At 40.0% G+C, this 115,186-nt stretch overlaps 3 protein-coding genes and 1 long non-coding RNA gene across 5 annotated transcripts; all 4 read left to right on the forward strand.

The window, feature by feature from the left end:
* The first annotated feature begins 21,579 nt into the window (after positions 1–21,579).
* LOC125254272 (H-2 class II histocompatibility antigen, A-Q alpha chain-like) lies at positions 21,580–69,595 on the forward strand. The gene is made up of 4 exons (XM_048168824.1): positions 21,580–21,714; positions 53,225–53,470; positions 64,551–64,835; positions 69,189–69,595. Exons 1-4 carry the CDS (start codon positions 21,657–21,659, stop codon positions 69,308–69,310), a joined length of 711 nt encoding a protein of 236 aa, XP_048024781.1. The 5' UTR covers positions 21,580–21,656; the 3' UTR covers positions 69,311–69,595.
* Positions 27,167–28,504, forward strand: LOC125254279. The gene is made up of 3 exons (XR_007181626.1): positions 27,167–27,390; positions 27,566–27,618; positions 28,290–28,504. It is a non-coding gene; the product is annotated as an uncharacterized LOC125254279 (long non-coding RNA).
* A 2,643-nt stretch (positions 69,596–72,238) lies between the features above and the next one.
* LOC125254274 (G2/M phase-specific E3 ubiquitin-protein ligase-like) lies at positions 72,239–75,447 on the forward strand. Of its 2 annotated transcripts, none has more exons than XR_007181622.1 (5): positions 72,239–72,529; positions 72,680–72,996; positions 73,874–74,046; positions 74,515–74,730; positions 74,834–75,447. XR_007181622.1 is itself a non-coding variant. In XM_048168827.1 (5 exons), the coding sequence occupies exons 2-5, from the start codon at positions 72,840–72,842 to the stop codon at positions 74,606–74,608; spliced, it is 537 nt and encodes a 178-aa protein (XP_048024784.1). In that variant the 5' UTR covers positions 72,239–72,529; positions 72,680–72,839; the 3' UTR covers positions 74,609–74,730. The 2 variants fall into 2 exon arrangements, 1 of the variants encoding a protein (XP_048024784.1); XM_048168827.1 differs by lacking the exon at positions 74,834–75,447 and adding an exon at positions 73,113–73,225.
* Positions 75,448–79,892: 4,445 nt separating this feature from the next.
* Positions 79,893–83,773, forward strand: LOC125254268 (DLA class II histocompatibility antigen, DR-1 beta chain-like). Its single transcript, XM_048168821.1, has 5 exons — positions 79,893–80,533; positions 80,727–80,996; positions 81,536–81,817; positions 81,906–82,019; positions 82,128–83,773. Exons 1-5 carry the CDS (start codon positions 80,464–80,466, stop codon positions 82,148–82,150), a joined length of 759 nt encoding a protein of 252 aa, XP_048024778.1. The 5' UTR covers positions 79,893–80,463; the 3' UTR covers positions 82,151–83,773.
* The last annotated feature ends 31,413 nt before the right edge of the window (positions 83,774–115,186 follow it).

Raw genomic sequence — 115,186 nt, forward strand, 5'->3', positions numbered from 1 at the left:
GGCAGGCCAATTGAGCACAGTAATACCATGGTCAGTAAACCATTTACCAGTGGTTTTGGCACTGTGAGCAGGTGCCAGGTCGTGCTGAAAAACGAAATCTTCATCTCCATAAAGCTTTTCAGCAGATGGAAGCATGAAGTGCTCCAAAATCTCCTGATAGCTAGCTGCATTGACCCTGCCCTTGATAAAACACAGTGGACCAACACCAGCAGCTGACATGGCACCCCAGACCATCACTGACTGTGGGTACTTGACACTGGACTTCAGGCATTTTGGCATTTCCTTCTCCCCAGTCTTCCTCCAGACTCTGGCACCTTGATTTCCGAATGACATGCAAAATTTGCTTTCATCTGAAAAAAGTACTTTGGACCACTTCTCTGTAGCCCAGGTCAGGCGCTTCTGCCGCTGTTTCTGGTTCAAAAGTGGCTTGACCTGGGGAATGCGGCACCTGTAGCCCATTTCCTGCACACGCCTGTGCACGGTGGCTCTGGATGTTTGTACTCCAGACTCAGTCCACTGCTTCCGCAGGTCCCCCAAGGTCTGGAATCGGTCCTTCTCCACAATCTTCCTCAGGGTCCGGTCACCTCTTCTCGTTGTGCAGCGTTTTTTGCCACACTTTTTCCTTCCCACAGACTTCCCACTGAGGTGCCTTGATACAGCACTCTGGGAACAGCCTATTCGTTCAGAAATTTCTTTCTGTGTCTTACCCTCTCGCTTGAGGGTGTCAATGATGGCCTTCTGGACAACAGTCAGGTCGGCAGTCTTACCCATGATTGCGGTTTTGAGTAATGAACCAGGCTGGGAGTTTTTAAAAGCCTCAGGAATCTTTTGCAGGTGTTTAGAGTTAATTAGTTGATTCAGATGATTAGGTTAATAGCTCGTTTAGAGAACCTTTCCTTGATATGCTAATTTTTTGAGATAGGAATTTTGGGTTTTCATGAGCTGTATGCCAAAATCATCAGTATTAAAACAATAAAAGACCTGAAATATTTCAGTTGGTGTGCAATGAATCTAAAATATATGAAAGTTTAATTTTTATCATTACATTATGGAAAATAATGAACTTTTATCACAATATGCTAATTTTTTGAGAAGGACCACTATGTGTGTGTGTGTGTGTGTGTGTGTGTGTGTGTGTGTGTGTGTGTGTGTGTGTGTACAGGTGATAGCAGCATGCACTGTGCTGCATAACATCTGCCTTGGTGTTGGTGACATTATACCACCAGAAGACAGCAAAGAGGAAGAGGAGGATGATGTGGAAGCGTACAATCCAGGGGAGGCAGTATCTGGTGCAGCATGGCGTTTGAGACTGTGCAACCAAGTGTCTGCCTTACAGGATGTCAACCAGGACCATGACTACATAATTCATCCCAATTAAAAATGTAAAGTTGAACACTTTTTAATAACAGGCTAAAAATACAATTTTTCTATGAAATAGTCTTTACTTTTGTGTATGTCACTCAGAAAAAAAACAACAACTCTAAAAATACCTTCAGTGCTTAAAGGGCTAAACTTAACTTATTATATTAAACTTTATACAGCATTGCAATTGATTAACTTTTATTGGGTTATTTTATTTTAAGGTCGTGTATAACCCATACTGTTCTTTTTCTTCTTAGGTTTTCTAGGAACTCAGCATGATAATTCACACAACACAAGGCATCTTTTTCACTTTTTTTTTTTTTTTTACATTTTATTTAGGTTAATGAGTAACAAAATTAATCTTTTCATTAATGAATGCATTTAGCCATTTAGAATTTATTCATTTAAACATTTAGTTAACAATATAATTTTTTTTTACCTTTTTAATTTTTTTTTTACATTGTAAATAGCAAATATAGTAAATATAAATTAACTATTAATTCTGTAATAGTAGTAAATATTGTGAATATTTTTCATTGTTACATTTTATCGATTAGTTTTTCAAGCAAATTAAAGAGCCTGTCACTCCTTGCCCTGTCTTCTATGTCTCTTCTCTCTTCCCACTCCTTCTGGCGTGCCATGTCTTCCTTCAGTAGCTCAAGAAGTGGGTCTGATTTGGATTTTCTCTTTCTTGAGCGAACTGCCTCTTCTATCTCTGCCTCCTCATCCTGTTCTGCTCTGGGTAAGGTCAGAACTACAACCTGGCTGAGGCTCATCATCAGGAAGTGAAGCAATGAGAACAGCAGGGGAAATGGAGGGCCTCTGGCCCAGCATCTCATCCATCAGAACAAACCAGGGCCAGATTTCGGCTGTTGGCTTTCCACTGCTAAGGCCCTCACCTGACCCTGGATGTTTGCATTCCCAAGCCAAAAAAAGGTAAATGGTGGCATAAATGGCATTAAATATTCTGATCTTAAGTTTGTAAAGGCGTCAATACAATTTAAGGCTAAAATGTTGAGCTAATTATCAACATGAGGTATTCTAGGAGAAAAGAAATTTAAAATGTCAATTTTATAGAGTTGAGACACCTTTGACATGGACTGTACAAGGGTACTTACATCTTAGCTTAACTTGTATCTTGTTTTTAAATTGTCCCACTTTTTCTTTGCTTGTGCTGGTGTCACTTTACTGACCAGGGGCCCGTTCTTTGTACGTCGCTAACTCAGTTAGCTGGATTTGATTGTTGACGATTTGGCATGATCTTGGATCGTTTGGTTCTTCGAAGCTCATCCTAGACTTGCTGTCATAGCAACAGGTCCGTAAGCTCAAACCTGCTCGGGAGCAGGCTTATTTCATGTAAACAGGATTAGATTGAGGCTTTATAGGCGGAGGAGATAGGGAAGTCTGTCGCAGCCATGTCTTGTCCGTTTTTACGCGAGCAACCTGTTGCGGAAGGTGCGAGAATAATTCGCAGAGCTTTTCAAATTAATCGGGTATTGCGGGATAGACAGGATCCTTTAGCCCAGCGCGAAAGTGTAATTGTTGAGAGATACCTTTTTTCTCGTGAGGGTGTCATTTACATCATTAATTTGTTGGAACCACACATTAAGTGTTCAACACGGAGGAGTCGGGCTTTGACAACTGCACAGACTGTGTGCATTGCCCTGAGATTCTTTGCGAGTGGCACTTTCCTTTATACTATTGGAGACGCAGAGAACTTAGTGAAAAGTGCTGTCTGTCGTGCCATTCGCAAAGTTTACCTGGCACTCAAGCAGTTTTTAGGGGTTTTTGTGGTATTGTGGCAATCATGACCATGCCAAAAAGTATGACTAACAGTATGTGTCATTCAGGCTTCCCTAACGTGATTGGTGCCATAGACTGCACACACATCCCCATCAAGGCCCCACCTGGCCCAAATGAAGGAGATTTTGTGAACCGAAAGGGGGTTCACAGTGTAAATGTGCAGGTAAGTTACTATTACAATTTTTAATATTCCAGATTAGTAATTTATTACATTTAAAAAAAGGAATGAAATCAAAAAGTATGCAGATGACTGACTAAAATCTCACAGATGGTGTGTGACTCTATGTTCCATATTACAAATGTGGAAGCAAAATGGCCAGGATCAGTGCATGACTCAAGAATTTTCAGAGAGTCACATTTATGCACATTATTTGAATGTGGTAAGGGAACATAAATGTCAAGCTCACAGTATTACACACACACTTATGCTGAGCCTAACAAAACTGCATTTTTCCATTATACAAGGGATTTTGATGGGATCCTGCTTGGAGACAGGGGCTATGCCTGCAGGCAGTATTTTATGACGCCCTTCCCTGACCCAAACCCTGGACCACAAACCCGTTACAATGCAGCTCTAGCCAGGACAAGGGCACGCATTGAAATGACCTTTGGGCAACTAAAGGAAAGATTTCAGTGTCTGAAAAGTCTGAGGGTTGCACCTGACAGGGCCTGTGACATAATTGTTGCATGTGCCATATTGCATAACATCGCCACTATCAGAAAGGAGAGGATCCCTGTGGTGGGGGTGCAGCCTGATGATGACCTCCAGCCAGTGCACTTGGACCAACCTAGTGGCAGAGCTGCACGGGACAGAATTGTGGAACACCATTTTTGAATGTGTAATAAAAGACAAATATGCTTAGTTCCCTGAGTTTTATTTAAACAATTCTTTATAAAGAAAAGCCAGCAAGTCATCTTTTGCCTGCAATTAGAGATAGTAGTATTGGTGACTTTACATAACTATGTGTCAAATGGTGTATTAGCACTTACTCTGAAGGTCCTTTTGAAGCAACTCTATCTTTAGAGCAATTTTTCTCTTTTTCAAGTTGTCAAGTTCAATTTCTCCTCTTAACTTGCGTTTTTTCAGCTCAAAATACTCAATTTTTTGTTGAAGATGCCGTTTATAGAGGGAACGGATGTCACCCTGTCATTTTGTAAAATAAAAAAAATAAATAAAAAAAAATAAAAGGTCAAAACATGCCTCATGCAACAAAAGTAAAAAGTAAAAGTACAACACTGTCCACCTCTGTATTAGTTCTTTGTGCAGACTCTTCTGCAAGCCTTTCTGTAGGCCTTTCTCTAGGTGTGGACTCCTGCAACTCAAATTGCAGACAGAAAGAATAGGTACACAAGTAGGCTATATACAAATTAGTGTAAAGGTATTTATGCACTTACAGGTTCTTCCTCCAAAGGACAGTCTTCTGAGAGGGTTTCTTCACTGTCCTGTGCAATGGAAATAAATGGGTATTACAGAGTGTTGCACTTTCTTCCCTTTATGCAAGTTAGAAAAAGTACACAACTTACTGCATATGCTTCAGCCACCACTTGCATGGGAACAGGTAAAATTGTTGGTGTATTATGTAAAACTGCAAAAAAGAGGGGATTAACTAAAAGTTGTAAAACTAAAAGTTGTATTAACTAAAAGTTTAGAAGTTTTCACTTTCACAAAGAGTTGAAATGACTGTACCAGCCATTTGGATTATACTTCATTTAATGCAGCAACAAATAATTTTACAGTGTACTAAGAGAATTGAAAGCTCATTTAGCCTACCAGTAATGAAGGTGTTGCTGCTACTGGTCCCTGTCTTTGGGTCTGAGGAAGAGCTGCCCCCAGGGATGCCCTCCACAATGGTTCGGTTTTCATTCAATCCAAGGGCCAGCTCCTCTGCTGGGGTATATTGTGGTGGTGCAGGACCACCACCTGTTTTTTTTTTTTTTTCAGCCTTTTTCTTGGTGGCTGTTATAAACATCAAACACATCATTTAACAGTGGCTTTTAAAAAGAAGGGGAAAAAAAGTGGCTTTTTAAAATAAAGACAGTATGAATTAAAGGCTACCATTTTGTAGAATATTCTTGTATTTCACTTTTACTTGTTCCCATGTTCTAGTGGGTCCAGTGGTGGCTCTGACATTAAAGAAAGTAAATATTAAATTATTAAAATGCAAAAACACATACTGTAGAAAATGATAGAAACATCTACTATGGACAGCACTTACGCATTTAATTTGTCTGCTACTTTTTGCCAGCCCACTCTCCTGGCTTTTGCAGACTTTGAGGTGTTCCCTGTCGTTGTAATTAACGACTCAAATTCGGCATAACCTTCCATTAAAAGCTCTTGTTCTGCTTGGGAGAAAAATTGGGCACGTTCTTTGGCCATGCTGAACAGCCAATAGCAGCGTTGCTGATCAATGTTTCTACTATTGATACATATCCCCTTTTAAGCCAACACATGAACGCGCAATTATCTCAGATAACTCAATCCAGCGATACTAATCATACACAACAGGTGTGTTCGAAGAACCCAATTAGCGGGATCATGATTAGCACGATGATATCATCTTGGATGTGTCATTTGATCTCGGATGTAATAAGCGACATACGAAGAACGGGCCCCAGGTCCATTTTCTCCAGAATAAATCTACAATCATAAAAAAAAAAAAAAAAAACTTAGATCCACTAAAATAACATAAGCATAACATGACAATTTAAAGAGAGAGAGTGAAAAAAAATCAAAATGCTGTGTGTTTAGTAAAGACAAGGAAAGAGTTCAAGAAATCTGCTTGAAGATACTCTTTCTGTCTAACAGAATGACTTCCCACTCTTTAAACCTCCCATCTTACCTCCAGCCATACAAGGCTGTATTTTTAGCCCAAGTGAAGAGATCAGAATGTTCCTGTCTCAGTCTGATGTCTCTGTATTTTTCTTGCTCCCTATTCAAAACAAACTTTAACATGACACATTTATACATGTAGTTATCACCTTCCATGTACCCTCTGGTAGTGTTTGGTCATTTTAGGTAGTTTGTTTTAAATTCAAATTTGAAACAGATTTGCAAACACCAATACTTCATTTTGAAAAAAAAAAAAAGTTGATAGTCCATCTTGATCTAGTAGTGCTACACCATGGTATGATATTCTTTATTTTTTTCCACCAGATGGCACCAATTCCTCCCTCCATTCATTTGTATTTTAAACGTTTTAGCCTTTTCCTCTTAAATAAATAATGTATTAATTATATAATAGTATACACAGTTTTTAAATAGTTTTATTTTATTAATACTATATTTAATTTCTATACTTGATTTAGTTAAAAGGTGCATAATATGTGAATATTGCCAGTCATAAAGAATAAATGTCATTGAACAAGATACAATTAACATTCATTTCATAAAACTAAAAGTAGAAATCAATTTATTATCAAATTATTGTGAGATTATTGTCTTGGGTACATTTCTACAGTGAATATGAAAGTGACCCCGATATGAACAATACCAGAGGATTAAACAAATGAACTATTTCTTGCCATGTGGCAAAGTACTGTTGTAGACGTTTACAAATCACTAAACACTTGTAAGCATGTGTACCATATAACTACCAACTGAGATAATACAACTTTAAAAAAAAAAACAAAAGACAAGCTTGAAACTACTTACATTTAAACACCACATCTTCGCTTGCCGCCACCTCCGCCATTTTTTTCAAATAAATAACGGTTGTTAACAGCAACGCAAAGAATTGTGGGCTATCTGCAGCAGCAAAGGATACACCTTGTGCATCCTCCGAATGGACTACTTGCACAGCTACTTCCGCTTTCTACTTATTACGGCTCGAGCGTTTCCGGTCAGCGTTCATTGCACTTATATACAGAGAGCTTCTTGTGAAAACGCAGATTATTACTGCATTTTAGGGCAGCGAAATGTTTTTTAAACAATTAATCATATTCTCTGCATTAACATTAATTATCTTCAACCTGCTGAAATGTTTATTAATATATTTCCCTTCCAAATGCGCATTCAGAATAATAAATAAATATATTTCCCCACTAACCTTCCGCCGTCAAGTGCTCGTCTTCTCATTAGCAGTGTTTTTCTCTTAGTCATCATATTTCATACCTGTTAAATTTACATTTAAATGAATTTGACTGATAAACACAGGAAGTGTTTTACTATGGTAAGTGTAGTAACGATGGGTGACAACGCATTATCACGATGGCAAGACAAAAAAAAAGTTAAAACTGCTCTTTTATTCCAGTGTTTGAAATAGTTGAATGAGTGTGATAACTGCTTTAACGGTGTTATTAATTAATCTTAAAGAATAACGCAATGACAGCGCAACTACCTTGAATATTAGGATTTTTGGCATAAATGTGTGAATTACATAAATAGTTGTCAGAAAAAAATGGCACAGAATAGAGACTAAAATATTCTGTTCATTCTGATCTTATTTATCACGTCTCACACTGCAGCTTCGCAATCACTAGTAGAGCACTGACACCCTGTGGTGAAAGAATCACAGCTTATGTTGGATTAAAACTTAAAGTTCCGTTGAGTTTGGAAAGGTCTGTACACGGTAATCATCAGAATCTCTTCTCTTGTCTCTGAATATGTCTGGAATTTAAAATCATCCCGAGGACTTTCGTTTTAAGAGGGGTTTAGTTATCTATGTGATAACGGCGCATTAAAAATATATATAACCGGAAACAACTGAGCCGTAATATTTCAAACCGGATGTGCGTCACGAGGCTCAGTGCAAGTAGTCCATTCCTGTGAAAAAAGGACGCATTCCAAGGTCGCGTTCAGAGAGTCCTACTTACTTTTGTGAAATGATACAGCCTCGATGACGTGTGCAACCTCCGAATGCGACCTCTAGAGGACGCAACCTTCGAAATGAGACACAGCTAATGTTTACATGTACTTTACTCACATAATTCGAAGCATGCATACAGCATGCATGACGAACATCTTGTAAAGATCCATTTGAGCGTTATATTAGCTGTGTGAACTTTGTTTATGCACTGTATTGTCAGGGTTGGTGGTGGTGAAAGGAGCGAGTACCCAATAATGCAGGAATGCAGGCTTTATTCAACAATAAAAATAAAACAAAAACTACCCCATGGGGGAAAACAGACTTGACAATCACAATAAAGACAGGACTGGGAGCGCGAGTGTCCGAATCCCGACACTAAAACGAAACCAAACTAGACATGGGTGCCGGGATCCGAACGCCACGCTCCCAACATGAAACTACACGCAGACAAGAGAGCGCACGGCCCGAGAACACTCGAGACCGTACGCTCACACAAAAACAGGACAAGAACGGGAGTGTCAGAGCTCTGTCACAAAACCAAGAAATAAACTAGACCGAAGTGACAGAACCCTGACATGTATAGTCAAGAGCTGGTGGGGCAGGAGGGAGCGTGCCATTTAAAGGGGCGGCGCACTGCAAAAATCAGTGTGTAGTTAATGATGCCCCAAAATAGGCAGTTAAAAAAATGAATAAAAAAAAATCTATGGGGTATTTTGAGCTGAAACTTCACAGACACATTCAGGAGACACCTTAGACTTATATTACATCTTGTGAAAAAGCAATCTAGGGCACCTTTAAGTACACATAACAAAGGTTTTCTTGTTCATTTTAAATAAAAATGATCCAAGTTGGGTTTACCTAAAAAGTATGATGCAAAAATGGTGCATGCATCATTTAAGTAAATTCAACACTTTTAGATTCAATTTTTTTTCCAGTGTGCAACAGGATTTTATCACTACCTGCCCAACCCTAGGTTTTATCACTCAGTAATTTGCTGAGTGGTAAAGTATACATTTCTCCACAATTTCAATGGATTTTCCTCACTATCCAGAACAGGGGACAACAGGTAGCTGCTCAGCTCTGCTTCTACTGTTTGATGAAATGACAAAGTAGGTATAGTTGAAGATGTCACCTCACCTACTTTGAAAAAACTTTCTAATGACCTCTTTGGCATCTTTGCTTCTGCTGAAGTTGTAGAGCGCTCTGTACTCTCTGTGGGACTTTCCCTGCAGACTGCAGCTGCTGACTCCATCTCCTTTTTTTTAATGTTTGATTTTAGTGTCCACATTTGTTGTTCAGGTAAACCTATGGTCACTGCGTTATGTTTTGGATTACTTTAGTTTCAAAAATATTTCAGAAAGTTGTTCCCTTTCAGTCGGTCACGTTCGACGTACGTCAGTAGTGACCGACGAATTGGGATATCGCTAGAGAGCCCTATCAGCTTCGAGTGAACTAAAACAAGCCAATGGAATTGCCGTGCGATATTTGCATAATGCGCACCGCCTCCGACAGGTGTATATAAATAGGAAGCAGATGCAATCGCACTCTGTCTTTCGCTTCGGAGCCAACAGTTGGTGTCCAGCTTCAGACTTCACAAGAGTGAAACTAAACAGCCTTGGAGATTCAGCGTCTGTTTGTGTTGGCGTTAAGGCACAACAGCGAGGTCGCGAGCTTCCCGGGGAGCCTGAGCTTAAGCTCTCAACTGCTGTTTTAACAGCAACTGAATTCCCATATAAAACGCAGTTGTCTGTTGCGATTTGGGCTGGTTCCTCCCGGTGTGTTCGGGGAGTGGTGTACCTGAACACATTGCGTCACTCCCTGTGTGCTTCAGCACGAGAGAGCTGACTCTTCCCCTTCTAAAAGAGCTTCACAGACAGACACTGCGTCTTTTTCAAGACGTCATTCTGTCTGTGCGTTTCTGGAGGCGGTCGTTTCCTATCCTCACTGACGGCCACAATCACTTTCTCTCATGTCTGCTTAGCGTGCTGAGACTGCGTTTGTGGGTGGTTCATATTCTCTTATGAGAATATGCCCACGTCGGCGCGTTGTTTGTCTCGCCTTTCTCGTAAGGGCTTGAGCGTTCAGCGCGCCGTGTGCCGTCGAGCTGCCGGCTGACAGCGCGCGTTGCCATGGAAACCCTGCGCGTCGTCTGGCGCTCTAGATGCACAGTCGAGACTTGAGCGCCTTTAATGAGGTGGAGTCCCCTCACTTATTCCCCGATCTAGTTTATTTTTCTGAATAAGAAAAATACTACTTTGGTTAATAAGCCTGGGTGACCAGAGGATCACAGTGGGGCTATACCCGCCGAGCCATTCTCCGTGGGCCCCCCACTCCTCTAGTGCATCGCAAACATGTTGTGACTATGTCCGTGGGTGGTTCATGTTTAATAAAACATGGCCACGTCGGCGCCCAGTGCGCCGTGTGTCGTCCAGTTGGACGGCCACGTTCACTGTCCAACATGGCTGGTAGCTTCTGCATGGATTGCTGGTCCTTCTCATGAGGGACCTAGCGTCTTAGTCGGAGCTCCAGCAGAGGATCAGATGTCGACTGCTACATTGGAGAGAGTATTGTTGGGCTCTGAAAATGAAGATGATGCTGAGCGTCCCACAGTCGTGATGTGCTCATGCTGAATCAGATTCAGACTTGACAACCATGCTTTCCCGGGCCCCTGGGGGCGTTGTGTGACGCGCACTCGCCTTGCCCCGCCCCCTGTGCCCGGATGTGCATGGAAAAACTTGGCAGTTTTGTAGCCTCTTTGGTGTTAAATATGGAACGCCAAGGGGGCCATAATCTGCATTACAAGTTTTTTCTCTCTCACTACCCTTTAGGGTGGGGTCGCAGTGCTACGGGCACACCACCTCTGCCCTGCATGGGTCTTGGCCCCCGGCAGTCCGTGGTAGGCCAAAGCACTCATTGCATGTGGGTAGTTCTGAGTCAGGGTTGAGCTACGCATGATACAGGTCATAGCGCAGGCCTCTGGCCAGACAATGTCCACCATGGTGGTCCGGAAACACCCCTGGCTGGTCTTGCTGGGATGTGTCATCGTCAAGTACACTTTCTCGATGTGCTTATCTCACAAGCTGGCCTAAAACCCAGCCCGCTCTCCCCGCAGCCAACCCAGTTGGTTAGCAGGAGGCGGTCCTGGGGATATGGTGACCTGCAGCTGAAGTAAACAGTTCTTTCCCCGGAGGAGGGTCGGGTGGAGATTTCTGGTCTGTTCCGCCGCTGGCTCTCCGGAGTCCAGCGGTACCCACGAATAGAACTGTTATCTGATCCTCCAGGTCCCAAGAGGGTGTGGCTGGTAGTGTGCAAGGCCCCCCCTTGCCACTCTCAGCCCTCTCTCACTTCACCAGCAGGTTCCAGTGTGGTGGTTCAGGCCGCACCCCATGTGTCGTCTCCCATTCACACTGCTACCTCGCAGAGTCTGACCACACTCCGGGCCGCTCCCATGCCGTCCGAGTCAGGTCCCCGTACTCTGCTTGCGGCTGTCAGCGTGCGAGGCCCTGCCTTGTCACGCGCAGCCCCCCCCTCACATCGCCAGCAGGTGGCAGTGTGATGGTGCAGGCCGCGCCCCGTGCGCCGTCTCCCATACGCACTGCTGCCTCGCAGAGTCTGACCACACTCCGGGCCGCTCCCATGCCGTCCGAGTCGGGTCCCCGTACTCTGCCTCGCTGCCCCACCCCCGGTGCGTCTGTGGTGCCTTTGGTCCCGCTGGCTCGGTGTCTGGAAGCGTGGATAGCGCTCCCCAGCCTGTCCAGCTGGCTCATTCGTACCATCAGACTCGGCTATGCGATTCAGTTCGCCCGGCGTCCCCCGGTTTTCAGGGGTGTCCACTACACTCAGGTGTCACTGGACAACGCACTTGTTCTCCGGGCGGAGATTGCTGTCCTCCTGGCGAAGGATGCAATCGAGCCGGTCCCTCCAGCCGATATGAAGTCGGGGTTTTACAGCCCCCTACTTCATTGTACCAAAAAGGGCGGTGGGCTATGGCCAATCCTGGATCTGTGCGTCTTGAACCGGTACCTTTACAAGTTGCCGTTCAAGATGCGCAGAAGCGCGTTTTCGAATGCATCCGTCCCCGGGATTGGTTTGCAGCGATCGACCTGAAGGACGCGTACTTTCATGTCTCGATTCTGCCTCGCCACAGACCCTTTCTAAGGATGCGGAGGTGGCCATTGTTCCCCTCAAGGAACAAGGCGTTCGTATTCTCAACTACCTCGACGACTGGTTGATCCTGGCCAGCTCGCGAGCGCAGTTGTGCGAACACAGGGATATGGTTTTAGCTCACCTCAGCCGGTTGGGGCTTCGGGTCAACTGGGACAAGAGGATCTCTTGTCTCGGTCTCGAGCTAGACTCGGTCGCCCGGACTGCGCGCCTCACCGAGGAACGCATCCAGTCGGTGTTGACCTGCCTGAGCACGCTCAAGCGCAGGACAGCGGCCCCACTGAAAGTATTTCAGAGGCTCCTGGGGCATATGGCATCTGCAGCCGCGCTAACGCCGCTCGGATTGCTCCATATGAGGCCGCTTCAACACTGGCTCCGCGGCCGGGTCCCGAGATGGGCGTGGCAGCGCGGCACGCTCCGTGTCCCCGTGACACCGAGCTGCCGTCGCACCCTCATCCGGTGGTCGGATCCTTCGTTCCTGCGGGCCGGAGTACCCCTCGAACAAGTGTCCAGGCATGCTGTGGTCTCCACAGACGCCTCTGCCATGGGATGGGGGGCCACGTACAACGGGCATGCAGTGTCGGGTCTTTGGACGGGGCCTCAGCTGCATTGGCATATCAATTGCCTGGAGTTGCTAGCAGTACGTCTTGCACTGGGCCGCTTCAAGGAGCTGCTGTCAGACAAGCACGTACTGGTCCGCTCGGACAGCACTGCGGCCGTTGCGTACATCAACCATCAAGGTGGTCTACGCTCCCGTCGCATGTCGCAACTCGCCCGCCATCTCTTGTTGTGGAGTCAGAAGCATCTGAGGTCCCTTCGGGCCACTCATGTCCCAGGTGTGCTCAACCGTGCAGCCGACGAGCTGTCACGGCAGCCTCCACTTGCGGGCGAGTGGCGGCTCCACCCCCGGCGGTTCAGCTGATTTGGCAGCATTTCGGCGAGGCCCAGGTAGACCTGTTTGCCTCCCCAGAAACTGCCCACTGCCAGTGGTTCTATTCCCTGACCGGCGGCACGCTCGGCACGGATGCCCTGGCACACCGCTGGCCCCAGGGTCTACGCAAATATGCGTTTCCCCCAGTGAGCCTTCTCGCACAACTCCTGTGCAAGGTCAGGGAGGACGGGGAGCAGGTCTTGTTAGTGGCTCCGTACTGGCCCACTCGGACCTGGTTCTCGGACCTCATCCTCCTCGCGACAGCCCCTCCCTGGCCGATTCCTCTGAGGAAGGACCTCCTGATTCAGAGACGGGGCACCCTGTGGCACCCGCGTCCCGATCTGTGGAACCTCCACGTGTGGTCCCTGGACGGGATGCGGAGGTTCTGAGTGATCTCCCGCAAGCGGTCGTAGACACCATCACTTCCGCTAGAGCTCCTTCCACTAGGAGCCTCTACGCGCTGAAGTGGAACCTTCGTAATGTCTCTGAAAACTGTCCTTCTGGTCGCATTGGCTTCCCTTAAGAGGGTAGGGGACCTGCATGCGTTTTCGGTCGACGAAGCGTGCCTAGAGTTCGGGCCCGGTGATTCTCACGTCATCCTGAGACCCCGGCCTGGATACGTGCCCAAGGTTCCTACCACTCCCTTCAGAGATCAGGTAGTGAACCTGCAAGCGCTGCCCTCGGAGGAGGCAGACCCAGCCCTAGCTTTGCTCTGTCCCGTCCGCGCTCTGCGTGTGTACGTGGACAGAACGCGAAGCTTCAGGACCTCAGATCAGCTCTTTGTCTGTTACGGAGGCCAGCAGAAGGGAAAGGCTGTCTCCAAGCAGAGGATGGCTTACTGGATAGTGGATGCCATCGCCTTGGCGTATGAATCCCAGGGCGTGCCTTGCCCGCTCGGGTTGAGAGCCCACTCCACCAGAGGGGTGGCCTCTTCCTGGGCGCTGGCTCATGGCGCCTCGCTGACAGATATCTGTAGAGCTGCGGGCTGGGCGACACCTAACACGTTCGCCAGGTTTTATAGCCTACGTGTAGAGCCGGTATCTTCACGTGTACTCACATCCACTAGTCGGTAGACGTGTTGTACCCGCTCTAAGTGTCGGCTTGCAATGCCATTCCCGCCCCTTGGCCGGATACGTGCATACTTTTTACTCCAGTCGTGTTCCCCGCTTGGCGAACCCTGTCGAGTTCCTCCGCCTCCCCCTTCGGCTCGGACATTGCGGAGTGTCTGATGCCAGGCCTACATCCGTCGCTGACGCTGTCTGTTGGCTGGGGCCCATATGTCGTGACTCCTCTATGTGAGCGGTCCCATATGTGTATTCATCCACGGTTTAAAACTCCCTACGGGCCGAGTCCGTGTCTTTCCCTTAGCAGAGCCAGCTCTGCTGTCACCTGTCAGATGAGTCTCCCCCTACCCAGGTGGAGCCATCCCAGGGACTCCATATGCATACTGCCCCCCGGGCCAGTCCATATGTGTATTCTCCACGTAAACTCCTCCCCCATTGGGTAGGTAGTGGCCTCCGCAGCGTCCCCTACGGGTTAGCTTCTCCAGTGTAGTCTAGTTTACTTAGTGGGTATGTCGGAACAGCAGTAGACTCTCTTGGCGTAAGCTCGCCCCCTTCATCTTCCCAATTGGTGCGACGGGTGGCTAGAGCTTGCACTGGGCACTGGAAGGGGTTTCGTAACTGTGGCGCTTTATTTGGGATCCCAATTCGTCGGTCACTACTGACGTACGTCGAACGTGACCGACTGAAAGGGAACGTCTCGGTTACGTACGTAACCCTCGTTCCCTGAAGGAGGGAACGGAGACGTACGTCCCGTCGCCACAGTTTCTGTACCCTCGCTGTTGTGCGGACACCAGTTGTCTCCTCAGCGAAAAACAGAGTGCGATTGCATCTGCTTCCTATTTATATACACCTGTCGGAGGCGGTGCGCATTATGCAAATATCGCACGCCAATTCCATTGGCTTGTTTTAGTTCACTCGAAGCTGATAGGGCTCTCTAGCGATATCCCAATTCGTCGGTCACTACTGACGTACGTCTCCGTTCCCTCCTTCAGGGAACGAGGGTTACATACGTAACCGAGACGTTCTCTATCATATCGAAACATATGTATGGGATTATAACATCCCTCATGGCATGAGACGTGGATTCTCTGTAAGACACCATGTGCTGATCATACACATCTTTTGATTCCACATGTTACAGTGCATGTGGCTAGTAATTGCTGGTATATCTTGATTTTATTTTCTTCATTTCACTATTTATTCAATTGTGGCTTACCTGACTGATATTTGTTCTTGCACCTCTCCTGGAGAACTTTCACTTGCATAGAGGTCTTCATATTTTATATATCTCCATTAACAATGTTTCATTGATCATTTAAATTTCATTTTTTTAAAGAAATGTTTAATTGTTCAACTCGGCCCCTATTTTTTGCCAAAGAAGAATTGTTTACTTTTTTAAAATGTGGATATGCATCATAAAAGGCAGGAGAAATGGTCTGTGCTACCTTTATAGTCTTTATTTTAAAAGATTAAAACCACTTTACAGTCTAAAAACATTAAATTATAAGATTAAATGGCTCTGAAGGTAAGAAATTTCAGATACATTTTGAAGTAACACCACAGACTTCATATTGCATAAAAGGTTTAACAATTAAAAACTATTTAAAAAATATATAATTAAAACAACCATCATTGTTTCTCACTCCATAACAAAAAAATTGTCTGCACAATGGATTGTGATAGAGAATAAAACAATTCAGAAAAACTTCAGTGAATAAAACATGTATCCATAAACTTATTTAACACAAAACATTCAAAACGACTCAAGGGCTGGGCCTATTTATTGCAGTGTGCCTATAGATGTTGTTCTCAGTATCACCATTTTTTTTGTTTTAGATTTCAAAGTGTTCTTGAAGGTATTCCCAAATGTCATGGTTGATCTGAACAGAGTAGTGTTATACAAGGTGTGTTTGAAATAATAATTACACTGCTAGCAAGCGTTAGATTTGGTGAAAATAACATTAACAACTTTAAATAATAAAAAGTCAGCCATGTCAGGCTAATTAACAGTTCCAAGCTTGACATATTATTGAAATATTGAAAGGTTACCATAACATTTAATAATGCCATAGAAATTTCATAATTCTGGTCACCAATGTCAATATCACAAAAAACTACTAGCCTAAATCTTTAAAACTCAAACTCACTGAAGACAAATAAACAGTTAGTGATGAAATAAGAATAAGAAGCTAATTACAAGCAATAGGACAAAAAAACGACAGAACAAATAAATAATATAAATGCTTTATAAATTCAAATGTATAAAAAAAACACGGCATAATCGTAATTGTGTAAATTTAACATATATTTATATCACAATTACCAAAGTGTAATTGTCAGGAGCGGTGAGAGACTTTTCCCTTTTGTTGTTTGATTAATATGATTGACAAACAGCAGGAAAATTAGACAGCTGACACTTTAAGAGCTGCCTGGGTCCATTATACAGTAACGTGCATTTAAATGACTGTTTACGAGGATACTCACAAACAGGGTATGATACATGTATTTATGATACATGTATTTTAAATACGTATTTGAAATACAAAATAGTATTTTGTAATTTGTATTTGATAGGGTTGATGAAAATAGCTTTATATTTTGTATCAAAATACTTTAGTGTTTTGTATTTTTAAAATACAGTAAAATACTTTGTAAGAAGTCTACATGATGACATCATAAAATTGCTTTTGTTTTGGGAACCTAGGCTAAAAAACGAAACTGGCGCCGCATTCGTTCCGTAAGTAGAATAGGGAAGGCATAGAACATTCAGCCTAAGCGTTATGAAGAATGCGGAAATGGAAAGTATGTTCAAGGCGATATTTTGTTTATAAAGCATAAACGGTTGTATTTTTTCCATAAATGACCGATCATTTCTTGAGATAAGACCCTTATTCCTCGTCTGGTATCGTTTAAAGCCCTTTGAAGCTGCACTGAAACTGATATTTTGGACCTTCAACCTTTTGGTAGCCATTGAAATCCACTGCATTGAGAAAAATCCTGGAATGTTTTCCTCAAAAACCTTCATTTCTTTTCGACTGACGAAAGAAAGACATGAACATCTTGGATGACATGGGGGTGAGTAAATTATCAGGAAAAGTGTATTTAAAAGTGGACTAATCCTTTAATTTGTTAAAAACTAGTTGCTATTAATACAGGAGCCATCAGTTGTCTTCTTATGAATGACTTGTTTATCATTGAGTCAGTGTTGCTGATGGAAAGTACCAAACACCAAGTAATTAAATTAGAATACAATTATGAGTCATTCGCAAACATTGAACTGTTGGTTACTTTAAAACTAAATTTTCATCTAGGAGATCACAGGGATATGTGAATATTTGATCTGTTAAACCCACAATATGTAAATTTTCGCCACTAGAGGTCACTCATTCAAAACTATGGCTTGGCATGGGAGGTGTCGTCTTCCGCTTCTTCCGGTCATGTGCACATGGAGTAAAGCAGCGCTGTTATCATATTAGACACATCTGTGTGTTGAAAGTTGTTATAATGCTACGCATTCCCTGCATCCCAATGTCCATACTATCCATCCTAAATAGTATGTGAGATAAGTGTGATAAGTGTGTCCCAAAGAATAGTATGTTGACAGAGTATGCCAAAAGTCCCCGGATGGTCTACTATTTCCGGTAGATTTTCGAAGTGTGGATCCGTGCACACTATAAAGGCTAATATTGCCCACAACCCATTGCGCGTTGGACGAGGATTCAATTCAGAACTACAAACACGATTGAAAAGTGTTAAAAAACTACAAAACATGGCGGATGCGCGCGACCGACGCTGAGAGGTTTGAGTGACTAATAATCAGATCAACCTGATAGAAAATATTTATTTAATGTTATCCGTGTTATATTTCATCGGCAAATACCAATGTGGACTTTTATAAATATCTGAATTGCCATTAACTTTTAAATGCATCATTATGCATTACTATGAGGAGAGTTCTCCACATGAAAGTGCGAAGAGTGCGAGGCGACCGGCGGGCTTGAGTGCAAGGCGACCGGCGGGCTTGAGTGCGAAGCGGCCAGCGAGGGTTTCGGGATGCCAGCTGCCTGTACTGGCGTTAATGGTGGATCATCCACACTGGACAGCAACCCTCTCCGCTCTCGGACAGATCCATAGACGTGACGTGACTCTAGAAGATCAGCGGAGACTTAACGTTGCTCTGGAAGATCAGCTGAGACGTGATTTGGCTCATGGAGATCAACTGTGACTTGACTTGGTTCCGGTTAATCAGTGCTGACTTGACTTGGTGTTGTTATTATGGTGGCCGCCATTTTGTGAGTGTCATCTGGCGCGGCAGCCATTACACGGCCAGATGAGGTGTCGCATTCCTCCGCGACACCCACAGTAAACAGAGAGCCAACAGTCAATAAATCATAATCCAGAAAGCTACTAAGTGATGAACGTGGTCCCTCCTGTCTAAGTTTGTTCCGAAGAGGTTGGTTAACGCCATCACAAAAACAGTCAATCAGTGCACAGTCCAGCAGGTCTGAACAATATGCAATGTCCAAATACTCTTCAACATAATCCTCCAGCGATCGTGAGCCCTGCTTGAGCCCTTATAAAGCAATGTTCCTACCAGACCAGTGTTCACCAGAAAAGCTGCTGGATCATTGTTTTGGCGAAGTCTTCTGTAACAAAGCTGGACTCAGGCAGGGATCCATATGCAAAGCTTTTATTAAAACAGAGTGGTCATACAGGCAGGGTCAAACGGGGACAAACAGGAACAGCAAGGGACAGGCAGAGTCGTGGTCAGGATACAGGCAGTAGATCAGGGCGGGCAGATATCATTCACAGACCAGATAACAATAAACAGTCCAAAGGCAGGCAGCAGGGAATCGTAAATGTAAACAGACAGGATCGATAACGGACAGGCAGAAGAGGTATAAACGCTCAGAAATGTTCACAATGTGAAACAAGACTTCGCCATGAGGTGGAGTCTTTTATAGTTCAGATAACAAGCTACAGGTGTATGTGGCAAATGATGATTGGTGTGGAGTGTGCATGTAAATGGCAGGGAGGATTATGGGAATTGGAGTCCAGGAACTGACAGTGATCGACACACTTGTAGGGGGAGCTTCGCAAGTTTTGCTTTAAATCGCTAATTTAAAAGTGAAAGTAAAATGCTCACTGCCTCATGGGCATTTATAACAGCTCTGCGCCACGCACGTTTATGAACGTCCTTTAACGCGTTTTAATGATGGGTTCATTATTCTTCTTAATGAAAAAACACAACAAAACATATGACAAACTCGCTTAAGGTGCTTTTTTGAAACCAAATCTTCCTCCATCATCTTATCAGTCAAAGGTGAGGTGAAATGGGCGAAACAAGGTGAAATCTGACTCCTGCTGCTGATCTGTGCTGTGACTCTTGTTCAGCCCACACTTGTCACGGGTGCACAAGAACAAGATGGTAAGATCCAATCGCAGCCTTTATTGGGCAATCCACAGTCATACATCCAAGAAACAGGCAGGGGTCAAAATCCAGATAAACAGTCCACAAAAATGAAAAAACCAGCGATACAAAATGTGCAAGACAATACAACAAACCACAACCAAGGACAGAAACAACTGAGTATAAATAGACAGACACTAATGATGAAACGCAAAACAGCTGGGTGCAATGACAATGAGATAATGAGTCCAGGGAAGTGTCTTATGGGTAATGTAGTAGACAGGTGACAAAAGTCCTTGTTGGAGTGCCCTCTGGTGGCTAAACTTGGCACTCCAACTCATGATCATGACAACACTGAATTGAGCAGACAGGTTCAGTTCTGTAACTGAATGGTCACATGAAATGCAGATTAAAGAAATAAAATTATATTTTTTGGTAGCATGTTTTTTTTTTTTTTTTTTTTTTTTGAAAATTATATTTGTTTAATTTTTAATGATTTCATTATAATTTAATTAATTGCTTGTCATAAACTTACAAACCCCTTGCAATTCCAGTTTGGGAAACCCAGATGTAAACCAATAGGTAAAATCACACATTTTAATGTGGTGGTTCAGTGTTTTTTTTCTAGGCTTGATTGTGTTTTTGGTGCACAGTTTAACATGTCTTAATGCTTCGTTTAAAAAAAAAAAAAGTATTTTGTAATATAATTTACCTTTATTCTACACCTCTGTTTCCACTGTCATATGCACTGTCATCTTTTTCATTTTGTATTTGTGTCAAAGTGTTTAGATGTTGTCACTGCTGTTTGTTAGCTTTCAATATACAGTTTTATCCTGATTAAAGCTTTACTGTAGCCGAATACATGACTGAGTACATACATGACTTTGCATTGAACTTTCAGCGCTGTAACTTTGCAGATACTGTTTATGCTCAAGCAGCAACATTACACACTAACTAAAGTTAAAAAAGTGAAATCACAATGAACCACCCCTTTAATGAATATATGACATTATATGAAACAGATGATGTCCATCTACTTTACTTGTGAAAAATCTCTTCACTCGAGATGTTTAACTTAAAATAGTTTTTTTTTATTATTATATTTGTGATTTTAATAGTCATTTGTTAACCATTTTTAATCTTTTTTGTTTGTTTGATTTAAATTTCATTTTTCTCATGATGCAATGTTTTATCTCTGTCCACTAGATGCCATCCGAGATCCATGTGTGTTTCAAAGAGAACCACATCTGTTTAGCTCTTCACTGTGAGAGCACCTGTATGTAAACATACACACTTGACCAAAACCATTGATCATTTGTGAGATTTATTTGTGTAATATATATATTATATGTGTTTTTTTTTCTACTGAAAACAGTATATTGACTAATCACCTGGTTTCTTTGGGGTTTTTATAATAATTTTTTTAAGATAAAATGTTTTAAACGATTTTAAATGGCTGCCGAACTCTGTACTTATGAAGATGCTTATTCTTTGCCATATTATGCTCTAACTGATTATAAATTATCAATTTTTTCTCACACGTATTCAACAGATAAGTCGGGTTATAGACCGTTTAAATAACAACTATTTGATATTGAACTGTCATGTTGTATTTAATCATTCTGCAAATCCAACCCCATGTAAGGTCAAGAGGTCATCATCAATCATTTTGACATTGTAGCCCTCCTATTTCTCTCTCATGCGTTTGATTAATGCCTCTGTTACACATCTGAGTGATAACACCAACTTCTGAGCATGCTTTCCATCAAGGTTCTTTACTATGTCTTGCACTGAAATTACAAAACATGAACAGCACACAGGCATATGGTAAACATACAACAAATGACTTTTTTTTTTTTTTTTCAGTTAAAAAACAGTTTGTTACTGCTGTTTTGTATTGGCACTCACAGATTCAAGGAATCATATTATTGGGTAAGTTTGCCAGCTGCCTGTCAGGTTAAAGAGGAAAACATGTTATTCTTCCTAGATACAGCAATGTCACCGTGTGTGTCAAACTCTGAGTGGATGATGCAAAAGCTCTAACAGAGAGGAATTGCCTGCTTTTTTCTCCTCTGTTAAATATTTCTCTGATGTTTGTTTGAGTCTCATTTATCAAGATGGAGCTGTTCATAACCATTCTCACCCTTACTGTTGTTCTCTCAACTGATGCTGAATGTAAGTTAAAGACTTTTTTTAATCACTTGGGTACTTTCATAAGTGATAAAATGACAAAACTTAAAACTGATCATGCGTGTCACCATTAGTCATTCATTGTTTGAAAACAAGATGATTATGTCAATCGGTCAAATGCATTTTTAATCATTTTGATACTATTTTTCACAAGTAAGTAACAGGTAATTTTCAAATCTCTTGGTATAAAAAACAAGAGAACATTAGATTAATGTTTTAAATCACATTTGGAGGTTCTAGATAATAAATGTTACTCTACTACAACGTATAGTGTCATCATTTAACACAGGTAATGAGAAGCTGTAGTTAGTGAAGTCAATGCCACAATGTTTTGTCAGTTTTGAGAGTAGAATAAACTACACTGTGGTAGTCTGTGCTCTTTAAACAATTAATACAGTCATCTGAACACATCATAATTATTGTACAATTTTCTTGGTTGCACTTTATTTTACAGTATGTCCACTTACATGTATTTATAGTGTACTTATCTAAGAGAGCACTGGGTATTATAAGGTAACTACATGGGTTAAGGTTAGGTTTAGGGGTAGCACCTAGTTATTACCCAGTAATTGTAATTACTATAATAAGTACATACACATGAGGAACAGGACTGTAAAATAAAGTGCTACAATTTTCTTGATTTCATACAAAAAACAAAAAAAATGACACATTAATGACACATTATATTTTCCTCACGATTTATTTCTGATCCAAGGCATTTAAAATACTGTTAACACTTTACAATAAGGTTCATTAGTTAACAAAGATTAGTAAATACAGTAACAATTATATTGCTCATGATTAGTTCATGTTAGTTAATACATTAACTAATGTTTAACTAATGAATCTTATTGTAAAGTGTTACCCTGAGGATGTTTTTATTTATTTATTTATTTATTTTAATTTTTTTTTTATATCCATGTAGTAGTCCACTCACATGGAAATTTAATTGTACTTTAAAGATCATTTTGCTGACGATGTAACATTTGTACAAGTAGACGGGTCACTGTTATGATCAGCAAAAAGGCAGATATGACCCTCATGTGTCACATTTTGGCTGAAGTATATTTCTATTACAGTGTTGTTTGGTCAGTCTTACACATTTGTCCAAAGTAAGGTCAATGATTTATGTGCTGTCACACATTCAACATACATTATTCATCAAGCCTCTCATTCCATCGTCCAGAGTACAGTCTGGACGATGGAGCAGGGCAACACATTTGAGTAGACATATGTAATAATATACTATATATAATATATATAATAATATACTAACTCTAGCATATTACTTTTTAGTCAGGATTTAGGTTCACCATTTTTTTCTGATCCAAAGTTCTTGTTTTTAAAATATTAACACAGACAACTATTGTAAAGCCATATTCTGAAATGTACATGTTCATATGTGTACATGATTCCAGTCAAGATCGACTAATGATTTATAGACAGAACAGATGAAGTTACTGTTTACAAACAAACACTACACCTGTGTATGTTTTACTACCGACGCGTTGAAATCACGACCCAGTCAGTTTTGAAAAGTGGATGGATAGATCTTATAACTAAGAAAATAGACCTTATAACTTATAGAGCATATACTTTTAGGCCACTCTCCATAAAAACACAAGCTGTTGATTTTAAATTTAAAGCAAACCACAGAAAAAATATCATGTATAATAGCCTATGAAATTCAAGCCGATGTCCATTATGTAACAGTAAAAGCCTGCATCATACAGCATGTACTGGGTTTGTAATACTGAAAAAATAAATGTCTTCTATATATTCTTTCTTCTATTGTGGTGGGGTGGAAGGATCATGGGACAAGGAGAGCTCAGTTTAAGGCCCCGGATGGTGTATTTTATTGAACGACGTGTATACATGAATGGTAGTGGTGCTCTTGCTTGCAGGAGTGCCCTCAGTCGTGTCCAGGTGCGGGTGAATCCGTGTGGTGCTTGTGGCGGTGCTAGAATGGGATAGAGAGAGACCGTTAATCTGCTGTCTCATGGAGAGTCTTCTCTGTCTTAGTCTTTCAGCACGCTGGTTACACTCAGGCAGGTTGATCAGCTGCAGGTGTGGCTGATCAGCCTGTGACAACTCCTCGTGAGTTTCCAGGACAACACTGATGTGGATTCAGGGTGCTTGTCACAATATATATATATATATATATATATATATATATATATATATATACAGTACAGTTCAAAAGTTTGGAACCACTAAGATTTTTAATGTTTTTAAAAGAAGTTTCGTCTGCTCACCAAGGCTACATTTATTTAATTAAAAATACAGTAAAAACAGTAATATTGTGAAATATTATTACAATTTAAAATAACTGTTTTCTATTTGAATATATTTCACAGTAATTTATTCCTGTGATGGCAAAGCTGAATTTTCAGCATCATTACTCCAGTCTTCAGTGTCACATGATCCTTCAGAAATCATTCTAATATGATGATCTGCTGCTCAAGAAACATTTAATGTGTACAATTGTACAAAATATTTGTGTACAATATTTTTTTTCAGGATTATTTGATGAATAGAAAGTTCAAAAGAACAGTGTTTATCTGAAATCTAATCTTTTGTAACATTATAAATGTCTTTACTGCCACTTTTAATCCTTGCATCCTTGCTGAATAACAGTATTCATTTCTTTAATTTCTTTTCAAAAAAATAAAAATTCTTACTGACCCCAAACTTTTGAACGGTAGTGTATAATGCTACAGAAGCTTTGTATTTCAGATAAATGCTGTTCTTTTGAACTTTCTATTCATCAAGGAATCCTGAAAAAAAAAGTACACAACTGTTTTCAACATTGCAAATAATCATAAATGTTTCTTGAGCAGCAAATCAGCATATTAGAATGATTTCTGAAGGATCATGTGACACTGAAGACTGGAGTAACGATGCTGAAAATTCAGCTTTGCATCACAGGAATAAATTACTTTGTCAAATATATTTAAATAGTACACAGTTATTTTAAATTGTAATAATATTTCACAATATTACTGTTTTTTACTGTATTTTTAATTAAATAAATGTAGCCTTGGTGAGCAGACGAAACTTCTTTTAAAAACATTAAAAATCTTAGTGGTTCCAAACTTTTGAACTGTACTGTATATATATATATATATATATATATATATATCACAAAGACTTTTTTATTTTGTGTACTGGCAAATCAAATGAGTTATTTATTTCAATGTAAATCCAAAGATAAAACCCACCAGTCTGCATCCAGAGATTTATGATAACCATTCTAATAAGCTTGTTACTGACCCTCAAAAAAATTAACTCCTTCTGATGCTTCCTTAATGGAGTCTTTCCTACATAATTTAAATATACCTACTATTAATACATTAACACAGGAGACATTAGATGAAGCTCTCAGATTAGATGAAATCACCACCTGCATTGGTCTCATGCAGTGTAACAAGGCTCCAGGGCCTGAAGGCTTCCCCTTAGATTTTTATAAGAAATTCTCAGTGCAGTTAGCCCCCTTATTGTTTGGTATGTACAAGCAGTCGTTTGAGCACGGTTTTCTCACAGCCTCATTGAATCAAGCATCTACTGAATGCTGACGTAGCAAAGGTGCTGGCAAAGTGCATAGATGTGTGTCTTCCCAATATTATATCTGAGGATCAGACTCGGTTTATTAGGGGACGTCAGATGTCATCTAATATCCGGCGTTTGCTAAACATTCTTTTTACTCAGTCTCTTTCTACTAAGTCTGAAATGATAATTTCCCTTGATGCTGAAAAAGTATTTAGACCGTGTTGAATGGAATTATTTATTCACTGCATTAAAAATATGTGGCGTTGGGAACAATATTATTTCATGGATTTGCCTCTTATAGCCTACTCTGCTCCCTCTGCATCTGCAAGTGTTAAAGGGGTCATATAATGGTACATGCACTTTTACAAGTTGATTGTACTGAAATGTGTGTTGGCACTGCAGTGCCTGTACACAACCATCCTATAATGATAAAAATCCATCCAGTCTTTTTTTTAAATCTCCTTACATGCTTATATGTTTTCCCGTCTCAAATCGAGCCGTCTGACCGTGTGACTTCACACGGTCGGATGCCCCTCCCACGATTGTTAATTGACAGCAGCATTTCAACACAGACCCGCCCTGAGCGAGCTGTCATCATAGTCCGCCATTGTTGATACGCTGGAGCAGAATGGCGTCTAAGCGATTGTGGTGTTCTGTTCTTGGGTGTAATAACGAACAGAGCAGTCATTTTGATGTTCCTAAATCCAAGGGAATCGAAGGGAATATTCCCCCCGATCAACGTCAATGCTTTCATGTTTGCGCGAATCATTTCTCACCAGACTGCTTTATAAACGAGGGTCAGTATGAAGCAGGTTTTGCTAATAAGCTTCACGATGAATGCGGCTAAAGTTTACACTCAGTGTACATTACAGAATGCTTTCTATGTACGACGTTCTCAATATAGTTCATAATCCCACGTTTATAATGAAACGCGTAATGGTTATTGTGTTATTACAAACTGTGTACGCAGGTGGTAAAGTTAACATGGTAACTACACTAAGCTTACTTTTGTAGATGGTTTATAACGGTGTCTATTACTGATTAAGAAATAATGTAAAAAAAATCGTGTTGTAACAGTTATTACTGCATGAATCACACATCACTGACAAGCCGAAAAAAAGTTTTTCATGACCATTAGCTGTAAAATCAATCTGTCAATGAACTAACGTATACATCAGTAAACACATAGCATTCGTATATCTCTATACGCTACCCTGCCAGTACATACAAAGACAGATCAAAGTGACATTACGTTAACCAACCATTTAGAAACGTCCAAATTGATATGGTTGCACAGATGTGTCCTCAGAGACTCCCGCTGCCATTCTTTCTCCAAAATATACCCTCAGCTGTTGTCAAGGCAACACTCCATGTGTGTTGTGTCAAAACACCCCACAGAACAGAGGGGCGGGGTGAGCAAAGCTCATTATCATTTAAAGACACATGCATTGAAATGGCTTGCTGCAAACAGAGCTGTTTTTGACCAGGTAAAATGAGTGTTTCTTAGAATACTAAAGAGAATTTTTGGTAACACTTTAGAATACTGTATCGTACTTACTGCATAACTAATAAGGAATTACTGCAGAATTAATCGGTAGTTCTTCATTAACACTCAAGTAACTACTATTAACTACTAAGGAATATGTGTTAACTAATCAGTATGTCATAGCGTTTTTTAATTGTGTTAAGTAACTATTAGTTAATCAGTAACTAATCAATTCAGTCATGCCTCCTGAAGAACTACGATTAAGTAACTACTAATTCAGCTTCAGGAGGAATAACTATTAAGTAACTATTAATGAACTGTGAAACACAGTATCAGGTTATGGCCCTTTCTTCTTTACTACTAATGTTAGTTGATTTACTTAGATTTATGCCTACTGTACTGATATATATATATATATATATATATATATATATGCTCTGCAAATATTGTTAAACATTCGTTCATTTGCGCCACTGTATGTTTCTGTCGGTGGGTGCTATAATGTTGCACGTCTTGCATCACATGCAGGTCAAAGTTTGAGCGCACACATGTAATATCTGTGAGTTTTGTAATATCTCCCGTTTTGCAAGAGAAAAGGGACTGGGATTCCAACTGTCAGCGGAGAGGTACATCGCTCTCTTAAACTAAACACTGTAGATACCACATTAATGAACTGTAGCATTAGAAGAAAGTTGTTTATTCATTTATGTTTTTTAAACGAATAGTGAATTCTTCGTGTTTTTCCTCGTGCTCGACCATTTCCGTGGATGGCGCTTGAGAGTGTTCATTTTTTTATTCAAGTGTTGTCTGCAACCAGAAAATCAGGATGGATCCGTGACCTGCCAATACCTCAGGTATGTTTATGGCCTTATATATATATTGTGTCTGTTTTTACTCAAGATATTTCACATTACTATTATAAAGTGATGCCAAATGAGTTCTGTATTTAAGGCAATGATCATTACCACATCATGCTCAAAGAATTACTTCAAACCCACTGATAATTAATAAAGAATTACCTCAACTTTCTCAAGGAATTACTAAGAAACTGGAACAGTATTCTAAAGTGAAAACAATGGGAACCCATTGATAATTAATGAAGAATTACCACATCATTCTCAAGGAATTACTAAGAACCTGGAACAGTATTCTAAAGTGAAAACAATGGGAACCCATTGATAATTAATAAATAATTACCACATCATTCTCAAGGAACTACTAAGAACCTGGAACAGTATTCTAAAGTGAAAATATCCTTGTGCATAAGTAATAAAGCCTAAAGTAGTACTAACATAAAAAATGTAATTTTACTTTAAAAGATAAGGTCAGATCACATTCTGATGACGGAAGTGATCTCTAGCACACGTTGAAGTCAACGCGCGCGACATCACTTCCATCATCAGAATGCAATTTGACCTTATTAACATGGAGGATGAAGGCAGTTGGACATAGTGGTGTATTAGAGTTAAAAAATGATATAAATACCGTTCGGTTTCTCACAAAAACCGATCGTTTCGTGTCTTAGGACATCAATGTGTCGTACCACAAGTGTGGGGTGGATCGAAAAACGGTTGTGGATACGGCAGCGATAGCAGAGCTGGAGTATTGTGATGCTGAAGCCTACAAGACATTGCGTGAAAAGTTCCACAGAGGCCAGAAACTGTCAGAGTTTGCCAAACAGTGCAAAGAAATGTGCACAAGGGAGCCACTTCGAAGCATCATCGAGGAAAAAAAGAAGAATGGCATGCTTATTGACCTTTGCCAGAAAAAAATAACATGAATTAGATGTATTAGAGAACCATTGGCTGAAAGTTGAAGTTTAGGCATACACATATTTGCTGTCTTCTGTTGTTATATTTGGTAAGTTCCTAGTAATCTGATGTAAAATTTTGGTATTGTTTTCTTGTTTTAGTGTTCACTTTTTTCATTGTTTTGTTGTATGGAAATATAATTTTATTTTTGAAAATGTTATTAACACTGCAATAAATGTAAATGTTCTTAAAATGTGTCATCTTTTAAAGTAAAATTACATTTTTTATGTTTAGGCTTTATTACTTATGCACAAGGATATTTTCACTTTAGAATACTGTTCCAGGTTCTTAGTAATTCCTTGAGAATGATGTGGTAATTATTTATTAATTATCAATGGGTTCCCATTGTTTTCACTTTAGAATACTGTTCCAGGTTCTTAGTAATTCCTTGAGAATGATGTGGTAATTATTTATTAATTATCAATGGGTTCCCATTGTTTTCACTTTAGAATACTGTTCCAGGTTCTTAGTAATTCCTTGAGAATGATGTGGTAATTATTTATTAATTATCAATGGGTTCCCATTGTTTTCACTTTAGAATACTGTTCCAGTTTCTTAGTAATTCCTTAAGAATGTTGAGGTAATTCTTTATTAATTATCAGTGGGTTCCCATTGTTTTCACTTTAGAATACTGTTCCAGGTTCTTAGTAATTCCTTGAGAATGATGTGGTAATTATTTATTAATTATCAATGGGTTCCCATTGTTTTCACTTTAGAATACTGTTCCAGGTTCTTAGTAATTCCTTGAGAATGATGTGGTAATTATTTATTAATTATCAATGGGTTCCCATTGTTTTCACTTTAGAATACTGTTCCAGTTTCTTAGTAATTCCTTAAGAAAGTTGAGGTAATTCTTTATTAATTATCAGTGGGTTTGAAGTAATTCTTTGAGCATGATGTGGTAATGATCATTGCCTTAAATACAGAACTCATTTGGCATCACTTTATAATAGTAATGTGAAATATCTTGAGTAAAAACAGATACAATATATATATAAGGCCATAAACATACCTGAGGTATTGGCAGGTCACGGATCCATCCTGATTTTCTGGTTGCAGACAACACTTGAATAAAAAAATGAACACTCTCAAGCGCCATCCACGGAAATGGTCGAGCACGAGGAAAAACACGAAGAATTCACCATTCGTTTAAAAAACATAAATGAGTAAACAACTTTCTTCTAATTCTACAGTTCATTAATGTGGTATCTACAGTGTTTAGTTTAAGTGTTGCCAGCGCATTGTTATAATGCGAGAGCGATGTACCTCTCCGCTGACAGTTGGAATCCCAGTCCCTTTTCTCTTGCAAAACGGGAGATATTACAAAACTCACAGATATTACATGTGTGCGCTCAAACTTTGACCTGCATGTGATGCAAGACATGCAACATTATAGCACCCACCGACAGAAACATACAGTGGCGCAAATGAACGAATGTTTAACAATATTTGCAGAGCATATATATATATATATATATATATATATATATATATATATATATATATATATATATATATCAGTACAGTAGGCATAAATCTAAGTAAATCAACTAACATTAGTAGTAAAGAAGAAAGGGCCATAACCTGATACTGTGTTTCACAGTTCATTAATAGTTACTTAATAGTTATTCCTCCTGAAGCTGAATTAGTAGTTACTTAATCGTAGTTCTTCAGGAGGCATGACTGAATTGATTAGTTACTGATTAACTAATAGTTACTTAACACAATTAAAAAACGCTATGACATACTGATTAGTTAACACATATTCCTTAGTAGTTAATAGTAGTTACTTGAGTGTTAATGAAGAACTACCGATTAATTCTGCAGTAATTCCTTATTAGTTATGCAGTAAGTACGATACAGTATTCTAAAGTGTTACCGAATTTTTAATTAAAGTATATTAAAATACTTTTCATTTAGACCCTAAAGAATCATACAGGGTTTCTGCAGGGTTTAATCAGTCAAATTTAAGACTTTTTAAAGGTGCCCTAGAATCAGAATTTGAATTTACCTCGGCATAGTTGAATAACAAGAGTTCAGTACATGGAAAAGACATACATTGAGTTTCAAACTCCATTGTTTCCTCCTTCTTATGTAAATCTCATTTGTTTAAAAGACTTCCGGAAAACACTTGGATCTCAACATAACACTGACTGTTACGTAACAGTCGGGATCATTAATATGTATGACCCCAATATTTGCATAATGCCAGCCCATGTTCGACGCAGTAGACAAGGAAAGGCAGAATTAACGTCTGGATCTGTGCACAGACTAGGTAAGCAAGCAAGAACAACAGCGAAAAATGGCAGATGGAGCAATAATAACTGACATGATCCATGATATCATGATATTTTTAATGATATTTGTAAATTGTCTTTCTAAATGTTTCATTAGCATGTTGCTAATATACTGTTAAATGTGGTTAAAGTTATCATCGTTTCTTACTGTATTCACGGAGACAAGAGCCGTCGCTATTTTCATTTTTAAACACTTGCAGTCTGTATAATGCATAAACACAACTTCATTCTTTATAAATCTCTCCAACAATGTGTAATGTTAGCTTTAGCCACAGAGCATAGCCTCAAACTCACACAGAATCAAACGTAAACATCTAAATAAATACTTTACTCACATAATTCGAAGCATGCATACAGCATGCATGACGAACATCTTGTAAAGATCCATTTGAGGGTTATATTAGCTGTGTGAACTTTGTTTATGCAATGTATATAGAGTCGAGAGCTTGTGTGGCAGAGGGAGTGCATCTCTTAAAGGGGCCACGCTGAAAAAATCCGTGCATAGTTAATGATGCCCCAAAATAGGCAGTTAAAAAAATTAATTTAAAAAAATCTATGGGGTATTTTGAGCTGAAACTTCACAGACACATTCAGGGGACACCTAGGACTTATATTACATCTTGTAAAAAAACAATCTAGGGCACCTTTAAGACCTATTTATGACCATTATGATTTGAATTTATCACCTACACGAATTACGATAACTTCAGTCATTAAAATTCCTTTCAAAAGTCTTTATTATTGACTTTCATTGAAAGTAACAAGTTTTATTATTTAAAGAGTAATACTATTATTTCTTACTTAAGATTAAAGGGATAGTTCACCCAAAAATGAAAATTTTATGTTTATCTGCTTACCCACAGCGCATCCAAGATGTAGGTGACATTTTTTCTTCAGTCGATCACAAATGATGATTTTTAACTGCAACCGTTGCTGTCTGTCAGTCAAATAATGGCGGTGATGGGAACATCTTCTATAAGAGTAAATAAAGCTTGCTTAGACAAATCCAAATTAAACCCTGCGGCTCGTGACAACACATTAATGTCCTAAGGCACGAAACGATCGGTTTGTGTGAGAAACCGAACAGTATTTATATCATTTTTTACCTCTAATACACGACTATGTCCAACTGCATTCAGCACTCCTTTAGTGATGTCTGATCGCGCTCTGACAGCGGCAGTGATGTCTCGTGCATATACTTCAATGAGTGCCAGACATCACTTCCGTTGTCAGAGCGTGATCAGACATCACTAACCGATGCTGAACGGAGTTGGACATAGTGGTGTTTTAGAGGTAAAAAATGATATAAATACTGTTCGGTTTCTTGCACAAACCGATCGTTTCGTGTCTTAGGACATCAATGTGTCGTCACGAGCCGCAGGGTTTAATTTGGATTTGTCTAAGCAAGCTTTATTTACTCTTATAGAAGATGTTCCCATCACCGCCATTATTTGCCTGACAGACGGCAGCGGTTGCAGTTAAAAATCATCATTTGTGATCGACTGAAGAAAAAATGTCACCTACATCTTGGATGCCCTGGGGGTAAGCAGATAAACATCAAATTTTCATTTTTGGGTGAACTATCCCTTTAAGAAACTGAAGCCTTCGCCTTCTTTTTCTTGAGTATCAAGAACACAGGAACACTTAACAATTGTAACATTGTAAAGTAACATTGTAAAATAACAATTGATGTATGAGGTCTTATCTTTCCTGCACGTAAATGTTTTGGCTATGTCAGAGTCTGGGAACATTGTTCGGAAAAGTTCGGCAATATCCTCGTTCCCGTTGTACGACTGGTGTTTGGTCACAGTATTCAACACCCACAGGACCTCCGCTTTCAGTGTGGAGGTTGATCTGAAACCACTGTGTGTGGCACTGGATGCGACAGAAACGGAATACCGCGCTGTACTTGGACCGGGTAACGTTAGTGACGGAGCCAAACAAAACTGACGGATCGCCTGCACCCGCTGCAGGCCTTTTACAGCAACGATATGCTTTTCCGACTTTGCATGCGACTTCAAGGCTTTTATGCCTAAACTAGACAGCTCCAACGTCTTCTTACACAGAGTGCAATAGCGACGGGCTTGAGCCAGCTACTAAACGCACCGTCTTCGAGCCATAGATCGTTAAAGGTACATTTTCCCATTGTGATAGCCAGGATGATTTCAATTAAACTAAGCAGTGACTCAGTACGATACAGTATGTTCGGAGTTCGCGCGGGTTTCTGTGAAAGTCCTTCCGACAAGTCTGTATGCTGCCGCATGGACCTTGTAGTTCTGGAACGCTGTGATACCAGTGTGATACCACCCAGATTCCTCATACAGAACTACAACAGGCGAAACAAATGAATGCCATTGCCGCCGCGAGCGCATTTTGATGGAAGAACAAATTAATGGACGAGCATATCAATTTAAGATGTGACTAAATGTTTTTTATGACCTTGTATGGAAAATCTGGACGTTTTTAATGACTTTTTATGGCCTTAAATTCTTATTGTTAAATTTATGACTTTTTATGACCCCGCGGAAACCCTGATCATATTAACTTGTACAAAAATGGCATTATATGACCCCTTTAAAACTAATGCTGATAGTTCATCATTCTTTCCACTCTCCCGTGGGACACGGCAGGGTTGCCCTCTGTCTCCCCTGCTCTTTGCTTTAGCCATCGAGCCTCTTTCTATCGCCTTAAAAACATCTTTGTCTATATGTGGGATTCACAGGGGGGGCATGGAACATCAGGTTTCTCTATATGCTGATCAAGGGTGGATCTAGAAAATTATTTATAGGGTGGCAAAGGGGTGGCATGAGGTCTATGACGGGTGGCAACACCAAAGCAAGCGCTCATGCATAGTTTTTGGAGATTTATGGCCTGACATACACAATTGTGTTCAAAAACATTGCATTACCACAAAGTAGTCATCTATATACTGTTTAAAATTAAAAATAAATAACAAGATTTCAATATCCATCATGGCACCAAGTAAAGACATTATATGTAAAACATCAACAGATTCTAAATGAGTCTGAGCTTGTATCAGTAAAGGAGATAAGCAGTTTTATTCATTTTATTACACAGGCAACTTCGATGGTTTAAATCACATGTTTTAGTGCAAGTTAAAGAGCAACAAAACAATTTTTGAGCTTCTGTTTGTCATGATCACAGAAGAGAGTGCCCGTCACAGTCACCAGAGGGCACTCCAATCCGGACTATTCATTCACACCAGAACTCCATTTCCCATACACCTTGCACCTGCCACTCAGCATATAGTCAGTCACTCACACTAGAGGTCTTCACGGGTCCAAAAATTCATACCCAAACCCGAACAGACCCGTAAATGTGCTACACGGAACCGACCCGGCCCGACTATTATTTTGAAAGTTGGACCCGAACCCGTGCAGAACCGAGAAATGTCATAAATGTACTACCCGGACCCGTCTAAGCTGGACCCGAACCCGACCGGACCCATCTGGACCCGATCGGCACATAGCCTAGGTCTATTCCACAGCAAATTGCTATTAATAAGTCAATAAACAAGTTGCGAAAATAAAACGTGTTGTCTTACCTAATATTAGTAGGCTATAGCTTTCTTCCTTGTACCTGACTGTGATGCACTTGCCAAGAAAGTTCATCCGTTATTCCTCTCTTGCCGATTGAAATGCTTAATCCACTCATTATTCCAGCTTTAAAAGTTCACTTGCTGTCACGATGACAAATGTAACTTTGACTGTTTGCCCTTTTGAACTATAATAATGATTGTTTGTTCAGTGACATGGCCGCTGACGTTAGCATTAGGCCTACTTATTTTGCGGTCATTTCTGTTCTTTCTGAGCCGAGTCTGACCAAAACTTTAGATATAACAAGACGGCATAATGTTATTATAAAAACAGGAGAAAGAAAGTGCGCTCGCATGAGACATGCACGTTAGCTGGAGCAACCTGAAACAAGCTTTAAGCGTCACAGAAAACATTCGTGTGGTAGTTCATATTTTGTTAATGATTTGAAATAGGCTATGTTATTTAAATGCGAATGTGCAAGGCTACAAGCAGTTCTTGAGATTTGAAGTTTGTTTGCATTACTGTTGCACATGATAGGAATAGTAAAACTCGATGATCACCGTTCGCTTGCATTAACTCCGCCCGCTCTGCTTCTGATGGCTGGGGTCGCTCGTGTTTTTTCACCTTATTTCCCGGCTCATACTTTGCAAGTTACAAAACACGCACAGCGCTGACTGACTCCCAACACGGCCGGGTGATCTCCGAATAAAATCGGCTCGGGTATACACACAATGTTAATCAGACCCGGGAACCGAAGTAATAGATTAGGACCCGACCCGGACCCGGCTGACCATTTAAAATATAGTCCCGAACCCGTATGGGTCCCGGGTCGGGTCCCGGGTCCTTGGGTCTCGGGTCTTCTTTGTAGACCTCTAACTCACACACACACACACACGGACTGCTTCACTACATTTCCCACAATCCCTGTCTCTGGACTCTGTTTGTACACTCACAGACCAGCTGGTCCTGATCATTCAATCACTGACACACGGGCAGATGACAAATAAGGTTGAAACAGCATTTTTTAAAACAAAGTTCTAAATTGCTTGAGAATTGTATGAATTTGTAAAGTTCAAATACTGTTGTTTTTAAAACTGTTAGAGGTTAGCAGATTTTTTTCTCATTATGTAATTTATTAAGCTTTTCTCACAGCTCCAGGCAAAATATGTCCTGCGGTGTGACATGACATTACTATAAAATTCAAATATTGAAATATTATTCATTTCAAATACAAATCAGGTATGTCTTAAGTTTAACAAGTATTCTTAAAGAATGATAATTAAAATTGTGCATATATTTTTTTTCACAGCTGTTTTTCGATTATATTCTTTGCTTGTGCCATCTTTTACCACTCACTCCAGTGGAAATATTGTGTAAAATGAGAAAAAATATTTGAAAATGTTTATTATTTTTTAATATAGTTATATTATGCAATGTTTTCAAATTCATATAATTATTTAAGCTAGTTAACATAGTAAAAGTCGTTTAATTGTGTTTGAAGTGATGTCACACCACAGGATATCCCGTCACACCACAGCACGAAATGAGACACTGTATGAACATTTACGGTGAAATTTATTGAATACTTTTGTAACAAACAAATTCATTTGCATCTCTATTTGAACATTAATGAAAATGCAACATCAGTACAATCTTAATACTTAGTGTATGAATTTGAACTAAAAACAGAGTGAACAAGACATACTGAATAATTAACATTTTGGAGGCGTCAAATTAGACCCAGTCATAAAGACCATTCATTTCTATTTTTAACTTAAAAGACTAAAGAAATATCTTGTTTCTAAGGAGAAAGTCATTAAAATCATGCTAAAATAATTAAAAGCATGTTAAAATCATCAATTCAGCTCTTTGAACAAAGATTCCAGTGAACAAGAGAAATTTGACATTTTGGAGTCGTCACTAACAAAAGAGTGTTAAACAGTCCATAAACATGACAAGCTGTTAGAGCTAATATTAAAAAAAAAAAAAACAATTATTTCATAGGAGAAATGGTAAACTTATGTGTTGAACATGAGCCAGTCCATGTTCGTTAACTTCGCAACTCGACCATGGGGCTCAGGCTCTGAAATCTTACCAATTATGTCACTCCGCGAGTAGCAAATGGCATCTTCTTTGTCAGGCCACTGGAAGGCATTCTTGTTTCCATGTTGAACCATACAGTTTGCCTGTATTTCCTCTCCCTGAATATTCAACACTTGGCCCACATATCGCTTCTCATCATATTTTACTATGATGAACTTTCCCACTTCAAACACTTGGTCTTGGTCACTTTCAACATCTTCATCCAAGAAGGACGGGGTAGGGATAGGGATAATCTCTTAAGCTGGACTGTCACCAGCCATTGTGACTTTTGTAACCTTGAAGCAGCCACACACTTTTGGGTAGCTGCAGAAGCAACTTACTGCCCTATGAAACACCTCCCCTGGTGTTGTAGAGAAAATCTGGTGTGTACCTAGTATGCCTTTCACAGCAGGGAGCACAGGAGGGAGCAGTTTGTCAAATTCTTCTATGTCCTTTTCCTCTATCCATTTCATTTGGATTTTCATCTCCTCTTTGCTGGACAAGAAGTCAAAGAGGGCCTCTGCAGTTTGCAGATCAGCTCCCCTTTGGACAGCCTGATCTGCCATCTGCTTCACACAAGCTCCAACCCCATCAGGAGCTCCTTTTCCGTGGCCCCGTTCACTGTAATTCCATGTGAGACACTGGAACCCCCAGGTAAATGGCAGCATACTCATTAGGAAACAATTTGCCTTGTTGCGATACTGTGTCACAGGACCATCACTGATGAGGTGGAGTGACTCAAACTGTGTGTCATGCTGCATTTGGAGGTCTTCAATGACTGGCTGTAAGTGAGCCCATACAGCATGCTCATCATGCCTCAGAGATTTTGAGATGGTTGCAAAGCTCTGAATGGCCGTTTTGGTGTAGGCAACTACTGTATGTATGGTTACTTGGTTTCTATTTCCACCAAAGTGGAAAGATTGAATTTCTGTGTTCAGTTTGCATCCATAATTTTCAGAGAAATCAATGTGCAACACCAAATCATTTTCTTGCAATTTCTCCTTTAACTCCCTCATTTTGGCTGATTGGTGCATCCAATTGAATTGATGGGATGCAATTGACTCCAGGTCATGCTGGAAGGTCTCTGCCAGCTTTCCCAGTGTTCCCTCAACCCCTTTTTTCAACCCAGTTTGTGAACACCTTTTCCCCTACAGTCACCTTCACCCGCTCCCACTGCTCCCACCGCTCCCACCTAGCGAATTCATCAGGATTGTGTGAGTTGAGACGCACCTCATCAAAACAGCAGTTGGTGCACTGCCTGTACATACATTTTTGTTCCTCTGTGTTACAAGTAATGGAGGAAAGAAGATTAGACAGGCTTTTGGTTGAAATCATGCCTTTAAAAACCAAAGAGTCAATCAGTAGGCGCATGTTTTCATGCTGGTAGCATGCACAGGTATTTCTATCTGTTGGCCTGGTCTCTGTTATGTGCTTGGGCCTGTAGCGAGCAAACTGCCAGTACGACATTTGCATTGTGAAGCTAGATTCTTGGTTGTATTCAGAGTGTAGCTCACTCGTGGTTTTGGTCAAAACCCGCCTCTGAATTTTGTTGTTTTTCCAGCCCACAGTATCCCTTTTCCCTGCCAAGAGCCTGCTGTTTTCATCCCTGGAAAGAAAGTTGGTGACTTGCTGTTTTTTTTGTGTCGCAGCTCTTTTCGTTGAAGATCTGAGGGTAGGTTGACATGCTTTCTTAGCTTTATTCCAGCGATGCTTTTGAACCCTCATTTTACTAATGGCTTTTTTCATGCCATCGAGCATTGCTTTTAGCTCCTTGTTTTCTCTTTCCAGCCTCTTAATTTTTGCTGTCAACTTGGGTGGACAAACCCTTTCGGGGGGACTTGGAATTGGGAAATAGAACCATGAGCAGGAGAAAGATTAACTGGACTAAAGGACACATCAAGTGCTTCGGGTGATGGGGGAGTAATATCCAAAATGGCTGCCAGATCCTTCTTCTTCTTCCTGTTCCTTGCCTTTGTCTTCTTCCATTCCTCACGAAGCTTTGCTCGCTTATGTTTTGGGAGGCTGGTTATATTTTGTGGTTGAATTTCTCCTTTAGCTTTCTTTTCTTGATATCTGTTGATGGAACAGAGACAGTTGTTTCATGTTTTCTATACAAGTGTACGTCTTAGAGAATGTTTCACCAACTCAATTTCCCTATTATATTCCCTATATATATCCCTATTATTTACTTTCTCCTTCTCTCCCTAAGGATCTCCTCATGCCTGGCTTCATCCTGCGCTAACCTTTCCCGGTACCTCCTTGTCCTTTCTTTGCTCATGCCTAAAAACTGACAAAAATCACTTTAAAAACAATGATCAGTGACTGTTAACATACACATACAACAAACAAATGAAGACAGATATATATTTATGTTTAATATTTGTATAATATAGGTATATTATGTATAATGAAGACAGATATATATTTATGTTTAATATATGTATAATATAGGTATATTATAATATTTACAATATTTGTTTAATATATATATAGAGACAGATATATTTATATTTATGTTTAATATTGCAAACATAACAGACGAGAATCTAGCTAGACATCTGACTTAATTATGTCACACTACAGGACTCTTTCACCTTTGCAGCCATTTTGAGTCAACAAGACTGACCTTGGGCCTTACAGTAACTGAATAAGTTCATTGTTTTAAACCTGAATATGATTCTTTTTTAAAAATATTTTTATTTTTTCTCGAACTAGATCAGTCACACCACAGGACTATCAAAAATGGACACGTTCATGGTCTGACAGAAATTATGAAATTTATCAAATTAATAAGAGATTAACACTCACCTTTTAACCTCCTTAGCACATCCAAACATCTGGGGGATTTTCTGGTAGGGGCCTTGACTAACGGACCCCTATGGCTGTCCATGTAACTGCCAGTACAAAAATCTAATACCATATATCACACTGCAGGACAGCATTTGTGTTTCAAAACTAAATGTACTGTAAATATTATTTTAGTACTTTTTAGCATTTTGAAAACTTAAGTTAATTAAGTAAATACATACAAAATAATGCCAAGACATTTATTAGCCGCTCCAAACATATCTGCTTTATTTTACTAATATTTACATTTGATGAGTCATCAATGTTACAGTCACACCGCAGGACATTTTGCTATTCACCTTGAAATATGAACAACACCAAATACATTTTACGTCCCAAAATCATGATATTGAAATAAAATGATGTTCTATGCCCCACTGGCATGTGTTGTTTTAGTTGAGAAATGCAGTTCATTAAACATTTACACTTAATTACAGAAAAAACATGCGTCACGTCATCTGCCCACACACCCACGCACTTTTGCACTACACTTCCCACAAGCCCCGTGATTGGACTCTGATTACCTCACAGGTGTAGCTCATCTGATTTGTGTATTTAAGCTGTCTGTTCCCTCATGTCAAGCGCAAAGTCTTGCCTTACCCTGTGTTTGCATTTCTGAGCATTTATCCCTGTCTGTCTGCCGGTTATCGTCTTGGTCTGTTTATCGTGGTTGAACCTTTGCCTGTTACCTGTTGGATTACTGCTTTGTTTATGGACTGTGATACCCTGCCTGTTGCCCTGACATCTTACTGCCTGCTTCACGACAACAATTCTGCCTGCTCTCCGACACTGTGTTTGTTCCTATTGACCACTGCCTGTATGACTACTCTACTTCTATTAAAGCCTGCGCTTGGATCCCTGCCTAAGTCCGTCTTTGTTACAGAAGACTTTGCCACACCCAGATCCAGCGGCTTGAGTGAGTACCCATGGTTATAATGAATTCAGCAGCAGTTATTGTGTCTCCGGCAGGAGGATCGATCTATTGAGGATTATGTGACAGACTTTATTGAACTGGCATATCTATCTCAGATGGACAATTTATGTCTGATGATATTTTTTCGTGGAGGATTGTCTGAACCACTGAACTCTATTATGCCGCTGCATAACCCTAGCTGGACCCTTGAATATTACATTGACTTGACATTACGGCTGAGTGGTTCAGCGTTTACTGTCGGGGTCGTGGAGGAGGAGGTCTCCACTGATCTACCAGAGATTTGTCACGTCTCCAATGATCGTCCAGAACCCACAAAGGCCACCATGCCAGAGCCACGTCCCAAGATGGCCGCCGCCGCACCTGTGCCTATGGACAAGATGTTTGCATCAACAACCACGTTTGCATCAACCACGTTTGCATCATTGTTTGCAACCACGTTTGCATCAACAGACAAGATGGCCACCGCTACGCCTGTGTCTCCGGACAAGATGGCCGCCTGTGTCTCCGGACAAGATGGCCGCCTGTGTCTCCGGACAAGATGGCCGCCTCGCCGCTTGTGTCTCCGGACAAGATGGCCGCCATCGCACCTGTGTCTAAGGACAAGATGGCCGCCGCCGCGCCTGTGTCTACAAACAAGATGGCCGCCGCCGCGCCTGTGTCTACAAACAAGATGGGCGCCGCCACGCCTGTGTCTCCGGACAAAATGGCCGTCTCATCGCCTGTGTCTCCGGACAAGATGGCCACCTCGCCGCCTGTGTCTCCGGACAAGATGACCGCCTCACCGTCTGTGCCTTCGGACAAGATGGCCGCCTCGCCGCCTGTGTCTCCAGACAGGATGGTGGTTCCGCCAGTATCTGCAGTCAAGATGGCTCTTCCTCCCGTGTTCCTGAACATATTGGCTTCTCTCTCTCTGTCTCCACGTCAGATGGCTGCCTTGCCTGAATGCGTGGAGCCAGCCACAAGTCAAGTCTCACGTCAAGGTCCAGGCTCAAGTCAAAATCAAGCCTCAAGGTCAAGCCACAAGTCAAAGTCAAGCCACAAGTCAAAGTCAAGCCACGAGTCAAGCTTTGAGTCAAGCCTCAAGTCAAGCTTTGAGTCAAGCCTCAAGTCAAAGTAAGAGTCATGCCTCAAGCCAAGTCCCAAGTCAAGTCTCAAGTCAAAGTAAGAGTCATGCCTCAAGCCAAGTCCCGTGTCAAGTCTCATCGCCAGTCCAAGTTCAACTCAAGTCACAGGTCAGGTCCAAGAGGCCGTCTCTGATCTCCAAGGGTCGTCTCCAGACCTCCACGGGTCGTCTCCAGACCTCCAAGGGTCAGCCCTGCCTGACTGCACGCCAGTCCTGTCTGTCTGCAGCCCCACACCCGATCCTGTCTGCAAGCCAGCACCCGATCCTGTCTGCAAGCCAGCACCCGATCCTGTCTGCAAGCCAGCACCCGAACCTGTCTGCAAGCCAGCACCCGAACCTGTCTGCAAGCCAGCACCCGACCCTGTCTGCAAGCCAGCACCCGACCCTGTCTGCAAGCCAGCACCCGACCCTGTCTGCAAGCCAGCACCCGACCCTGTCTGCAAGCCAGCACCCGACCCTGTCTGCAAGCCAGCACCCGACCCGGTCTGCAAACCAGCACCCGACCCGGTCTGCAAACCAGCACTCGAACCGGTCTGTAAACCAGCACCAGCACCCGAGCCCGCTCTAGCCCCAGAAGCCACTCCAGAATTTCCTCTGGTCCCTGTACCTGCCCACGAGTCTGCTCTGCCCTGGCCGTCTGCTCTGCCCTGGCCGTCTGCTCCGCCCTGGCCGTCTGCTCTGCCCTGGGTATGTTACTTGAGAAATCTGCTCCCCCTCTGGTTCACTACCGGTCTTCACTCCCCTGTCTCCCGGAATTTTCTGTTGTGTCTTGTGAAAGCATCTGGAAGCCGCTCCTTGGGGGAGGGCTATGTCATGATCACAGAAGAGAGTGCCCGTCACAGTCACCAGAGGGCACTCCAATCCGGACTATTCATTCACACCAGAACTCCATTTCCCATACACCTTGCACCTGCCACTCAGCATACAGTCACTCACACACACACACACACGGACTGCTTCACTACATTTCCCACAATCCCTGTCTCTGGACTCTGTTTGTACACTCCCAGACCAGCTGGTCCTGATCATTCAATCACTGACACACACCCACGCACTTTCGCACTACATTTCCCACAAGCCCCGTGATTGGACTCTGATTACCTCACAGGTGTAGCTCATCTGATTTGTGTATTTAAGCTGTCTGTTCCCTCATGTCAAGCGCAAAGTCTTGCCTTACCCTGTGTTTGCATTTCTGAGCATTTATCCCTGTCTGTCTGCCTGTCATCGTGTTGGTCTGTTTATCGTGGTTGAACCTTTGCCTGTTACCTGTTGGATTACTGCTTTGTTTATGGACTGTGATACCCTGCCTGTTGCCCTGACATCTTACAGCCTGCTTCACGACAACAATTCTGCCTGCTCTCCGACACTGTGTTTGTTCCTATTGACCACTGCCTGTATGACTACTCTACTTCTAATAAAGCCTGCGCTTGGATCCCTGCCTAAGTCCGCCTTTGTTACATTGTTATTAACAGAGGTGGGAATGTCCGTGTGTGTTCACCCAGAACACCCTATCAACTACATACTCTAGCGACACCCCAGCAACTGCATAGCAAGAGCCTAGCAACCACCCAGAATCTCCTAGCAACCACCTAGCAACACTTTAGCAATCACCCAGAACATCTATATTCTGGCCTAACTGACCAAAGGTTTTACGTTTTTTTAAACAAGACTTTAAGTTGGCTTTATGACAAGCTAACATAAATTTGTCTTTCAAACTTTTCAGCCTAGTTATTGTTTTTCTTGATTGCTAACACACAATTCATGAAACAATGCAACATTTTCTCACAACTATAAACACAATCTCAAAACTATACACCAACTTGTACAAACCTCAGACTTACAGGTCAAAATAAAATGTTTTAGTCAAAAACTTATTCTTGTGACAAAATCAAACTTTGGCCTCAGATGACACACAAAATGTAACAAATACACAGACTACTGCACTGCCCAGTGAACACTAGTGAGATCATATAACACTAACAACAATACCTCTTACTGGGATTCAGGAACTATTTTGCAGCTCAATGTCTACTACACTATACAAAAATACATTTACAGATGCAGATACAGTAAAATACAGCAATGAAATTTTGGAGGGAACTTTTTTTTTCATTTACGAATTTTTAACGATATTACAAGTATTTAATCAATTAATGGGTGAAATATATGAATACAATAAATCATAAAGCCTTATGATTAATTATGATACATATATCGACCCAAGAGGGAATTATGCACATATACTGTGAATTGACCCTTCGCAAAGACCCGCCCCCCTTAGTTACTGTTGCTTTGTCCAACAAGCCGTTGTCACGCCACACGCAGTGAAAAATACATCGCGGAGCAAAGAGGATACTGACAACACGTCGACAGACAAGACAAAGCAGGTTACTTATGATATTAAACAAAGTCCCAGCTTTCAAACTGTGTAGTTTTTTAAGAAATTAAAACAATAAAACCGTTTTGTGTGTCGTGACCATGGTTGTGACAGATTGCTGTAGTGCCTCAGCTCAAGAGGCTCGTAAACCAATCATCTCTTCCTACTAGTCCATTTATAGCATCAAATAAACATGAATGAACATGAGAATGAATGTTGTTTCAAACGCGGAAAGACGTCAATATACACAATTTTTCAAGTTTAACTCCACCGATGTTAATCTTCTAACTCCTGACTGCTTTGTCGGACAAAATGGCGGATTCTGCGTTCTAATTGGTTAGATCGCTTGTCAATCAAACTTCCGGCGAAGGGTCAATTAATTACAACGAATTATAATCAATTACATATATGATTAGTTGTAGTTTAACAGTTGGGTAGAGAAACTATCCAAGTTCGTCCAGCAAACCGTTGGGTTTCTCACAGACTATTATAAAAAGAATGTTATTCTCTGGCCACAAGAATAACTTTCTATTACAGCATCAAAGCGTAAAGCAGTGTTGCCGGATCGAAAACGTAGAAATGACTTGGTTTTCCTGAATGAGCAGCAGAACAATTGAGCATGAATATAATGTATTTAATATATGAAATTGAGGTAACACTTTACATTAAAGGATTAGTTCACGTTTAAATAAACTTTTGCTGATAATTTACTCACGCCCATGTCATCCAAGATGTCCATGTCTTTCTTTCTTCAGTCGAAAAGAAATTAAGGTTTTTGATGTAAACATTCCAGGATTATTCTTCTTATCATTCATTTCAATGGGCACCAGACGGTTGAAGGTCCAAATGGCAGCTTCAGTGCAGCTTCAAAGGGCTTTAAACGATACCAGACGATGAATAAGTGTCTTATTAAGTTTTATAAGCACAAATGCTGGCCTTGCTCTTTTCTGTGATGCGCGTTCGTGACGTCACGTAATACGCAATTACGTTGAAAAGGTCACGGTTGACGTAGGCGTAGCAACCACAGTTTCATTCGCTCAGGATTGTGTATAGGAAATCTATGAAAAGTCACAAATTTCTGTCCTGACAAAAATTTTCTTTTAGGCTTTCTAATATTAAAACACCCAGGATACGCACACCTTTCAAGCGTGAGTTTAAAATATTCTAACTGACCGCCAGAGTGAGTTTTTTTAAGGCGACCCTTATTTTAGAATGTTTGCCCTTATTGTTTCCATGGCGACGCGTGCGTGTCACGAGTGCTAAACGTAGCCACAATGACACTGTATGAGAGATGGATCACTATTATTTTGTTTTTCCTTTTTTATTTAAAATATTCGCAAACTTGCTTACATGTCTTCAACTATATGATATTCCGATTCTCAAATATGTGTAAGTGCGTGTGTTTTGTCGTTTAAAAACCTTTATAAATGATCTTTATCTTGATCTATAATGCGAGATGGGCGCCGCCATCTTAGTTTGCGCTGCAGTTCACAGAGTCCTGTCAGTCGGATTTACAGCAGGTGAATACATCAGTTTCTCCTGAAATATATGCAAGTAAGTGGCTGGTGAACTGGAAGAATAATAGAGTAAACTTTATAGTTACTTAGACCCATTATGTGTGTCTGATATGAATAAATGTCGGCAAATTATATTTGAATTCACTGTTTATTGATGCTTCCACTGACGTTTGACATCAGTGTGTATTTTATAAACTCCAAATGTATTGTTTAATGGTGCTTATGCGTATTTAAATGTCTGAAACCTTAAAAAAAACATTATGTGGCTGAAAACACTGCATAGCTGTGATGACAAGAGAGCGCGCGTCCATCTCGCAGCCACAGCGCGAAAGCACAGTTTGAATCTGGCAGTTATGTGACGTCACTGAACGTTCGTACGCCCAGGGGCACAGAAATAAACATCCCATATGTGGGAACGTACCGCTCAAAGGGTTAAACAATAAACTGACACAAAGACATTTGAATATGTGTATACGATCCTCCTTCCGCACATTTGTAATGTAAACACTCGATACTTCCGCCTACGTCAACCGTGACCTTTTCAGCGTAATTGCGTATTACGTGACGTCACGAACGCGCATCGGAGAAAAGAGCAAAGCCAGCATTTGTGCTTATAAAACTTAAACTTTTTTATTTTTTTTAAAATGACCCATCGTTTCGCTAGATAAGACCCTTATTCATTGTCTGGTGTCATTTAAAGCCCTTTGAAGCTGCCATTTGGACCTTCAACCGTCTGGTGCCCATTGAAATGAATGATATGGAGAACAATCCTAGAATGTTTACATCAAAAACCTTAATTTCTTTTCGACTGAAGAAAGAAAGACATGGACATCTTGGATGACATGGGGGTGAGTAAATTATCAGCAAAAAGTTTATTTAAAAGTGAACTAATCCTTTAAGGTTCCCTTTGTAAAGGGTTTATAAAGGTGTTTGTTAATGAGTAATAAGTCATTTACAAATGCATTATAAATCATTAATAATGCAGTTATAACTGCATGAATAAAAAGGCGACTTTAATGCAATACCTGCCAAATAGTGAGCCGTTTTTAACTCACATGTTATAAATGCTTAATAAATGTATTTATTAACATATATTTAACTCAAAACCAGATTCCTGGTTCATTTCATGATGCAGCAAAAATTGACTATCATAATTAGACTGAAGGTTGTTGTATTTGTGCTTTTCTTATTAATATCTCATGACTGCCACTTGTCTTACTATGTTGCTTACCAGAAGTTTTTGTCTTACCCATGATACTCTCCAAAAAGGTCATGATGCCTCTCCACAGCAGTGTATAAAAACAAAATTATTGTTTTTTAAAGACAAAATTCCAACTTTATTTTGAAAATAAAACAAAAGATAATAACCATAACTTGATTAGATATTAAAGTCTGCGTGAAACGGAAGTTGCAAACGACTCTTCTCCAGTGTTGTGACGTATTTCCAAGTGAAACAGAATATTGAATAGAGGGCAGAGTTTTACTTTAGTGCTCCTCCTTTCCATCTCTTGCACTCCTCCTCTCCATATCTCACTCATAGCAGATGAACGGTTGCGGAAGAGTGGTTTACATGTTTTCAACCCAAGCCGTTAAACTGACGTTATCAAAGAAGGAACGCCATTCCAGACCAGAAGTAACTTATCAAATTTTGATTAAAGATTACTGCGACAAACAAGTTTTTTCTGTGTTTTAACTTCACCACAAGACCAGTAATATGACCAGTAATAATATTAATGTAAAGTGGAAACCTGTGAACCATTTATTAATGAGTTATAAACATTAACAACCTATGAAAAGGAACATTAATGTAAAGTGGAAACCTGTTAACCATTTATTAATGAGTTATAAACATTAACAACCTATGAAAGTGAACCTCAATGTAAAGTGAAAACTTGTTAACCATTTATTGAATTATGAACATTAATAACCTATGAAAGTGAACCTTAATGTAAAGTGAAAACCTGTTAACCATTTATTAATGAGTTATAAACATTAATAACCTATGAAAGTGAACCTTAATGTAAAGTGGAAACCTGTGAACCATTTATTAATGAGTTATGAATATTAATAACCTGTGAAAGTGAACCTTAATGTAGTGTACATTGTGTATTTATTAAAGCAGACACAGATCTTTTTTTTTTTTCTGGCGACATATTTCATTGTTGAAATATTAATAAGCAATTCATAATTATTCTTGATATCATGATAAAGGATACTGTAACTTTATGGGAGTGCCAGAGCAGTTATTTATTTAATATAACTAAGCTAACACCGCGAATAAACATATAATATACAAACTAACACAGCGATTATAATATAAACACTTGAAAAACATAGTCTGCAATGTCACTTCAGTTAGCTTACCCATCAAATCAGTAACTTTAAACACAAATTTTACTTTAGAGCATGTCGGAACAGTGCTGGTAACTGCATGACTTCTTCTTATGATAGTGGCAAGTCTTTATTGGATGCTCACTAGCGCCAACTCCTGTCACACGCCAGAACACGCATGCTTAGTGATGTAACCCTGAAAGAGTATAGTATATATAGAGTATGTAGAGTATATAAGTATATAAAGAGTATATATAAAGAGTATATTAGTATAGCCTAATATATTATTGTCATGTCTAGTTTTCTATAACTTTCTTCATAATAAAAAAAAAAGCTTCATCTGAATCCTGCTCCCCGACTGCTCTTTACACCAAATGTGACAATGATATATAATGAGCAATGCATTCTTCTTCTATTTATAATTATTATTATTATTACCATTACTATTATTATTATTATTATTATTATTATACGCAGTAGTAGTAGTAGTAGTAGGCTTAGGCTATATACTTTATTATTCTCTTTCAGGTTGTCATCACTATGCGTGTTGATTCTGGCGTGTGACAGGAGTTGGCGCTAGTGAGCATTCAATAAAGCCTTGCCACTTTTCACGAGAAGAAGTAACACAGTACTGTTCCAACATGCGTTGAAGTGAAAATTTGTGTTTACTGATTTGATGGGTAAGCTAACTGAGGTGAAATCGCAGACTATGTTTTTGTAGTGTTTATATTATATGAGTAATCGCTGTGTTAGTTTGTAGTTATCTTAAACAAATAACCGCTCCGGCGCTCCCGCGCAGGTACTATAAGTGCGGATGACCAAAGCCAAATACTCAAGTTATGGTGGCCTTTATCATATCAAAAATATCTATTAAATGCATATTAATATGCTGCTAATGTTCTGTAACGGTGCATTAGGTCATTGATTTAATGATTTACACAACTGTTAATTAAAAAAATACATATTTAGGTGCCTTTATTCAGCTTGTATCAAATATGTTTGGCTTATAGGTGTGATGTTTATTATCTTTTCTGAATACTTGATTGTTTCTCTGAATGTTTTAATTTAAGTTTACTTGCATAAGCCTCTTTTGATGAGAAGTCATGCTCTGTAACTTTCTGCTGTAAAAGAACTTTTTGTTTTTGTTTTGTTTTTTTTTTGTTTCAAGTTTAAAGTTGTGTTTACTGAGACATTCATCAAAAATAAAATATTTAATCTGAAAAAGATACCATCTTCTGTGTACATTAATAATTAATAAATACATGATTCACGTGTGTTCACACTACATTAAGGGTCACTTTAATAGGTAATTAATGTTTATAACTCATTAAATGAGTTCCACCTTACATTAATGTTCCCTTTCATAGGTTGTTAATGTTTATAACTCATTAATAAAAGGTTATTAATATTCATAACTCATTAATAAATAGTTAACAGGTTTCCACTTTACATTAATGTTCATTTTCATAGGTTGTTAATGTTCATAACTCATTAATAAATGGTCCACAGGTTTCCACTTTACATTAATATTATTACTGGTCACATTACTGGTCTTGTGGTGAACAATGAATCCATGCAAGTTAAAAACAGAAAAAACTTGTTTGTCGCAGTAATCTTTAATCAAAATTTGATAAGTTACTTCTGGTCTGGAATGGCGTTCCTTCTTTGATAACGTCAGTTTAACGGCTTGGGTTGAAAACGTGTAAACCACTCTTCTGCAACCGTTCGTCTGCTATGAGTGAGATATGGAGAGGAGGAGTGCAAGAGATGGAAAGGAGGAGCGCTAAAGTAAAACTCTGCCCTCTATTCAATATTCTGTTTCACTTGGAAATACGTCACAACACTGGAGAAGAGTCGTTTGCAACTTCCGTTTCACGCAGACTTTAATATCTAATCAAGTTATGGTTATTATCATTTGTTTTATTTTCAAAATAAAGTTGGAATTTTGTCTTTAAAAAACAATAATTTTGTTTTTATACACTGCTGTGGAGAGGCATCATGACCTTTTTGGAGAGTATCATGGGTAAGACAAAAACTTCTGGTAAGCAACATAGTAAGACAAGTGGCAGTCATGAGATATTAATAAGAAAAGCACAAATACAACAACCTTCAGTCTAATTATGATAGTCAATTTTTGCTGCATCATGAAATGAACCAGGAATCTGGTTTTGAGTTAAATATATGTTAATAAATACATTTATTAAGCATTTATAACATGTGAGTTAAAAACGGCTCACTATTTGGCAGGTATTGCATTAAAGTCGCCTTTTTATTCATGCAGTTATAACTGCATTATTAATGATTTATAATGCATTTGTAAATGACTTATTACTCATTAACAAACACCTTTATAAACCCTTTACAAAGGGAACCTTAATGTAAAGTGTTACCGAAATTGATAATACAAAGGTTATACAGCTAAATATACAGAGGATATACATATATACATATATATATATATATATATATATAAGCGAAAGTAAAGGCAGGAAAAGAGAGGTGATCAAAGATTGCCAAATTACAAACAGTTAAACCTTTGAGAGCCAGCAAGGAAACTCAGTACACAAATCTTAAAGAAGTTAATACTTGCATATAAGTTCGGGTGCTGTAGTTTGAGAGTTTCAGAGCACTCGGTTTGGTAATTGGTCCTTCTTCAGGAGGGTGTCCTCTGGCGGGTTTTTCAAACGAGGTTTAAACTGAAGAGTAAAATAACCGGAAAAGAAAGAAGAGAGAGTCTGTCTCCTAGGTGATGGCGGATGACGAAGGCTTGACAAAAGCAAAGCTTGTGCCAAGGAGATGGTCGTCCCAAGGAAGAATAGCACGTGATGGAAGCGCGGTCGCCTGAGACGTCCGGGAGAGATGTGCACGAGAGGGCGATGGACAATTCAGAGACAATCGAGAGACAAAGCAAAAATGTTTGTGCTTGTCTTTTGTGGATAAACAAGCCAACACGCCTCCTTGGTTGACAGCCAATGGTAAGAAGTGCAATCTTGGCGAGCAAACTTTTCCTTTGTCTTGTCTTGCGGCTCGATTTGCATCATTTATGAAGTGTTCGATCAGAGTACATTTTTCTTCGAATTACCATTAAAAATAGAACAGTGCATTTTACAGTAATGTGACATACATTGTCAAATAAGGCATAAAGAGAGCTTTACAAAGAAACCAAACTTGGCCAAAACATTTGAAGGGAGATACAGTTTATACTCTGATTTTATCGTTTAGAATGACACTAACGCAACTACAGTCATAACTAAGTTTAAACACTAGGAATACATACATGCACTTGACATATGCGACGGGTACACATTGGCGCAGTCATATTTTGAGAATAACTGTACATACAATCTCTAAGCATGTTTGTGTGTGTGTGTGTGTGTGTGTGTGTGTGTGTGTGGTGTGTGTATTGGATTTTGGCTGTTCTGGAATGTAGCCACATGAGGGACTCTTACGTTATTTGCAGGTAACACTTTATAATAATGTTCAGTTATAAGTCATTTATTAATTATTTGTTAATGATGAACAAATCATTTACAAAACATTACAATATAGGTTCATAAATGATTAATACATGTTATGCTAACAATTTACAAATTTGATGTTAAATCTTTTCACTCATCAGCACAGACTTGTGTTCTGTGTGGAGTGTGTGGGGTCTAGTGATGAAGTGAACCTCTGAACCGGTTTTATCTTGCACTGACGCTCACATCAGGTGCACAGAGTTAAACACTCCATGTGTGTCAGAGAAGACAGCTGTCTATACACTCACCAGTCAGCACTTACACTGCAGTACTCACTACAAAGTGTTCAACACCTGTTATAGATGTGTAAACGCATGAATAAATCATTTACAAAGCTTTCTGCATCCCCTATTCTAGTGTAAACTATTCATCACTTGTAAATGTGTTATATATCATTTGTAGACCTTTCTTACCTGTTACAAATTATTTGTATATGTATACAGGTCATTTATAACACTTTCTGCATCCCCTATTCTAAAGTGTAAACTATTCATCACTTATAAATGTGTTACATAACATTTGCAGATCTTCCTGTTACATGATCCATCTCATTCCATCACTTTACCCAAGCCTAAACTTTACATTATTTAAAAAAAAAAAAAAAAAATCGTCACGCTGCCACCGTTTAACCAACACTTAATCATTTAATTTTTCTTTTGTTTTTCATGGAACAGCTCCTCACCATAACATGAAAACGCACCATAAACTGATAATAAACGTAGTCCATTATTTCGTGCATTTTTTTCAAGTTTTCAGAAGTCGGACGATGCAATTGTGTAAGGAAAAGATTCTTATAAAGTAATATAACCATTATACATTAATCTTATCAATCCGCCATAACTTTCAAAATTGGCGCTTCTCACAATACGACACAGTTTGCGGCAGTGACGTCAAACCTCGCTCCTTATTGGCTGTCACCGGCTGTCACATGTGATTTGCGACTACCATAGAGTGTTTGCGACATGCCGAATTTCAGTTGCTGTGTTAGATTCAGCGCGGCGCTTAAAAGGAAGGAAATACAGATCAGAGGAATGTTTGCAGCGATTAAACACTTCAATTTCATTCTGTAACTCACACAAATTTATGATTTGCTGTCATTTCGCTGGTAATGTAGCACATACGTCGTTTTGTCTGTTCTGTATAATGTTACTGCTTTTTGTAATGTTTTAAATAAATGATTGTGACTAACGTACATTTATCTGCCTGTTACACTACGTATATTGTCAAAATGGTTATGGTTAAGGTTATAGGGTAGAGTAGGGAGCTTAAAATTATTCTTTTTATACAACAGTATATCAACTAAGATAACAGGAAATATATTTATATTGCATTTTTATTTTTGTGAAGAGGCTAAATGTGGTCATGTTTAGATATAAGAGGTGAGTTAGGGGCTCAAAGATATCTATATAATAGTAAAATATATTTGCATAAAAATATTATAATTTTTTATAAAAATATATAATTTAAATATTGGGGTTCGTATAGATTTTTAGAAAATACATTTGACATTTGAAAAACGTTTATTTGTTGTCTATAACATGTGAACGTGAATAAAAATCAGCAAGGAACATACTTTACAATGTTCAAAAAATATACATTATTACAATATATTCAAAAAACTATAACTTTTTTTCTTTCAAGAAGTCTCAGTTTCCCCAGTTCAAATCCTCAAAGCCTCTTTGGACACATTTGGAAATCTCTTCTTGACTGCGAGAAAAAAATTAGTTATTTTGCTAAAATCTATATTCCTGTCTATTTCTCCTGCATTTAACACATTGTGACAGTGAGAAACAGTTGTTTGCTTACTATCTAATCTACCCAGACCTTAAAATGTGGCCTTGTTAGGAAATGATCAACCATATCTGCTTCACCTGTGAATGTTCATATTTTGATTATAATAATCTGTGTGTAAATATATATTAATTTATTTATTCATTTCATATATATATATATATATATATATATATATATATATATATATATATATATATATATATATATATATATATATATATATATAATTTTATTATAATGTTTATGTTTAATGCTCCTATTTCCTATTTCAGTTGAACATGAAGGTTACGAGTTTTACGTATGCTCTGATACATTAGAAGAAGATATAATCGGATATGATGGAGATGAGGCGTGGCATGCCGACTTCACACTGAAGAGAGGAGTATACACAATCCCTGATTTTACAGGACCTGTAACGTTTCCTGGACTTTATGCATTGGCTGCTGATAATATGATCGGATGCAAAGTGGACTTACCAGGTTTCAGTGCAGATGCCAAGAGCATACCACTAGTGATGGGTAAGACATAAAAATGTTCTATGAACATCTACATTTTTACAGTTTTAATGGCACTTTTATGTTCCCGTTGTTAAGGGTTTATAAAGGGTTTCCTTAAATAATCAATATATCATATAAGCAACTGTGTGCTATGGTAATATATTATAAATGTCCAAAAAAACTTCTTTAGTTTATGAAATGTCTAGGTTACAAACGGAGATGTTACGTTGGACTGAAATGATGTATTGTCTGAGAGCCCAATTGCCAATGGGTATAGCCGGGTATATTGGACAGCATGCAGACTCACACATTAAGTTTTCCACTGAGGAGCTGAGACGGTGTCCCAGCCGTTCCAGTGGCGGTACAGGAGTTGTGGCATTGTTACATTAGTCAAGTCACCTTTATTTATATAGCGCTTTTTACATTGCAGATTGTGTCAAAGCAGCTTTACATTGATAATTGGTATATAATTTTTCCTCTTAAAGAATAGTGTCAATACAGGCAGATCAAAAGCACTGTTGAATAAATGTCAAGAATACTGTTGAATATCAAATGTCAAAATGTCAAATATCAAGGGCTGCGCGATTAATCGTATTTTAATCACGATAACGATATCTGCTTCTCTCGATTGATTTTTAAATAATCGCCACGATATTGGCCCACTCTATGAAAATGAACATAATTTGGAAATATTGGAAGTAATATTAGGAGTTTCGCTGTTTTATTTTTTGAAGTTCCTAAAGGTTTTACCAGTTTTCATAATGTTGATCAGCTAGAAATGATTGTTCTTTGCTTTGCAAATTTGCCGGGCAATTTGAATCTGGTTTGTCTTATTTGCAAACAAATTTTGTTGCTTTAAAATCTAATGTGAATACATATTACAAAGCACTCACCAAAACCATGTTTTGTATTGATTTACCATCTAACGAAGTTATCATAGTTGGTTAAATTAAGTCTTTGTGCCACCTACAGGCCTTTTGGGTGAAGTGTAGGTTGGTAAAGAACTTGCAAAATAGCCATAATTACATTACTCTTTTGATAGAATAATCGTGATTATAATTTTTAGCAAAAATAATCGTGATTATCAGTTTGACCATTTTTCGTGCAGCCCTAAATCAAATGTCAAGTGTCCCCAACTAAGCAAGCCAAAGGCGACAGCGGCAAGGAACCCAAACTCCAACAGGTGACATCAGGTGGCAAACCTAGACGATTAGTAACCTAGACATTCCCTATCAGTCAGTCACATTCTAGGTTACATCGCACTGATCTGATGTATTGGGATCCCTATGGAAAGTGCCACAACTGCTGCCCTTTCCAGCACCCCGAGTAAGCCACCTAGTCCCCTCGGCACCTGTTGTGGTGGAAGAAAGGACAGGGCTTTACACTGAGAACTGGTGTTCCTGTACAGTGAGACTAAAGGCTGATTTATACTTCAGCGTTGAACCTACGCCGGATCCTCTGCAAAGTAGGCTATGCGTCTGTTTTCATTTATACTTCTGCATCGTTGTCCGCGTTGACGTGCATACAGACCACTAGAAGGCGGTGTCCGAGGTCATGTTGAGTATCAAAACAAAAGCCGAAGAAGAAGCAGCTTGTCATGTACGTTGTCAGAGAAGCTAAACAGAAATGGCAGAGAAGCGGCAAATAGGTAATGACTTTTGTTGCAGTATGGTTGTATGTTTCCTCTGAAACAGAGTGTTTTTTCATTCATAGTAAAGTTGAAAGTGCTCGCTCTTCTCCGAGTGCTCCACGCCAGTTTTTTGACCCGAGGGAGGGGTTCTAGCAGACCAATCAGAGCGCTTGTGGTCCGTGTAGAATTGACGCGTTGTTACATTTTTGAAGAGGTGCACGTCAGGCTACGTCGTAGGCTATGAGTGGTAAGCACAGCCTACGCCGTTGCTACGGCGTACACTCGACGCAGAAGTATAAATCAGCCTTAATGGATAACACTGGGTAAGCTTGCCTTTTCCAACTGGAAAGGAATGCTATGGAGACCACATCCTGGCCATAAGGAGGTAACACATGGAGTACACATATGGACTGACCAATAGGCAGTGCAACGTATGGAAGATCTTTGTGGTAGATCCTGCCTTGTCAAGGGTGGAGTCAATACTGTTACAGAGATAACAGAGTGGAGTCTGCCAAGGGAAAGACACGGGCTTGCCAACAGAGAAGCTGTACCATAGAAAAAAACACATTTGGTATCACCTAGGGGGAATCATAACATATGGTTATCTAGTAGGGGTGGGACGGTTCAGATTTTTCACGGTTCGGTTTGTATCACGGTTTTAGTGTCATGGTTTCGGTACAGATCGTATGTGCTATATTCAGTAAAAAAAAATAGGACAATTGTCAAATAAAGATAAAGAAAATAAAAACAAATAATCTAACCACAAGAAACAGCAAAAATAAATACAGGAGACCTAAGATACAAATAAAACAATGCTTTACAGGTTGCTTTACGTCCTTTGTCGTTTGATTAACATTAAAACACAGAGAGCAGGAATATTAGACTGCTGTCCCCAAGACTTAATTCAAAGATCCAGTACACTGATACTGATACACATGCGTTTTCTGTCTCGTTTATCTCCAAGGTCATAAGCTACTATGTTTGTTAGGATACTCGCTAAGACAGGCATGTTGACATAATTTTTGTGTGTGTGAATTTGTCCATTTAGGTGCAAGCAGGGTTCTAATTTAACTTTTTTGATCACTTTCTAAAGTTACCAGCCAATCAGAATTTCCACTAGCCAAATTTTTTTCTGGTGAAAATAAGAGAAATTATGAGTGCCACTGAATGCATTTGATCATTTTATTAACATTGTTGGCATGAAAAACACATATAAAGTACAATGCATGCAACAAAATATGCACAGAAAGTGCAAACATTTCATCTATCTATCATTTGAATCACATCATGGTCCTTTACTGCCTCAACTTTAAAATTATTAGTTCCCACCACGAAATTTCCCCTTTTTTTTTTTCTTTCGCGTACATGCTAAGGTGACCAGATTTCTGAAATGGAAACCGGGGACATTTCCTATTTGAGTGGTCAAAATATCACCGAAATCTCATTTGTTATTAACTATTAATAAAAAACAGGGCACAATACATTTTTGAATGTTTTTGTTTTTTTAATTGTTCACTGTAAACCCTAATAAGTTGAGACTACTCAAATGATTTGAGGAAAGTGATTCCCTCAGTTCAATTGTGTAATGGGGTAATTAAATTGAGTTGACCTAATGTGGTCTTTTCATTGAATTAACTTAAATGTTTAAGTACAGATAACCTAAAAGGTAAATATGGGCTCCCTATATCATTACATTAATAATTATTATTATTTAATTTTATTATTAGGATTTTTGGTCTGGTTTTAATACAATTCTCCAAAAAAAAGTATTACACTATTTTGAAAAATTACATTACAAAATTAAAACAACATAAATATGATATAAGATAAATAAAATGGCATTTAACAAATATTTTTAACATTTATTATTGAATTTAATATTTTCATTTTCATGAACTGTTCATAGGCTACTGTACAGAAATTACAACTTTTTAAACGTTTAACTATTTTTTTTAACTATTATTTTGCATTTTAGACTCATTTTAAGCACTAAGTTGCAAGTGTATTATTATTTTATTATAATTGTTTCATTCATTCTTATCTGAGTGTACCTTCACCTCGCGATACAGTTAAGATGTGTGTGGAAATTGCTGCTTTGTGACTGAGGACGTTAAATTGTCCAAAACAATCCCGCACCCTGTTGAAGCCCTGTTATAAAACACATAACCGTATTACTTTAATTTAACATGAATAGTTAGTATGTTACTACCTTAAAAGTTGAAACCAATAACGATGTTTCTTTTGATAATTGATGATAATGGCGCTCTGCTCTGGTCCAGGTTACGTTCTTCATGAAGTAGCGGCGCGCGCGCGACCAAGTGTAGCAGTGACAGTGTAGCTGCACAGTCCCCTCTGTTGGTGAACATGATCACTACATGATTGCTCAGATAACCAACAGGCTGCTGTGTGTTGGTCGGCTTTTTTGTAATGTATTTGCGGGTTATTTTGAACGAACTATATAACGGGGACATTTCAAAAACCGAGACTGTCCCCGGAAAACAAAACATGACGACATTTTCGTGGTCAAACATAAGCCATTCACGACCCGTCAGCCATTCGGCAATAAATTTTCTTTTCTTCTTTTCTCTGTCGATATCCTCATCCCCTGCCTCGTTCCTCTTCTCGCCCCCAGAAATCTGTCCCAAACACCGCCGCATTTAGTTTAATCTTAACTTTTTCCCTTACTAGCTAACTCCCTCCTCTTTCAGTCTATGCTCCCTGCTCTGGCTCCGTTCATTCTTTTTCTTCCTTGTGTTTTCTGATGGACGCTCCGTTCGTTTCCATGGTTTCTCGCGCTGGTTTCACTGCGAACTGCTCGCAGCCAATGGGCGTATGAAACGTCATCGCGTAGCATTACGGCACAGTGTTCATGGGAAATGTAGGAAGTGCTACCAGGGGGATAAATGACCGAGAACAGAGAGCCTCAGGCATCACCGGCCAAACTGGCTAGTAAGTTTTTATTAACACCCGCCAAAATGAATTTAGAACCCTGGGTGCAAGACTTAAAGAGAACTTGCATGAGAGTATTTGTGCACTGTGATGCGGCTCTCCTTGTACACACTTCAGATGAGTACACACAAATCTCCTCACAGCATGCGCGAGTTCTCTTTCGCGTGTTACGGATGAATGTATGAATGTTTAAATTGGCAAGGTTTAAATGAGTTTAGTTTAAATACAGATAGCAACGTGAGATGTTAATGTCTGACCTGGGCTTTCGCGCTATCAACACCCGGGAGACGACGGCATAAATGACTGGTCTTAGAGGTTTTGGCATGTCATTGAACATGAGTGACTGTTTTGTCCATGTTCTTTTGATCATCGCTGTTGTAACGTATTGTGAAACTAGAATGCATATTAATCGACTGAAACGTACATTAGCCGAATCCGTCTGTCTGTTTTGCACATTGTTTTCAACAAACTATATTATAGATGCGTCGTCAGATTTGGGATGAACCACGGTGCAACTGAGTGCTGTACCGTGGGTGAAGAACCAAATGGTTCGATTTTTTTTTTTTTTTTTACAGCAAACCGTCCCACCCCTTGTATCTAGTCTAGACCAGATAAACTAGATTGAGCCTAGTTTCATTTCTCCCAAGGTTTTTTTTTCTCCATTTTTGTCACCTGATGGAGTTTGGCTTTCTTGCCATTGTCACCTCTAGCTTGCTGTTGATATTCAACAAAGTTTTTGATATGCCTGCGTAGACTCCATTGTATGCGAACTGAACTGAGCTGGACAACGACATCCCTGTTTTCTCCAGAGCCGCTGTATAGATAAATTAATTAAATTAATAACTAATGATTTTTACAATGGAATGAATCAATACTGAACTTACTTAAGCTGGATAATGACACTATTTTCTTCAAGAGCTGCTGTACAGCCAAAATTATGTTCCCTCTATAACTGTAAAGCTGCTTTGACACAATATGCATTGTAAAAATTGCTATATGAACAAAAGTAACTTGACCTGACCGTGCTGTTCTGAGGTTCTGAAGCTCTGTGTGCGGTCCACGTACAAGCACTTGGGACACAGCAGTGCAACCAGGACCGTAAGAGCCAGGTAGCCAAAATTCCTGGCAAGCTTTGTTGACTGCAGGTCCCACACCCTTTCAATGGATGTTAGTGCAGTCAAGATCACTGTCTTCGGAGACAGGACCTTAATCTCTACTGACTGCAAGGCCTCAAAGGATGCTCTCTGTAGGGCTGTGAAGACCAGATTTAGGTCCCAAGTGGGGATGAGGCATGGCCGTGGAGGATTTAGTCTCCTGGCACCTCTCAGGAACCTGAAGACCAAGTTGTGTTTTCCCAGAGACTTACTGCATTCATTAGCCGCGATCATTCAGAATGAGTAAGAGTATGCAGTGGCCCAGGCAAGCATGGCTATCAGCTCTGAATGCCTATGCCCAGGCATGTGAGACAGATCGTGGCCATCAGATGAGGACATGAAATGACGGAAAGGAGTCTTTAAAAAGATGCTCGCTGTTTGCTTGCTCTTTAAGTGAAAATTGCCCTTTCATTGTCAAAGTGCCCAGGGGTCGCTCTTTCAGATGCAACCTACACTGGAATGCTTCGTCAAACCAACACTAGATCAGCTTCCCTCTTGTTCTGCAGATACTCGAACAAATGATTGTAGAGCATAGTTAAACACGTCCACTCTGCTCCAAATTGAAAGCTTAATGTGTGAGTTTGCAGGATTTTTATATTTCACATACTTTTATATCTAATTTATAGATTTCAGAATCACAAATAATTATACACTAGGCTTACAATACTTAAAGTTCCCCAAATTCATCAGGGACAATGGACTTTATTAATTAGAAGAGCATAGTCAAACAGGCAGTAGGTCGATCACCAGCAAACAGTAACAGGAAGGCAAGGCAAAAGAGTAATCCAAAAACACAGGCAATGGTCAAGGCAGGTAGCAAATGATCAAACAAGGAAATAGTCCAGGGTCAAAACACAGGCAAGGCTAGGCAAAGACAAGGAAAAACTAAGGCTAAACAATAATCAGCAATGAGTGTGTGTGAGTGCAGCTTATAAAGGGAACCTGATGGGAAACAGGTGTAAGTGTGATCTGTGCCTGGCTGAGGGATTGTGGGAAATGTAGTCCAGAGTGAAGTGACTGCATGTGTGCAATGTAAAAGTCTTAATGGTAAAATGGATACCTCTGGTGGGGAGTGAGAGGAAGCAGCAGGAGACGGAAACGTGATAGACCAAAGGAGTGGCTTCCAGACACTACTAAATCTTGGAGGGAGGTGGAGCGGAGGTGGAACAGGGGGCGGGTTGGAGGGCCAGGTCCATGGAAAGGAAGAGACGACCAGGGCAACAGACTTGAAGACCCCCATGGCGGAGGAGAAGACCACCACTGCAGCTCAGACAGGCTGGACACCCACGGTGGAGCAGATGACCACCATTGCAGCTCAGATGGGCTTGAAGACCCCAACGACAGAGCAGACCACCACCACTGCAGTTCAGATGGGCTTGCAGACTCCCACAGTGAAGTAGATGACCACCACAGCAGGGTAGACAGGCTTGAAGATCCCCATGGTGGAGCAGATGACCACCATTGCAGCTCAGATGGGCTTGAAGACCCTCATTACGGAGCAGACAACCACCACTGCAGCTCAGATGGGCTTGCAGACGCCCACAGTGAAGTAGATGACCACCACAGCCGGGTAGACAGGCTTGAAGACCCCCACGGTGGAGCAGATGACCACCATGGCAGTGTAGAAGGGCTTGAAGACCACCATGGCGAAGCAGATGAACACCACAGCAGTTCAGATGGGCTTGAAGACCCCCTTGGCGGAGCAGAAGACCACCAGGGCAGATCTGGCAACACCGGGAACTACCAAGGCTGATCAGGTGAAACTGCAACATGAAGTACAGAGAGGTTAGTTTGGGACACCAGGGCCGTAACAGGATGGGCAGGGAGCTCAGAAAAGCCCTCCAGGGCTCTGACTGGAACATCCTCTCTGGTCATGTAGCAGGGAGCAGACAGTTCTGGTACTACCTCTGAGGTCATGTTGAGGCAGGCAGGAAATTCAGAGACGACCTCCGTAGTTGTGTCAATGCTGACATGAAGTCCATAGCCCACGAGGCTGGGTTCTGGAACCGCGGCAAACTCTGGAGTGGACTGGATTCGATGTGTGTGGAGCCCACACACACCAAATGACTGTGGCCTTAATGGCCAATGCTGCAATCTCTGAGGGTTCGGGCATGGAAGCCATCTTGGCTGAGGGATCACAGACAGCCACCTTAGCCATAACAGGACAGGGCAAATGTTCAAAGCCAAGTACCACTGATACCTCTAGAGGGTCTGCAGCAGATGCTGCCACCTCTGGAGGTTCTACGGTGGTACCTTTGGAAAACAAGGAGGAATCATAAATGGCCTCTGTGGCTAGTTCTGGGCAAGACAAAAGTTCCAATACAGCCTCTGTGGCTGGATCGAGACAGGACGAGTGTTCATCAACTGGGAGTGTATCACTGGAAGCTACCACCGCGCAAGGAGCTGAAGCGAGTGCTACTGCTTTGTGAGGTTCTGCAGTATAAGCCACCACCTCTAGGAAAATTACAGTAGCTGCTGTAACCTCCAAAGGTTCTGCAGCATCAGCCGCCACCTTTGGAGATTCTGTTGTGTATACGCAGTCCAGATACACCGTAAAGTGACCCCCATTGTAGGGGCTGTAGAGGACAGAGGAATTATCTCAGGAGCAGAAGGGTTAAAATGAGTGGGTCTAGGGATACTAGCTGTGCTTACAGGCACCAGCGGTGGATCCTCCATGCTGGCTCCATGATGGCGGGCTCCCCTGACAGAACAAAGGAGGGTTGCGGTACGCCAACTGCCCTAGGACGTGAGGCAGGGATGGGAGACAAGACGTGGAGAGGTTCTAGAAGGTCTAATGAGACGAGACGAGACTCTAGAAGATCTGATGAGACGAGATGAGTTGAGGCTCTGGAAGATCTGATGAGACGAGATGAGACTCTAGAAGATCTGATGAGACGATGTTCTGGAAGATCTGATGAGACGAGACTCTAGAAGATCTGATGAGATGATGCTCTGGAAGATCTGATGAGACAAGATGAGGCAAGGCTCTGGAAGATCTAATGAGACAAGATGAAGCGAGGCTCTGGAAGATCTGATAACGAGATGAGGTGAGGCTCTGGAAGATCTGATGAGATGAGACAAGACTCTAGGAGATCTGATGAGACGAGACGAAGCTCTGGAAGATCTGATGAGACAAGACAAACCTCTGGAAGATCTGATGAGACTAGACGAGACTCTGGAAGATCTGATGAGGCAAGGCTCTGGAAGATCTAGTGAGATGAGGCTCTGGAAGATCTGCTGAGACAGGAGCTCAGAATAGCCCTCCAGGGCGCTGACTGGAACGTCCTTTTTGGTCATGTTAAGGCTGACAGGAAACTCTGGGATGACCTTCGTGGTCATGTTAAGATGGACAGGAAACTCAGGGACAACCTCTGTGGTCGTGTCAAGACAGGCAGGAAACTCGGGGACGACCACAAGGCTGGATTCTAGGACTGGACCGAACTCTGGATTGGATTTCTAGATTAAAGCAAGCTCAGGAGCAGATTTAAGGACTGGAGCAGGCTTTGGAGTGGACTCATGGGCTGGAGCTGATGTGTGCGCAGCCCACACACACCAAATGACTGTGGCCATAATGGTCAGTGCTGCAGGCTCTGGAAGATCAGCGGAGATGTGACAGGGCTCTGGAAGATCAGCGGAGATGTGACAGGGCTCTGGAAGATCAGCGGAAACGTGACAGGGCTCTGGAAGGTCAGCGGAGACGTGACAGGGCTCTGAACGATCAGCGAAGATGTGACGTGACTCTGGACGATCAGCGGAGATGTGACAGGGCTCTGGAAGATCAGCGGAGACGTGACAGGGCTCTGGAAGATCAGCGGAGACGTGACAGGGCTCTGGACGATCCGCGGAGATGTGACGTGACTCTGGATGACCAGCGGAGATGTGACATGACTCTGGGAGGTCTGCTGAGACGTGGCGAGGTTCTGGAAGGTCTGCTGAGACATGGCGAAAAGTCTTAATGGTGAAATGGAGATCTCTGGTGGGGAGTGAGAGGAAGCAGCAGGCAACGGAAACATGACACCTTGACTTAAGCACTGACTGCATTTCTTTATATTTAGGTCTAACAAGTTCAAACTCTATGAGCCGCGCATTATTTGTGTGCATTATTAATGTACGGAGCTGACTGAAACACTATTGCCAGCCAGCGGGACATTAAAGAGGAAGTGTTTGTCCAAGCTCACAGCAAGTGAACGATAATATCTTTGCGTGGGAATGCAAATATCTTTGTGAAGGAATAGGGGCTCCGTACTCCTGTAATCCAGTGTTGGCACTGGTACATTTTTATTCAGCAATGTTTACACTTTACAAAAAATTATTTTTATATCAGCTTGCAAAGGCTTACTTTAATTTTACTAGACAGTTATGTTTTCTGGGGGTGTACAGGGATTTTTGTTTTGTTTTCTGTTTTACCCATCATAAAGGTTGTTTTTGCTTGAAATAAATATTTCTATGTTCTGTATCCTAATTCTTCTTTATAAAAGCTTTACGAGGTATGAATAGTTCTCACTTTATGAGCTCACAAAAATAGTTAAAGGATTAGTTCACTTTCAAATTAAAATTCTGATAATTTACTCACCCCCATGTCATCCAAGATGTTCATGTCTTTCTTTCCTCAGTCAAAAAGAAATTAAGGTTTTTGATTAAAATATTCCAGGATTTTTTTCCAAATACTGGACTTCAATGACCTCCAAATGGTTGAAGGTCAAAATTACAGTTTGATTGCAGCTTCAAAGGGCTTTAAACAATACCAGATGAGAAATAAGGGTCTTATCTAGAGAAACCATCGCTCATTTTCTAAAAAAAAAATTATGGTTTTGTTATGGTGTGGTTGCAGTAGAGATGAGGTGTATACAGAAAACCACAAAACAAGGGTATTTATTACACGAAGGAGAGAAACACAACCAAACACACATAGATTAACATTAGTTTAACATTAAGAACAGACAAAGAGTGCAGGAAGTGAGTCCATTATAAAGGGTGTGCAGATGATGAAGTCTGAAAATCTATCACGCTTTTAACATCAATGTTTTCAACATCATATTCAACATTTATAATAAGAAATGTTTCTGGATCATCAAATCAGAATATTATGTGACATTGAATATTGAAGTAATGGCTGCTGAACGTTCAGCTTTGTCATCACAGGAATAAATTTAATTTCACAATATTGCTGTTTCCACTGTATTTTTGATCAAATAAACAGCCTCGGTGAGCATAAGAAACAAAAACATTTAAAACACATAGATTTAAAACTTAATGGTAATGTATATAACATGGACCAAAGTGTCATGACGGTAAATGTATGCAATGCCTATAAATGTATCTTTTTTTATTTAAATGAACTAAAGAATGAAGTTATCTGTGTTTCTAGAAACACCCCAGACTTCCATCTATCCAAAGGATATTGTAAAGCTGGGTGTTCAAAACACCCTCATCTGTCATATGACCGGCTTCTATCCTCCGTCTGTCAGCATCTCATGGACTAAAAATAATGTGAATGTGACTGAGGGCATGAGTTTAAGCCGATACCGTCCAAGGACAGATGGTACCTTCAACATCTTTTCCACTCTTAAGTTTACACCTACTGAAGGAGACATTTACAGCTGCACGGTGAGCCACATGGCCCTCCAGGGTCAACCTCAGACCAAAATATGGGGTGAGTGTGATTTTCAAATAGAATCAATGGACATTAGATTTCAGGACAATTTTTAGTCCAAATCTTTTTTTCTCTTACAATAAAATCCTAATTTATCTTATGTAAGGCCCGCCCAATCGGCCCAATGGCGGTTTCCCACAGGAAGGGGAAGGTTTCTTGCGCGTTCAGTCTTTTCAGTGTGGCAAAGTAGTTTAATTCCAATTAATTAATTATTATCTGACTCCATTTTATTATGACCTCGAATTTAGTTTAGAATGTCAACTGATAATTGGTCATTTGTATAATAATTTAGCTCTACATTTGATTATTCTATTTAACTCTTTACTCTTATTGTACTTGTTCATTCGGATTCCTATAACGCTTTGAGTCTCGCACCGGCCAGGTTTACAATCTCATATACACAAATTCGTCAGTCTTGGTCATTAGACAGAGGCGATTACTAATACTTTTAGACGCCGCACCATGCTTGCTTATTTCTAAAAGTATGTTATTTAGTCCTCATAGATCTGAACACACTGAATTAAAGCAAGACTATATCTAACCAGAAGTCATGACCATTACCATAGAACCAAGCTGACCAATCTAACCTTTCTAATGGTAACTTTATATAATCATGCCGTGGTTTCCCCCGTACACTTAGTTAGAATAATAATACAGTAATCAGAGGTTGAGGCTCACCCTATTCAGATTGGTCTGACAACCCTATGTTGTTCTGAACAGAAATGGTTCTGAACCATTATTAGCCTACACAGTCTAAGTATACATAACTAATGCCAATGTTAGTCGGAGCTCTAAAACATCAGTTGGTGTGCCCCACTGCTTCACCTAAACTGTGCTTTAGTCCGTTACTAACCTGAGCGATTTGTGGGGTTATGGACTTTACGTAATCTACTAGAGTCAATAATTTCAGAGTAAGTCAGAATAAAATCAAACATAATTTATTAGTCAGGTAAATGTATCATGCCAATCACAGATCAATCAATTCAAAGATGATCAATACAAAACATCAGATGCTCAGAAACGGGGGAGTAAAAGATGAATACCTGACATTAGAAAAATACACATTGCTGAGTGTCTGAAGGTCAGCATTGTGGGCTGATATGATTACATGATCGTGCCCTGACCCTGCAGGGGTAAATACTCAGACCAAAACAGAAACTTCTTTCAAATGGAAACATGACTTCACAATGGGAATTTGCATTAATCAGGGTCCTAGACTGTTTACACCTTTTGGGGACAGGAGGCCATTTGCATGAAAGACCCGGTGAAGGTGGACACACCCATTACAGAGAGCAAAATCTCTCTAAAATCTTTAAACCTTTATTACCTTCTGGTAGGGTTGCCACCTATGTCTGATAAAAAACCTGGACATATCAATGACCTGACCGACCACTTTGCTCACAAGTGAAAATGTCCATTAGACATTAGACCCATAAGACAAAATTGGCCTTTGTGCAGTAAGATTGTGCATGGTCGTGATTTGTGAATATTTTAAACATCTCAAGTATTCTCACTTATCTTACTTAACTTATAGCTTACCTGATTGCTTAGATACTGGTGCTTGTGCTTGCTTTTGCTTCCTTTTTGCTAAAGAAATAAGTAGAGGGATGACCTGATTAGATTTGCATTTACCATACCTTAGCCACATCTATAGCCAGTTTTATTTAGTATGTCTCAATCAGACATTGAAATAACAAAATCATACATAAATAGGCCTTAGCTTACCTAGTCTTCCATCTATACTTGGTGTTTCCCTTTGCTGCAGCTATCAGTGGTTTCTGTTCTTCAATGAATGTCTTGAATTCAGTGCATGACAATTTGAAATTCAATCTGACCTGAAGCTCAGACTTCACAATTGCAACTGACAGTCTGTTTCTTTTATCGGACCAATCATCCTCCATATGACTGAACACTCTTTCTGCATAGGCATTACTGACTGGTATGGAAAAAACAAAAGCAACTACTTTCAACAGCTCGGTGGATTCAGTTGCCTTGCTAAAAAAATAGGCCCACTTTCTGTCTGGGGTAAGGTCTGTTGGAATGGTGTGTAAGACCTCATTCAGAATGACTACATCACCATACAGCTTGTCTTCTTCAACATCCAGGGCCAGTTTTTCCACTAAAACTTACAGCTCTGACCACTGGAGTGATTGTCCTTCATTAAGGCTGAGACAGCCAATGTGTGCAAGAACCTGGTCATTGAAGTCAAATTTATCCTCAAGATACAGCACTGCCTTCTCAAAAAATCTGTCCACCAGGCTCCTGAACTGTTCCTGTTGCTGGGGTAAAAGGCTCCTCAGTATTTGTTTTGCTTTGCTGCCATAGAATTTGTCTGTGCGCCTTGCGATCAGTTGACTGCGCAATCGGTTCATCACAGAGTAAACGTCAATCACAGTAGCACTGTCACTCTCGAGCACCCTAATAGATGAATCAAATTCTTGCATCACATTGTGCATGAATGCAAGGATACATTCAGCTACAGTACAGTCTACATTTTCTGCATCACTTGCACCACACACAAATGTCCAGATGATACTTGGGCAGTCCTCCTTTCCCAGGGATACAAAATAAGACTTTAAAGCTGGCCAACACTCTAAAATCCTCTGTATGTCCTCTGTGTGGGGACATGCCTCAGAATCTCCCTGTATTTTGTATTAGTAAATTCACTTTTTTAGCAGAACAACTGAATTCACTATACACCTTCAGCACAAAGGCCTCCACGTCACACCCTCCAGCACTAAAGACACGATTAGCTGCTTTGACAGTGTTGTTTATGATGTGACATTTGCAATTGCCCCTCACAATTTGTGGGTTAGCTTCTCTGAGTTTCTGAAAAACTGAGTTGTGCCGACCATAATTAACTGATGTGTTATCTGCACCATAGGCACTGATCTGGCTGACTGAAAGTCCATTGTTCTCAGTAATAGACACTATTTGTTTGAATATGGCTTCACTAGATTTGTTGGAGTCGTTGTAAAAGTCTAACAATCCATACTTCATACCCTCGGATGCACAGAAATACTGGACTGTATAGGGAAACAATTTTGTGTGCCCAGAATTGGATGCATCAGAACATAATGCAAAATAGTGCGCTTTCTGCAACTCTGCTGCTAATCTTTGCTGACTAAATGGTGCCAACACATTTTCCACTAAGGCCTCACTTTTAGTTCTGCCACAAGACATTTTAGTTGCAATATCAGAGTCACTGAATATTTTTGCACTGACCTTGTTCCCACAGTCAGACAGGTAGCTATGGCCATGTCGCACACCGTGATAGGTAGCTGTTAATTCGGCGACAGTAATTTTGTCCTCTGAGTTTTTTGTAATCATGAATGATGAAATTGCCTTTGTTTGTCTGGTTACTTGAACGTGACTCTGATGTTTTTTCGTTTTAGCATGGTCATCCAAAGCAGTTTTGCCTTCATATTTAACCAGAATTTTAACTGATCATATAGAGCAAGTAGCATATAGTGGATCACCTGGTGTTTGCTTTAGCCATGTGGAGTAATTGTCATTTTTCATCCAGTCATTATTAAAGTAGGTCAAACGTTTCATTTTCTTTTTTACTGTCCTGTCAGTCTTTGTTGACACACTGTCATCTTCGTCCTCCGTCTCGCCACCCATGTTAACACTAACAACAAACGATGTTGACGACGTACAATCTTCTTCACTGCTTCAATTTGCAGCCTGTAGTAACTGGCTATCTGCCAAGACAGATGCGCTAGATGACGTAGCCTACATCATGTCACACGACATACCCGTCCCAGAGCCAATGATAGCGCATTCTACACACAAGAGACACCCTATGAGAGACACCGACCACTCTGTGCACAATGCATAGGCTATTTCAAGTGAGAAAATAGTAAATTGAACATACATATTCACGTAGCCTTTCGAAAACCGGGACATTCAGTGTCCCGGGAGAGTGGATAATTTTCCCGGGACAGGTTATTAAAAAGAAGGACAGTCCCGGTAAAACCTGGACAGGTGACAACCCTACCTTCTGGTTTACTTCTGTGGGAATGAGACATTTGTACCGAGACATTTCAATGATACCAAACATCTATAGTGTTGTATGATAACTGTTCACATTGAACCATATAGATTTTGGGTGAATTTCAGCTCATCTCTGCATCTAGAGAGAAGAGATGGGGGAAGAGGGGGTGAAGGAAGGAAAATGTAGATTAAGGCAATGCTGATGTGTGATTGACTCGGTGTGATTGCGTCTCAGATGGGGATGCTAATAATGCTAGAGAGAGTTTAAATGTTTCCTTTGTTTTCTCAAAGAGTAGCCCTTTCTTTGTCCAGACAGTCCAGCATCAGTCTTAACACTTATATGCATTTATTTTTCAGATGTCAATGTTGCCCTCCCAAATGTTGGTCCAGCAGTGTTCTGTGGAGTGGGTCTCACTCTTGGACTGTTGGGAGTCGCTGTTGGAACTTTCTTCCTCATTAAAGGAAAAAACTGCAACTGACTATGGAGCTATGAAAGCAAACTTTGAAAATATCTATTCATGATATTCAATATATTGTAACTGCAATTTGAAAACAAAGCTAAATTTCACTTGAGTGTCATTCTACATGACATATAACATAGTTGAGGTTAAAGACATATGCATCTGGATTAAATCTGTAGCATTTTATTGTCCTTCAAATATCAAAACATAATCAACTTTGATTTCTATGTAACACTAAACATGCTTATATTAAAGATCTACAAGCCTTTAATTAAATGAAAAAATAAAAATATTTTTATTGCACATTTGCGATTCAAGTTTTAGTTTTGGGTACGTTTACAGGACTATGATGTACTAAAAACAGAACGGTTTTTCCTTTGTCCAGACGACAGCATTGTCAAAAACGATCAAGGTACTGCGAGGCGATTGCTCTCCAATCGCTTTCACTGTACTTTGATGTCATACGCCGATCGGTCTGCGCAGCACCGATGCATCTCGAACAAGCCTAAATTATCTTGAGTGGCCTCATGGGATAGTAAAGTGTCCATTGTGTGTGCACTTCAGAATATAGCCAGAAGTAGTAGGTCATAGAATACTAGGTACTTTTTGCCCACTCTTTTATATGAGTACTGGGAATTTGGACATATTTCTTTTGTCATTTACTGTTTTTCACCTACTACATAGTAGAGAAGTATGTGATTTCAGATGTAGCCAGAATGTAGAGGTTGGTTTTGTTTTGTGTTTTCTTATTGTTTTCGTTAAATAAATTAACTGCTGCAACTAGTGCCTGACATCCTAGATCATGCCAATTCTCTCATCCCATGGTCATAAATTATTCTTTTAACATTGATTAAAAATACTTTCTCATAATGACCTTTCTAGATATAGTTTCTTTCTGGGTTTAAACCTTTCCTGGAAAATTAGAAAAACTTAAATTAAACATAAATTTGGAAATGAGGTATAAACAAATCTTAAATCTTATGTGATCTTAAAACTGTGTAATTATTGTAATCCATTAAAATTAACTTGATATAAATGTATGATCTTTGTATTACACTGAAAATAAAGGAGATTTGGAGCTGCAGAATTTGAACTAGTTTGAAAGTTACATGTATATATTTTATAAGAATGTATGGAATTTTTTATATATCTTTTTACTACTTACTGTGAGCTCTGGTGTACAAAAAAATACAACTTAAAAAACTAACATTGATGTAGGTGTTAAAGAACAAAGGAAAAACCGACTAAAGAAACAGACAGACCTTGGGCTTGTTCTTTCTACGTCACTTATTACATCCGAGATCAAATGACACATCCAAGATGATGTCATCACGCTATTCATGATCTGGCTAATTCGGTTCTTCGAACACACCAGTTGTTATTATTAATATGGCTGGATTCAGGGTTGGGCAAAAATACATCAAAATGTATTTTAAAATAAAATACCAAATACCTTAATTTTAAGTGTATAAAAATAAACTACAAAATACAGCAGCCACACCATGTATGAAAATAAAATACTGTATTTTTGTATTTTAAAAATACTAAAAAATACTTTTACAAGAGAGTGTGAAATGTCTTCGCAAACCTTCCATCAATTGGCCTGTTCGATCTATCCCTTCACCATTACACTGACTCAGCTGATTAAGAAAACAATGTTTGATAGCAACAGCTTTTCTCTGCCCAAGTCATGCAATAAATCTGACACATGCAACCAGTTAAAGGCACAATATGTAAGATTTTTTGGTCCCACTTTATATTAAGTGGCCTTAACTACTATGTACTTACATCAAAAAATAAGTACAATGTACTTATTGGGTTCATATTGAATTGCAAAACACTTTTGCTGCTATTGAGGTGGGGTACGGGTAAGGTTAGGGAAAGCTTTGGTGGTATGGGTAGGTTTAAGGGTAGGGGTAAGGTTTAAGGGATGGGTCAACAGTGTAATTATAAATGTAATTACAGAAATCAATTACAAATGTTATTACATGCAGGTGTTTTTAAAATATAAGTACAATGTAAAAACATGTATGTACACAATAAGTGCATTGTATCAAATGATTAATTGAAATGTAAGTACATAGTAGTTAAGGCCACTTAATATAAAGTGGGACTGATTTTTTTAATTAAAATATACAAAAAACACTAGAACAATGTTATATATTTTGTTGACTTGTGTACTTACACTATCCCAAATGTTTCCAATAATGTTTAAATCCAGAAAAAAAAACAATTTTACAGAGGACATGGACTGTGTCCATGCATCACCTATCAATGACATCATATCCGCGTTACCCTCGATTTCTGGTTTTATTTTGTCGAAACATCAAAGACGCTTTAGTATATTATGTGTTTTATTAGAAAGGGGAGCATTCATCGACAGAAACTAATCATTGTTATATAGCTCAACATGTCTTATTGTATAAATCTTGTTTTCTTGAATCTTGTACCATGTTTTACCATGCCTAATATTGATCTTACTGCAGTGTGCAACAAGTGTCTCATAGCAGCTGCCGAGTGAATGCACAGAGTAACACTATAACAACTTTCAACACATAGATGTATCTAATATGATAAACAGCGCTGCTTTACCCTACCCGTACATGACCGGAAGAAGCAGAAGCAGCGACTGTGGCATAATAAAAGATCCGCTTCTGTCGAGACGTGTGTCGTGCTCGTCTCTCATTAGCAATCGCTCCAGCGGCCTTGTTAATGCTCTCACAGGATTCAGCCTTGCTCCGCTTTATTCTACAGTAAAGTTAATAATCTCATCCACGAACATAATTTCTGCCTGAGTCCCATCAAGATTCTTTTCCACCGGCTGTAGACATGAAAACAACACATCCCATGATTCTGTGAAATCAAGGCGTCATCGAGCTTCGCCTTTGTTTTGAATGAGTGACCACTAGCGGCAAAAATGTACATATTGTGGCTTTAACAGATCAAATATTCACATATCTGCATAATTTTACATAATATGTATTTTACATAATATTTCACTGGATTTGAAATAAAACTATTAGACATATTAATATTAATAATTAATATTTGAAATAAAACTATTAGAAAGTTCTGGACTACAGATAAAACAACCAAACATCTGTTTCAGAATACTTTCTGGATCAACTGTTATTGTTCTCCCTTCCACAGTGCATATACCCATATCTATGCACCCATCACCATTGACAGCAGTTCCTCAGATCTTGAGGAAGTAGAGAAACTGTCAGAGAAAGACAGGTACTATGAGCACTTGTTCTAATTTACAAAAATCTGCCAAGCTGTTTCTCCTGTTATCCAGAAGAATGTGATTTTATGATTTTTTTTTTTAAATTTATTCCTAAAGTTGTGATGTCCAAATTGTGTTTATTATTTTTGAGTTTTTTCCAGTGATGGACATGATGGGCTGACAGCTGCAGAGATAGTGTCAAATCTGGCACAAAGTCTTAAAAAAACATCCTGTTGCAGATTTAACATTAACCGGGCGAATGTCTGGGATGGTGCCTTAAGAGGTTTCAGGCGATCCTCATTTGATCCCACCTACAGCTTGATGGTGAAATTCACAGACGATGCCGGGATGACTGAAGAGGCCTTGGACAGCGGGGGGCCAACTCGAGAATTTCTGACTCTTTTGATGGACACCATCAAAACGAGGAGGATATCTGAAGGCAAAGACAATGCCAAATATCTCTCATTTGATAGCAAAGGTAATACTTTTATGACGTTTTTACAATTTAAATATTGGCATTTTTAGCTGCAGAAGAAAATGAATACTTCAATATTGGACGGATGATTGCTGTGTCCATTGTTCATGTCGGTCCAGGGCCTCGATGTCTTTCACCGAACTTTTTTCTTTACTTAATTGGTAAAGTAAAGACAATTGAAGCCCCAATTGAGGACATTCATGACGAAGAGGTCAGAAAGGCCCTCGTTGAGGTAATTTGTTAAACTGGGATTACAAACAACTTCAAGAAATTTACTTTTATCAATTGACACAAAACTACCCACATTAATGATATCTTAATTGTTGTTTGACAAACCATATGTTTGACAAACTGTTTGACATGTTGTCTTAAATGTTATTATTGTTAATTTTTTTTATTAATATCTGATATCAAAGGGTTAAAATTTCAGTTTGAGTTTAATTTAATCTCTCAAAATGTCAATTTATTCAACAACAGAATCTTTTGGTGGCCATTACCAACCAAGGTCAATGAAATATAATTATGCATGTTTAATCTAATATTCTTATCAGATCCTTTGATAATGATGTGCTACACCCAAAACAACCTTTATTCTGTGTACACAGGTGCCTGAAGGTAGACCATAAATGATAATTACATGCCTAAATATGTACAATATAGAAATTAGTTACACAATTTTGTTCTTTTGAATCTGACATTACTATCTGTTTTAAATAATTACATTTTCCTTTTATATTTGTCATTACAGACCATTTTTAAAACAAGTTATCATTACTCTTAGCCTTACTAATTTCTTTAAAAGTAACGTGGACTTTTGACTGTTACAATAATATTAATAATGATGTTAATAAAAACATTTATTGTTTTTATTTTCCTCTAGATAGAGAATGCCGCATCACTGAGTGAACTCCAGGAGCTCACAGCAAAGAACTCAAGCATGCTACAGACAGCTGGCTGCTACAGATTCATGAGGACTCTGGAAGATAAGAAAAAAGTGATAGATGATTACATTCAATGGTATTTCATCTACCAAAACCATGTTTCCATCCAGAGGTATAATATTCTTACTCTGTGGACATGTAACAACTTTTAAAACAATGTTAAATAATTATTTTATATTTTAACTTGAATACTTTCAACACATTTTTCAAAGGCTAAATATTGTGGCTGAAGTAGTGTCACCTAATTTCTTGCTGTTAAAATGGAAAATCTGTATCCCCGGTTTCACAGACAAGGCTTAAACTAGTCCCAGACTAAAATGCATATTTGAGCTGTTTTAACCGAAAGTAACTTGTACTGGCATATCTTAAAATATGTCAGTGCTATTGTTTTGTCTCAAGATGTGCACCAGTGATGTTTTTGTCTAGGGTGTTTATAAAAACTGCTTAAATGTCCAAATTAAACTAAGGCCTAATCCTGGCTTAATCTAAGCCCTGTCTGTGAAACTGGGCCCATATCTTTCAGTAGTTGTTCACATAACCCCATTGTAGTAGTCACTTTTTGACATGGCACTTTTTGTAGGTTCAAAGAGGGATTAGCAACACTTGATTTTGTCAATGCCTTGGAACAACATCCTTCACTCTTCTTCTCGATCATGTGCTACACTGAGACTTAAGCTGACAGCTGATGCTATGGAGAACATCTTCCACGTGCAGTTCAGTCAGCCTGGTAGCACCAACCATCAGGAGGAGGCCAGGGTGCTGAGCTACTGGCGAGATTATCTGCTCTACCTGGAAGGTATTATATATGTTAGAATAAGAAATGTGCAGAATTATCACTACAGCAAATATATAAAGTACCAAAAAATAAAAAAAACATGTTCTTCTTTTGCTCCCCCTAGAAAAAGAGGCTAGTCCTTCCTTGGAAGACGTGCTTATGTTTGGGACTGGACTGAAAGAAGTTCCTCCTGCAGCAATACAGCCTCAGCCAAAGCTAGTTTTTCAAAAGAGCTCACGCTTTCCCATGGCAAATGTATGTACAAATACAATCAAAATTCCAATCTTACCCAGTTATGAAGAGTTTCAAGAAGCCATGGATTACGGCATGCAAAATTCCCCTGGGTTTGGTCTTCCTTGAATCTAAACATCTTTCTCTGATATACTGTGGTTTAGGTACGAGTTTTATTGAAATGTTGCAAATGTGCCAATTTGTTCTTTCCTATTTTAAGATGCAGGCATGTTTGTATAAGTAATGTTTAAAGCTACACTTATGTTATAGTTGAACATTTCAAGCCACTCAGTTAAAAAAGGAACACTCAGTTTAATATTTTTGATTGTACTGATATACTGGTGAGTTTTAAGGAAAAATAGGTTTTATTTTGAGAGACATTTTTGATCAAGGATCAATATTTTATATTTTTTCACAGAAATGCACACAACTTTAGACTTTATATACTGTCAATCATTGATGTACAGTAAAACATTGATGATTTATGCAGTGAGCAAATAAAGTTGTTCTTTGGACTTTTAAAGTCCTGACATATTTTTAAGTGTTATGTAATTCTCAACAGCTGTTATCCAGTTGACTGGTGGATAAAGCCCATTCTGTCTTTGTAAGTCCTCAAAATGAACTTGGAGATTACCATCACCACAGAGACTGCGCTGCAGTGGCAGAGTGTCCTCAAACTCTTGAATAACTTCCTGTGACACTGGGAATCCACAGTCCCTTGCATCAAACAAAAGGTCAGTCAGAAATCAAAACACTGAGTCAACTTATTACAAACATTAATAAAACCTACAATTGCTAAGGTGAAAAATGATAACCTAACACTTCAATTTTTAAATAGTTTTAAATTTGTTGACAAACATGCCAATGTTTAACCCTCAATGTTGACAAGATCTTTTCAAAAATGGTCATTACATTTGCTTCTACTAAGACACTGGTACACTTTGCAAATCAGAAAAATCCACCTTTTAACTTTGTGTGTACATTGGTGGGTTTTTTTTTTTTTTTGTCTAAGATTATCTGAATTTTTTTAAATGATCTAGTTTTCTGATTTAAAATAATATGATAATCGTCAAGTGAAGGACATTCCACTATACACTTCTATGTCAGCTATAGGCAATCAGTCACATTTTCTTTGATAATTAAGTTTAATCATTAAGTGAAAATGAAATCTGATATTTACAGAACATGGTCACATATTGCATGGATTAAATACGAACCTGTGAGGCAGGTGATACATGGCTTCTGGTTTACCAGAATGACAACAAGACTGACGAACAGGGCGGATGGTGTGGTTATTCAAAAGTTCTCTGTACTCATCAAGGTCTTTCTGCAAGACGCTCAAGAAGACATACCGTAGAAGGCACTTATGCTCATGGCTGCCATTGAAAAGGTGCCTCTCTCTCAGATCACTGAAGAGCTCAATCCAGAACTGAGTCCTAATGATGGAATGACAGAATACACGTTTTACTTCAGTGCTTAATAATTGTTATATGGAAATTATTTCTAAAATGTTTCAAACAAAAAGGTATTATTTAAACTCTATTCCTATTTACATTTCATTATATATATATATATATATATATATATATATATATATCAATGCAAAGAAAAGTATAGCATCATGAAAAAAGATTTGCATTACATTTTAATCTAGTGTTACTCTCATAATACAGGTTAACAACTGAAATCCTCTGTCATGTGACATAAAAGTGACTAAATAGTAAATTTAATTAAATTTTTAAAATATATCTTAAAAGGCCTATACCTTTGCTTTCTGAAAAAGGACCACCAACTTTCGATACATTGATTTGCAGTTGATGTGCCATACATGTGACTGTGGGCTCCTGCAAAGTCATCTGTATGATGTGCTCTTAATGCACAATGAATGGCTACCATAGTGCCATTTTCTGTCCCACAGTCTGTCCGAAGGCGTGCTGGAAGTCCGAAGTCTGATACACACTGCAGGTAATAGTGAGCAATTATCACTGGGTCATTATTAGAGCTGCCACTTCTGAGCCACATCACTTTCCTAGAAAACCCATCAATGCAGCCACTGATGGCAACACCAAACGGTTTGAGCTTATCATACCCATCAGCAGTTATTTTAGTTTTTTGTTCATAATTGCTGTTGCCTTTTGAAGATGAGTTAATGTTCATTGAATAGTACAAAAAAACAGATTCAATGAAAATGTTTATTATAAAAGGTTTATAAAAAATGTTATGATGAATGAATTGCATTTTTATTAAATTAGAATTAAAACAATGGGTAACAAAATGCTTTCCATTTGTTCTCTTTCTAACACAATGCTCAGGTTTGACTGTATTATAAAGTAAAACTGGCACTTCAAATTACCATTTAAACCAAACAAACAAACAAACAACTTGACAAAAGTAGTCTTTGAGAATCTCTAAATATATATTCAAATCAACAACCTAAAAAAAAGGAGAAAATATGTGCAAAAACGACTAGGGAATTAACAAGCCTTTCTATAGAGAGCTGTACATCAATCTAGTGGTTAACTATGGTATTGCATGAAATTATTGCTCACTACTCCCACCAGGTGGGACCAATCGGACTTAAAAAAATTATTTTAAAGGCATAGTCTCTATTTTAACCTGAAATACAGCATTAATTGAAAAATAATGAGAATTATATATATAATTTTTTTAATTATTTTCAATGGGGAAAAATAGATCATAATTATTGCATAAATATTAATTATTACCATAAAATTCTCTCAAAATTCAAAAGAAAGAAATATTATTGAATAAAAATATATTACATTGATTTTACTGGGGGGAAAAAAAATATTTGATTTCAGGGGTCCGGTCACTTTTGACCGCGAAGGTCCTGAGTGTGACTCCTAAATGAAGAACCCCAGAGGGTTAAATATGAAACCGCCAGTAGGCGGCAGCGATTCACTTTTTTATTGAGTGAGTCACTTAAATCGTTCATTCAGCCAATTCGTTCAAAAGTCAGATTAATTAAGAAAGAAAACAAACACTGATGTGAATAATTTTGTCATTGATAATTACAGACACTATTAAAAAAATGAACTAACAAAATAGACGGCTGTTTTGGTAACTGGTTGCAGTTACACTGTTAGTTATGGCTGAACTGCAATGGATTAGCTAGCTAAAATATATGTGAAGTGTATTACACAATATTCTCATACCTCCTTCTCATTACATGCTTTATTCTTTTTAACGTCCCTCTTTGACCAGCAGTTTAATATAGTTGGCTGGGTAGTGGTTCTCTTCATTTTTTGGCGCTATTCGTGCTCTCTCATTCAAACAGTAGAGCGCCACTCGTGTTGTTTTGGTGAAAGTGCAACACATTGGTTCAATGAAGGGGGAGTATTTTTTGTTGAATTTATTATGACAAACTCATATTTGATTAGAAACAAAATTATTGTTACAAAATGAAGGAATTCTACATATTTTTAATTTGATCTACTGTGATTTTCATGTTGAAATATTGGGGGGGTTGTAACTGATGGATTTCAATATTGGGGGGGGGGGGGGGGGGGTTACCTCCCCCCATCCCCCCACAAACTATGCCCCTGTGTATGTCTCATTATCCACATAACAATATTCCTCATACTTTTGACAATTATGTCTTCTTCATATAAATATTTGTAAATAAAACCTGCATTAGTAACTTTAGTTTTATAGTTGATCAATTAACTACTTGTAATTCAATTTTAACATTTTAATTGTTGTAGAAAACAGTTCTGTGATCCAAGGACATTACACTAACATTTTCAGTCGCTTAAACACAAAACTGGAAACTCGTGAATATTCATGCAAGCTCTGCCCAGTGTGACTGAAAATATCAGACACCGAATATTTCAGAACAAAGGCGTTCCACAAGGTTTAGGAGTGTGTTTATGCAAATTTTTAACCATTCTTCTAGAAGCTCATTTGTGAGGTCAGGCAGTGATGTTGGCGAGAAGGCCTGGCTCACATTCTCCACTCTAATTCATCCCAAAGGTGGTGAGGTCAGGAATTGTGCAGGCCAGTCAAGTTCCTCCACACCAAACTCGCTCATCCATGTCTTTATGGACCTTGCTTTGTACACTGGGCCATCCCCAAACAGTTCCCACAAAGTTGGGAGCATGAAATTGTCCAAAATGTCTTGGTATGCTGAAGCATTAAGAGTTCCTTTCACTGGAACTAAGGGTTCAAACCCAACCCCTGAAAAACAACCCCACACCATAATCCCCCTCCACCAAACTTTACACTTGGCACAATGGAGTCAGGCAAGTACCGTTCTCCTGGAAACCACCAAACCCAGACTCATCCATCGGATTGCCAGACAGAGAAGCGTGATTCATCACTCCAGAGAACACGTCTGTAGACGTGTACACTGCTGTAGAGTCCAGTGGTGGCTGCTTTACACCACTGCATCCGACGCTTTACATTGCACTTGGTGATGTAAGGCTTGGATGTTGCTGCTCGGCCATGGAAACCCATTCCATGAAGCTCTCTACTCACTGTTCTTGAGCTGATCTGAAGGCCACAGGAAGTTTGGAGGGCTGTAGCTATTGACTCTGCAGAAAGTTGCAGACTTCTGTACACTGTGATTTTATGTGGCCGACCACTTCGTGGCTGAGTTGCTGTTGTTCCCAATTGCTTCCACTTTGTTATGATACCAGTTAACACTAACAGTTGACCGTGGAATATTTAGTATTAGCAGAGGAAATTTCACTAATGGACTTATTGCACAGGTGGCAACCTATCACGGTACCACGCTTGAATTCACTGAGCTCCTGAGAGCGACCCATTCTTTCACAAATGTTTGTAGAAGCAGTCTGCATGCCTAGGTGTTAGTTGGGATTTTTGGAGGGGTGTCCCAATACTTTCTGCAATATAGTGTATGTTATATATGTAGTTACTATAGTAATAACAATAAATGAATCATATTTACATGCAACTAACCCTAAATCAAACAACTCTTAATCCTAACCCTATAGTAAGTACATGTAGTTACTATATATTACTCAGTACTTAAATGCATAATTACTGTGTAACAAAGACACCTTAAAAATAAATTGTAACCAAAAAAAGTCTCACATTATGCGATGTTTTGCTTGGGCTTAATAGTTGGATAGCTCCTTATACAGAAGTTTGTGCTCATAAAAAGGACACTTTTTATGGAAACTTGCCAGATTTGTTCATAAGTATCTGTTAAAAGGTCACTGTGTATAATCATAGTATGCTATTGTAGTTTCTTACTTTATATGTCACTGAAGTTACTGAGGAATCTCCAGTAAGGAAACAACTGTAAGAATAAAGAAAAAAAAACACTACAGATTTTATTGAAATTAGACATTGGATGATGTAAGAATTGAACAGATTGATAACTGGACAGTGTCTGTGTTGATAAATGAAAGAAGGATACTGCCTAGCAACATTTGATATTTATATCTGGAGTATCTGATTGGAGAGTCATCTTAAACTTTCACCCGACAGGAACATAAAACACTGACAGCTTTCAGCTAGGATTCAGTGTGAGTGAAAATGCCACTGCTAAAACACTTGAGTTGTTTTCTCATTTTGACACTGCCTGTATTCACAAGAGCAGAAAGTGGTGAGTAAAATGAGAGGTATTAAAATAATTGAATAAAACATCAACAATAAATGCAATATTATCAGCAGTAGTAGACATAAAATAAAGCTGACTTTGGTTGGATGGACAGAAAAGAGAACTGAAGCTGCCTGATGCATTGAAGTTATCTTTTTTTTCTTTTTGCCAACTGTAATTGTTCTCTTTTTTTTTTCAGCTAGTGGATATTTCGCAAGATTCTTACGATGCATCTACAGCTCCCCTGATCTCAGTGACATGGTGTATATTGACAGCTTTTATATAAATAAATTTATGTTTATACAGTTCAACAGCACTGTGGGGAGGTTTGTGGGATTTAGTAATTGGGCAATTGGACTTGCAGAGTCTTGGAACAAAGCTAGTTTTCTGATAACAGAAAGAGCTGGTGTTGATATATACTGCAGAAATCCTATGAAAAACATTGATACACCTGACCGTAATAAAACAGGTAAGTGGTTCAAAAACTCTTCTGATTTTTATTGTAACTCATGGAATTTTGTTTTTAACATTTATGTATTTTTAAAGGAGTATAACTTACTTATCACATTGAAAACGTTTCTACAGTTTTCACCCCAAAATTGCTAGTAGATTTCACAAATAATTATAACGAAATTACAAGTAACACATTGAATTATACATGACATTTTAAAGTAGAAAGACAAAGATTTCTTGAAAAATGTGTTCCAATAATCTTTGTTTTATTTACAAAATCTTTTTTTTCTCCTTTTATTTTTTTTTAACACTTTTTCTTTTTTAAAAAATGTTTTAATGTTACAATGAATGCCTTTGGCATTTTGAAATGTAATACTTAAAATCAGGGGAACAACATCATATTTCTTAAAAATCATTGGCTTTTTCAAGTGGTACTTCTTATGTTAGTCACCACTACCCCCACCCCCACCCCCACTCGCCATACACACATACATAAGAGACACGCATTGATGCATTGAGAATTGTATATTTAGAATGTTGCTCTCCTTGATTCAGTGAAACCGAAGGTTATGCTCAGTTTAGTGAAGCAGGCCGGTGGCAAACATCCAGCTGTGTTGATGTGCAGCGCATATGAATTTTATCCTGCACACATCAAAGTGTCTTGGTTGAGAGATGGTAAACCGATGACCTCTGAAGTGACCTCAACAATGGAAATGGCTGATGGTGACTGGTATTACCAGATCCACTCTGAGCTGGATTACACCCCCAAATCTGGAGAGAAGATCTCCTGTATTGTTGAGCATGGCAGCTTCACTAAACCCATGATTTATGACTGGGGTATGATGAGATTCTCTACTGTCATATTAAAATGAATTGGAACTAAATTTATGGATGGAATAATTTGACACACCTGTGTACCCCACAGATCCATCTCTCACTGAGTCTGAAAGGACCGAAATTGCAATCGGAGCTTCTGGTCTGATGCTGGGAATCATCATAGCAGCTGCTGGATTGACTTACTACAAGAAGAAATCAATAGGTCAGTAGAGATGAGAATAATTCAGAATGATATTAATCTGTTTACATTTATCCCTGCACATGCATGTTACTTGTCAATCTTTTTTTTTTTTTTTTTTTTCGTTCACAGGGAGGATCCTAGTACCCAATTAATGGTAGATTTCTCATCACATTTTGATAACTCACTTGTCAAACTCAGTCACTGTATTAATAATAATTATATTTCAGCTCTTCATTCTGACTGCAAGTGGTCTAATAATAAAGAATTTATCCTTTATGACACAACTGTTATACACAATCCTAATTCCCACAATACTTCAGCTATTGCTTAATTTTGAAAATTATAAGTATAAAAGTATAAGATTGTAGGATTATTCCCGAACAAAGCTCACCAAATTACCACAAACTCCACATTCCAAAGATCAAAGAGTCAACTCATTCCCTTACTGAACCATTTGTGAGCCATAAAGTTGGACCTGGAAACTAAAATGGCTGATCGAAGATGGCCCCTCAACGTCTGCTTAATTACAAATGCATTTGATTGTAGTAACAGAGCAAAAGATCAAAGAGACTCTCTTTCGCTGTGTTGACTTTAAGAAAACAGATGGATCAGCAAACACCCAGGTGTAAATTCACGGTTATCAGGAAACTCGGCCCTGCGACACATCTTGAGGTGAAGATCACAGCAGGGCACCATGGGAATCACCCACAAGAAACTTTCCCTCTGCCCAGCTTTGCATTTCAAAAGACATTCCAAAGTTCAGAGACAATTTAGAAAAATACTGCCAGAGATATGAACTTATCACCAAAAGCAGTCTCTAACATATCATATGTATTAAGCGTGTCTTATTTTGTTCATGGAACGTATGTAATTCTTTCTGTGTGTTTTAAATATTGATTACTGGTAAATTTGAAGAAAATCTACCTCAATTACAGAAAGTGTGTACTGTTTGGTATGGTTGTGATGGATGAATGCTTTCCAGTATTTTGATGCAAAATTGATTTATGTAAGATGTATGACTTTTGAACCAGCAAAATTAACTTCTCAAAGTTCTGACCAAAATCCCTAAGTTTGAGAACAAAGGACTGTAAGGACAGTATGCTAATTGTATACAAGGACAGGAGAACTGGGCGTGGGACCCCGCCCAAAACAGGACCTGATTGGCTAAAACAATCGGAAAGGCGGAACCAACAAACCGTTCAAAACTCAATACCGCGCATTGTGAAAGGGCTTGCTTGCTTTTTGCTTTCTGCTTTTGCTTTCGGCTTTTGCACTTCGTCTTGGCATTCGCTGAGGCGGCGGACCGAACATCGTCCTGCCTGCAAGCCAAACCATTTCAAGACTCACTCAAACCCCTGCAAGAAACTCCATTTTCTGCAAAGCCAACTTCTTCCCCACGGACGTCGTCCTTCAGAACTCTTGACCGAGCCACGCGCTTCCTTCAACTCCGTCACGAAGGGAACACGCGCTTAAAGGAGCAGCCAACGCAAGTAACACAGGTCTCCCAATTTTGCTGAGCTGGTGCAATTTTATTAAGCAAATTAAACTATGGTTGAATTGCTAGTGTATTAATTCTCTCAGGTTACGGTCAGAGAAACTTGTTAAAAGCTAAACAACTGGGGAATCCATTCACCTCCAAACAATAACCTTACCATTTCCCTGTAACTGAATGAATGTGTGTGTGTGTGTGTGTGTGTGAGAGTATATGTTTTCCGTTAGATTAGTTTGTGTGTAGTAGATTTAGTTCAATAAAGTCTTGTTTGATTTTCCATACATACAGTGTCTTGTGCTGTGCTTACCAAATTGCTGCCTTAAACAAAGATCAAGCTACTTGCTCAATCATAATTATTAATCATAACAAAATATTATTACTGTTGGCCACAGAATAATAATTTTGTCCAGAATTGGTAAAAATACTGTAACCTCAATTTTTCGGTGGACGAATAATTGATAAACTGTTAAATATTGATTCTGAATCATTCACAGTTAATCCGGTTCTTATTCAGTGTAATTTAATTACATTTTTGATTCGATATTTGGGTTAATTCCTACAAGATCTTATTTAGTTTTTGTTATGTAAATGTGTGAAATTTTTTTACTTTTTTGTCTTTTTTATTTAAACAAACATACTGTGGCTGAGAGCATGAATAATTATATTGTAATTAAAAAAATAAAAGATTGCAAATAAAAAGCTAATTACAAAAATAAAGTAAATAATAGCAAAACTCTTAAGTGTGAGTACATTTTTGTATTTCTTTGTGCAGTGTTCATCACACATGCACAAATTTGCTCTCTGTTCCGCTGTTATTGTTTGCTACTCTAAAATCTTTGCTTGTGAGTTTAAAAGTTTTGAATTCAAGTGAAGCTGCACTTCAGTGGGTGGTATCTAAGCGCCAGAATGAAAGATCTGTTTCTATTGGCCACGCCCACTTTGAGGTCCTACTAGTCTGACTCCCTCTGACAGAGCAGGGTGCATTAGATATAACAAGGGCTTAATAATGATCTAACAATACAATTTGATCATTATTTACATTAACAATTTTATGGAACGTAACATTGCTTTATACAGTTGCTTCAACCATTTCAGCAGGGATGGGCAGTATTTATGATACATGTATTTCAAATACAAAATAGTGTTTTGTAATTTGTATTTGATTGGGTTGATGGAAATGGCTTTGTATTTTGTATCAATAATACATTGTAAAAAGTCTACATGATGACATCATAAAATTGTAGCCTCTGATTGGTGCCTACTCAGTGGTTTACTCTGACTTGAGTTAAGAACAGAAAATTGATCCATATGGAAGAAGGTGGTCAAGAAACGTGCAGGCTGTCAGCTTTCCATCAATTTTTAGCATGAATTGCAATAATTTTTAACAGTTCATGTTAAGTTTTGGTGTTTGTTTTGGTAGCCTAGGCTAAATAGTTTATCAATTTACATAATGTTCTTAAAAACTGTTATAATGAGCAGCAGCCCCCTATATTTATGATTAACAATCAAATGATTAATTAGTTATAAACTAGTTGCTATGAATACAGGTGCCATCAGTTGTCTTCTTATGAATGACTTGTTTGTCATTGAGTCAGTGTTGCTGATGCAAAGTAGGCCCTTCATTACCAAACACCAAGTAACTAAATTAGAATACAATTATGAGTCATTCACAAACATTAAACTGTTAGTTACTTTAAAACTAACCTTCATCTGGGAGATCACAGGGATATGTGAATATTTGAATCTGTTTTATATATATATATATATATATATATATATATATATATATATATATATATATATAATATCTGTTAAAGCCACAATATGTAATTTTTTGCCGCTAGGGGTCGCTCATTCAAAACAAAGGCGAAGCTCGATGACGCCTTTATTTCGCAGAATTAATCGGAGGTGTTGTCTTCACGTGTACAGCCGGTGGAAATTACCTTTATAACGATCATGTAAGATGAGCTATGCTTGACGATAGGCGCCGCCATGTTAGTTTGCGCCACACAGAGAATCAGATCTGTTGGATTTACAACCCGTGAATTTATCCACTTCTCCCGAAATACATAAAAGTAAATGAGTCGGTGAACTGGGGAAGAATAGAGTAAGCTTTAAAATTACTTTCACAATGTGTATCTGATATGAATAAAACGTGCTGTCTTATTATAATGGGAAGGGTTGTTATTTCCGCTTCTATAGACATCATTGTGTATTTTACAAACTCTAAATATATTGTTTTGTTAGTACTCATGTGTATTTAAATGTCTAAAACCTAAAATAAACATTATTTGGTTGAAAACACTGCATATATATAATATATGAAAAGCTCTGGTTTAGCACCAGCCAAAGCGCGCACGCACATTTGAATTTGGCAGTCGATCACGTGATGCGCTGAATGTTCTAATCACACCGGTGTGATCGTACGCTCCTGGGGCCAGCCAAGACTGATCACACCGGTGTGATCGTACGCATCAAAGGGTTAATGTTACTATAGTATGAAGCAGAGCAAGGCCGAGTGCTGTGAGAGCATTAACAAGGCCGCTGGAGCGATTGAGAGACGAGCACAACACACGTCTTGACGGCAGCGGAACTTTTATTGTGCCACAGTCGCTGCTTCTGCTTCTTAAGGTCATGTGCGCATAGGGTATAGCAGCGCTGTTTATCATATTAGATACATTTGTGTGTTTAAGGTGTAATAGTGCTACTCTGTGCATTCACTCGGTGACTACTATGAGACACTGCACGCTGTGCAGTGCACGCTGCAGTAAACTAGACCGATATTAGGCATGGTAAAACATGGTACTCATGATAAATCAAGAAAACAAGATTCAAACAAAAAGACTTAGAGGCGGTTTCCAGGACAAGGTTTAAATTAAGCCAGGAAAGGCCTTAACCTAGAATAGTTAATCGTGTCTTAAAAAATGGCTTTCTGAAACACAGGTTAAGTACAGATTACTAAAACCTGGACTATGGAGTCCTGAATTAAAATAAACTAGATTAATTTAAAACCAACTGTGCTAATCTGAATTAGCATGAGAGAGGTTGTCTGTAAAACATGGAATGAACCAAAAAAAGCTTAAAATTGCATGGAACTGAGAAGCAAATCCAAGAAAAACAATGGCAGCGGAAAAAGACTGCAATCCAAAAAGAAAAAAACCCACTTTACTAAACAAGAGACAGTTCTTCTAAAGCAAGCAAAATATATCAGCTGTGGACAAAAAAGAAATGCCTGGAAATCTGTTTGTATCTAAATAAATGAATTCTAATAATCCTATGATTATTAATGCTTTTGTTTTGTGCTTTAGCAACAAACTAAACGTCTAGGTTACATAAGTAACCCTCGTTCCCTGAAGGAGGGAACGGAGACGTTACATCAGAGACTGACGAAATGGGGTCTCGCCTGAGAACCCTATCACCTTGGAGTGTTTACAAAATGAGCCAATGATACGAAGAGTATCTTGGTCTGCGGAATTTGCATGCGCAAGCTTCGCCCCACTCTGTGGGAATATAAAGAGCAGCGCGAGCAACTCGCATTCAAGTCTTCGCTGAGGAGCCGAGCCAAGTGACCCGGCCGTTCAGCGGAACAACAATTGTGGTAAGGAGACGTAATGTCTCCGTTCCCTCCATCAGGGAATGAGGGTTACATACGTAACCTAGATGTTCCCTTTCAGTCGGTCACTTTGACGTTACGTCAGAGACTGACGAAATGGGGTCCCTACTAAAACGCCACAATAGCTGTCTTCCAGTGAAACGGTGTAAGTAATAGCACCTTGTCATGAGTAGCATGATAGAAGGACCATACAAACACAGAATGCACTGGGTAGCATATTCCAGCAGGAATACGCTAACAGGTTGCCTACTCGTGGAGGTCTTACAGAAGTCTACCAGCAGAGCGGTGATAAAAACTGAGGTAACCAACCCGCAGGGTGGAATTACACGTCAGAGATAGCAAGTGGCTTGCCAGGGGAAGACACATGCTCCCAAGGAGACTTAAAGTGGAATACACACATGGGATTACCCAGGGGGGAATCACAACACATGGAGGCACCTAGTCTAACGCAAGGGCTGACCAAAGGGGCATGCACACAGGCGTAGACATAGACAGTGCTGGAGGAACCCAGGGTTCTGAACATTGGAACTCGACTAAGGAATGGCGCACGCACCCAATCCGTAGAGTGGAATGGCACAGCAAGCGAATGACACAGAACCTATCCACCTACTGGCCCGAAGGGGCCAGTATACGGGAGGATAACGGCTCTACGCGGAGATTATAAAATATTGCGAAAGTGTTAGGTGTCGCCCAGCCCGCAGCTCTACAAATATCTGTTAGCGAGGTGCCATGTGCCAATGCTCAAGAGTTGAGTGAGCTCTCACTCCCAGGGGGCATGGCAGATCTTGAGCTTGGTAGGCTAAGACAATAGCATCCACTAGCCAGTGGGCTAACCTCTGCTTGGAGACAGCCTTCCCCTTCTGCTGGCCTCCATAACAGACAAAGAGCTGGTCTGAAGTCCTGAAGCACTGAGTTCTATCTATGTAAGTGCGGAGAGCACGTACTGGACAGAGCAGTGCCAGGGCTGGGTCTGCCTCCTCCAGGGGCAGCACTTGCAAGTTCACCACCTGATCCCTGAACGGGGTGGTGAGAACTTTGGGCACGTATCCAAGCCGGGGTCTCAAGATAACATGAGAGTTTTCCGGCCCGAATTCTAGGCACGCTTCGTCAACAGAAAAAGCCTGTAGGTCCCCAACCCTCTTAATAGAAGCCAAAGCCATCAGGAGCGCAGTCTTCAAAGATAGAAACTTTAGGTCAACCGAATACAAAGGTTCAAGGGGAGCACTCTGGAGAGCAGATAGAACCAGAGAGAGGTCCCAAGAGGGAACTTGTGAAGGGCGGGGAGGAAAAAGTCTAACGACCAGGTCATGCTTACCCAATGACTTACCTTCAACAAGGTCATGATGGGCTGCAATAGCGGCCACATAGACCTTAACCCTCTGGAGTCGAATCACACAGTGGTGCGTTATGCAGGATTTTTTTCACATTGCAGCAAAACAGACTTAAAATACTCCGTCATTTTTTTGTCATAGAGCCAAATTCTTTTATTTGTATGCACACAGAGTAAAAACAAAATGTTGTGCTTTTAGCAAAATAAAGAAAACTAACATGATGCATGATCTGTCCTCTACCTCTGAACAAAGTTTAATCTGATAGTTCTCAGAAAATGAACTGTAACTTCATGAATACTAATCACAAAAAATTAGACTTATGTCTAAAAAAAAGGTTTTAAATCATGCAAGTCAAATCGAAAACAAACATTCTGTGTTTATGTAATCTGTATGAAAAGAGAGTCATGTCAGACGCCCTTGATTTAGCTCATTATCCACTAATGCATCCACACCCACGGAGCGAGCGCTATTCACAGGCAAATTCTGAGGCAACACATGCATATGTAGCTGGTTCAAATATTACAATATATATATATATATATATATATATATATATAAATAAAGAATAATGTTAATGAACTTCATCAAAACTTGTTATTTTCTTATATTCTCATGTTTGTGTTCAGAGTTATAATGAGGCATAACATGCATAATTAATTCGAGTAGGAACCGTTAATGCAGAATATTTTATGGGGCACATAATGGTGACGCACACAATACCTCGTGCGATGTGTGAACAGCGCCATCTTTAGAAGCACATTTGCTATTGACGAGGTCGGTTGTGCTTTCTCTCGCTCTTCAAACAAGAGTGCTGCTTTTTTCCATGTTGTATGGATCACTGAAGGGGAGAGACGTGTATCCCAAAAAACATTAATTGTGCTCTGTGTATTTCTGCAGACCTGCTTCTTCAGAATAAACCTTCCTGAGACCTGCTCCACCTGTATTGTCATCTTTGAGAGCAACAAAACACAACCAGAGTAAAACTGCTACATAAAAATGGTGCCGTGACCTACTGGATCAACTGGATCAGCCGCAGCCGATCGCCGGAGTTGTGCAACGTGTTCGTGACGTATTGATGCTGCATCTGGAGATCGAGGAATCGATTTCACCATTGTTCTGGTAACTGTAAACCAAAAAAAAAAAAAAAAAAAAAACAGAGAGACCTTTTTCCGTGGACTGACATATTGAACTGTTGTCTTTTTCCTCATCATACTTACTGGACATTGAATGAGGCCAGTTTTCTTTTGTGTTTATTCTGTCACTGTCATATATTTACACCATGGCCGGGGCATGGAAAGACTCTGATATGACAACGCCATATCTGGGGAGGGGCAGAGGGTTGTTGGGGGTGGAAGAAACTGCCGTTGGTAAACCTAGAGTGTTAGCTTATAGTCCTCAATCACATGATACCCTACTAGATCAACCTATTGGGCCGACTGCCTCCACTCCTAGTGATGCAAATGATAACATTGCACAGCAGTTACGTGAACTTATTGGTGAATTAGGCAGTCAGATAGGTGATTCCATCGTCACCCGGCTATTAACTAGTCAAAGCCCAGTCACCCCCTCCAGTTCAGTCCCATTCAGTGCTGTTGCACCAGAACCCTCTAACGCAGGCCGAAATCTAACTAATGTCAGCCTGATAGTCAAGCCAGATGTCAAAGAGCCTCCAATGTTTAGAGGAGATGGAACAGACAAATACGCAGTTCAAGAATGGATTGAGTTGATGGAATTGTATCTCCACAAAGCGGATTGCTCTGACACAGATCAGGTAGATGAGATACTGAGCCACCTGCTAGGCAGGGCCAAGAGTATTGTCAAGGTCAGACTCAAAAGCAGCCCTAACGAAGCCATCTCCCCTGAGACCATCTACGATGTGTTGAGACGTTACTTCAGTGAAAGTCCTGTATCATGTCAACCACTTGCTGACTTTTACGCGACACGACCCAAAGTAAATGAGTGCCCTGTTGATTACTGGGTTCGATTAAATGCAGCTGCTGAATTAGCAGATAGCCATTTGCAGAAACAAGGAGAAAAGATGAAAAACATGAGTTCTGAAATTGCGATGATGTTCATCAGAAACTGTTCAGAACCAAACCTCTCTAGTATGTTTAGGTGTAAACCTATCAGTAAATGGTCAGTCACTGAAATTCAGGAGGCCATTGACGAACACCAAAGGGAAGTCCAGTCTAAAAAACTGTCCGCTGTCACGCATGATGTTAACACCGTCCAAGTCGCTGCAGCTAAAGTATCAACCTACCCCCACGCTGTCACCAAGGGAGATGATATGAAGGCGGATGCTCCTGTTTATGTCCCTGATAGTCCTTTGAAGGCTGCTGAACCTGCAACTTCAGAAGCTGCCACTTTGGAGCGTGTCTTAAGTATGCTGGAAAAGGTACTGGAGCGTACAAGTCAGAATGCTCCCATCTCACAGCCGAGAACAACTCAGTGGCGCAGCTTTCCCCCGTGCAGAGTCTGCGGTGATAGGAATCATTCCACACGTTCACATTGTATGAGAGAAAGGAGATGTTTGTTGTGCTTGGAGATTGGGCATCAGCAGAAACAATGCCACAAAGTCGTCAGCCCTGCTAGTCCATCTGCTTCTGACCTGCACGCTCAGGGAAACTAATACACTCACGTATGGGAGGGGATTATGTGAGTGCAAAATGTCAAACCCTCAATGTGGATGATGATTTATATGTTTATGATGAATGTTGCAAGTCTGTCTCCAGTAACAGTGTCGTCCTATTCCAGAATGTCACAAAGTTGGAAAAGGCAGATAGTCTGTTCTATACTTCAGTTCTGTTGAATGACAAACTCACAGTCCAAGCTCTACTGGATAGCGGATCTATGGCATGTACGATCAATGAAGAAACAGAGCGTGAACTTTTGAACATGGGAATGTCTGCACAAGTAGATCAGCCACATATGGACGTTCTTCTCATTGGCTGTGGTGGTGTTAAAGTCAGACCAAAAGGAGTCTATCAGCTGAAGATGGACGTGTATGGCAAGTTAGTGAGTGTGCCTACACTAGTCGTCCCGGGACAGAGAGATCAATTGATTCTGGGAACTAATGTCATTAAGTTCATACTTACTCAGCTCAAACAAACCTCTGGCTATTGGAATGTCATGAATCGTCCTGAAACATCTGGAGAACCTGAAATTGAGCAGTTCCTGAACATGTTGTCGGGCATTAACAGGTGGAAGGGTGGTGAAATCCCTGATATTGTGGGCACTGCAAAACTAGCCCAGGCCATTACTCTGTTGCCCAAACAAGAACACCTCGTGTGGGGTAAACTTCCATCAAACACCCCTATTTCTATGGGAAGTACTGTTGTGATTGAGCCACCTAAGGCGCAGACCCACAAGAAAGGCATCATGGTGGGAAGAGTCATTGCCTCTATGTCTGGTGATGGTTGGGTCCCAGTCAGGATCATGAATCCCTTTGATAAGGCTATTACACTGAGAAGGAACTCAAAAATAGCTGACGTCTTCCCTGTTGTGGCTGTTGAAGACCTCAATGTGCACCTTGATCGCAAGAATGATAAGATGCTGAGTGTGCAGAACCAGGGCATCAATGGAGGCATAGATGGAGATTGCCCTGCTTTCGAGCTCCGTGAAAGCCTTCAGAAACTTGGTCTTGGCGATTTAGACATTGAGTCGTGTGAAGTATCCCACTATTGGAAGAGTCAGCTAGTACAGCTTATTAGGAGGCATGAGGACGTATTTTCCAAGCACAAACTAGATTGTGGAGAAGCCAAGGAGTTTGTCCACCGTATTCGTTTGTCAGACGATTCGTCCATTCAGGCTTCCATACCGCCGTGTTCCACCAGCGCAGTACCAGAAGCTAAGGAGTGTTCTTTCTGAGATGGAGGAACAGGAAATCATACGCAAGTCTAATAGTGAGTGGGCTTCGCCTCTTGTGTTGGTATGGAAGAAAAATGGAGACCTCAGAGTGTGTGTTGACTACCGTTGGCTGAATGCTCGGACTGTTAAGGATGCCCACCCCTTGCCTCACCAGGCGGACTGTTTGGCAGCTTTGGGAGGGAATGTGATCTTTAGTGCGATGGACTTAACCTCTGGTTTTTATAACATTGTAATGTCTGAAGAGGACAAGAAGTTCACTGCCTTCACGACTCCAATGGGCCTATATGAATTCAACCGTCTGCCTCAAGGGCTCTGTAACAGTCCAGCCAGCTTTATGCGACTCATGATCAACATCTTCGGTGATCAGAACTTTCTCACTCTCTTATGCTATCTTGATGATCTTCTTGTGTACGCTCCAAATGAAGAAGCGGCCATTGAGCGGCTTGAGCTGGTGTTTTCTAGGCTCAGTGCGCATGGACTGAAGTTGGCGCCAAAGAAGTGCCATTTTCTTCGAAGAAGTGTGAAATTTCTAGGGCATGTCATTGACGGCACTGGAGTGGCAACAGATCCAGACAAGGTTAGCGCCATCTCTGCCATATCTGTATCTGATCTGATGATGCCGGATGGAGTGACTCCTTCACAGAAGAAGATAAAGTCCTTTTTGGGTATGGTGTTATATTATCAAAACTTCATTCAGAACTGCTCCAGTATCGCAAAGCCACTGTTTGCTTTGACTGCTGCACCCAGAGGGAAGAAGACCCCTGTGAGAGGCATTGCATCATTCAAAAGACTGAACCCCGATGATTGGAAGCAAGAGCACAGTGTGGCATTCGAAAAGCTAAAGACAGCCCTGTTAGAATCTGTTGTGCTGGCTCACCCCGATTTCAGCCGACCATTCATTCTATGTACTGATGCGTCTATGGATGGGTTAGGAGCTGTACTGTCACAGGTCCCGGAAGGAGAGATTAAGGCACGTCCCATCGCCTTCGCCAGTAAAGCTCTAACTCGTGCACAAGCCAAATACCCTGCTCATCGTCTAGAGTTTTTGGCTCTGAAGTGGTCCGTCTGTGACAAGTTTAGTCACTGGTTGAAGGGGCACGACTTTACTGTCTGGACGGACAACAATCCTTTAACATACATTATGACGAAGCCAAAGCTTGATGCATGCGAGCAGAGGTGGGTGTCCAAGCTGGCCCCTTATAGCTTTAGCATCCAATACATACCCGGCAGTAGAAATGTAGTCGCAGACGCCTTGAGTAGGCAGCCCTTCATCCGTGGGTGTGTCAGTCAGAGGCTGATGTCTGAGCCATACAGTGTGCTGTTGGAAGAAGCAGAGCAAGTCCGAGAGAACTCCATACAAGATGTTTTCAGGTTGAGTGCAAACACCTGTAATGTTAAACATTACCCCTGTGCAGATTCAGAATCATGTTCACTCACCAGTGTTGAAGTGTCGGCAGTCCTTGATGTTCACACAGAGTGGGAAGTAGGCGCGAGGGATAGAGCGGTCCAGTGGCTCACTCAGGATACCCACCAGTTGTTGTCTCCAGGTCCTAGTCCCCTGCCGGTTTTCTCATTGAGGGATTTACAGGAAAAGCAGCAGGACGATGCAACCCTGTCAAGAGTCTTGTTCTATGTAAGAAGAGGAAGAAAACCATCTAGACGTGAGAGAACTGGAGAAACTCACAAGGTAATTAAAACACTTAAACAGTGGGAGAAGTTCAAAATGCTTGACGGCATACTATACCGAGTGTGCAAGGATGTCCTGATGCGAAAAAAGAGATTGCAATATGTTGTTCCAAGTTCGCTGGTGAAGCAGGTTCTTCAAGGCATTCATGATGAGGCTGGGCATCAAGGCCAGGGTAGGACTTTATCCCTTGTGAGACAGAGATTTTTCTGGGTCAGTTTGGAAAAGGATGTGCGTGAGCATGTTAAATGTTGCAAGCGCTGTGTAGTGAGTAAAACTCCCGAACCTGAAGGAAGAGCTCCTCTTGAAAGCATCAAAACATCTAGCCCCCTGGAATTGGTCTGCATAGATTTTTGGTCCGCGGAGAATTCCAGTGGTCGCAGTGTGGATGTCCTGGTCATAACAGACCACTTTACTAAGATGGCCCACGCTTTCCCTTGTAAAGACCAGTCAGCGAAACAAGTTGCAAGGCTGTTGTGGGATAGGTACTTCTGCGTATATGGCTTCCCAGAAAGGATCCATTCGGATCAAGGTGCCAATTTCGAGAGCCAGCTGATCCATGACCTGCTGGAAGTTGCTGGAGTGAGAAAGTCAAGGACAACAGCGTACCACCCAATGGGCAATGGTCATGTTGAACGATTCAACAGAACACTGGGTGGTATGATAAGGGCATTGCCACCTAGAGCCAAGCAGAAATGGCCACAGATGTTGCAGTCGTTGACCTTTGCTTATAATTGTACACTGGGTTTGCGCCCATGAGTCGACTGGGTTTGCGCCCTTTTATTTGATGTTCGGCAGGGTTCCGAAACTTCCAGTGGATGTAATGTTCAGCAGTGTGGAGAGGGTCTATTAAACGATGCCCTCATTGACTATGATGCATACGTGAGGAGATTGAGGGATGATTTGAAAGAGGCTTTGGCCCTTGCTCAGAAAAATGCTGAGGCCAGTCAGCGACGCCAGGCAGACCTATACAACAAGAGGACCAAAGGTTGCAGTATTGAAGTTGGGGATCAAGTCTTACTTGCTAACAAAGGCGAACGTGGTCGCAAGAAATTGGCGGATAAGTGGGAAGCCACCCCATACACAGTTGTTGCCTTGAATCCTCAATGTCACACCTACCGTATACGCAACACCCACACTGGTCAAGAAAAGACTGTTCATAGGAACTTGCTCCTTCAGGTTAACTTTCTGCCAATTGAGGCTGAGGAAGATGAACCCTCATTCAGTGACGGCAGTGAACCAGCTGATGACTGTAGCGGAGTAGCTTTGAGTGATGCTGTAATGCCCATGTCTGAAAGCAGCAATGCAGATCGAACTGCCAGCTGGGTAGCAGGGACTGTAGCTCCAGATGATAACCTGAGCAGTATATCCTCTAAGACAAAGAGCGTCCCCCCATTAACAGTTGATCCTGAGTCTGCGCAATCTGTGTTTCCAGCAACGCAGGAGGAACACTTGGAATGTGACAGCATTTCCAATTCAAGTAAAGGAGGATTGACTTGTGATACAGTATCTGCATCTGTGGGAGGTTCAATTGATGTTCAGACCTCTTATCCTGTGGATTCACTCCCTAATCATGTGGTGACCCAAGTCAGAACCAGATTTGGCAGGCTTGTGAAACCTATGAACAGGTTGATTCAGAACATGACCCAAAACATGAAGACAAGCAGTTCAGTCAATGGGGTTACCAGGTCTTTATTGACATAAGATGATGAAACTGTTACATAGATTATATTAGTGTTTCTTTTGAGGTTACTTAATTTACATCAAGTTGAGAAGACCAACATTCAGAAAACCTTCAGCTTCATTTAAAAGTAGCTGTCACATTGAAATCATAGTAGTGGTGTTTGGGGCACCCTATTCACAAGTGTTCTCTTAGTAGGCCTGATCACCCTGCTTGGGTCACTTTCCCTGTAGGTTGGGAAGCATATGTTGCTGTGTTGAGTGTATTGAATGTCAGTTGAGTTTTTATTCTGTGTGTGGCTTCTTGATCAGCTATTTATCCGTATTGAACAAGTTTTGTGAAGTTCAGCGGGGAGAATGTAGCTGGTTCAAATATTACAATATATATATATATATATATATATATATATATATATATATATATATAAATAAAGAATAATGTTAATGAACTTCATCAAAACTTGTTATTTTCTTATATTCTCATGTTTGTGTTCAGAGTTATAATGAGGCATAACATGCATAATTAATTCGAGTAGGAACCGTTAATGCAGAATATTTTATGGGGCACATAATGGTGACGCACACAATACCTCGTGCGATGTGTGAACAGCGCCATCTTTAGAAGCACATTTGCTATTGACGAGGTCGGTTGTGCTTTCTCTCGCTCTTCAAACAAGAGTGCTGCTTTTTTCCATGTTGTATGGATCACTGAAGGGGAGAGACGTGTATCCCAAAAAACATTAATTGTGCTCTGTGTATTTCTGCAGACCTGCTTCTTCAGAATAAACCTTCCTGAGACCTGCTCCACCTGTATTGTCATCTTTGAGAGCAACAAAACACAACCAGAGTAAAACTGCTACACATACATCGTCCCAATCATGTATTTATTGTCTTAAAAAGTGTTTATCTGTATGTAAAAGCCATGGTTAGCGACCTCTGGAAGACATGCCGTTAGTTCCTGGTTCCTATTCTTCTTTAGACAAATTTGTGGACTAAATGTGAACAGAGAGCGCCCTCCGGCTGCAAGTATGAATTGAAAACACCATTCCTGAAATGTCCTTTTCTTCTTTAGATGAATTTGTGGACTAAAGGTGCACAGAGCGCCCTCCGGCTGCAAGTATGAATTAAAAACACCAGTGCTCATAGTGATGACAATGAATATGAAATAAATATAACTCCTCTGTATAGAAAATTGACATAAACATATGAGAATCCAATATTTCTCCAAATGTGCATGCTTTTAAACTAAATATTCAGACTCTTTGCATCACAGAAATACATTATATTTTTAAAGTATATAATATAAAACCATTATTTTATATTGTAATAATATTTTTCTGTATGTTTCATATACACCATGATGAGCTTAAGACATCACAGATGTTTTTTTCACAGCCTACCTGACTGAAAGGCCTCATTATTATGCAGCACCATTAGAGGTTCTTTATGCGAATCTTTTGTCTTCTCAGGTGTAAATGACCCATTATTCATGATGAGTCACGCCTCCACGCATACTGTGTTTCCTGACAAAAAGTGTCTTACAAAAACTAAATCAATATATTGTTTTATATGAACAAGTAGGAAGGATAATTTTTACATAATTTTGAAGCAAAAACTCTAGCCTACAACCTCCAATACACAGAAGTATTGTAAACACAGATTTAATATACTATTTTTGGCTTTATTTCAGTGACTTCAGTTTTTTGTTTTTTCAATTACCACGCATAAACGTTATTCCTTCAAAAACACAAACATGTACATACATGGTGATGGTGAGTGAGTTGCAACATAAGGCGAGAGCGTAGACCACCCTGACGGCTGATGTACGCTACGGTTGCCATATTGTCCGTACGGACCAGAACATGCTTGTCTCTTAGCAGGGCCCTGAAGCGGTGCAGAGCAAGCTGTACTGCCAGCAACTCGAGGCAATTGACATGCCACTGAAGTTGGGGTCCTGTCCAGGAACCCGACGCAGCATGACTGTTGCACATGGCACCCCAACCCGTAGCAGAGGCATAGGTTGACACAACAACATGCCTGGACACTGGTTCTAGGGGAACTCCTGCCCGATGAAACGCCAGGTTCCGCCACGGAGAGAGAGTTAAACGGCAGGTCGGAGTGATGGTCACCCGGAGCGTGCCTTGTTGCCATGCCCATCTCGGGACTCGGCCGTGAAGCCAATGCTGAAGTGGTCTCATATGGAGTAACCCCAGCGGAATGACAACCGCTGCGGAAGCCATATGCCCCAGGAGCCTCTGAAAAAGTTTCAGTGGAACCGCTGTCTTGCCGTAGAACTGTAGAAATGATTCAGGCAACTCAGCAGAGACTGTGCGCGCTCACTCGTAAGCTGCGCGTACATGGCGACCGAGTCTATTTCCATACCGAGAAAAGAGATCCTCTGCACAGGGGAGAGTTTGCTCTTTTCCCAGTTGACCCGAAGGCCCAGACGGGCGAGGTGTCTGAGCACAAGATCCCTGTGCTCGCACAACTGCTCTCGAGAGTGAGCTAGAATTTATTTATTTGTTTAGTTAACAGGGACATTGCACATTAATAAAACATTTCTGTAAATGCACCAGAATTAGCCGAAAGGCTATTTTTCATCTGTAGTCCTTGGACAGAATGTTACAAGTCACCCCCCCAAAAAAAATAGTTAAAATACATAACACACTACATAAAAACCATCTCAATATAAACAGCTCAATGTAAAATAAGAAATAAGAAACAATAGATGTACAGCCAGCAGGTATAAATTCAATGTTGACAGACCTGATTATTAATAAACCATTTCTTCACATTTCTTCACATCAACTCTAAATAATATATATGTATCTAGTTCTCTTATAGTTGCTGGGATAGTTTTCCATTGCCATGCAGCTTTAACAGAGAAAGCAGACTGACTAAAATTACTCCGCCGGAGTGGTATAATACAATCTCCTCTTAACGCACCTCTTGTGGAGCGATAAGCAGTTGTTCTGATGGTAACTAATTGACTAAGAGGGGGAGAAGTTAAACCATAGATAATATTATACATCAGGCACACATTGGCATAGTTAATCATATTTTCCCAACTCAGCAAATTATATTTTTTCAATATTGTACAATGATGAAAATATACAGATTTCTTATCAAGAATTTTGAGTGTACGTTTATATAATGGTTTTAGAGACACTGAACTTGCCTGAGACCAGGTTGTTAGACAATAAATAATATGAGGAAAAACCATAGAGTGCATAAACATCTTAGCAGCCTCTAGTGACATACAATCTCTAGTAAGCCTAAAATTATAAAGATTGAATTTAACCTGCTTATAGACCTGAGCTTTGAATTTAAGTTTAGAATCAATCACTACTCCAAGGTATTTATATTGAGAAACTACCTGCAGCCTCACCCCAGACACAAAAACATCTGGCTCGTTACTAATACTGTTTGACTTAGAAAAAAACATACATACTGTTTTAGACACTTTTAGTTGTAAACAATTTTCCTTTAACCATGCTGATACGTTAGCCATAGAATTTGTAAGTTCATTAGAAACTTGTGTCAAACTATTACCATGTAAATAAATGACAGTATCATCTGCATACATTTGTATATTAGTACCAGAACATACAGAATGAAGATCATTTATATATAGAGCAAAAATCAAAGGACCTAGAATAGATCCCTGAGGGACCCCAGTAGATGTACCTAGATCAGCTGACTGACAATTTTGTACTCGCACATGTAACCCAGGTCACTGACTAGGTCACTAGTAATAATAAATAATTTATTATTATTATTAGTATTAATATAAAAGAATGCAGATTTAAATTAATTTACATTATATTATAAATTTAAATCTAGAAAAAGAAATTGGTTAAAGAAAGTTTTGATTGTACGATGTCGGAGGTTAGTCCCGCCTCCGCAAAGTGAGCTTGGAGTAGAGCGCGGAGGAATCAAACGAGAGCAGCAGAGTGTGACGCAGAAGAAAAAGACGCAGATTGACGCGAGAAAGTGCATTCGCGTTTATAGCATTTAAAAGAGAATTTAATCTAAAAATAAATTATTTTTGAGAAAAGTATCCCTTAGAAATCGCGCGTCAAGCGTAATAGAAGCTGACGGAAAGAGAGATCGAGACGAGCAAGCAAAGTTAGACACGCACATGAAAGAAGACGAAAACAATCTGGATTAAGGCCAAATCAAAAGAAAACTTTATTTTATTTTCTTCTTTCACTTACCTTTTCCATGGTGAGTACTATTTTCGCTATATAATGTATGTATTAAGTGGTTTTGGAGTATGGAGAGTTATCATTTGAAATGTAATGTGAAAGAAATGCATCTGAAAATGGTAATCTAATCTATATTTTCATAATAATTTTATAAGTATTGTTTAGTATTTAGTAATTTAGTATTGTTTAGTTTAGTAATTGTTTAGAACATGTTACATGTGACGCTAGCTTTGCTAGTTGTGTACATAGGTTTCAATGTACCAAGAGCAAACATGTGGTTGATTAGCATGTATGTAAAGTGTATGGAGAATTGAATAATGAAACGGACAATTTATTTAATTTAAACAGTTTATTGAACAGCTGAATAATTATTATTTTTGGTTTTGTTTTTGCAAGGCCGGGTTTTTTTTTCTGTTTTTCCTGTTTTCTTTTATTTCTTATTTCAACTGAATCCTGATCTGTCCCTGCCGTGGATGCTCCGTCTGTGGTTTGGGCATGGCGAGCCAATCATCTAATTGATCGTACCTGGAAGTAAAAAGAACAATCGTTTTGCTGAACTGGTAGGACAAAGCATACTCACCTTGAACTGTGCCATTTTTTTTTTTTTTTTTTTTTTTTCCCTTTCTGGAATTCCCTTGGATCACTCGCTCAGTTGATGTTGTTTTTCCATTGAACTGAAACTGATATTGAGTCACATCTGGACATTGAATCTCATTTCTGAACATTTTTCTTTTTGACTCTGGACTCTGATTTTGAACTGAAGTCTATTCTTGAATTTAACATACTGATTTTGAGACCTAAATTTCTAAATTGAATTGAAGTGTTGATTGTGAACTGAATTATTGTTCATTGTTGCTGTTTATTTGGGTTTATTCATATTATTTTATTCATCAGAAGATTCAATTCACTTAATTTGCTAAATAACAATACAATTACTTTACTAGTAATTAACCGTTATTTATGAGTCTGAGTTTTTCTTATTTGTTCAGTTTCTGTTAGCAATTCTAAACACTCCAGCGAGTCGAACTAATTTTCTGATATCTGGTCCTGAATTTAAATTGATCACATGTACCATAGCTGTTACACCATAAACTGGTAGCTGCGGGTTAGACACACACTGAGAACGATCTGACAGGTATGATTCTATCCAACTGAGTGTATGCAAGGAAAAATTAAAACTATACAACTTTGATATGAGAATTCTATGATTAACTGTATCAAAGGCTCTCTTCAGATCAAGGAACACAGCTCCTACTACACCACCTTTATCTAAAAGAGTTTTAATATTATCTATAAAATAACAATTTGCTGTCTCAGTTGAGTACTTTTTTCTAAAGCCAAACTGCATTGGATGCAAAGTAAATTAACTATCATTTAAATGACAAGTAATCTGCTCTGCAACCAATTTCTCCATAACCTTAGAAACAGTGGGTAAAATACTGATTGGTCTATAATTAACAATAGAGAGTGGATCTCCGCTTTTAAATATTGGGACAACAATTTGACTTTCACTAGAACTAGTTATTTGAGTAGGCCCACTCATTAACTGTTTAAGATCAAAGCTATCGGTTATCTGTTTGAGGTTTTTCCTAGTGGATTTATCTTCCTAATTAATGTTAAAATCACCCATGATTATTACCTCTTTGTTAAAATTACATTTTTTCAATAGATTTTCAAAATTCTTATAAAAACTACAATTTGAAGAGGGTGGGCGATAGATTGCAATAAGAGTGAACGACATTTGCGGAGCTAAAATAATATTTAAACCAATACATTCCAAATCCTGACAGTTTAACCACTAAATTTCATTACACTGAATACTATCCTTTATATATATCATTACTCCACCTCCCTTGGTACCTATTCTATCCCTTCTGAAAACATTAAAAGTGGGCACTTGAACTACTGCAGGAGAAACATTTTCATGGAGCCAAGTCTCTGATAAACAAAGATAGTCTAAGTTCGAATTCAATAAGAGATGATGGACTTGATCACTTTTCGATTTGATGCTTCTTATGTTCAGATGACCCCCTAAGAGTCCCTTTATTTTAGCTTTAGGGTCCCAAACTATTCTAGATTGATTGACAGTATGAAATATCTTCCATTTTCTATTTTTTAAGATCGCCGGATTAACCACCTTCTTATTCTTACTATTTGGACGTTTCATCTCCGTGCAGCCCACGACTTCTGTGCCATCTTCCGAATTTGGAGCATACGATACCCTCCGAGCCGTCAAATGCCGTAGATCATCAAACCCGGCGTGATCATTGTTAGGCCGCACGGCCTCCGCGGTCCCCACGCCAGCGGCAACGACCCAAGCAGAGGCGACACCCACAGCAGCTCCCGCCGAACCAAGACAAGGGAGATTAGTTGGTTGAGTGTAATCAAACAATAACCCGCTACAAGGAGTGCGTACCTGTGGGACAGCCACATCATGCGTTGCATCCACTGTGATGCAATCCTCTCGCTCTGTTTCCACGCGGAGAGGAGGACCAGAACACAGAGGAACACCGCCAGAAAACAACACGGCCCGATCATCAACAGGCCGCCCAGCCTCTGCGGCCCCCACACCATTGCCGAGGCCCCGAACAAACACGACATCCACAGCAGCGCCCACCGAACAAAGGTAAGGGAGGTTAGTTGGTTGAGGGTAATCATACGATAACTCGCTACCAAGAGTGCGTACCTGTGGGACATTAATATGCGTTGCATCCGCGGTGGAGTAATTTTCCTGTTCCATTTTAATGTGAAAAGGATCTGGACACTGATGAACATCTCCAGATAAAAGCAAACAGATTATAATAATCAGCGTGTCACTATGTCGAAGTCGAGCTGGTGGCCAATCGTCGAGGTAGTTGAGGACATGGACACCTTGGACCCTGAGGGAAGCAAGAGCTCCCTCCGCGACCTTGGTAAAGACGCGGGGAGACAGGGCCAACCCGAATGGGAGAACTTTGTACTGGTATGCTTGCCCCTCAAAAGCAAACTGAAGAAACGGTCTGTGTCGAGGAAGAATGGAGATATAAAAGTATGCGTCCTTCAGGTCGATAGCTGCAAGCCAATCTAGTTGACGAACACATTCAAAAATGCGTTTGGGCGTTAATATCTTGAACGGGAGTCTGTGAAGAGCTCGGTTCAAGGCCCGAAGGTCCAGGATTGGCCGTAACCCACCTGTTTTCTTGGGTACTATGAAGTATGGGCTGTAGAAACCCGACTTCATCTCCGCTGGAGGGACCGGCTCTATCGCACCCTTCTCCAAAAGGGTAGCAATCTCCGTACGCATGACGGGGGCATCCCTGCCCACCATCGTAGCACGGATTCCCCGAAATCTGGGGGGACGCTGAGCGAACTGAATCACATAGCCGAGCCTGATTGTTCGAATGAGCCAGCAGGACAGGTTGGGTAGCTCTAACCAAGCTCCCAGAAACCGTACCAGCGGGGTCAGAGGAACCACAGGTATACCCATGGTGGGGCAGCGAGACGGAACAGACGGCCCTGGTGTGGGAGGCATAGCATCCCCTAACCAGCGTCTGGATCCGTGGAACGACAGAGGAGGCTCTGTGAGAAGGCAAAGCGTTCTCGGGTCGGCTCTGAAGAGGGGATGAAGGAAGAGGGGGATGAGAGCGGTGCGGACCCACCCTCTTGGGACCCGGAGGTAGAGGAAACAGCTCTTTTATTGAAGTTTTGGGTACCACTGGCAGAGCCAGTGACGAAAAAGATGGAAAGGTTCTCCCCCGGCCCTCCTGCGGGGGAAGGAGCAGCCCTGCTACTGTCTCCTGTAGAGTTGACATCTCCAACTCCGGGTCGCCCGTCTCAGAAAAGCCGCTTCTTGGCCTGACGCTTGGCAGGTGGCTGTGCCGCTTTCCCACAGCCACCTCCTCGCTGCGGCCGGGGTGGAGGCTGCCGCTGTGGCTGAGCGGGAGTGGAGGGGGCCGGGAGAGGGCGGCCTTGGCGACGAGCAGACTGAGGCATCTGAGCCGGCGGTGGTGTAGGAGCAGCAGCTGGCCGCCGGGGCAGAATATGGCTCATCGCCTCAGACTGCTTCTGGGTGGCCCAGAATTGCTGGGCAACAACCTCGACCGCATCGCCGAAAAGGCCGGCATGAGAGACGGGAGTTTAGGAGCTGAGAACGGTCCGACTCCCTTACGTCTGCCAGGTTCAGCCAAAGGTGGCGCTCCTGGACCACCAAAGTGGACATCACCTGATCAATAGAACGCGCTGTAACCTTCATCGCCCGGAGGGCGAGGACGGCAGCTATACGTGCCTCTTGTAGGGCCGCCTGGTCAGCACCCGCGTCATGCAGGCCTTTGAGCACCTTGGCTTGGTAAACCTGCAAGGTAGCCATGCCGTGCAGGGCGGAAGCGGCCTACCCGCAGCTCTTTAAGCCTTTCCACGCTTGTGGCAAGAGAACTTTGAGGCCTTGGACGGGAGCTTGGGATCACCGAGCCAAGTAGAGGTGCTTGGAGGACACAATTGCATCGCAACCGAACGCTCCACAGGGGGTACCCCAGCATACCCTTTAGCCGCCCCGCCATCGAGGGAGGTGAAGGCGGAGGAAGCACCAGAATGGTTTCGGGCAGTTAAAGGTGCCTTCCATGAACTGGTAACCTCCTCATGCACTTCCGGGAAGAAAGGAACCGGTGGGGGGCATTGGCGTTCACCAGCGCGTGCAGCCCCCAGGAACCAATCATCCAGCCTTGAGCGCTCAGGACGGGGTGGAGGATTCCACTCCAACCCAATGTTCTCGGCTGCCCGGGCAAGCATGCCCGTCAGCTCGGGATCTAACTCGGACAACGCTGCCCTCCCAGTGGGAGGCAACGCAGCCGAATCGTCATCCCCGAGGACTCAAATCCGCCTTGAGATGCAGTGATCGACATACGATCATCCTCCGGAGCCCCGAATGAGACGCTGGGTCCCCCAGAGAAGGAAGCAGCAGGCCCATCTGGGAGCTCCACCGGCTGAGATGCTTGGGAGGGGGGCGCAGCCCGAGGAGGCTGACTCGTCGGGGTGTTCCACACCGTAACCCTCAGATCACCCTGGTCACCAGCCGAAGTAGCCCCCTCATGAGAAGAGGAACTAGATCGGGGTGTGGCAGAGGGGACTTGATACTGTTTAAGGTAATCGAGTCTAGATCTAAGCATCTTGATGGTCATATTCCCGCAATGAGAACATGAACCATCCACGAAAGCCGCCTCAGCATGCTGGAAGCCCAAACACGTAAGACAGCAATCATGGCCATCAAGAGGAGCCATATAACGACCACACCCAGAAACGCACGGGCGGGAAGACATCTTTAAAAAGATGCAACCGTTTAAACACGTATAGCTCTTTTAGGAGGAAAGCTCTTTTAGTACTGAAGCGCTCAGGGGAAACAGGCAAGGCAGGAACACTGGAATCCGCTGAAACGCGCCGTCACGCCAGTACTGCAGACTCGTTGAAAACACACTCCGGTGAAAAGCAACAATGTGCTTGGCTCTGAAGCGAAAGCTTGAATGCAAGTTGCTCGTGCTGCTCCTTATATACCCACAGAGTGGGGCGGAGCTTGCGCATGCAAATTCCGCAGACTAAGATACTCTTCGTATCATTGGCTCATTTTGTAAACACTGAAAGGTGATAGGGCTCTCAGGCGAGACCCCATTTCGTCAGTCTCTGACGTAACATCAAAGTGACCGACTGAAAGGGAACATAACTATTTACACGTGATAATCAGTGTTGGCAGTCTAGAAATTATACTGGTTTGAGCCAATGCACTATCATAGTGGTTACTACATTATATTTAATATATTTTACTCATAGAAGGTGACGGCGGTTCATTACATAGGTCTTACCATGAGACTAGACAATATAACTGTTAGGTTGGAGGGCCTTTCCAGAAACCGTGGCCAGTTTGTCAAACCCACGGGTCGTCTCCATCCGTACGGTCTGCCCAGGCTCAAAAGGGCGAAAGGCGTCTGGCAGATTTGTCATGGCTTATCTTTCCTTTTTGTCTGAGTGTAAACAAAGCTGTCTGAACATCAGTCTCAACTCTTGGTGTGAGCTGAGATGGTACCATGGGGATCAGAGACCTGGTGCGTTGGGACAGTAAACGTTGCACTGGAGAAGGCATGCCATCCCTAGGTGTGTTGCGCAGGTTGACAGGGCTGCATACATGTCAGAACCATCACACTCCACTAGACCATTGGATCTAGGGTAATTAGGACTGCTCGTGACATGCTGAAAATCCCACTGGTGAGCAAAGTTCTTGAATTCCCTGCTTTAGAGCATTGCATGGAGCACATCTGGAGACCTCTCTTTCAATGTCACTGTACATTATAGGCTAGAACATGGTTTTACGTGACTGTCGCTTGGTGGACTGAATGCCAGGATGACCTTGATGAAGCTGTGTTAAATAGTGTTTCTGGAGAGAGTGTGGGATTATGTACCTCTGACCACGCAGAATCAAACCCTCTTCCACTGTCAATTCATCCCTCATAGCATAAAACGGGCGGATGTCGTGTGGAACCTCCTTATATGAGCCAGGCCAGCCAGTGAGAATGGTGTCCATGAGGTGTTTGCAGACAGCATCTGCTTGTGTGCTTTGCTTAAGTTCTTCAATCCATCTGGATGACAACACCCCTTCCAGAGCTAGCACATCGTAGTCCTCAATGTCTTCAGGACTGTCTGTAGTGGGAAGATGTGCATGTGAAAGTGCATCTGCAACATACAATTCATGGACCCATTTATAGATCACATTCAGATGATAATGCTGAAGCTTTAGCATAATTCGCTGGATACACACTGATGCTTTGTGCAGAGGCTTCCTCAGGATAGTTATGAGGGGCTGATGATCCGTCTCCACAGTTACTTGGCGGCCATAGATATTGAAGGGATGGATTCTGGAATCCACTGCCGCTTCAATATATATATTTTGTGTCAAATTATTTGAATGACTTCTTCAACTTATGTTAAAGCATTATTTTCCTTTTCAAACACTAGAAAATAATTTTGAATATTGTCTGTACCTCTCACCGAGAGATAAAAACATGTTATCAGTATGTTTTGGGTAAAGTTTTCTGCTCAGAGCAGAGCTCAGATCAACTTCAGCCTTGAAGAAGCTGTGAATCATGTGTATCTGTGTATGTGCGCTAAGTGTTCTGTGCAGGTCCCTTGTTACTAGTGGACAACTGGCACTCTGCTTGAGACCAGCAGACAATATGTCATGACTCCAAAAGGACATCCAGTACCTAAATCCAGGGTCCCCTTGTCATCACCGTGACGAAGGGAGATATGCTTCTGACTATCTGTCCACGTGTGGAAAATTTCTAATCTTGTCTATTTTTCTTAGCCAATCAGAATCATTCAACCTGAAGTAATGATGTAGTTAGTAGATTCTGTTAGAGTATAATTATTGTGAAAATGCGATTGTATGCAGAGCGGCTTGTGAGACTTGAAGCTGGCTTCTGCTGAGGAAACTGCAAACTATTCTTCATTAAATTTTTTTTCAATTTATTAATTATTTTAAACTTTGACTCCTGGTCTTTATTCAACATATCTGGTTTCAAGGGTCCTAAACTGTTTATCCCCAACAATATCAATGCATTTATAAAGTTGATAAATAACCATAAGACAACAATAGATCTTACTGGACAGATATCCAAAGAGTTACCTGTCCGTTGGTCTGGGGATGGTAAGCACTGGAGACAGCATGTTTGATTTTCAGCATGCTGAAAATGCTGTTGTTGAGCTGCAGAGGGATCATCGGTTAAATTTGCAAGAGTGGAGTAATTGTAGATATTATAACAACATATGTTGAGACAAGAGAAGAGGGGAAAAAAACATAATTAAACCTTTACAAAACGTCACCTTGTTGACAAACTCCTTCCCTTGGTCTGCAATGATTTTCCTAACCATGCCGAACAAGTACAACTTTGTGGTTATTATTGCAGACACCTCAGCTGCTGTCTAGGCATGTGATGGTATCAAATTTTCCTGTTGTGATTAATTACTGAAGCATTTATCACGGTATACTGTATTATCACAATATTGAAATAAGTTGCAAAAAAGTATTGTCAGTATAACAGGTTTAAGAACTCTTTTTGTAATAATGAAAATAACTCTAAATGTTTAAATACAATAATACAATACACCAAAAATATATAAAGTACAATTTTCAAACAGATTAAAGAGCAAATGAATTTTAAAGTATTTTTAAATGCATTATAAAAATGTTAATAATTTAATAATTGGTATTTTAAATAATTGGTTATTTATTTATGGTATTTTGAAGTGCCAACGATAACAATATCATGCATATTCATTATCGTGATCTATCGCATTACCAAATATCAGCACATGTCTACTGCTGTCTTAGATTGCATGGGTTCTGCAGTCACCCATTTGGTGTTCAGGTCTGTCATGGTAAGGACATACTTGTTGCGTGCTGTTTCTGGCAGTGGTCCAATCAAATCCAAACCAAGGACCTCCCAATCTTCTTTTACCTGCATGGCACAAAATTTGCATCAGCCAAATGCTGGTAAAACTGTACACAAACTTGAGACTAGTGAGACTAATGTTAGTCTCATCAGTATGCTAAAACATTGTAAGCAGTGCCTTAATGGAATGAAAGACTGGCACAACAGTCTTTATTGGGTCATTTAACTGGCAGCGGTGACAAGATCTGACCTAAAAAGCAACAAAAAAGTATTTTTGGGACAAAATGTCTATTAAAACCACCAGTTCACAAGTTGGTGATGACAATAAATATAACTTCTAAATCAAGGAGGTATCTAACAATCAGAGGTGACAAAAAAAAAGAGACATTCTAAAGTATAGATACTTTTATTACAAAAACTGGCAAAAGTAAAAGAAAAAGTAACACCTCTACAGTGCATTACCCAGTCTTTCACATCCTGGATAACTGTAGACCAATAGTAGCCAGCAATAACCCTGTTTTGAGTGCCTCTGACACCACTGTGATTGCCAGTCCCAGGGTTATTGTGGCTCTCAGTAAGAACAGACCTCTTCCCTTCCTCTCTTCCTCCTCAGTATTGCCTACTGGGGCCGATGTAGAAGAGTCTGTCATCTGTTTTAAGAGGAAAAAAGAAAATGCCCGAAAAAGTTACAGTTCGAAGTAAAAAGAAAATTATATCTGATATCTGACAGATTACACTACATTACAGTCACAAATCATCATTTACTCACCCTTATATTGTTCCAAACCTGTATGAATGTCTTTCTTCAGTTGAAGACAAAAGAAGATATTCTGAAGAATATTGGTAATCAAATAGTTGACGGTAGCCATCGACTTCCTGTCAGGAAATGAACACAGACAGAGGATCCAAGTGCAAGTATAACAATGTTTATTTACAGATCGCAATCAGACCATAATGGGTGACGCCCACACAATCATTCACTCACACACATACACACACAACAAACACACGAGGGCGAGAAAATGAATCCATGAACCGTGACACTTCCATTGTATTTGTTTTTTCTACTATGGAAGTCGATGACTGCTGTGAACTGTTTGATTTCCAACTATTGATTACCAACTAATCATCAAAATATATTGTTTTGTGTTCAACAGAAGAAAGAAACACATACAGGTTTGAAAGGACGTGAGGGGGAGTAAATGATGACAGAATTTTCATTTTTGGGTGAACTATCCCTTTAACAAAGCTTGGTATTTTGAATTAAGCAGATGACCCAGGTTGTTCCAGACAGGCAGTTCTATTTTTTCATTATAAAATCTGACAGATAAAGCTTAAGATAGTCCCAGACTAAAATGCATATTTGAGCTGTTTTAACTGGAAGTAACTTGCACTTATCTAAAAATATATGACTGCCATTGTTTTGTCTTAAAATGCACACCAGCAATGTTTTTTGTTTTTTTTTTTATAAGGCACGTTTATAAAAGCTACTTAAATGCCATAATTGAATTTAGTCCTTATCCTGGCTTAATCCAAGCCCTGTCTGTGAAATTGGGCCATAGTTACCTTTGATAGTACAATTCGTAGACGCCTGTTTCACCTTCTGACGCTCTGAGAGATTGTCAGGAATTTCTCCTTTTAAGAGAAATTCTTGAATATGTACATAAAACTCAAAAGAATCCATATTGCTATCATCTGTCACTCTCAAGCACGTCTCTATAAATTGAGGACATACTGTGTGTGGTTACCTGATGATCCACGACTGTTTTTATGTTTTGTGATGGTTGTTCATGAGTCTCTTGTTTGTCCTGAGCAGTTAAACTGAGCTCTGTTCTTCAGAAAAATCCTCCAGCTCCTGCAGATTCATCAGTTTTCAAGCATCTTCTGCATATTTGAACCCTTTCCAGCAGTGACTGTATGATTTTGAGATCTGTGTTTTCATACTGAGGACAACTGAGGGACTCAAACACAACTATAAAAAAAAAGGTTCAAACATTCACTGATGCTCCAGAAGGAAACACGATGCATTAAGAGTCGGGGGGTGAAAACTTTTGAATTCAAATATCAAGGTAAATTGTACTTAATTTTTCTGCCGGGAAACATGCAAGTATCTTCTGTTGCTTCCGAAGGGCAGAACTAAATGAAAAACAATGATATTTAAACAAAATAAGAAAAATTGTGACATCTTCATACCGTTCAAAAGTTTTCACCCCCCAGCTCTTAATGCGCCGTGTTTCCTTCTGGAGCATCAGTGAATGTTTGAACCTTGTTTAATAGTTGAGTTTGAGTCCATCAGTTGTCCTCAGTATGAAAACACAGATCTCAAATTCATACAGTCACTGCTGGAAAGGGTTCAATTATGCATTGAAAACTGAAGAATCTGCAGGAGCTGGAGGATTTTTCTGAAGAACAGAGCTCAGTTTAACTGCTCAGAACAAACAAGAGACTCATGAACAACCATCACAAAACACAAAAACAGTCGTGGATCATCAGGTAACCACACACAGTATTGAGAATCAATGGTTCACAAACTTATGAATGGGGTTATTTTAATAAATTCAGCTATTGTTTTGTCTTGTGAACTAAATGCAAACATCTTTTATGTAAAATATCTTACTCGGGACAGTACTAAACAAAAAATAACATGCATTTTTTATTATCCCTCTTATTTTATTAAAATAATTCTCATTTTCACAGATTCTGCAAGGGGTTCACATACATTTTCATGCCACTGTATATGGGTGATTCTTAGACTATGGGCACTTTTATGTTCTTTGATCATATTTTAAAAAATACATATTTTTGACAATTTTTTTTCTTTGTCAAATTATCAATAAAGCCACCTTAAAAAAAATGTACAACCTTTCTATTATGATTTTTTTCATACTTTCCAACCTCCTTATAGGTGTCAAAATCCCTGTTTTCTCCTTGTTGCACACCCAGACTTTTAAACTTCAACAATGAAAATACAGTTTAAAAATATGATTTATCTGGAAACTATTAATGTACCTGAATTAAACACTAGTAAAATAATTAAAATACATTATAATATTTAATGTGAGACTACTATCAATATTACTTTTTGTACAAAATATAGCTGTCGCACAGTATTGGTGTCATTTCCACCACAATGCTGTAATGTCCCTTTAAAAAGTTTGTGTGAAAGATTGTTTAGGTGGTTTCTATGGAAACGTTCAGTGACATCAGAGCACATTCTGGACTTGGAGGGAATTTTATATTTTCATCAACAACAAATGAAGAAAGATCAAGGTAAATATTGCTTGGTCAGTTAATATATTTATTCTACGTCATTTCCAAACATGCTGTACCTTCAAGGGTGTTTTTAAAAAGCTAAAAATTTTAAGTTAAATAAGAGTATTTTGCATGCATCACATGCTAATATTAATTCAAAGCTAATCAGTGAAGCTATCTTCCATTTATTCACAAAAAACTACAGAAATGTTAATTTCCACCACACTGACCTCTGTGGTGGAAAAGACAGCATGTGGTGGAAATGACATTTATGGTTAAAAAGTACAATTGATATGGATTGTGAGAGTAGATTTGTGTAATACTTTTTATATTATAATATATTACAATACTTTTTATATTTATGTTATAATATTTTTATTTCTAAATTATATTACTTTTATATTAATTGATTTAGTTTTTATCTGTTTTTAAGATGCCACCTAAGACAACAAAAGAAAGGTCACAGGTCTATAGGGACAAAATAAAAGCTGACCCTATAAAATATGAAGAGAGACTTAAAAGAGACAGGGAGAGATACCTGAGGAAAAAAGGAGTAGTAAAAGCAATTGCAGATCTGTCAAAGCAGGAGCAACGCGAACAAAGGAGACAATGGAGAATCAATCAAAGAAATAGACGAGAGGAGATTAAAAAACTCTCACAATGCAGGCCTACCTTTCCACCACCACACCGCCACACTCTCCTGATGTTGTCTTGCAGCCAGAACAGGATGTTGACCTGCCCCCCACACCACCTTCTGCCCAATCTCAATCCCAAAATCAGAGGGGAAGGAAAAGGGTAGCAAGAAACTGACAAAAAGTGTATTCAGCACTGTATGAGAGTAACACCAAGCTTGAGAAAGCTTTGCGAAAGGCACAGAAATACCGCCAGCGGTATCATAGACTGATGAAAAAAATGAGGCAGGCTGACTCTCCAAATACAAAATCCAAACGGCAAATGGTAACAGCACCTAGCACTCTATGAAGAACTTTAGTTTTTCACAACGCTCTGATCGCTGAACTGAAAGACGGATATAAAAATCTCACACATAATTTCCAAAATAATGGCAGGAAAAGTTCTTAAGAAGTATCGACTACTGAAAATGGCCCAAAGGGAATTTGGCTTTTCACCCAGAAGAATGAGAAGTAACGAAAAACGGACAACAGCATTTACTTACACACGGAAGAAACAAAAGAACAGCATTAGCCCAGCCACAGAAGAAAAAATAAAACAATTCTTAGAAAGAGATGAGAATAGCAGAGCATCAACTGGAAAAAAAGGACACTGTGACCAAGAAAAAGACAGAAACGATTCCTGAATGAGCCTCTGGAAAAACTCCATAAGAAGTTTAGAAAGGAGTATCCTGACATCAGAATTTCTAACAGTGAGTTCTGTAAGAGACGTCCGTTTTGGATTGTAAAGCCAATCTGCAGAGTATGGCAGACAAGCTGCTTTATCATAAAGTCATTAAAAGCAGCAACATTGAAGATCTGATTGTATCCCTATGCTGTTCGCCAAACTATACCAAGCAATGTATGTACAGGGAATGTACCGTTTGTGAAGCTAAAAAATTGGAAATCTCAACCTTTGACCCTGGGACCCAAACATTTTTGTATGAGTGGAAGGGAAAGGCTGAGGAGAGACTGAAGAAATAGAAAGATGGTAGTGCAGAAAAAAATCACAGTCCATTTGACAGTTAAAGAGAAGGTTGCAGGCACTCTGCATACTTTGATTGAGGACTTTTGCTTAGGACTAAATGAAAAACTTGGGAAGCATGTCTATAACATCAGACACCAATATGCTGCTCTTCGTGGTTTAAAAGAGAATCTGAGTGAAGATGAGGTTGTCCTGGAGATTCACATAAATAGCACAGGGGTCATTTCACTCTGGTGTGGCCTGCACCAAAAACAGTGTGATCTCAGTCTGCTCAATCAGCTCCTCTTTTCATCATGACCCCTGTGCTATTTGGGCACATCTATCAAAAGTCCTCACTTTCCTGAAGGGTCAATACCCCACTGCTTCAGTGCTACATGTGATCAGTGATGGGCCGACCACCCAATACCGCTCCAAAAAGAATTTCTACTTCTTCACCAACATTCCATATCAGATGGGCTGGAAGAAACTCACTTGGAACTTTCTGGAGGCTGGCCACGGAAAAGACCCTGCTGATGGGATAGGAGTCAAGTCAAGTCAAGTCACCTTTATTTATATAGCGCTTTTTACAATGCAGATTGTGTCAAAGCAGCTTTACATTGACACTATTCTTTAAGAGGAAAAATTATATACCAATTATCAATGCAGGCAGATCAAAAGCACTGTTTAATAAATGTCAAGAATACTGTTGAATATCAAGTGTCAAGTCAAATTAGGGCTGCATGATTAATCGTATTTTAATCACGATAACAATATCTGCTTCTCTCGATTGATTTTAAATAATCGTCACGATATTGGCCCGCTCTATGAAAATGAACATAATTTGGAAATATTGGAAGTAATATTAGGAGTTTCGCTGTTTTATCTTTTGAAGTTCCTAAAGGTTTTACCAGTTTTCATAATGTTGATCAGCTAGAAATGATTGTTCTTTGCTTTGCGAATTTGCCGGGCAATCTGAATCTGGTTTGTCTTATTTGCAAACGAATTGTGTTGCTTTAAAATCTAATATGAATACATATTACAAAGCGCTCACCAAAACCATGTTTTGTATTGATTTACCATCTAACGAAGTTATCATAGTTGGTTAATTTAAGTCTTTGTGCCACCTACAGGCCTTTTGGGTGAAGTGCAGGTTGGTAAAGAACTTGCAAAATAGCCATAATTACATTACTCTTTTTGATAGAATAATCGTGATTAATAATCGTGATTATAATTTTGAGCAAAAATAATCGTGATTATCAGTTTGACCATTTTTCGTGCAGCCCTAAGTCAAATATCAAGTGTCCCCAACTAAGCAAGCCAAAGGCGACAGCGGCAAGGAACCCAAACTCCAGCAGGTGACATCAGGTGGCAAACAGGTGGCAAATAGGTGTTAAATTGAAGAAAAAAACCTTGGGAGAAACCAGGCTTAGTCGGGGGGCCAGTTCTCCTCTGGCGAACAGTGCTTTGTTATGATTTAGGTTGCTATCATAAGTCTGATAGGATCGCAACATTCAAAGTATTTATTTCAGTTCCATCCAGTTGAGGATCATATTCATCATGCCGGTATGGACGGTCTGTTGAGGAACTGTGCCACTGGCTGTCATGTCGATGAGGCCTTCACAATGGATGATCTAGTTGACTCGATTTCTTCTGATACAGGGCTGCGTTGTGGTCGTGTCAAGGCACCGGTCCTCGGTCTCATCTGGATACGGCCCGGATCCGGTTGACCATGGTAAACCTCGGGATAAACAGGAGCAACAGTGAAAAGAAGAGCTGATGACATTATAGCTAGAGGGAAGGACATACCAAATGCTCGGGTGCTCTTTGAGGAGCTTCAACAGCAAAAGTCTGCCACAGAGCTCTTCTATGTTGAGCCAGAAGAAATTGAGTGTATGGACATTCATGTGCCATCCGAGCTACAAACAATCCGTGGCACAATGAAGATTCATCAGGTAATGGTTGACAGTCGTCTCAAACAAATAATTGTTGTGACTAAGTTCATACCTTAACAGTTTTTC

This window comes from Megalobrama amblycephala, linkage group LG19 (assembly GCF_018812025.1).
Source record: "Megalobrama amblycephala isolate DHTTF-2021 linkage group LG19, ASM1881202v1, whole genome shotgun sequence".
In the NCBI taxonomy this organism is placed as follows: Eukaryota; Metazoa; Chordata; class Actinopteri; order Cypriniformes; family Xenocyprididae; genus Megalobrama; species Megalobrama amblycephala.

Excerpts from the sequence above, each read along its gene's own strand:
- LOC125254272 (XM_048168824.1), top strand. The coding sequence starts at position 21,657 with ATGGAGCTGTTCATAACCATTCTCACCCTTACTGTTGTTCTCTCAACT. Across the intron at positions 21,715-53,224 it reads TCTCTCAACTGATGCTGAAT|TTGAACATGAAGGTTACGAG; the intron begins GTAAGTTAAAGA and ends TTCCTATTTCAG. Across the intron at positions 53,471-64,550 it reads GAGCATACCACTAGTGATGG|AAACACCCCAGACTTCCATC; the intron begins GTAAGACATAAA and ends CTGTGTTTCTAG.
- LOC125254274 (XM_048168827.1), top strand. The coding sequence starts at position 72,840 with ATGGTGAAATTCACAGACGATGCCGGGATGACTGAAGAGGCCTTGGAC. Across the intron at positions 72,997-73,112 it reads TCTCTCATTTGATAGCAAAG|GGCCTCGATGTCTTTCACCG; the intron begins GTAATACTTTTA and ends ATGTCGGTCCAG. Across the intron at positions 74,047-74,514 it reads AACCATGTTTCCATCCAGAG|GTTCAAAGAGGGATTAGCAA; the intron begins GTATAATATTCT and ends CACTTTTTGTAG.
- LOC125254268 (XM_048168821.1), top strand. The coding sequence starts at position 80,464 with ATGCCACTGCTAAAACACTTGAGTTGTTTTCTCATTTTGACACTGCCT. Across the intron at positions 80,534-80,726 it reads ATTCACAAGAGCAGAAAGTG|CTAGTGGATATTTCGCAAGA; the intron begins GTGAGTAAAATG and ends TTTTTTTTTCAG. Across the intron at positions 80,997-81,535 it reads ACCTGACCGTAATAAAACAG|TGAAACCGAAGGTTATGCTC; the intron begins GTAAGTGGTTCA and ends TCCTTGATTCAG.